Source organism: Ranitomeya variabilis, chromosome 6 (genome assembly GCF_051348905.1).
Source record: "Ranitomeya variabilis isolate aRanVar5 chromosome 6, aRanVar5.hap1, whole genome shotgun sequence".
NCBI classification, from domain to species: Eukaryota; Metazoa; Chordata; class Amphibia; order Anura; family Dendrobatidae; genus Ranitomeya; species Ranitomeya variabilis.
The window spans coordinates 456,145,362-456,289,540 of record NC_135237.1 but is presented as its reverse complement, the minus strand read 5'-3'; the positions used below and the strand labels follow the sequence as shown (position 1 = coordinate 456,289,540).

Sequence of the window (144,179 nt, the reverse complement as noted above, 5' to 3'; positions counted from 1 at the left end):
TCCTGTAGCCAGGAATCTGTGAAAAACAAATAAAAATGCTAGTAAAAATTGCAAAGACCAACATAACATTTTTAAGCAATTTACACAAATATTACTTTTTTTTTTAAGTTTCAATAAATGGCACTGCGGAAGTTTTTGTTCTGTTGTACTGCACATTAAAAAGCATTTTTACATCTGTGCATTCCTATTATGGAGCAGGTGTTAAAAAATGTGGAATGGCCACAAACAATAAAGAAATTAACATGCTGCAGAAAATGCAACGCAGTGTTTCAGCGCAGTATTTTCTGCAGCATGTTCACTGCTGATGTGGTTTTTCCATAGGTTAAAACATGTTTACATGGCATTAAATATGAACAATGATATTAAAAAAAAAAAAGTAGGCTTACCGCAGTGTCACCATCAGCCGCTCCGCCGGTGAGATGGAAAAACTCATGCATGTGTCCTGCCTTTGGATGACATCCCCAACTTGTTCCAGCAAAAAATCAAAGTGCTCCTGCCTCATCCGAACATAATTAAAAAATGTGTCCGGGTTCTGCATATAGAGAGTTGAATAGATGCCCCGGGTCATCCGCTGTGCGTTTATGGGATGAATCCATAGACGGCGACGTCGATGTTGAAGCATCCTCCATCTTGCTGCTGCCTCCTTCTCCCGAGCTATTATATCCAGCCAATTGGTCTCAAAAATCACATCAGTAACTACGTTCGCAATCCTCAAAAGCATTCCTTCCATCTCTGCCACTTTCTCTAAACCCTTTCAAAGATGTGCTGTAAAAACAGTCAATATATAGTTTTCCCTATTTTCCAGTAGCCAATCACATTTGGCAGACTCCCAATTTTAGTCATGGAAAACGGATCCATCATAAAAACGGATGAAACGGATGGTAAAAACTGATGCAATGGATCCAGTTTTTCGACGGAACCGTCTAGCGGATCCGTCAAAATACTTTGTGTTGCATCCGTTTTTCACTATTTTTGACGCATTCGACGATACGTCGCGCCGACGCATTGTAACGGCCGCCAGACGACGCTAGTGTGAAAGTAGCCTAAATCATGGACGTATTTGGAGTCAGACCTGCACCAAGTATTTATGGCTTGTCCAGAAGATTTTCCATCAGGAAAACAATATCTGCAAGTCTGTGACTTCTGATTTACATATTGACAAGAGGGAAGAGGTGCAGCAGAACCTATGCAGAGAATATGAAGATAATTAGGAGAAATGTGTCACCTCTATGAGAGGTAACTCCGAAATATACCATGTATCTGTAGATTACTGTAGTCATTCTAAAATTATCTATATTATATATTCTTCTAAGCAAACAAATATGAAATACATGGAAAATATCTATGATGAGCACTGGACGGATGGAAGTCGTGGCCTACAATGCCGGAAGGAGAGGAAGGAAGGCGTAGTAAACAGGGATGAGTCATTGATCAAAATGAAATGTAAAGGAAAAGAAGTCACCATGGCAATTTGAAAACACAATCCCAAGTGTATTTTTGGGAGACAAAATAGCTGGAACTTGCCATGCCTTATTATATTATATGAGAATGTGCTTCAAATTAATTAAATATGGATTGAGGTCTAAGGGGTAAGGTTTCTCCTGGTGGAGAGTGACCTACCAGCTCTGGCTAGTCAAGGTAAGGAGGCTTATTCACCATGCAATGCTCCTCTGGGAAATATAATATGCAAATTGCCTCTTCAGAGAAAAGAGGACTTGAACTCTATAGCGCCACCTATTGGAAGTAGCGATCATACAAGTCACAATCAACCCTTTAAGGAGTCTTGCAATATGACTTAGGATAAGAGCCAAATCAGTATCTCAATTCGCAGACACGGTGTTTCGGGCTGTTGGCCCTCGTCAGTGCGAAGCATGAGAACTGATTTGGCTAGGTGAGAGGCTCTGGACTGCGAATTGAGATACTAATTTGGCTCTTATCCTAAGTCATATTGCAAGACTCGTTAAAGGTTTGATTGTGACTTGTAGGATCGCTACTTCCAGTAGGTGGCGCTATAGAGTTCAAGTCCTCTTTTCTCTGAAGAGGCAATTTGCCTCGTGTCTCCCCTTTTCCTCATAGATTGTAAGCTTGCGAGCAGCAGGGCCCTCATTCCTCCTGGTATCTGTTTTGAACTGTGATTTCTGTTATGCTGTAATGTCTGTTGTCTGTATAAGTCCCCTCTATAAGTTGTAAAGCGCTGCGGAATATGTTGGCGCTATATAAATAAAATTATTATTATTATTATTATTATAAGTCCTCTTTTTCTCTGAAGAGGCAATTTGCATATTAAATATGGATTAAAATTACCAAAACCATTTTTTTTTACTTTAGTTATGTCGCTCGAGCGGCATGTCGTTGGCATTGGCGAGTTACCCTTACTTGTGTCCCCATTTACTGGCTGCTGTAAACATATGTCAAGACTAGTGTGGAACTAGGGAATCGCTGGTGCGAGAACAGTGGGGGATGTGAAAAGTACAGCTGTATCTCTGCTGTGTCAGAAGGAATGTGAAAGTGGAGATGGACCCGGTACTGGGAAGTATTTGTAATTAAACTTTGTTAGTACATTTTATTTATTGATAATACATATTTTTCTGTCCCTTGACCACCTCCTAGGCTACGTCCCATGATGAGCTTCTGTTGAGTTTTTGATGTTGCAGAATTTATGCATCTAGTATTTGGGTTACTTGCAATTTTTTAACATGAGTTTTTATCACGGTTTTGATGCTTTGGTTTTTGTCTCTTGTTGGAGTGTTATGCTTTAAACTAAGCTGCTTTTTTATATTTCCCGGGATTTGGCTTACTTAAAATGTTATCAACATACCTAGGTGCGTATTACATGTGTCTTTTATGCGTTTCCACCTCTGGAAAGCACTAAAAATGTATGTGCGTTTTTTACCTTTAAAATTTCCGTACCTAATGTAAGTCTATGGAGAAATTCTGCACAGAAAACTCAGCGTACCCGCACGAGAAATTACGGAATAGAAACAGGAACCACAGGTCAGTTTAACCTGTGTTACAAATAAGCACAGTGGTCAGGAGATTTCTATAAATCCCATCAACTTTGCTGGAAATGTAAGACGCTGTGCTTTTGACAAAAAGCACCCAAATCTCATCATGGGAACATAGCTATAAGGGGGTTATTCCCAGTTTAAAATAAATCATAGCTTGCTGATCAGTGGGGGTCCCACCAGTAGGGTTGCCTTATTAATTTTTTGTATTTTTCTGGACAGCTTATGGACAAAAATAGCCAAGATTTTGTGTGGACTCATTGGAAAAACAGAATAAATAATTGTAAATGTAAGAGATATGTATCTACAGCTCATATTTCTCATATGACAACATCACCTGCATTCACCGAGAACTGTAAAATGATAATTATACTCATAATAAGCTATACAAGTTTTTCCAGCTTAAAAAAATCAAACACAAATCAAATATTTTTGGAACATAGAAAAAAGAACCCTTTTTTTTACAAAATGTTCAGGAATTGCTGGACGATTGGTGACCTCGTCTTATCCTGAGAGTGGAGCTCTGTGGAGCCTCATCTGAATGGAAAGGAGGAAGAGTATGCACTCCACCTCTACAATAATTCTCTATGGGGATACCGGAAAAAGCAGGGTGCTGTATTTGACAGTATCCACCAGTGACAAAGAGAATGAATAGAGCAGTGGGTGCATTACCGCTCCATTCAGACAGGACTCTGTAGTGCCCCATTCTCGGGACTGGTGGAGGTTATAGAGATCGGACCCCCGCTGATCAGCAAGTTATCACATCATATGGATAACTTCTAAAGATGTCACTAACTCTTTATGCATATAGTCCCTTTGTCCTGAAAATTGTTTGCAGTTAAAGTTAATAGACATCACCCACGTGCATACAGGATTTCTGCCATCAGCTGGTGTACATAGCAGAAAAAAATAGTAATAGATATACAGTTCTCAAATCTTTGTGCTCGAGTAAGAGTTTCACTTCGTATTGATAAGATTAAAAAGTACTCGGCACCCAAAATTCAAAAGAATATATAACTTTTTACTATTTTGTACGGCAATCCCCCCAAAATGTGATGTTTCTGTCCTATCGAATGGTCTTTATTCAAATTTGGATTATGGAGAATGTAATGACCCCTGTGTAAAAGCAGCGCGATGAAAGGCAGAAATCACGAGGTGCTATGTGCTCGTATATAATCATATCAGAAAAATATTATGAAGAGGAAAAGATTACAGAACTACCTGATGTCAACTTATGTTGGCCACAAGGATTTCATCGGCATACATTTACTAAAAGCTCAAAAAGTACACTTGTCTACTTGTGGGGAGGTTTTCCCAGCACATATACTGATGACAAGTATTGTCCTTACACCTCAGTTTACATATATATTAGCATTGTATCAACATACGAATGATTCGGTGATAAAATCAATAAACTGCATAACTGCAGATGTCCTGTAGTTACTGCAGACACGTACAGCAAGCGTAAGGAAAGTTATTCTCCATATGGCAAAATGGAGGAATAGGAGACCTTGTTTTCAGGAGATAGATCTCACATCCTCATGGGATAATTGCTGCTGACGTACAAGTCACAATATAAGACACAATAGACTTAGAATTGCAGGAAATGCACAGAAAAACAAGTGCATGAAGCACAGAAACAGGAGTAAAGGAAACGTCTGGGAATCTTCGACAATGCAATGGCAATAAAATGTTATGAAAATACCAATGTGTTATAAATAGGTACCAACCAATGCAATAAAATATGCAGATTTATTACCTCACTGTACACCCACTGTGTGAGATATTGGCGTAATATCAATATGTTGGCTCACCTTTTTGCTTGATAGATTTTTTGATAATCACATCATTTTTCCCTGGAAAGATATGAAAATGCCATACTGAACTGTGCTGGATGCCTAAGAGCATTATAATATGCAAATTGTCTCTTCAAAGAAAAAGAGGACTTAAACTCTATAGCGCCACCTGTTGGAAGTAGCGATCCTACACGTCACAATCAACCCTTTAAAGGGAACCTGTCACCCCCAAAATCGAAGGTGAGCTAAGCCCACCAGCATTAGGGGCTTATCTACAGCATTCTTTAATGCTGTCGATAAGCCCTCGATGTATTGTAAAAGATGAGAAAAGGAGGTTAGATTATACTCACCCAGGGGCAGTCCTGCTGCGGTCCGGTTGGATGGGTGTCGCAGTCCGGGGCCTCCTATCTTCTTACGATGATGTCCTCTTCTTGTCTTCACACTGCGGCTCCGGCGCAGGCTTACTTTGTCTTCCCTGTTGAGGGCAGAGCAAAGTACTGCAGTGCGCAGGTGCCGGGAAAGGTCAGAGAGGCCCGGCGCCTGCGCACTGTAGTACTTTGCTCTGCCCTAAACAGGGAAGACAAAGTACGCCTGAGCCGGAGCCGCGGCAGGAAGACAAGAAGAGGACGTCATCTGATGAAGATAGGAGGCGCCGGGCCGAACCGCGACACCCATCGGACCGCATCGGGACCAACCCTGGGTGAGTATATGCTAACCTCTTTTTCTTATCTTTTAGGATACATCGGGAGCTTATCTAGAGCATTACAGAATGCTGTAGATAAGCCCCTGATGCTGGTTGGCTTAGCTCACCTTCGATTTTTGGGTGACAAGTTCCCTTTAACGAGTCGTGCAATATGACTTAGGATAAAAGCCAAATCAGTATTTGAACAGCTGACATTTGCCCGCAATAGCCACAGGTGGAATCGCGATCCACCCGCGGTTATTAACCAGTTAAATGCTGCTGTCAAACTCTGACAGCGGCATTTAAATCGCACTTCTGGAAATACCCACAACAAGTTGTCATGCCAACACACCGGTGACCTGCGATCACGTGACTGGGGTCACCAGTGTGTTGGCATGACAACTTGACGTCTCCGGGAGACATCTAAGGTTGTCAGTGCCGGCTTGCTTTAAGCGCCACCCAGTGGTCGGTGCTCATAGGAAGTGAGTAAATCTGCTATACAGAGGCGATCTGAACATCGCCTCTATGTAGCAGAGCCGATCGGGTTGTGACAGCTTTGTCTCCAATGGAGAATATTGAAGCATGCCAAAAGTAAAAAATAAATGTTTTTAAAAATATAAAAGTTCAAATCCCCTCCTTTTTCACTCCATTCAAAATAAAACAATAAAAATAAAATCAGACCTACACATATTTGGCATCATCGGGTTCAGAATTGGCCGATCTATCAATAAAAATAAGGATTAACCTGATCACTAAACAGTATAGCGAGAAAAAAGTCAAAACGCCAGAATTACGTTTTTTTGGGTCGCCGCAACATTGTTTTAAGATGCAATAACGGGTGATCAAAAGATCATATCTGCACCAAAATGGTATAATTAAAAACATCAGCTTGGCGCGCAAAAAATAAGCCCTCACCCAACCCGAGATCGCTAAATATGGAAACACTACGGGTATCCGAAAATGGCATAATGTTTTTTTTTTAACAAAGTTTGGAATTTAGTTTCACCACTTAGATAAAAAAGAACCTAGACATGTTTGGTGTCTATAAACTCGTAATGACCTGGAGAATCATAATGGCAGGTCAGTTTTAGCATTTAGTGAACCTAGAAAAAAAGCCAAACAGAAAACAAGTCTGGGATTGTGGTTTTTTTGCAATTTCATCACACTTGGATTTTTTTTCCCGTTTTCTAGTATATGACATGGTAAAGAGTAGAATTCTAATTGTTGCTTTGATATCCAACCGATTCACAGTTGCTATGTATAGAAGTGCCCCCATTGTATGTCCATATTTCTCATTGTTAGGTAACAGATCATCTTCTTCTTCCAACTTTAAGTAGGATGGTTCCATTGGGGTTGCTATACCTTAAGCGTCTGACATACCAAACTGATACAAGAATGAGCTGATTTTTGCACTTTGGTTTAGAAGAAAACTTCCTTCTTGTCTTCGGACCTGGATTCCTAGAATAATATGTCACATTTCCAAGGTCTTTAGTGTTAAAATGCTGATTCTGAAGTTTAGTCATCTTTGCAATTTCTGTTTCCTTTTGATGATCCATAATCGCATCATTCACATATAAGAGAATATACATCCACTTTCCATTTTGTGTATAAACACGGATCTGTTTGACCTCTTTTAACCTTTTAGTGACCACCAATACGTCTTCTTACTGACCTGCGTTATAAGAGACTAGCACCCCACTACGGGTGACAATCCAGCAGCTGTCCACTATAGTTGACAACTTGCTGCATCAGCCACAATCAGTGCTGGTACCGACTATAGTCATTTAACCCCTTAAATGCTATGGTCAATAATGACTACAGCATCTAGATGGTTAACAGTGTGGGGGCTTCATCTTTAACCCTATAAACACACAGATCTTGATCGTGTGTTCATGATGTTTGCAATGGCAATTCATGGCCAAAAACGACCTTAGTCTTCCAGCTACAGCGGCCTGTTCAGAAGTTAGGAACAGCCAGGTGGTCAAAATAAACTTCTTCATTCTTGTCATGTCACTTTGCATTAATTCCTGAAAATTACCCGAAGGGTTAATGAACTACCTGACAGCAGTTTTCAATATATTGTGGGGTGCGGTTTTAAAATAGTATCACTTTTGAGGGCTTCCAACATATAGGACCCCCCAAAGTCACTTCAAAACTTAATAGGTCCCTAAAAAACAAGTTTTGTAAATTTTCTTGAAAAAATGAAAATTTCTGCTACATTTTTGAACCTTCTAAAATTCTAACAAAATAAAACAACATTTTACAAATGATGCTGAAATAATTTCCATCATGTCTGCTTTACATTTACTATAGTTTTTGTGTGGTATGTAGTGTTGAGCGATACCTTCCGATATTCAAAAGTATCGGTATCGGATTGGATTTGCCGATATCCAAAAAATATCGGATATCGCTGATACCGATACCCGATACCAATACAAGTCAATGGGACACAAATATCGGAAGCTATCCTGGATGGTTCCCAGGGTCTGAAGGAGAGGAAACTCTCCTTCAGGCCCTGGGATCCATATTCATGTAAAAAACAAAGAATAAAAATAAAAAATATGGATATACTCACCCCTCCGACGGACCCTGGCTCTCACCGGTGCAAGCGTCTGCCTCCGTTCCTAAGAATGCAGTGAGTGAAGGACCTTCGATGACGTTGCAGTCACATGAGCGGTCACACGACCAATCACAAGACCGCAACGTCATCGCAGGTCCTACACTCACTGCATTCTTAGGAACGGAGGCTGCCGGTTGCAACGCTGAGGTCCAGGGTCCGTCGGAGGGGTGAGTATATCCATATTTTTTATTTTTATTCTTTATTTTTTACATGAATATGGATCCCAGGGCCTGAAGGAGAGTCTCCTCTCCTCTAGACCCTGGGAACCATACGCACCGCACACGCCTGGGAACTTATAGGAACTTCCGATTCCGATTTCCGATATCACAAAAATATCGGAACTCGGTATCGGAATTCCGATACAGCGAATATCGGCCGATACCCGATATTTGCAGTATCGGAATTGCTCAACACTAGTGGTATGACTATATGGATAAAAGGGTTAATCATTCAAAGTTAAAAAATTGCTATTTTTTTTTTTTAATTTTGGAAATTTTCTGATATTTTAATAAATAAATGCAGAAAATTTACAAATTTATCATTATCATAAAGTACATTATGCCTTGAAAAACATTCTCAAAATCAATGGGTTATGTTGAAGTATTCCAGAGCTATTACCACATAAAGTGAGACTGGTCAAATTTCAAACATTTGGCCCAGTCACTAAGGAGTTAAATCGTTCTTCCAATAAGACTTTTTTCATTTTGGTGTTTCATGCTTTTGCCGATAGCTTAAGGCCATACAGAGATTTTTGTAGTTTGCAAACAAGATTCTCTTCACCCTCTTTGATATAACCCTGAGACTGAGTCATGTATAAGTCTTCTTCAATGTCACCATTTAAATGCTGGTACCCTTAACTTAATATTTTGTTGCACAACCTTTTGAGACAATCACTGCAATCAAACGATTCCTGTAACTGTCAATGAGACTTCTGCACCTCTTGACAGGTATTTTGGCCCACTCCTCAAGAGCAAACTGCCCCAGTTGTCTTGTGTTTGAAGGTTGCCTTCTCTAAATGGCATGTTTCAGCTCTTTCCAAAGATGCTCAATAGGATTTAGGTCAGAGCTCATAGAAGGCCACTTCAGAATAGTCCCATGTTTTCCTCTTAGCCATTCTTGGGTGTTTTTAGCTGTGCATTTTGGGTCATTATCCTGTTGCAAGACACATGACCTGAAAAAAAAAAAAAAAAGTTTCAATTTTGTTCTCAGCAGACATTGCACTAATAAGAATTAAAGATTCTTGAATGGAAAATATCAGCATTTTTATTTCTCTTTTTAATTCTTTGTTCCTTTTTCCTTTTACATTACAGTATACACTTCTGGGCCACGGCCTTTTTATTTATCACTTTATCTGTTTATGGAAGTAACATATACTTTCAGCAACCAAAAAAAAAAAGTCGCAGGCTTCATAATATCTGGCTACTATACGCGTTGCAAAAATACCTGTCCGTGTCCTTTACTGAATTATTATCCTTCCTTCACATTACTAGGTCTTCATACATGAACTGTAGGTTCAAGGCCCAGATTCATAGAATGGTAGAGTTGGAAGGGACCTCCTGGGTCATCTGGTCCAACCCCCTGCTCAAAGCAGGATTCACTAAATTATCCCAGACAGATGTCTGTCCAGCCTCTGTTTGAAAACTTCCATTGAAGGAGAACTCACCACCTCTCGTGGCAGCCTGTTCCACTCATTGATCACCCTGTCAAAAAGTTTTTTTGTAATATCTAATTTGTGTATCCTCCCATTCAGTTTCATCCCATTGCTTCTAGTCTTTGCTTGTGCAAATGAGAATATAAACAAATATACAAATAAGATATACAAATATTTTTTATTTTATTCACCAGTCTGTAAAAGCTTACATATCAATTTAATAATTTTTCAGGAACATTATACCAAAATAAATCATTACTGCAACATGTAGCATCTTGTAAAATTACTTCATAGCTACTGTAATTTTTCCAAACTGTCCAAAAATATTGATGTATGAATATATCCCATGGGTATAATATATCAAAAAAGGTCACATAACATCTCAAAAGACTATTTTCAAAACTACTAGTCCCTCTATCCTTTGATATGCCAAGCTGTTCACAAGCCTACAGAAGAATGAGATCCATTGCAGATATTTATAGAGATTCATGTCATATTCATAAAATTACAGTATATACTCTAGAAAGAATGACATAAATGTTATGCACCTGTCTCGGCTAGGCTAACTTCCCTATGGCCATGCACCCTTTTCTGTGCTCAACATTACATTTAGCAAGTTGCCCAATGTGTTTTTGTGACTTTTTTGTGAAGTATTTCGCTGTGTTCCGGGACATAGTGAGCCGGCGCATGCGCACTAATGGTTTTCGGCTTTGCCCGCAGTTGGGCAAAGCATACTGCGTATGCGCAAGGCAAGATTGCTTTGCGTTAACTAGGGAGGAAAGCGAATCAACATCAAGTCAATTTCGCGACCAGCATGCGGCCAGCGGGAAAAAAAGGGGTTAATAAAAGACCCGAAAACACCGCCCATATGACCCAAAAAAGGACCCGCCAAATTCAGGTGACAGGTTCCCTTTAAAGTCCAGGTCTAGACACACCTGAGTGCTAGTATTGAGACTCCTCTAAAGCTCAGTTGTTGTTTGGAGTACTCCACCATCTGTTCACATTGTGCATTCATTTTACATTTCTGTGATTTATGCATACCCTCAGTCCTGACAGTTGACCCTCTACTAGCCAACTTCTGGATTAAAGGGAACCTGTCACCACGTTTTTGGAAGATGGGATAAAAATAGCGTTAAATAGGGGCAGAGGTGGGCGTTACATTAGTGTGTGTGTTATGCGTTTATTACCCACCTAAGTTGCCGAAATAACTTTGCAAAGTCTCCGTTTTCGCCTGTCAATCAGGCTGGTCAGGTCGCATGGGCGTTGTCTTCCCCCAGATTTGGCGTAGTTTTCCGTTGGTGGCGTAGTGGTGTGCGCATGCCCAAAGTCCGGAATCCTCTTCCAGGGGATTTAAAATAGCGCGGTGTTCGTTATTGCATTGGTGATCGGTGGGCGCGGCCATCTTCCTTTGGCCGCGCGTGCGCAGAAGCGGCGCTCTGCTGGCCGCGGCTTCAGGAAAATGGCCGCCGCGATATCCATCTGCGCACGCGCGGCATCCCGCGGCCATTTTCCTGAAGCCGCGGCCAGCAGAGCGCCGCTTCTGCGCACGCGCGGCCAAAGGAAGATGGCCGCGCCCACCGATCACCAATGCAATAACGAACACCGCGCTATTTTAAATCCCCTGGAAGAGGATTCCGGACTTTGGGCATGCGCACACCACTACGCCACCAACGGAAAACTACGCCAAATCTGGGTGAAGACACCACGCCCATGTGACCTGACCAGCCTGATTGACAGGCGAAAACGGAGACTTTGCAAAGTTATTTCGGCAACTTAGGTGGGTAATAAACGCATAACACACACACTAATGTAACGCCCACCTCTGCCCCTATTTAACGCTATTTTTATCCCATCTTCCAAAAACGTGGTGACAGGTTCCCTTTAACCCATCATTTGCAGTAAGCATAAATAATGTTTCTTGGACTCTATTCATGTTGTGTACTTATCCTTGCAAAACGCCTGCGGTTCCTTGTCTTTCTCTGTGTGCTGTTTCAGACTTGCCATTTCTGTCTGGTCTGTCCTCCTGACTGTCACGATTCATTTTTGGATCTGTGGCAGATCTGGCCTCTCAGGTTAAAACTTTTTTCCTTTCAGGATATCGGGGGTTAATGCAGTTTTCCCCCTGGTGGCTGCTGGTATAATTACATTGCTGCCTAGTCTGCTGATGTGGTTGGTGACCACTCCCACCTTCCTTCAAAAGGTCACCTGATGCATCAGCTGACTGTTGGTTATAAAGGTCCTTTTGGAGACCAACCTAGCTGGAGACAGGAGCTTGCTGAGTGCAATGGTTCTTTAGCTGAATACTGATATCTGGTGCCTTACTCTGCTGTGCAGTGCATTGCAGCAGAGAAAGCTAAGTGTGGAGTTTATTGTTGCTTTGTCCCTTTGTTATCTGTAACTTCCCCTGGGTTGTATTAGTGCAGCGGTGGGACCAGTGCTCTCACCTGCCATCTCCCTACTTAGGGATAGGAGCAGGATTAGGTACCCTGCTCGGCGATGGGGTGAAAGAACCCGTATAGGGATGCTACTAAGAGCAGGGCACATCCTCAGGTGAGTGCAGGAGGTGTCCATTCCCCATTCCCTACCGACAGGGACCACCATTGTTTTTATTATTATTATTTTTTTAACAAATCAGCAAAATACATACTGCAAATATTGATTTAGATTGTTACACAAAAAAACAGAACAATCGATAATCTTTGTAACACAAATACAATTAACATATCCCCTAATGTCAACATCTGTCCAGCTTCAATGACTGTAATCCGACAATCAAATCCTGAACATACAACATCTGATGCAATTATCATGTGACAAATTTTAATTTACCCAAACTACCACTTAAGTCTTCTAACAAATACCAATCTGAGTTAATAAAAGACCTCATTATCTCCTGAATTTCCCCAGTAGACAATAAAGTTTCCATGAACACTCTCCATTTTAAAAAAAATATATATTTTCATCATCTTATCTTTATTCCTCTCTGCTTATCTTTTTTCTAAATATAGAACAGACATTAGTCCTGCTTTAATCTCTTACCATTGTTAAAGTGTCCCCGATGTAGCCTTGTGTGTTTCGCCGTTTGGTGACCGTCCACTCGTCGGGTCGTGTCACGCTAGGACAGTCACTTCGTGACACTAACTCTGTGGTTTCCAGTGTGTCCAACTTCTTGATTACCCATGTGCCCTCCAGCCCACTGCACCAACACCCTAGGTCCATGTGTCCACACTGACCTGCGGCTTCGTGAGTCCACCTACCCAGTTGAGCCTAACAGACTGAGGCTATGTGCCCACGTTGCACAATAGAAGCAGAATTTTCTGCTTCAATTCTGCATACCCTTGGCAGGAAAAATGCATATGGATTTAGTCACGTTTTAGATGCGTTTTTACAGCGTTTTCCAAGCTTTTTTAATATAGGTCTATGGGTGTGGAATTGCCGCGATTCCGCAAAAATAATGACCATGCTCGGTTTTTTACCACGATGTGTTTCCGCTGTTGAAAAAAAACGCAGCATGGACACATCAGTTGCAGAATGCATTAGAAATTAATGGGATGCTGTTTGTAAGCGTTTTTTAAGCATTTCCGCTGCGGAAAATCATGGCAAAAACGCTTAAAAAACGCAACATGGGCACAAAGCCTAATAGGATCATGGACTCCAAAAGGTACAACAGCTACAACACCACTGCTGTGAGATACTGATGATTTGACTAGACTGGTTTTGCAGCTTGATAAGAGCTGACAGGAGCTAGTTCAGGCTGTGCAAAATTTCTCAGTCCATACGGATGCACTGCTTCAAACCTCTGTGGGTTTACCACTGCCTCCTCAACACCTGCCACAGCACTGTACACTTGAAGTTACATTCCCAGCAAAGTGACATACATTTTTCCTTCTTATAAGGAGATGTTTTAGCTTGGACTGCAATAAGAGCAGGACGATCCTTTTAATGCATTCTCTACCATCCTTCCTGTCTGTCCCCCGTAGAGTATTTCACCAGGTCAGGTTCACTCAGCCACAGATTCCATACTGTGGCTCAGACAAGTGACTAACTCTGTGGGACATAATCCCATACAGTTCCGTCTGCTGAATTAGTCTGGAACAATAAGGCTGTCTTGACTGTTTTTATGCCATCCTATCCAGTTGGATCTCAGATGAAATTGCTGGTAGAATTTGCCTTCCTCCCTTGATTTGATTTCTCTTTCCACCCAAATGGACTTTCAGTATACAGAGTGATCAAGTGAAAAGAACTTTGAAGAGTGTTTTCAAAATCTCCTCCCAGATGGCCAAATAGGTTGGGTCTATCGCAGTGATCAAAATGAACCAATAGGAAAAATCTCCTATTGTTTCCGGTTACTGGCCGGCAGATCTTGGCTGACGCACTGCGGATGCCATTTTCTTCCAGGAGGACGACGCAGAGGGTCGGGGGACAGAGCACGTGGGTCGGGGATGGCGGAGGTGCTGGGGGGGGGCTCCGGAGACCCTATTTCTCTCTCCTATGGTATGCTAGATCATATCAGGGGAGAGAGAAATTAATTGAAAATCTGACTTTTTTTTGCGATCGATGTTATTCCGTGAATAACAGCGATCATGAAACTGGGGATGGTAAAAACCGACCCGAATCATGTTCTCCGGGGTCTCAGCTACTCCTGGTAATTTTCTGATGCTGGGGGACGCTGTACACTTTTTTTTTTCTCAGCGCTGAGGAATAAGTACCCTTAACTGCCGAAGTTAAAAAGGAGTATCAGTGGTTGTTAAGGGATTATATAAACTTCTTAAATAGGTAAAATATCAAAAGACTTGTAAAAACAAGCGACTTTGCAATTTTACCTCATAATAAGAATGCAAAAAGTCTCCAACTAAACATGACTCAAAGTAATGCATTTCTTGACCCAAGAAAAAAATGGAGTAGAGTAGACTCAAAAAAGTAAGTATAAAATGCAGGAGAAGATGAGTCAAAGCTACAAAAAAATCTAAATTTTATTTTAAATACAAAAAGACACAATGTGGAACAAGCAACATCATAATGACGTAAGATCAGATACATAAAAGAAGGAGGTGATACAATAACACAGTTGCCCAAAGATAAAAAATGTTGGCCGGTAAGCACAAAAACAGGTATCAATGGGGGTAATGAATATAAAAAAGATCCAACCAAATAACTGCCTCTATATTAATATGCTATAGAGTATATGCTAATTATGTTTTTTCCTTGGGTTTTGTTAGTTACTATAACTCTAAAGATCAGCACAGAAAAGGAAATATTGCATTTTCATGATTGAAGAAAGTCAACCAGAACTGTTTTTTTGTTCTTACTCAAGAGAGACCAGGTACGGACTGGGGATGAAATTCAGCCCTGGCATTTGAAATCACACAGGTCCATGTTGTCCCCGTCCCCATGAACCAGATGGGATATATTACTAATATTACCCTGGATGGAGGAAAGGAAGATTTTCTACAAGACCAATATTTCTAATGATACCCATGACCTGCTGGGGTAAGTGACGGAGTCCGCAACTTTGTGCTCCAACACAACTCTTAACAGTATGGGTATCTTGAGAACACCAATTCTGTTAACAACGTAGCAGACAAGGCAGCCCACAACCAGACAGGCCCTTCTGGCATTTTCCAGAATTGCCAGATGGCCAGTCCGGCCCTGAGGGAGACCACCATTTATATAGTCCATTTGCCCTAACTGGGTATGCGACTGGGGACATCTTCAAGTCTTCACTCTGACAAATGAAAAGACATAGGAGGAAGATTAATGGTCGCTCAGTTAAATCAGAGGATTATTAATTTCACGCTCATCTAGTTCAGCTGGTGAGACATTCAGGTTAAATTATCACTTCAAACCTTTCTAAAGGGAAGCTGTTCACCAGAAAAAAGAACTACAGTTTACATTTTTAGGATTTTTTTTCTTACCAAGATTTTTATTAAATAATAAATAACTGTAAAATAAGTAATCTAGCAACTTTCACACTGGCTAGTAGTGCTTTTTTTAGACTTATACTTCCTGTAATTTCAGGAAGAGTTTTCAGAAAGGCTCCATATCATCAGAGGCAAGATTAAAATGACAGGTAATACCAGGGGTGGGATTCAAATTTTTAACAACAAGTTCTGTGTTTGTGTGTAGGAAAACCACACCCATTTTTTTAAGCCACACCCATTTACACACACCTTTTCCTCAAACATATACTAGTAGGGGCGCAGTCAAACCATACCTCCCAACTTTTGAAGAAGGGAAAGAGGGATAAAGTTTGCGGCTCGCGCAGAGCGCCGCGGCAAATTTTAGGCCACGACTCTGACCACACTCATTTCACAACTAGTCACACCCATATCCACATCCCAACCACACCCATTTAGCACTGCTGATCACACTGTTTCATAAACAATAATTATAAACAAAAAAATATGGCCACACATGATGCTCTATGCTGTATAATGGCTACACAGTGCTCCATACTGTATAATGGCCACACATGATGCTCAATACTGTATAATAGCCACACAGTGCTCCATACTGTATAATGGCCACACATGATACTACATATAGTACAATGGCCACACATGATACTGCATACAGTATAATGGCCCCACATAGTGCTCCATACTGTATAATGGCCACACATGATGCTCCAAACTGTATAATGGCCACACATGATGCTCCATACTGTATAATGGCCACACATGATATTGCGTACAGTATAATGGCCACACATAGTTAGTCCTACACACACGGCTCCGCTCCGTACACCTCGTACAGACCCAACTCTGCTCCATACACACGCGGCTCCCCTCCATACACCTTGCATACACAGCTCCACTCCATACACCTCGTGTACACGGGGCTCTGCTCCGTACACTTCATACACACACATGGCTCCACTCCGTACACCTCATACACAGCTCTGCTCCGTACACCTCAAACACACACGGCTCCGCTCCGTACACCTCATACACAGCTCCGCTCCGTACACCATACACACATGGCTCTGCTCCGTACACCTCATACACACACTCGGCTCTGCTCCGTACACCTCATTCACACACAGCTCCGCTCCGTACACCTCATACACACACACAGCTCCGCTTCGGGCACCTCGGAAACAAACAGCTCCGCTCCATACACCTGATTCACACACACGGCTCTGCTCCGTACACCTCGCACACACACGGCTCTGCTCCGTACACCTCATACACACACGGCTCCGCTCCGTACACCCCATTCACACACGGCTCTGCTCCGTACACCTCGTACACACGGCTCAGCTCCCTACACCTCGTACACACGGCTCCGCTCCATACACCTCGTACACACGGCTCCGCTCCGTACACCTCGTACACACGGCTCCGCTCCGTACACCTCGTACACACGGCTCCGCTCCGTACACCTCGTACACACGGCTCCACTCCGTACACCTCATACACACGGCTCCGCTCTGTACACTTCATACACACACACCTCGTACACACACACGGCTCTGTTACATCCACACTGTAAACAACTCCTGTCCCCACACATAAGCTTACCGTCCAGCACATGACAGCACAGCAGAGTCCCGCAATACACGGAGGCCCCTGATCATGTAACTCCTATCTCCTCCCCTCCTGTGACCTCATCATAGGTCCTGTGCGCACAGAGCAGCGGCAGTCATACATGTGATGTGCGGCTCTCTGCGGGTGGAGGGATGCAGCTCTGCAGTGCTGGGCCACGGGGCACTCTCAAATCGGGACTCCTCAGCGGGATACGGTAAGGTTGGGAGGTGTGGTACTGGATCGCGGCTCTGAATCTCCCCGAATCAGGGAAATGGCTGCTTTTTTAACAAGCGGTTCCATCGAAAAGGGGAGAACCGGCTGAATCCCACCCCTGGGTAATACCTCTAACATCGGGATCCACCAATCACAGTATGCAATGTCACAGCTGACCCTGCTCCTCCTTCCTTCACAATGACCTTTGCACCTGCTATTAGACACTTCAATACGACGCACAGGGTCTGGGTCTGACTGTTGTGACTATATACATGTGGATTTCTCAGTCCCCCATGACAGCACCACAGAGAGAGGGGATCCGCCCTTCAGAGACAGGAAACCTACAGATAAAAGGGCAGTACCTCTCCCTCGCATCAGTTGGTTTCCTGTCCCTGACGGGGAACCTTCAGTATGGTACCTGCATGAAGACGCCGTCTGATGAAGAAATGGGACCGGGGCCGGGCCAGTCAAAATCCGGCAGCGAGGAGGCTCCTGCCATGGCAGGTCCGGTCCGCCACCACTGGAACCGATGGGTTCTTCAGGGTGAACGGGGGGAGCATGCCGCCACTCCGAAAGGGAGATAGGGGCTCTCGGGACCTCAGGGAGCACGCGTCTATCAGCGTTCACTCTGGAAGGTGCACAAAGATGGCCGCCGCTCCGGAAGTAGAACGGAGCTTACAGGTCCCTGAGGCGCGCGCAGTAAGAACGCTCCCCTACTGACGCGGCACAAGAGGAGGGGCGGCCGAAAACGCTAGAGGTGGAGGCAGATTTAAAAAGGGGGAGTGCACACATTCTTGCTGCACACCGTCCCCTATAAGTCATGGAGGACAGCAATAACCAGCAAAACCTGGAACAGCAGCTTAGGCAGCAGCACCAGCATCACCACAAACAGCAATTGGAGATCCCTAAAGACAAAGACGGGAGAAGTGGGTCTAGCAGCCACTCTACACAGCGCAGCAGATCTGCTGCAGTGAGCAAGCCACCATCCCTGGATCTTCCTCCGCAACAACCTATCCCCCCTCCAGAACCGGTACCTGTGTCCGCATCTGAATGGTGAGTGATCATCAAGAAAGTTTACTATTATAATGGGGTTCCTTCTCTTCCCTTACTAGGGAAAGAAGAGATCGGGGAAAACGAAAAATAGGTGCTGTCCTACCTGTAACAAAGCTTTGCCTGTATCATGGAAAATTGTAATTGCTGTATTCAACAATTGTTATGTGAGGAAACCCCAGATTCTGAACTAATGTCTGTAATCAGATCACAAGTTCAGAGTGCCTTTGCATCCCTTAGTAAAGGGGAAAAATAAAGAAAAAGGAAGCAGTATACTCTCAATCTGACTCTTCTACCTTGGAAGACGCTGACTCAGATAGATCCGATTTCTCCTCATCTTCCTTAGATGAAGAATCAGGTCGCCACTGCTTTCCCTTAGATGAAGTAGATACCCTAGTGAAAGCTGTGAGATCTACTATGGGAGTAGAAGACCCTCGTCCTGATAGAACTGCGCAGGATATAATGTTTGGGGGATTGGGACAGAAAAAAAAGGAGAGCTTTTCCCTTAAATCTGAATGTCCGAAAAAAGAAGGAATGGGAAAAGCCAGACAGAAGAAATTTCTCAGTACCTACTCTTAAAAGGAAATATCCTTTCGAAAAGGAAGCATCCACATCCTGGAACAAAGCTCCTAAACTGGATGTTGCCGTAGCCAAAGCCTCAAAAAAAATTCACCCTCCCCTTTGAGGATATGGGTAACACTTTAAAGACCCCTTAGATAAAAAGGCTGATACCTTTCTTAAAGGGGCTTGGGAATCAGCAGGGGGTCATTTAAGACCAGCTGTAGCAGCAACATGTACCTCCAGATCCCTAATGGTATGGGTAGACCAGTTGGAGAAACAGATTTAAGATGGCACACCCAGAAACAAAATATTAGAATCTATTCCTGTAATAAGGGCTGCAGCGGCTTTTCTAGCGGACTCATCGGTGGATTCTGTCCGCTTAACATCTATATCCGCAGCCCTCTCTAATGCAGCCAGGAGAACCCTATGACTTAAAAGCTGGCCAGGGGATCTTCAAACAAAACTTAAATTATGTTCCATTCCCTGCGAGGGAAAATTCTTGTTTGGTGAAACTCTGGATGATATACTCCAGAAAGCGGGAGATAAGAAAAAGGGGTTCCCGAACCTGTGACCGACACCATTTAAACAGTCCTTTCGGAACAGAAAATTCTTCTGCAGAAGACCCCCCCCCCAGAGAGCAAAATAGATGGGATGAAGGAAGAAGGAAGGACAGGGGGTTCCTTTTTGGTAACTCTTCTCGAGACAAAAAACCCTCTAAAGCTATGTGCACACGTTGCGGATTGGGGTGCAGAATTTTCTGCACAAAATCTGCATCTGCTGGCAGAAAACGCAGGTGCGGATTTGACGCGTTTTTTATGCGGATTTTGTGCGTTTTTGTTTCGGATTTGATGCGGATTTTCTGCGTTTTTTACCCCTGCGGATTTCTATAATGGAAGGGTTCAGAAACGCTTCAGTTCTGCACAAAAGAAGTGACATGCTACTTCTTTTGATCCGCAGCGGTTTTCATGCGGATTTTTCCGCACCATTAGCACAGTATTTTTTTTTCTATTGATTTACATTGTACTGTAAATCACTTTGCAGAACTGCAGCGTTTCTGCACGGAAAAAAAAGCTGCGGATCCGCACTAAATCCGCATCGTGTGCACACAGCCTAAGTGACATTCTCCCCAGGGTGGGGGGAAGACTAACTTCCTTCCTTCCGGCCTGGGAAAAAATATCAAACAACTCATGGATTCTAAATCTAATAAAGTCCGGGTTGAGAATAGATTTTTTCCTCTTTACCCCCCCCCCAAAATTATGTGGTAACCCAACCAAGATCCTCAGCAACAGAACAAAAAGCTCTAGAAAACGAAATCCTAACCCTGCTGAAATCATTAATACAGGAAATTCCCCCCCAAGAAACAGGGAGGGGATTCTACTCCCCATTATTTCTAGTGTCAAAACCAAATGGCACCTATTGAGCAATAATTTAAACAAATATGTCAGAAACCAAAAATTCAAGATGGAATCAATAAGATCCATCATAAAAATCCTATTTCCGAACTTTTTCATGATCGTGTTAGATCTCAACGATGCATATTACCTCGTTCCTATCCACAAACAATCCTGAAAATTTCTCAGGTTAGCAGTCTCCATAAATGGACAAATATGAGAATTCCAGTGCAAAGCCTTCCCCTTTGGGATATCAATAGCTCCCGGGTGTTCACAAGGATAGTGGAAGAAATGATGGCTCATCTAAGGGAGCAGAACATATTAATAATCCCTTACTTAGATGATTTTCTCATAGCAAGCAACTTGGCCCAAAGCTGCAGAGAGCAGAGGGACAAAGTAATAAGTACCTTGACAAATTGGGCTGGCTTATAAACATAAAAAAGTCAAGGTTAGAGCCCTGCAGGATCCAAGAATTTTTGGGATTAACATTGGACTCTCACATCCAAGAGTGCCGGCTTCCAGTCCGCAAAAAAAGAGAACATTATGTGAATGGTAGCAAGAACTCTACACAATCCCTCCATGACATTAAGGAAAGCAATGTCACTACTGGGCTTCCTTTCATCATGCCTACCAGCAGTACACTGGGCACAATTACACACAAGAGAGCTTCAATGGGATATACTAGAAAAGCAATCAATACTAAAAAATCATCTAGAGGGCCACATAACTCTAAATTCCTCCTCTACTCATTCCCTATTCTCGTGGTGAAAACACAACAACCTATCCAGGGTATCTCCTGGGTGACAAAAGTATCCCACATAATAACAACCGACGCAAGTCCCACGGGTTGGAGAGCTCACATGGGGAACAAAGTTGCTCAGGGGGATTGGGGAACTCAGGAACTAACAGCCTCCTCAAACCAGAAAGCTTTGGGCTGTGGGTCAAGCTCTTTTATTTTTTCTGCCTTACATACTCGGACATCATGTCCGTATATTTTCGGACAACCAAGTAACAGTGGCATATATAAACCATCAGGGGGACCAGGTCTCGAGCTCTGATGGATTCTTGCTCCAGGATCCTCAGCTTTGCAGAGGAAAACCTACTGTCCCTCTCTGCACTACATATCCGAGAATCAGAAAGTAGATTATCTGAGCCGTACTCAACTGAAACAGGGCGAGTGAACGCTAAATCAGTCCGTTTTCTACCAAATTACAAAAATGTGGGGAACTCCGGCAATAGATTTGTTCGCCAATTTCAAAAACAAAAAAAGTAACGGCATTCTGCTCCCTTAGCCCCAAGGGGCATCCTCAGGCGCTAGCTACTTTCCTAATTCCATGGACTCACAACCTAACATATGCCTTTCCCCTGATTATCCTGATTCATGCAGTTATACAGAAAGTCAGAGAAGACAAAGCGAAAATGATAGTTATAGCCCCATTTTGGCCAAAAAGAACCTAATTTTCCTAGCTAAGAATACTATTGATCTCCAACCCCTGGATCCTACTGGATCTTCCGGACCTTCTATATCAGGGACTAGTTCTCCATCCTCATGCAGCGAACCTCCATTTAACAGCATGGAATTTGAACGGGGGGCTGCTGAGAGAAAGAGGTTTTTCGGAGAATTTAGTGTCTACGTTATTAAAAAGTAGGAAACCAGTTACTACTAAAGCTTATGGGAAAACCTGGAAAAGTTCCTATCTATCTCCAAACTAAAAGTTCAGGATGGGGCTTCAATTAGTAAAATACTTGAATTCCTACAAAAAGGTCTGGAACAAGGCTTAGCAGTCAGTACTTTAAAAATACAGGTGGCAGCCATAGGTGCATTATACAATCAGTACATTGCAGGCAACCCATGGATAACAAGGTTCATTAAAGCTGCAGCTGCTGTCTCCCCCGGTGCTCCTCGTGGCTCCCGATGGGCGCCGCCATCTTGTTCCGGCCAAAAAATGGCAGGCGCATGCGCAGTGTGCCCGCCAGCCGGCACCCAGAAGATCTTTGGGGTCTCAGCTGCCAGGGGTAGCCGAGACCCCAAAGAACATGATCGGGGTCGGTTTTTACCGACCCCTGTTTTGCGATCGCCGGTAATTAACTGTTACCGGCGACCGCAAAAAAAAAGCTATGTGTAATTCTCTGTCCTCTGATGTGATCACACATCAGAGGACAGAGAAATAGGGGGATTCGGGGACCCTGTTATACTTACTGGTGTCCCTGGGTCCTCCTGTGTCCCCTCCTGGCCGCCAGCTTCTTCCTCCGGTAAGAAAATGGCGGGCGCATGCGCAGTGCACCCGCTATGATCTGCCGGCCGGCAGCTAGAGGAGTTGGGGCTAAATTTAGGGTTAGGATTGGGGCTAAATTCAGGGTTAGGGTTGGGGCTAAATTTAGGGTTAGGGTTAGGGCTAAAGTTAGGGCTAGGGCTAAAGTTAGGGCTAGGGTTAGGGTTGGGGCTAAATTTAGGGTTAGGGCTAGGGTTAGGGTTGGGGCTAAAGTTAGAGTTGGGGCTAAAGTTAGGACTAGGGTTACGGCTAAAGTTAGGGTTAGAGTTGGGATTAGGGTTAGGGTTTGGATTAGGGTTGGCATTAGGGTTACGTTTGGGATTAGGGTTAGGTTTGGGATTAGGGTTAAGGTTAGGATTAGGGGTGTATTGGAATTAGGGTTAGGTTTGAGGTTAGGGTTGAGATTAGGATTAGGGGTGTGTTGGATTTAGGGTTCTGATTAGGGTTAGGATTAGGGTTGTTTTGGGGTTAGGGTTGTGATTATCGTTAGGGTTGTGATTAGGATTATGGATCGGGTTGGGATTAGGGGTGTGTTGGGGTTAGGGTTGGAGTTAGAACTGGGGGGTTTCCACTGTTTAGGTACATCACTGGGTCTCTAAACGCCACAGCCAATTTTGCGCTCAAAAAGTCAAATGGTGCTCCGTCCCTTCCGAGCTCTGCCATGCGCCCAAACAGTGGTCTCCCCCACACATGGGGTATCAGTGTACTCAGGACAAATTGGACAACAACTTTTGGGGTCCAATTTCTCTTGTTACCCTTGCAAAAATAAAAATTTGGGGGCTAAAATATGTTTTTTGTGGAAAATTATTTTTTTTATTTTCACGACTCTGCATTATAAACTTCTGTGAAGCCCTTGGGCATTCAAAGTTCTCACAAAACATCTAGATAAGTTCATTGGGGGGTCTAGTTTCCAAAATGGGGTCACTGGTGGGGGGTTTCCACTGTTTAGGTACATCAGGGGCTCTGCAAACGCAACATAACGCCCGCAGACCATTCTATCAAAGTCTGCATTCCAAAACGGCGCTCCTTCCCTTCCGAGCTCTGCCATGCGCCCAAACAGTGGTTTACCCCCACATATGGGGTATCAGCCTACTCAGCATAAATTGCACAATAAATTTTGGGGTCCAATTTCTCCTGTTACCCTTGTGAAAGTAAAAATTTGAGGGTGAAAATATCATTTTTGTGGAAAAAATATGATTTTTTTTATTTTCATGGCTCTACATTATAAACTTCTGTGAAGCAGTTTGGGGTTCATAGTGCTTACCACACATCTAGATAAGCTCTTTGGGGGGTCTAGTTTCCAAAATGGGGTCACTTGTGGGGGGTTTCTACTGTTTAGGTACATCAGGAGCTCTGCAAATGCAACATGACGCCCGCAGATCATCCCATCAAAGTCTGCATTCCAAGCGGCGCTCCTTCCCTTCCGAGCCCCGATGGGTGCCCAAACAGTGCCCCCCCCACATATGGGGTATCAGCGTACTCAGGACAAACTGGTCAACAGATTTTGGGGTCCAATGTCTCTTGTTACCCTTAAGAAAATAAAAAATTGCAGGCTAAAAAATCATTTTTGAGGAAAAAGAAAAGGATATTTTATTTTCACGGCTCTACGTTATACATTTCTGTGAAGCACTTGGGGGTTTAAAGTGCTCACCACACATCTAGATAAGTTCCTTAAGGGGTCTAGTTTCCAAAATGGTATCACTTGTGGGGGGTTTCCACTGTTTAGGCACATCAGGGGCTCTCCAAACGCAACATGGCGTCCGATCTCAATTCCAGCCAATTCTACATTGAAAAAGTATAACGGCACTTCTTCTCTTCCAAGCTCTGCGGTGCGCCCAAACAGTGGTTTACCCCCACATATGGGGCATCGACGTACTCAGGAGAAATTGCACAACAACTTTTGTGGTCTAATTTCTCCTGTTACCCTTGAGAAAATCAGAATTTGTGGGCGAAAAGATCATTTTTGTGTAAACAAACGCGATTTTTTATTTTCACAGCTCTACTTTATAAACTTCTGTGAAGCACTTGGGGGCTCAAAGTGCTCACCACACATCTAGATAAGTTTCTTAAGGGGTCTAGTTTCCAAAATGGTGTCACTTGTGGAGTCTTTCCACTGTTTAGGCACATCAGGGGCTCTCTAAACGTGACATGGCATCCGATCTCAATTCCAGCCAATTCTGCATTGAAAAAGTCAAACGGCGCTCCTTCTCTTCCAAGCTCTGCGGTGCGTCCAAACAGTGGTTTACCCCCACATATGGGGTATCGGCGTATTCAGGAGAAATTGCACAACAAAATTTATGTTATTTAATTTATGTTTTTACACTTGTGAAAATAAAAAAAATGGTTCTGAAGTAAAATGTTTGCAAAAAAAAGTTAATGTTCATTTTTTCCTTCCACATTGTTTCAGTTCCTGTGAAGCACGTAAAGGGTTAATAAACTTCTTGAATGTGGTTTTGAGCACCTTGAGGGGTGCAGTTTTTAGAATGGTGTCACACTTGGTTATTTTCTATCATATAGACCCCTCAAAATGACTTCAAATGTGACGTGGTCCCTAAAAAAAATGGTGTAAAAATGAGAAATTGCTGGTCAACTTTTAACCCTTATATCTCCCTAACAAAAAAATGTTGTTTCCAAAATTGTGCTGATGTAAAGTAGATATGTGGGAAATGTTATTTATTAACTATTTTTTTGTGACATATCTCTCTGATTTAAGGGCATAAAAATACAAAGTTTGAAAATTGCAAAATTTTAAAAATTTTCGCCATATTTCCGTTTTTTCATAAATAATCGCAAGTAATATCGAAGAAATGTTACCACTAACATGAAGTACAATATGTCACGAAAAAAACAGTCTCAGAATCAGCAAGATCTGTTAAAGCGTTCCAGAGTTATAACCTCATAAAGCGACAGTGGTCAGAATTGTAAAAATTGGCTCGGTCATTAAGTACCAAATTGGCTCTATCACTAAGGGGTTAAACAAGTCATTTATTGATGATAGTGTCCCTTTAAATAAAGCCTGTACTTATCTAAGCATATAAATGGAAAAGCTCAAAGGTTACAGTTCAGTGGATTTTACTATGTAAATTCAGAGTGGGTCTGAACTAGTGAATAATTATCCTTAAGAGTTTCTCAATGGGAAATTCCCAGATATTTGAAAACCAATTGTCTGCGTCTCGATGGATTAAAGAACAGACTGAAGTTCATGAAAAAAGTTAAATGCACAAAGACTAAAACAATAAACTATAGCAATGATTCACACTTTCAAATCAATGTGTTATTTATTCTGCAAGGTGGTTGCTGTAAAAAATAATTTAAAAGTAATAACTATGAAATATCATTGTTTTTATCATCTCCCATACAAAAGAAGCAATGAAAGAAAACAAGTCCTGTTTACCCCAAACTGGCACCAATGGAAAGTACTGTTTGTCCCATAGAAAACGAAAATTCAAGAAGTAATGTCAAATTTAAAAAATTCTATATATTTTTTAAATTATCTTTCACCAGTTTGAGCAGGTTAAAGCGAACCTGTCATATGACAAAATGCTAATAACTTGCAGATATGGGGTTAATATGCAGATTAATAACATTCTGACGCTGCCTGGCCACCACACTGAAAGCCCGGCTACCGTGAGGAAATTCATTTTAATTCTCCTGCACCGCTTTATGGACTGCAATGTACCATATCAGCGGATGCTATTTGTTACAATGGTGGGGTGGTCCCACTGTTTTGGTTCTCCCCTGAAGAATCTTGACCAGAGGAAACATGTTGGGAGTAGTGGTACAGTTTACTGTGCCCATCACCATTTGAATTGACAGTCCCCGCTCCTGGCTGATTTGGGCGAGATTGTTCTGATTTATTCTGTTTAAAGTGATGGTACATATGATATCTGTTTACTAAGGATAAAACTTTGGGCTCTGTATTGTTTTTGGTACATGGTCTAAATATATATATATATATATATATATTATACCGGTATATATATTTATATAGCCAATTCACTGCCAGGACCTTTGTGGTTCTATGTGTTGGTCAGTGTTGACTTGATATGTTTATGGTACAGTGTCTAATTCTATACTATGAATAGTCAATTTTCTGCCAGGAGCGGAATGGTCCTATGTGTTGGTCAGTGTTGACTTTTTATTGTGTATTTTTTTGAGTGCAGCGCTGCACTTTTTTGAACTTTCTTCGTTTGGGTTATTTTCACATATACTTGAATTAAAAGTTAAGTTTTATGACCACTTTTTCTGCTACGAATTCTATAACCTTGAGTGGTATATACACTCATTGCTAATCTCGGGATGACACCTCTTGCCCCTGGTTCGCTCCTCCAAACCTCAGCCTTCCCATGGAAGCAATCCAGTGGACTATATTGTAAGACCAGATACATGTGCATGGGTTAAATAATAATAATAATAATAATAAAGGGTGAAATGCTGGGTTCCTCTGAAAACTGTCAGATGGAATAGAGTGTGCCAAGTCTGTCAGGTAGCTTTTTGAGCCTTTGGCCTCTGACCGATGTAACAGGTGTGTTCTCTAACCTCCTTGACGTTTACCGATCATAAACAGGAGGCCTCATGCAGGGGAACGAATATGCCCACTTTTTAGTCCTATGACCAACTTAATAATGTTAGCCCTAAATCGAAAAACATCACACAAAAAAGCCCATACTTCCAAATACCAGGTGGCAAAAATAATGAACAGCAGGAAGCAGACAGGCCTTTGTGGTAAAAGACAGAGGTAGCACAGATGCAATATACTGGTGATCAACCACTCACACACCTATCATCCATGTGTTACGCTGTGACAGTCTTTGGTAAAGAAGGGGGTTTCAAACTGTCTCTGGAACTGGGACCCCAACTATCCCTGTCCCGGGGTAGTCTTGAAAGTAGAGAGGCCTGGGTCTCCGACCTTACTATGCTTCTGTTAAACCCTGGTCTGTCCCCCCAATGAGGCATGGGGTAGAAATGTAATGTAAACAAGACACCAACGACAAAACAGGGTTAACAGAAAACCTCTATCATACAAAAGCACTAACCAACAATAGGGAGGAGGATAGATACAGGGAGGAATGAACTAAACAGGAAGAGGGACCAGGAGATAAACACAAACGTACTACAGCAAACCACAGAACACTTCTACAACAACCCTACTCCAAACACTTAGCTTTAGCACACAGCACATGAATAGGAGTCTTTCACCGGTATGGACAAGACAATCTGGCTAGTTTATATAGGAAGAGGTAATGACCAGATCAGAAGCCGCTGAAATGGAGCTTGTGACCAGCATACAATAGGTCGTTAATCTCTTCAACACCAGAAGAAACTAAATCCATTTAATATGGGACACAAATCACACAATCTCTAAAGACCTGCCCGACTTGACCGTCTAACTCTAGGTCTTCCAGGAATACGTGATACCCTCATGACACCATGAGAAGAATGGCTGCTTACAATGCTTATATTATAGATGCACACGGATAAGACTTATCTAAGGTGCTAGTTGCACAGATACGTGTAGTGCATCATGCCAGCACACAGATTATGAATTACATCCATATTATGAGATCAGGCACACTGTCCAATACTATGCAAGTGCACCTCACAGGGACAGAAACCCCGATTCCCCCCACCAATACTAAATAACTTGACTGCATACTGCAAAGATACAAAATACATAAGGTAATAGTTGATATTTGGGCAAAATACACAAGCTTGCAGCCGACATCAGTGGTCCTCATTGCAAGTCCTTACACTAAAAAAAAACAACTTACTGAAAGATACGGGACATTAAATCCAAAAAAACTCAGCAACAAAAACACACCATACTTGCTAATGCCTGGTCACAACACCAATATGCTGCCGGACGTTCAGGGCCGGTTTTAGACAAAGTGGGGCCCTAGGCAAAAGTTTAAAATGAGGCCCCCAATGCTCACATACATATTGCACCATGACGCTCACACATTTTGGTTGCATTTACATGCGTTGAGTTCAGACCGTTTGATGCGTGCGATTGACAACATTGAAGTCGTTTGGCTCTTGTTTCTCGGCCTCTTTACACCGTCTGAGGATGAATGATGGGGACAGAACACTAGTAGATCAATCTGTCCCCATATAGTATAATGTTATAAGCAGCAGGGCTGTGTATACACACACATACACACACACTCTAGTCTGTTCAACCAATATTTTAAAATGTGCATGGAACACACACACTATCGCTGTATGTTTATATAGAATAATGCAAAAAATTATATATATATATATATATATATATATATATATACACACACACACATGACACATGCTTATACACACATACATGTACACGGCACACACTTATATACATACACACACACACACATATATGGCATGCACTTATACACAGACACATACATAGCACACACATTATATATATATATATATATATATATATATATATATACACACACACACACAAACACACACATGGCACGCACTTATATACACACATACGTACATGGCACGCACTTAAACACATATATGGCACGCATTTATACACACACATACATACACACTTATATATACACACACACACACACGGCAAGCAAAGACACACTTATACACACACATACACGGCACACACATGCAGCACAACAAATGCTCATTTGATACATGTGATTCACATAAGCACACACTACACATGACACACGCTATACACACCACACACCACACACACACACCTTTATGCTGCAGGGAATGAGATGATGCACACTATCAGATGCAGCTCCTCCTGCTCCCAGCAGACACCTTTCTGCCCTCTCCTCTGCTGGGACTGCCGACAAGAGCAGGAGTTGCTGACAGCAGGACAGGAGCCATCATCACCAGGAGCCGCACACACACAGTGGGACGGTGCTCTTTACTTATCTGCCGGCTCAGGTTGTTACTGGTGCTGGGTCTCTCTCCCTTCCCCTCAGAGGCTCTGTGCAGCAGGACAGGGCGCTGGCCAATGAGCACTTCAATCACGCTGATGGGGAGGTTCAGTGGCCGCTGCTCCTGTGCTTCACTGCAGGCTCCTATTTTACTGCTACAAACATTTCCAGAGTACATGGCCTGTGGTGACATCACGGTCACATGGCAGGTCACCTGATCGTGATGTCACTACAGGTCCTTAACCAGTCTCTACTCGGAAGCTTCACTGATAATGCTATTATCAGTGAAGCTTCTGCTGTAGATGCTGGGGGCTTGCAAGGTAGTGGGGGCCCCGGGCAGCTGCCTAGTCTGCCTGGCCCTAACGCCGGCCCTGCGGACGTTAACAGGCCACAGTGTTTCAAGAAGCACAACCACTCACATATCGATCACCAATCGTTGCGTATTTTGGCCATAATAGCAACTAAATACCTCTTGTATTTTTTCACCTTTGCAGGATGCAGGTAGGCCCTGAAGTGTTGGGGAGGATGGGGCATAGGATGTCAGTGCTTGTGGGGTGCACTTACATACTGCTTCGCACCTGACCTAATAGCATGGGTGTCACTAATAGGCTGTATGCCAGCATGGTGCACTACACGTACCTGTGTGACTGGCTCCTCTTACAAGCCTTATCTGTGTGCATCTATAACACTAAGCAGCCACACCCCTCATGGATGATAGATATGTGAGTGATCATCAGTATTGTACACCTCCGCCTCATATCACGGGGGTCGGTCTGCATCCTGCAGTGTATTGGTATTGTGACCAGGCGTTGATAAGTATGGTCTTTTTTTCTGTGATCTTCAGTGATAACTCTAGTACCAAGTTCACGTAATACTATAACACACTATGCCACAGTGTCAGCATGTCATCAGGTGGGGATCCACATACAGTGAGCCTGAGCCCCACTACGGGTGGGAAAGAACTGTGGTAAACTATAGCAGTCAAGAGTAACATGAGCTTGACATTGCATTATCCCAATTAGTCAGTAAATTCATTTATTGCAGTTATCTCAGCATTTATGAATGAAGAACAGGTTTATCTTACTGTTACACTCTTCATATTGTATAAATTGAGGAAGAAAATGTTAACTTCAGATGTCAAAATAAACAGGATATTACAAAAGATACCAACCATAGTAACATGTTCCATCATAAGAGGAACCTTTACAAAACTAAGAAAGTTTTACAACAATTTTACTTCATAGGTTATGTGAAAACTGTTGTGTCAAACATTCCATCCGTACAATCAGCTGATGCCCGCGGCTCCTCATGTACAGAAGGCTTCTTATGTTGCATCTGATACTGCAGATTATCTGCAAAGTTGCTCACAATTAGGTAAAGAGTCACACGGCCTATAACTAGGATGAGGATTGCAAAGCTGTCACGTTCAGGTTAGGGCCAGTCTGAGCACTGAGTTGTGATTCTCGTCCCAAGTTATGTGGCGCTTTCCTTAATTTGAAAACTGCCAATTTTGTCTGTATTGTGGCCACATCACCTGAACCCAAATGAAGGCTAAGTTTAATGGGTTAAAGTACAACGTCACACATAATCATTTCTTAATGTCTCCAATAACAAAATATTCATCAGGTTGCAATTAATTTTATAGGAGAAAGCTTGCAGTACCATTAATAGTCATTACACAGTATAAGAAGACACTTCCAAAGTATTGCAGCCCCTTTAATCAGCTGATGGGTTGGGTTGTTGGGAGTCAAATCGTCACCAACAAAAAAGAAATCTAAGGAGACCCCTACTAGTAAATGAGGGTGACCTGCAGTACCAAAGCATTAGAACAAAAGTAGCTCTTTTGTGGACTAAAGCCGATAATTCTAATTCAGACAATCCCTTTATGATTTCAAACTTTTTAATAATTTTAGGACAATTACAATCTTTTCGATTGATTTCTTACTCTAGTGGTGATGCTACCAAGCTACAGCAGTCTATAAATAGGGAAATGTTTCACCATTGATTTATAGATTCCATTACGTATACATTTCTCAACAAACAAATTGCAGCACCAAGAAGATGAAGCTGTAAGGTTGTGCAAATCAAGGAAGCACCATGTGGTTGGAGCATAAAACCCAGATTGAAAGAATATTTTTTTCACAATATGAAGCCTCAAAATTTTTTTTATGAAGTCTATAGTGATTGTGTGATGTCTCTTGATTGTCGGTCCACCAGTTATTGCAACTTGTTGCAAGTAGTGATGAGCTACTGTAATGAGCTACAGCATTCTGTAATGCTGTAAATAAGCCCCCGATGTATCCTGAAAGATGAGAAAAAGAGGTTAGATAATACTCACCCAGGGGCGGTCTTGGTTCTGTTCTGGTCCGATGGGCGACGCGGTCTGGTCCGGGGCCTCCCATCTTCTTACGATGATGTCCTCTACTTGTCTTCAGGCTGCGGCTCTTGCGCACTTTGTCTGCCCTGTTGAGGGCAGAGCAAAGTACTGCAATAGGCAGGCCCCTGGAAAGGTCAGAGAGGCCCAGCGCCTGCGCACTGCAGTACTTTGCTGTGGCCTCAACAGGGCAGACAAAGTACGCCTGCGCCGGAGCCACAGCGTCAAGATAAGAAGAGGACGTCATCGTAAGAAGATGGGAGGCCCCGGACCAGACCGCGACGCCCATGAGACCAGAACAGAACCGGGACCGCCCCTGGGTGCATATAATCTAACCTCTTTTTCTCATCTTTCAGGATACATCGGGGGCTTATCTACAGCATTACAGAATGCTGTAGATAAGCCCCTGATGCTGGTGGGCTTAGCTCACCTTCGATTTTGAGGGTTACAGGTTCATTTTAAGCACATTGGCCGAAATGTCAGAACTGTTCGTCATTGCATGTCCCAGTAGTTGGAAGAACAACAATGAACTGGAATGACAAGAGATGCACAGTAGCGAACCTCTGCATGGATGGATGACCAAAGTAGAAGAATGGAGCATAGTGATTATGAACAAGTGAAAATGGATGTCACTTATCAAATCTAAGGCATCAAACAGTGTTTACACAAACGATCAAAAGGTGTTTTTACAAAATTGGGCAAGGAGCCAGGCGTTCAACTGCAAGTGCTCCATTGACCTCACTCCACGACTTTCACAGGCTATCATGGTGCTAATCAAGGTCGCACTGGAGGCTTGGATAGAGGTCTATGCACTTCACCGTTGAGTTTAGATTTTGTCTTTTAACCCCTTTCTGACCTTGGACGTACCTAGTACGTCATGGAGGGCAATGAATTCCTGATCTTTGACGTACTGGGTATGTCATTGTGATTTTGCACACACAGAAGCTGTGCATGCACAATCGCCGCAAGGTTTTCAACATCATAGCTGACACCTGGCTCTCACTGCCAGGAGCAAAGCATGCATCACTTCTGGCAGTTTAACCCCCTAAATGCTGCAATCTTCGCTGAGCGCTTACACCAGGGTTTTCTTGCAAATTTCTGAAATACGTGTTTCAGACTGAACCCTTCAGTAGCATGAGCTGGGCACTACAACGCACTGGGCACCACCATGTACTGGAAACTATTCTAGGAAAATCTGCACTCCAGGAGGCAAATACTGCTCCATCCCTGCCAAGTCTCGAAGTATGGCTAAGCAGTACTGTACAGCCACATATTGGGTATTTCTACATTCAGCAGAAATTGTGGGCCAAATTTAGGTGCCATTTTACCCATTTCCGCATGTGAAAATAAATGTTAAATCTGGGGCAAAAACAACATTTTGGTAGTAAAAATTTAATTGTTTCTTTACTGCCCAATGTTATAAACTTCTATGACACACCTGCGGTGTCAATATGATCACCGCACCCCTAGATCAATTCATTGAGAGGTGAAGAGTTTGCAACATGAGGTCACTTATGGGGGTTATGCTGTTATGGCACCTCAGGGGCTATCCCAGTTGGTCATAGTACCCGCAAACCATAACAGTAAAATCTGTACTATAATATGGTGCTCCTTCCCCTCTGAGCTTTGCACTATGCCTGAAAAGTATTTCCCAATTACATGTAGGGTATTGGCACACTCAGGAGAAAAATTTACAACAAACTGAGGTCCATTTTTTCTTACTAGCCCTTAGAAAAATTAAAAAATTTGGGCTAAAAACATTTTAGTGGTAAAAATGTATTCTTTCTTCACCGACCAATGGTATAAAATTCTGTGAGCCACATGTGGTGTCAATTAGTGATGAGTGAACGTGCTTGGATAATGTCTTATCCGAGCATGCTCAGGGGTTATCCAAGCATTTGGGAGTGCTCGTATATTATGTTCAAGTCCCTGCAGCTGCATGATTTGTGGCTTTTAGACAGCCTCAACATGTGGGGATTGCGTAACAAAAATATAAAATCCACATCTGTTGAGGCTGTCTAACAGCCGCAAATCATGCAACCGCAGAAACTCAAACATAATATACGAGCACTCCCAGATGTTTGGATAACACCTGAGCGTGCTTGGATAAGACATTATCCGAGCACATTCGCTCATCACTACCACAGAGTCTGCGTTCGAAAATGTCACTCCTTCTTTTCTGAGCCCGGCTGTGCGCCCAAACAGTAGTTTTCCCCCACATATGGTGAATCTGCGTTATGAGGAGAAATTGCACAACAAATTTGGGGTTCCATTTTCTCCTGTTACCCTTGTTAAAAAAAAGTTGGGGCTAAAAGAACATTTTTTGTAGAAAAATGTGATATTTTCTTTTCATGACTCAACATTATAAATTTCTGTGAAGCACCTGGGGGTTCAAGATGTTAATCACACATGTAGATACATTCCTTAAGGAGTCTAGTTACCAAAACGGGGTCACTTGTGGGGTGTTTACTTAGTTTAGGCACACCAAGGGCTCTCCAAACGAGACATGCGTCCACTAATACCAGCCAATGTTGAGCCCAAAAGTCAAATGGCGCTCCTTCTCTTCTGAGCCCTACCGTGCACCCAAACAGTAGTTTTCCTCAACATATGTGGTTGCTGCATACTCAGGAGAAACTGCACAACATATTTTGGGGTCCATTTTCTCCTATTACTCTTGTGAAAATAAAAAATGTGGGGCTAAAAACATTTTTGTGGAAAAAAAATGTTATTTTTATTTTTACAGCTCTATATTATAAACTTTTGTGAAAAATTTGGGGGTTCAAGGTACTCACCAGACATCTAGGTACATTCCTTGCGGGGTCTAGTTTCCAAAATGGTGTCACTTATGGGGGGTTTCTTCTTTTTAGGCACATCAAGGGCTTAACAAATGCAACATGGAATCTGCTCACGATTCCAACCAATTTTGTGTTAAAAAATTCAAACAGTGCTCCTTTACTTCCGAGCCCTGCTGTGCGCCCAAAGAGTAGTTTTCCCCTATATTTAAGGTATTGGTGTACTCAGAAGAAATTGCACAACAAATTTTGGGGTCCATTTTCTCCTAATACCCTTGTGAAAATAAACGAATATGGGTGTAAAGCAAAATTTTTGTGAAAAAAGTTAAAGGTTTATTTTTTTCTTCCACATTTCTTCAGTTCCTGAGAAGCACCTGAAGGGTTAATAAACTTCTTGAATGTGGTATTGAGCATTTTGAAGGGTGCAGGTTTTAGAATGGTGTCATGTTTCGGTATTTTCTGTCATATAGGCCCCTCAAAGCCACTACAAATGTGATGTGGTCCCTAAAAAAATTGGTTTTGTAAATTTAGTTTGAAAAATGAGAAACCGCTGGTAAACTTTTAAGGCTAGGGTCACATTGCGTTATGTGACCGCGTTTAATGGACTACGTTACACCACGGCATAACGCGGTGTTAACGTAGTCCGTTAACGCCGCCATAGCCTGTAATGGGGAACGCGTCGCTAGCGCCCGCCCACATTGGGCGTGCGCTAGCGATTTGTGCCGTCATTTGAGTGACGGACCTCGGACGCTGCTTGCAGCGTCCGCGGCACGCCCGAGGTCCGTTCCTCGCTAGTGCAGATCGGGGATCTGCGCTAGCGGGGACGCCGAACGCGGACCCTAGAGAAGCATTGCGTTAGCGCAATCCGCTAGCGCTATGCGCTTAACGGATTGCCCTAACGCAATGTGACCCTAGCCTAATACTTCAAACTTCCTAACTAAAAAAAAAAGTTTAAAAATTGTGCTGATATAAAGTAGACATGTGGGAAATGTTATTTGTTAACTATTTTGTGTGGCATAATTCTCTGGTTTAAGGGCATAAAAATTAAAAGTTTGAAAATTGTGAGATGTTTTGAAAACTTTGTTTCCATTTTTTCATAACTTGCATATCATTTCCATCGAGCTTGTGATTTACTTAATTCAGGACTTTTCATTTTTGATGATGCAATTTCAATGTTGAGGAGTGTATTAGAGACTCGTGTCTAATGTGAATGGCCAGTGTGTTCGCGCAACCACAAATAATCATTGTGTAAACTACTCCTACTAATAAAAAATAAATTTATTATAGTGCGTGAACATATTACGCAGCACTCTATAATTCAGAGGGTACATTACAAACAATGAGAAAGATATAATCCACGGCACTCAAATATCAAATTCCAGTTATTATTTGACAAATAGCAGGTGTACGGGAGGAGTCGTATTCCAAGATGATCTACGGCTGTTTCACGTGTACACACACTTTCTCAAGGCCTACGCACATCACATGTACAAACAATATCAGATATTAGAGTAACACATAGTTCAACAACTCAAACAAAGGTAGTGAAGGCCCTACTGGCAAGAGTTTACCATCTATGAGGAAATATGTATGGGAAACAAAAGTATTCATGTAGCTGCATGAACTGAGCCCCAGTTTGAATCTTTATATGTTCAAATAGAGATGAGCAAATCTTTCGAAATTCGAATTTGCCAGATTCACCAAATTTTCCCCAACAATTTAATTTTCTCACTGCAAATCTGAATACTGCAAAGTCTTGAATTGACTGGAAAAGATGTTTATAACACTCCGCTGTCTCCCAGAACTATATTAAACCCTTTTGAACTCTGTAATACAAACATAGCTGTATTAATGTCCAAGTGACCGTAGCCTCTCTGGCTAAGGGGAAAAAATGGTCGCAACCAAGAGGCAATTTAACAACACACTCTAATAACAGTCTCTTAAGACTGCTTAAATGATAAAAAAATAGACCAAAAATAAGATGTTTATACACGGGTGGTTCAAATTGAAAAAGCCATGGCTTTTTCACATGGGGTGGTGCTAAAATTATCTCTGTTTGAGAATATAAAGAGCTTCGTTCTTAACTGAATTTTTTTTTTCACACGACCATCCCAAAACTCTCTTATTTAGGGATCAGTTGCAGGTGTGCTATTTTACAATTCAAGAATAAATGGCTTCTCAACCAGGAGTAAAAAAAAAAATCTTTTTTGATGTGTTCTACAGTATATTCAAAATTATTAAACAATTTTAATGTCTTTTCCTCAAGTCATCCAAAAATGATCCCTTTATTTAGAACAGGAACAGGTTAATTGTTTTTAAAGTAAAGAAGCAATGGCTTGTCAACAAATAACGCAAAATTAAGCCCTATAAGGGAGCGGATTCCTGTGCACCTTACTCAGCAGCAATACAGTACAGCTAGAAAACACAGTGGGCAGCCTGGAGATGTGTGGTTGGCATTACAGAAGTTGAATGGTAGAAAAAATTATGAATCAGCCAAAAGATGTCTGGCATTGTAGGGTCTGCGATGGCAGCCCTGGAAGCAGTACAGCATAGCCCCAGAAAACAGTGTATAGCCAAGAGATCTGTGGCTGTGCAGTGGCAGAAGCCACACGGTTGAAAAATAGGATGGGCAGGCAATGAGACATGGACAGGCAGATGGTAAGGCCGATGTCATCATTGGCATCAGCTGTAGGTAAATGAAAGTTGGCACTGATCCATGCCTGATTCATTTTGACATATATAAGGTTTACCACGCCAGTGGAGAATAACCTAGTACAACTAAACCTGACTGTTCAGGAGGTGTGACTGTTGACATGCATAAAGTTGGTGCAGCAGATATAACATGGGCCACCATGTCAGCTGCTGCTGCCTTGTGTATATGTTTTAGCTGTAGTGCTAGAACATGCAGGGAAGTGTTGACTCTGCATGGAGCACTGAGGAGCCTCCTGATCATACATGTAGATGTCAGGCATCCGTTCTGCAAAATGACCTAGGACACTGCTAGTTCATTTTCTGCACCACGCTGCAATGGTTGGTAGTCATGGCCAACATTGTTAATGGAGCGCCCCCACACCGCCGCAGGGCCGAGGGGTACCCGGAGCCGGGCCTCTGGGATCTCAGTCCTGGGGTTGTCACGGTGGCTAGACCCGGTCCGTGGCCCTGTCTGTCAGTGGGGGACGTCCGTTGCAAATAGGTGCTGTTAACGGTGGTGTAGCGGTGCAGTTGTGGGGTGCAGGTCGCGGTAAATAACGAGGACACCAGGTTGCAGTCTCTTTACCTCTTTACTGGAGATCTCTCGGTCCTCAGTCCGGAATCCGGTCCACCAGGCTGCGCAAGTCCGGCCGGTCCAATGGCACTTCCAGAGTTCTCCTCACAGGTGGAAATCAGTGCCTTCCTTCTTAGCGCTTTGTGTTGTAGTCCTTCCCTGCTGTGCTTACGGAAAGTACCCCACAACTGTTGTGTCTGTTTCTTAAGTTCCCTCACAACTCGATTAACTGATCTTCTGCTAATCTTCCGTCCCTTCCTGATGTTACAGTAAGAACGGCACCCGTTTGTCAGGTAGGCCTGGAGTTCTTCCGGGACCCTAGAGACGCCCCTCTCCCGCAATTGCCCCCCAAGACTTCATAGGTGATATGTGGTAGACAGCCCGCCTGAGACTGACTGTCCTGCCGCTGTTTGGAGTATGGCTTAAAGCTGTATATTATTCCACTCCCTCGGCGTTCCGGCCACCGGTAATGCGCCTCAGCAAGGTGCTGCCTCTTTCAACAAAATCCCTGCTGGTATTCTCCTTCTGCTTGATTTCGTTTCTCACTCAGCACAATCTATCTCGCTTCTAATCCTTTCTTAGGGCACCGCCGCTATTCTGAGCAGGCACGGTCCCGTTACGTTCTTTCAATGCCAAGCCTCTGCCAGGATCCCACCCCTGGCAGAGACCCTACTGTCTCTTCCTCCACAACACCCTCTCTCACTAGGTGTTGCTTCGTTCGATCCAGTCAGCTTTCTCTACTAACTTCCTGCCTGACCCCCAGTTTACCCACTATGGTGGGGAGTGGCCTAATGAATAGCACCCTTAGCTCCCCCCGGAGGCCCAGCTGTGAAACATATTGGTGTCTGTGATACCTGATTGGAGGAACTCCTTCAGTGCCATCGAACGCACCATGGCTCCCCTTAGTGGCGGAGCCACAGTACTGCAACGACCAGGACTCTGGGGCGCTGCACTCCCCCCTGGTTAAACACAGTACTCCGGGACTGGGAAGAAAACAACAATACAGGTTAGCAAAAAGACATACAAATTTGTTGAGTGCAAAACAATAAGCATACTTGAACAGGCTTCCCTTTATGGGAGGTGAGGACACTTTAACGTTACAAAACATAATCAAATATCATAGCAACAGGCTACAATTAACTCTCATTACCCAACCGGGTATTCTACTAAGTGCAAATGCTGGAACAATAAATTAACATTGCCTTTAAGAAACATACACTCTTAGTTTAGCAAAGGCCTTCCTATAATCACATTACAGGGCAAGGTAACTTCACATTCTCCTACTTTGAACCTGCAGGACCGCCTGTCCCTATGGCACCAGACCTACTGCCTCTCCTTTCTTTTACAGGACCGCCCCGTTCAGCCAGGGCCTACTGCCTTTCTCTACTATACATAGTATAGACATAACATTCCTTTCAATTTGAGAGCATGGAGCACACTCTGCTTGGCTCCTATAAGGACTCACTCACCCCTACGGGTCTACTTTCTGTCCTTAGTAACGAACTAACTTTCTATGGGGACGCAGGGTTTACCTTCTATCCTCACATTCGTTATTACTTCTTTACTTTCAGTTAAACGGAACTCTACATCTACCCCTACGGGCTTTCTGCATCTTTCTCTTCAAAGAACATTATCTAGGTTTCACATTTTAAACAAATTAAACACACATAACTTTTCCATGAAAAACAGTTACATTTCCTTCAAAGCATTATCTCGACATTACTGTTCTAAAACAGTATCACTTTAAAGTTCAATTCTAACCTCCCCTTTAAGAGGAGATCAAGTCTTTCTGAGGTAGCTCTTCTTCTCAGCCTACCAGTCCATGCAAAGGCTCCGGAATGGTATCTTCGCAAAATGTCTTTAAACAAAACCAGTAGGAAGCACCTTTAAGAAGGTGCAAACTATTTACAAGAAAGTTCAAATCATGCACAGTCCATGATTTCGCAGTTTGTGTAACTTTGTGCAAAACTTCAAGAAAACAACAATAGTGACCCCGGGTCAACAAAGGGGTCACCTTTTTAAAGTTTACCCTGGACGGGTTTAGCAGCAACTTAAAGAACAAACAGTAACTATTTACATTTTCAGGTTTCCGAGGTTTACTCTTGCTCAGGTGGCTTGGGCTCCTGCCCCCCGGCCACGGTGGTGCCAGTGTCCGCGGTTCGAACGTGCAGATGAACTCGACTGGCCAACTCGGTGGCCGCTACCAGGCGCACTGTCGCGATGGTGACAAGGTCGGGTGCTCCTGGGACCAGGTCCGAGGTGGTAAGGGTCGCGGCTCCAAACATACACCGCCGAACATTCCGTGCATACCACCCGAGCGGGTTCTGGTGGCGGCTGTAGGTCACCTGATCCCCCTTTTGCAATGGTTCTCCAATTTCCTGGATCACCCCTCTTCCATACCGGGGGTTGAAGGCCACCACCACACCCCAGTGTGAGGACGGAATCTCCGGAACACTAATCAAATTAACTTGCTCCGCCTGGGGCCGGCTCCGCCACTCTGCCATAAGACGCCGTAAGTGCTCAGCATCCGGCATGATTTTCAGGCCCGGTGCGGGTAGCGTACCTTCCGCCGCGGCCGGGTAAGCAGCAACAGGAGACAACTTGATCTCGGTGGGCTGGCCCACCCGGGTGAGGGCACGGGCATCAGCCTTCAGGCGGCGGGCCAGCTGTCGGGCCTCGGCTGCAGCCACACATTCTTCGGACAGTGGCACAGGGGGTCGGCCCAACAGTGGCTCGGTGAGGGTCAGACCCCGCAGCGTTGGCGTTTCGGAGCCTGTCCCAGCTTGTGCGGCCTCGGACTGGGCCGGGTCAGCTCCGCGCTGTGCTCCTGGTGCCGCCATTTCTTGTTCTTTTCCCGCGTCTTCTTCCCGCGGTCTCTTCCGTGGGCGGCCCCGTCCCCATGGTCTCCACCCTCCGGCCAGGATCAGGAGGCGGACCTCTGCTGTTGACGGGCACGTCCTCAACACACAGAAATATTTAGACTGGGCGGCCATTGCTGTTCGCGCTCTCCAACTTGTCTACGCCCACTCCACGCCCCTCTTCTCTTCCTGCGCTCTCCTCAGCGCTGCAATGGCGGCGGATTTTGGCGGCAAATGGCACAACACACAGTCTTTTCAATAAAGTACGGTTCAAGTACAGTAAATCACAGTCTCTAGGCACACATGACCTGATTCTTCAGGCTTAAGTAGATCCTGTTCGTGACGCCAAGATTTGGAGCGCCCCCACACCGCCGCAGGGCCGAGGGGTACCCGGAGCCGGGCCTCTGGGATCTCAGTCCTGGGGTTGTCACGGTGGCTAGACCCGGTCCGTGGCCCTGTCTGTCAGTGGGGGACGTCCGTTGCAAATAGGTGCTGTTAACGGTGGTGTAGCGGTGCAGTTGTGGGGTGCAGGTCGCGGTAAATAACGAGGACACCAGGTTGCAGTCTCATTACCTCTTTACTGGAGATCTCTCGGTCCTCAGTCCGGAATCCGGTCCACCAGGCTGCGCAAGTCCGGCCGGTCCAATGGCACTTCCAGAGTTCTCCTCACAGGTGGAAATCAGTGCCTTCCTTCTTAGCGCTTTGTGTTGTAGTCCTTCCCTGCTGTGCTTACGGAAAGTACCCCACAACTGTTGTGTCTGTTTCTTAAGTTCCCTCACAACTCGATTAACTGATCTTCTGCTAATCTTCCGTCCCTTCCTGATGTTACAGTAAGAACGGCACCCGTTTGTCAGGTAGGCCTGGAGTTCTTCCGGGACCCTAGAGACGCCCCTCTCCCGCAATTGCCCCCCAAGACTTCATAGGTGATATGTGGTAGACAGCCCGCCTGAGACTGACTGTCCTGCCGCTGTTTGGAGTATGGCTTAAAGCTGTATATTATTCCACTCCCTCGGCGTTCCGGCCACCGGTAATGCGCCTCAGCAAGGTGCTGCCTCTTTCAACAAAATCCCTGCTGGTATTCTCCTTCTGCTTGATTTCGTTTCTCACTCAGCACAATCTATCTCGCTTCTAATCTTTTCTTAGGGCACCGCCGCTATTCTGAGCAGGCACGGTCCCGTTACGTTCTTTCAATGCCAAGCCTCTGCCAGGATCCCACCCCTGGCAGAGACCCTACTGTCTCTTCCTCCACAACACCCTCTCTCACTAGGTGTTGCTTCGTTCGATCCAGTCAGCTTTCTCTACTAACTTCCTGCCTGACCCCCAGTTTACCCACTATGGTGGGGAGTGGCCTAATGAATAGCACCCTTAGCTCCCCCCGGAGGCCCAGCTGTGAAACATATTGGTGTCTGTGATACCTGATTGGAGGAACTCCTTCAGTGCCATCGAACGCACCATGGCTCCCCTTAGTGGCGGAGCCACAGTACTACAACGACCAGGACTCTGGGGCGCTGCACTAATGTAATTTTTACTCTGTTAGCCTCGTCCACTGCTTGTGCAACCTCAATAACGGCTTCATATTAGTGAGGAGCGAGTGTACTCGTTGCTCGGGTGACCTCCGAGTATTTGTTATTGCTCGGAGATTTAATTTTTATCATGGCAGCTGAATGATTTACAGCTATTAGCTAGGCTGAGTACGTGGGGGTTGCCTGGTTGCTAGGTAATCCCCACATGTAATCTAGCTGGCTAATAGCTGTAAATCATGCTGCTGAGGCGATGAAAACTTAATCTCCGAGCAGTCATAAATAATCGGAGACCACCTGAGACCAAATACTCAGAGACCACCCGAGCGTGCTCTGGAAAACCCGAGCAACGAGTACACTCACTCATCACTACTCCATATCCATCAGCTGCTGCTCCTCCTCCACATCCTGCTGCATGTAACATGGATGTTAAGTGTATTTGTTGGGGCTCAATCCTGAACAGTGATCTACCAGAGGTCTTCACCTGACCTCAAAAAATCATTAACAATTTAGACAAAACACCGGATTACGTACCGGTAATGCTCTTTTATAGAGCCACGACAGCACCCACTGAGAGAGGGGATCCGCCCCTAGGAACAGGAAACCCTACGGAGAGATAAAAGGGGCGGTCCCCCTCGCTCCCACAGTTTGGGTTACAGAGATTGCGAGGAACCGCCCAACAGTTTTAGTAGGCAATTCTTATACCATCACTTATCTTAATATAATTACTTATATTTACAAGAACCAATCACCCTTAACAGTGCTATATGCAAACTAATATATATAAGGGAGGGAAGTGAAGGGGTGCTGTCGTGGCTCTATAAAAGAGCATTACCGGTACGTAATCCGGTGTTTTCTCTTCGCCACGACAGCACCCACTGAGAGACTTTCAGAGATAGTTATTTGGGGGGGATTATTGTGTTAAGAACTGATCTACCGAAACACAGGTCAGTGGAGGCAGATAAATCTAGTCTATAGTGACTATAGAAGGTAGTAGGAGATGACCAGGTTGCGGCCTTACATATGAGTTCTATCGGAACCTCTGCTCGCTCTGCCCAGGATGATGCTATCGCCCGGGTGGAATGTGCCTTCACAGTCTCAGGTGGATCTTCCCCTTTAGACGAATAGGCCAGGTATATCGCCTCCCGAATCCATCGGGATAAGGTGCCTTTTGTAATACCAGCTCCTTTTCTTTGACCCTGGAAGGAAACAAAAAGAGCCCTGCTCTTCCTCCAGGCGCTAGTTCTATCTAGATAGGTTAGTACAGCCCTTCTCACATCTAAAGTATGGTAGTTCTCCTCTTCCTGATTAGTAGGGTTATCATAGAAGGAAGGAAGAAGGATTTCTTGAGATCTATGAAATTTTGTACACATTTTAGGTAGGTAGGAAGGGTCTGTTTTTAGGACAATCCTATCTGGAAATATTGACATAAATGGAGGATCTACTGATAGCGCCTGTATGTCACTTACCCTTCTTGCCGATACTAAGGCGACAAGAAGAGCAGTCTTGAGGGAGACGTGTTTAATGTGAGCAGAGTGTAGAGGCTCAAATGGGTGATCTGTTAAGGCTTCAAGGACTAGATTAACATCCCAAGGCGGTAAGTGGGGAATTTGGACTGGTTCTGCTCTCTGGCAGGCTGAAATGAATCTGGCTATCCACCTATCACCCGCAACATTGTGACTATACAAAGCCCCTAGTGCAGAAACTTGTACTTTTAAGGTATTAACTGAAAGGCCTAAATCACGTCCTTTTTGGAGAAATTCAAGAATAATAGAGACTGGAATCTCCTTTGACAGGGCTGAGGGATAGAGGCTTAGAAATTTTTTCCATACTTTTACATAGATCGATGTAGTAGATCTTTTCCTACTCAGCAATAGGGTATCAATTACTTTATCAGAGAAGCCCCTTAGTTTTAACAGCTGCCTCTCAAATCCCAGGCTGTCAACCGTAAACCCTTCACATGAGGGTGGTTGAAGGGCCCCTGGAAGAGAAGATCCTGATTTTCTGGGAGGATCCATGGATCCGAGATGGACATGGCTCTGAGCAGGGAGAACCATGGTCTCTTTGGCCAGAATGGAGCAATTAAGATTACATTCGCTCTGTCCTCCCTTATCTTCCTGATCACTGTTGGAAGGAGAATCATCGGGGGAAAGGCATATGCTTTCTGATATGTCCATGGAACCTGGAGGGCGTCGAGAACATCGGGGTTGTCGGTTCGGAACATTGAGGCGAATGTTTTTACCTGCCTGTTGTCCCTTGTAGCAAAGAGATCTATATCGGGTATACCCCATTTTATAGTTATCATTTTGAATATCTGACGATTTAACACCCATTCCCCCTGATGGAGGGTATGACGACTGAGAAAGTCTGCTTTTGCGTTGTCTATTCCTCGGACATGTAGCGCTGATAGGGACAGAAGATGATTTTCGGCTATAGTCAAGATGTCTTCGGTTATAGACATGAGAGTGCCTGATCTTGTTCCTCCTTAATGATTGACGTAAGCCACTGATGTCATGTTGTCTGAGAGTACCCTGGTATGTGTTCCGTGTAGCTGTGGGAGGAATTCACATAGGGCATGATAGATGGCTTTTAGTTCTTTTTTATTAGACGAGTCGTCTAATTCTGCAACCGACCATAGCCCCTGGACAATCTGGTCCCCTAAGTGTGCCCCCCAACCATCAGGGCTGGCATCCGTAAATATTATGTTTGAGGGTTTAACCACCCAGGGAACCCCGCTAGCTAGATGGTCTGGTTGTAGCCACCAGGTTAGAGATTGGATTACGTTACTGGAAAGGGAAATTTTACCGTCTAATCGCCCCTGTAATTTTATGTCCTCATGTAAAATTGCATACTGTAAGCACCTCGAGTGGAACTGGGCCCATGGAACCGCTGGAATACATGACGTGAAGGAGCCAAGCAAGGACATGCCTTCCCGGAGGGAAATTACAGGTTTATCTATTATAGACTGAACTTTACCCCTAACTGTTATCTGTTTAGATTCTGGGAGAAAACATCTCTGGCTTATAGAATCTAATATAATTCCCAAAAATGTTTGCCGAGTTGTCGGGATCAGTCTAGATTTTTCCCAATTTATTAACCATCCTAAGTTCTGTAAGGATGAAATCATATGACTTAATCTTTGCTGACATTGTGAGGGGGATCTTCCCACTACCAGAAGGTCGTCTAGGTATGGGATTATGAGGGTGTCTTTTAATCTTAGATATGACATTACCTCCGACATTAGCTTGGTGAACACCCTTGGAGCAATTGATAGTCCAAAGGGCATTGCTGTATACTGAAAGTGCCGTATACATCCATTCAACACAACCGCCACGCGGAGATATTGTTGATGTTCTTTAAAGATTGGTAGATGGTAATACGCATCTTTCAAGTCCAGAACCGTCATAAAGCAATGGGGAAACAGGAGTTTTACGGTGGATCGGATAGATTCCATCTTAAAGGTTTGATTTTCTAAGAAGGTGTTCAGTTTTTTAAGATTTATGATGGTTCTGAATGATCCATCAGGTTTCGTAATTAGAAATAGTGGGGAATAGAACCCTTTCCCCTGCTGAAGAAATGGAACCTCCACCAAAACTCCTTTGGATAGAAGATTCATTACTTCTTGCTGTAATGCTTCCTGTTGAGACTGCGATTTTAAAGAAGTCAATAGAAATGAGTCTGGAGGGACTCGGGCAAATTTTAATTTTAAGCCAGAGGTGACGAGACTATTTGCCCAAACGTTTGATGTTATTCTTCTCCATTGGTTTGAGAAGGAGGATAATCTACCTCCCACAGGTAGATCTGCTCTAACGGGGCTTGTCTTCAGTTTTAAAAGGGCACTTCCCAAAGAATGCACCTCTTTGTTTGGCGTCTCTAGGGGTCCAGCGATCTTGGTTTTTTAAATCTTTCCTTTTATTAAATATGGGCTTCCGGAACGCTCTCCTATAGGACGGAAGGTAATTATTATTAGGGAAGCCCTTCTTTCTTTCTCCCGCTTTAGTTAAGATTTCGTCCAGTTTGGTACCAAACAGGTACTCACCCTGCCAAGGGAGGCCACATAATTTGGATTTCGTCTGGGGATCACCCTTCCAGCCCTTGAGCCATAGGGCTCTACGTGCCACATTCGTGAGACCTGCCGATTTGGCCGCCAAGCGTATAGAGTCGGCCGATGAATCCGCCAGGAAGGCCGTAGCCCCTCTAATTAAGGGTATAGAGGACATCAGTTTGTCTCTAGGTAGACCGCTTTTAAGTCCTTCCTCTAAGTCACTCAGCCAGACTAACATGGACCTAGCAGTGCATGTAGCTGAGATAGCTGGTCTGAAGGCTCCCGTACATGACTCCCAGGCTCTTTTTAACAGAGAGTCGGCTTTTCGGTCTAATGGGTCCTGTAATGAGCCTGAATCCTCTACAGGTAGCAAAGATTTTTTAGATGTGGATGCTACCGCAGCGTCTACCTTTGGCGCTTTTGTCCATGTTGAAAACTCTTCATCATTGAAGGGATAACGCCTTTTTGAGGATGGAGGTAATCCTCTTTGGCCCTGGCTTTCCCACTCTTTTTTGACTAAAGATTTTATCGCTGCTATTACCGGAAAAGAGGGCCTTTTCTTTTCTGATAAACCGGCAAACATAATATCCTGCTGTGTTCTAGGGGCTTTACAATCCTCGATGCCCATGGTATTACACACGGACCTGACAAGGTTGTCGATACTATCAGTGGGAAAGCATGTATCCTGGTCCTCATCCGAGGAAACATATACGTGGGAAATGTCAGAGTCCGCTTTCTCCATATCCGAAGATGGATCAGATATAGGGGATTCATATCCTTTTTTACTCCTGGCACGCGGTTCTTTATCAGAACCATGTAAGGCCTGTAACTCCTGTCTAATCATGAGTCTGATGTCCTCTGATTTAACTGAGGCTTCCTCCCGCAAGGTAGAATACACGATTTGCAAAGTCTCTTTTTGTAACTATCCGGGAGGGGCTGGAGACATAACGCACACTGTTTGTGCTTCGTTTTTTCAGTTTTCTTTCCCTAGGGTGTATAGAAGGAGAGGGAACACCAGTCAGCCTATGAGGGTAGATGCACACTCACCCCAGTGAAGCTTTTACGGTACCGATTGACGAAGAGGAGATTGAGGTGGAGAACCGGCTTGGTCCGATTTTTTCCTGGAGGATCCGCTCTGTTTAGAGCGACTGCTGCTGCCCCGTGTACGTGGGGTAGATGCGGTGTCTTGTATAGAAAGCATTGCAGGGTTCTGCGATGAATCCATTGTGGACGCCGGGTGCTTGTGCCGGCGCCCTTTTCATATGGGGGCCGCCATCTTCTTCCGGTTGAACCAGGAAGTGCTAATCACTTCCGGGTCGCGGCCATACTGTATGCACCCGCGCTGCCACCGGCATCAGCGCGGGTGCCGTCCACCTCCTGTCACACCCCGGAGTTCTCTGCACTCCCGGGGAAATAGTGGAGCTCCACGCCGCATGAGCGCTCACCAAGGCGCAGCGCTCACCCTACCTCGGCGCTTGGTCCCGCAGACGATCCGGGTGGATTTCCATGAGCCAGGAACCTCTGCAGTTCTGGCCTCATGGTGCCTGCCAGCAGAGGGGGGAAGCTGAGAAGAGGACCCCCGACGCTGCATCCAGCTCTGGAGCCCTTGCCGTCCTCACAGGTAAACTGCGCAAGCGGCATCCAGGCTAGGCATCCTCTTCTCCGTGGATTCCCATAGGAACAGGAAACCAAACTGTGGGAGCGAGGGGGACTGCCCCTTTTATCTCTCCGTAGGGTTTCCTGTTCCTAGGGGCGGATCCCCTCTCTCAGTGGGTGCTGTCGTGGCGAAGAGAAAAATTTAGATTTTTTTTTTAATCAAGAAAATAGCATTAATGTAATTCCAAGATTTTTTCTTAATTTCCATGAATTACCGGAATATCATTGTTACTTGTATGCCTCTCCAATTTGACAACTTAAATAGGTGTGGCAAAACAGACCTGCTCAGGTAAATGAATCAATTTAGTGTGATAATTTGTTTGGAAGTTTTTACATTCTTATTCATTTTTATTGCGCCATTTATTCCATGGCGCTGTACATGTGAAAAAAGGGCCAAACATATACAAGTACAATAAACATGAGAAATACAAGGCACACAAAAGTACAGAAGGAGAGAGGACCCTGCCCGTGAGGGCTCACAGTCTACAGGGGGTGGGTGAGGATACACCAGGAGAGAGTAGAGCTGGTCGTGTGGCAGTTCAGTAGACTGAGGATCACTGCAGGCTGTAGGCTTGTCGGAAGAGGTGAGTCTTCAGGTTCTTTTTGAAAGTTTCCATGGTAGGCGAAAGTCTGATGTGTTGGGGTAGAGAGTTCCAAAGTATGGCGGAAGCACGGGAGAAGCCTTGTATGCGGTTGTGGGAAGAAGAGAAAAGAGGGGAGTAGAGAAGGAGATCTTGAGAGGATCAAAGGTTGCATGTAGTTAAGTACCGGATGCACAGATGCATGGAGGAGACAGGTTGTGGATTGCTGTGTATGTCATAGTTAGTTTTGAACTGGAGCCTCTGGACAATAGGAAGCCAGTGAAGAGCTTGGCAGAGAGGAAAGGCTGGGGAATAACGGGGAGACAAGTGGATTAGTTGGGCAGCAGGGTTTAGAACAGATTGGAGTGGTGCAAGAGTGCTAGAGGGGAGGCCAGAGAGTAGGAGGTTGCAATAGTCAAGGAGGGAGATGATGAGGGTTGTGCACGAGCGTTTTTGCAGTTTCTTGGTCAAGGATATATAAGGCAGATTAACTCCCTCTGCCCAAAAAGGGCGACTTAACAAATGCTAGTAGGTAAGAACATTGCATAAAATGCTGCCGCGGTCCAAAGTACTGCTGTGGGATGTACTGTTGCCAAAGTATACAAATTTAACCTTTTGTTGTAAAATTTAATGTCTTCAAATTTTTAAAAAAACACTTGCTATCCCTTACTGCTATTCACAGTCTCCGGTGTCGCTGAGCTGTCGACTCTGATGTACGATGATGTCAGTACCTGGCGACTGAGAATAGCATTAGGCTGGGGTCACACTTGCGCGTGCAATGCGAGAAGCTCGCGCATCAATACCCGGCACTGCCGCAGGCACTCGGGACCGGAGCGCACAGCTGCATGTATTTCTTTGCCGCTGAACCCTCCGGGTCCCGAGTGCCGGCGACAGTGCCGGGTATTGATTGGAGAGTTTCTCGGATTGCACTCGCAAGTGTGACCCCGACCTTACTGCTAATTTCAGTAGCTGGATTAGGAGAACGTCTTGGGAATCACTGGACTACTCCAGACCTGCTGGGAACTTTTTTTTTTAAACTTTGTTTTAATTAAATAGAAAAATTTGCATACCTCATTGCAAATATTTTACCTGAAGCATACATACTAATGACAAAGATTAACCAAAGCATATCATATGCACGCTATGCTGTTATGAGATGGTGGGTAGCAAAATACCTATTCCAGACATAATTACATTGATTCAAAAGGTAAATTAAACCAAAAACTGGGAAGGGGGGGGGAGGAGAGAGAAAAGAATAGGTCTGAAACATATTACATATTGATCTCCCAACATGGGTGCTTAACCTAAACTCTCTTTGAGAGTTGTGCAGGACCCATCAACACCAGAGTAGACTCCTAATACCCAGAACAGTGGTTCTCCTACAAATATTTCTACATAGGTGCTTTTAGTAGTAGTTACTTTTGATACCACACTGTTGGTTGAATGTCATCTTAAATGCGTTGTGGAAGCATGGAGATGAAACTTTCCCAAATTTGAAAAAAGGACTGCACACTTTCCTCTTTATGCAAGGAGGCCTCAGCCCAACCCATCTGAAGCAGAGACAGTTTGTCTTGGAAGTTCTTGAAAGGAGGAACTTGGTCATGGATCGATACCTGCAGAATGGCTTTAATACCGGCTGACGCCATCAAATGTAGTAGTTTACGGGCCCTTGGGGAACATGTATATTTATCTGGCTTTTAATATCCAAAGATGGCCTGTAGAGGCTCATCAGGAGCAAAGTTTGTCAGATGCATGGTGGTGAATTATCGCACTCTGACCCAGAAGGGTCAAATGGCCGGGCAAGCCCACAGGCAATGTAACAAATTGGCTTTGGGGGAGTGGCACTTAAAACACATGGAGGATGTGTACAGCCTCATTCTATAACTTTTTTGCAGAATTAAATAATCTACAACAGATTTTCAGTCTCATTTCTAGAAAACGAGCTGAAGGAGGGAATTTGTGGGCTTGATCTAGAGCTTTCAGAATGGCGCTGCAGGACAAGGTGGGATCTTCGATCTTGCCATTTTGTTAGCAGAAATTGGGATTGCTCATAATCTAAGGCGACATGGATGAATTTGTAATTGGTGGCTATTTGGCCAGATGTGGAATTAGATTTAGTGAACCATCTAAGCAAGCATGGTCTCCACTCCTGCTCAGGAAGATGTGCTAGTATTTATGTTACATAACTCTTAACTTATAAGTATTGGAAAGATGGGAATATGGCGGTAGGGTACTTAGACTGTATCTCCTCTATTGAGCACATGTGGTGTTCCTCTAAGTGGACCAGGTGTATACAAGATATTATACCTTGATAGAGCCACTCATAAAACACAGGATGAGAATGTCCATGTTGATAATGGGGGTTACTAACGAGTGGGAGGAGAGATGCCCGGGGAGAGAGCTGAAACTGTCAGTGTATTTTCTGCTATGCCTTCCATGTAGACACCAGGAGTGGGTTTGCTCTTACCTCAGTTGGCAATTCAATACAAGGTGTAAGATGGCAGGAAGAGCCAGCCCCGGTGTGAGACAGCACTCCAGGTTGTATAGGGCAAAGCAGAATGTCCCTCCAAGCCAGTCCATCACCATCACCAGGAATAGGGATGCTAGTTTGTAGTGTCTAATATCAGGGAAATTTATCCCCAAATTTCCCTTCAGCTGTTGGAGTAATTTAAAGGCTATATGGGGATTTTTTCCCCCCCAGAAAAATGAGCGGTATAAAAAGTTGATCCGTTTCTCCTCGTTAGGAGTTAAATAGATTGGGAGAGTATGAAAAAGATAGAGAAGACGCAGAGATTCAGTCATTTTAATTAAATTGGCTATACCTATGTTTGACAGACTAAAATACTTCCATTTAGCTAAGGTGGAATCTAAGTTATTGAGACATACCGTATATACCCGAGATTTTCAGCCCATTTTTTTAAGCTAAAAGTGCCCCTCTCGGCTTATACTCGAGTCATTGTCCCAGGGGGTCGGCAGGGAAGAGGGAGCAGCAGGAGTGGCGGTTGTCATATCATACTCACCTGCTCCAAGAGCGGTCTCTGCATGTCCCTGCTTCTCCGATGGTCTCCGGTGCCTGCAGCTCTTCCTGTGTTCAGCGCTCACGTGGTACCGCTCACTAAAGTAATGAATTTGGGAGCGACTCCACTCCCATAGGCGGAGCGCATATTCACTACTTTAATGAGCGGTACCATGTGACCGCTGAACACAGGACAAAGCTGCTGGCGCGCACCGGAGACAATCGGAGAAGCAGGAACATACAGAGAGACCACGCCAAGATGGGGTGAGTATGATGGGGGAGGGTGAGCCATGCCATATTCACCTGTCCCCGTTCCACCGCCGCTCCATGTCTTCCGCGTCCTTTGGCTGTGACGTTCAGGTCAGAGGGCACGATGACGTGGTTAGTGCGCGCCCTCTGTCTGAACAGTCACTGCAGAGACCCGGAAGACACAGCGGCGCACGGCGGTGGAATGGGAACAGGTGAATATTGCAAGTGCCGGTGTCCTGAGACAGCGGAGACTCCAGCAGCTGGCGCCCATAGTGCGTCGGTGTCCCCACCTGCTCAGGCACTCAGGGCCCAGCGATGAGAGGTGAGTAGGTTTTTTTTTTTTTTTTTTTTAAATCGAAGCAGCAGTATATGGGGCATATTATTCTATGGAGCATCTTATGGGGCCATCAACCTTTATGGAGCAGCATATGGGGCATAAAATTCTATGGAGCATCTTATGGGGCCATCAACCTTTGTGCAGCATTATATGGGGCATAATAATCTATGGAGCATCTTATGGGGCCATCAACCTTTATGGAGCATATTATTCTATTGAGCATCTTATGGGGCCATCAACCTTTGTGCAGCATTATATGGGGAATAATATTCTATGGAGCATCTTATGGGGCCATCAACCTTTGTGCAGCATTATATGGGGCTTAATATTCTATGGAGCATCTTATGGGGTCATCATTACCCTTTTATGCAGCATTATATGGGGCATATTTTAATATGGAGCATCTTATGGGGCCCATCATGAACTTTATGGAGAATTATATGAGGCTCCTGATTCAATATGGATATTCAAAAACACAACCTACTGATGTCTCAATTAATTTTACTTTTATTGGTATCTTTTTATTTTTGAAATTTACGAGTAGCTGCTGCATTTTCCACCCCCTAGGCTTATACGCGAGTCAATAAGTTTTCCCAGTTTTTCGTGGCAAAATTAGGGATCTCGGCTTATACTTGATGGTAAATTGATATTTGTTTTGTACAATTTAGCTGGATGCCTCATTACCTGTACTCGCAGGTATTTTAATGAGCAAGTAGCCCATTGATAGGGGAACTCCGATGCACATAACAGTTTGGAGGGGCAACGTAGCATCATCACCTGTTTTGTCCCAATTGACAGCCCAATAAGCCTCCCACATCTAATTCTCGTATAAGGGAATGTTGGATCTGTTTGAGGTTAGTTACTACCAGCTGAATATCATCTGCAAATGCAGCAACCCGTAACTCGCTAGAGTCCACCATAAGTTCCCTAAAACTAGGGGTCTGCAATAGGTGGTGTAATGAGGGGTCTATAAAGAGGATAAATAGCAGGAGTCCCAGTTTGGCTCCCAAAAAGAGGTCTATTGCTGTTGCACTACATCCATTAACCACAGAACTTTTTTTTTTATAATAAATTGGTGAACAATGGACAGTGTCTGGTTTTTATTTCTCACTTTTATGTTTTTCAGATTTCCAGATTTGTGGACTATGTCAGGTTCCCTGGACTATGTTGAGCCTGCATGTTTTTTTAAAAAAAAACACATGCAAGGCACTAATTACAGGTGCTTCTCACAAAATTAGAATATAATGAAAAAGTTAATTTCAGTTCTTCAATAAAAAAAAATGAAACTCATTATATAGAGTCATTACAAACAGAGTGATCTATTTCAAGTGTTTATTTATGTTAATGTTGATGATTATGGCTTACAGCCAATGAAAACCCAAAAGTCATTATCTCAGTAAATTAGAATAATTAACAAAAAACACCTGAAAAAGCTTGCTAAACATTTAAAAAGATCCCTTAGTCTGTTTCAGTAGGCTCCACAATCATGGGGAAGACTGCTGACATGACAGATGTCCAGTAGGCAGTGATTGACACAATCCACAAGGAGGGTAAGCCACAATAGGTCACTGCTAAAGAAGATGGCTGTTCAGAGTGCTGTATCCAAGCATATTAATGGTAAGTTGAGTGGAATGAAAAAGTGTGCTAGAAAGAGGTGCACAAGCAGGATAAGCACAGCCTTGAAAGGATTGATAAGAAAAGGCCATTCAAAAATTTGTGGGAGATTCACAAGAAAGGACGGCTGCTGGAGTCATTGCTTCAAGAGCCACCACACACAGATCTATCCAGGACAAGTGTTACAAGTGTCGCATTCCTTTTGTCAAGCCACTCATGGCCAATAGACAATGCCAGAAGCATCTTAACTGGGCCAAGGAGATAGCCGCCCCCCTAACTGATCTTCTTTGGGGTGTAAAGACGTCAATGGCCAAATGGTCCTCTGAAGCAGAGATGGTGTTCCAGGATTTGAAGCTCATCCTGTCTAAGCAGCCGGTCTTGATCGCACCTGACTTCAGTAGGGAATTTGTGGTCCAGACTGAAGCCTCAGAGGTCGGGTTGGAGGCCGTGTTGTTCCAGGAAGTAAACAAGGAACATCCCATTATATACTTAAGCAGGAAACTCTGTGCCTGTGAGGAAAAACTACGCCATCATGTAAAAAAGAGTGCTTGGCCATCAAATGGGCAATTGACTACCTTTCAGACCGGAAATTCAGGTTAGTGTCAGACCATGCACCCCTGAGATGAATGAGGGAAAGAAAAGGGAAAAATGCCCGAGTGACTAAGTGGTTTGGCACTCTAAGACTTCAATCTCCATGTGCAGCATTAGCTAGGGAATCTATATCGTAACACAGATGCCCTGTCCAGACTTTCCTGATTAGTGAGTAAAGGTGCCAAAACCCAGGTCTTTGGGCAGAGGGGGGGGGGTGATATGTGACAAAATTCTGGAGGGGAGATACATTTCACTAAGGCTATTAGCTTCTGTGATTTAAAACCCTTAAGTTTACTCCAACACACTGTGTTGAGAGGCTTTAATCATGTTTCTAAGGGCTGGGTTTTTGTGGACAACCATAGAGCAGTTGGGAGGCTGTCCATCTTGTCTCCACCCCAGGGTGTGGTCTGGGGTTTCAATAGTCAGCCTCCTGAGGCATTCTGTGTGTCTCGAGAGGCTAACTCCAGAGAAGTATTTGTGCTAATCTGAACCAGGTGTTCTTTTTGCTAACCATGAGCAGGAGGATCCCAGCTACCACAAGGAATGTGCTTTGTGTTACCACTAAACCAGTGAAGATCTTAAAGAGATAGTGTTCCCATGTCTACCTCTGTGCACAACTGAGTGAGCTGATCTAACACAGCAATTATGATAACATTATATATTGTATCATGAAGCAAATAGGCAACCAGTGCAATGACTTACATAGGCCTGAGACAGATTTGAGAGGGGAGAGTGTAGTGAAACGAAGATCAATTTGGTAAGAAAAGAGATGATTCTAGAGATGGTTTTGGACTTGCAGGTGACATGATCATGCAACTGACTTCAGATGTGAAGAAAATATATGAATCAAAAATAATTGCAAGACTGAGCATGCTGCATGGGAGCTGTGGTACTGCCACATGGACATGGAAATATCAGGCTCAGATACAATAGTAGAAAAGAAGTTTTGTTTAATAAAAATGCAGTTTCAAATCGAGAGAGGACATAATGCATTAGACAGCAGATAGTCCCGTTGTTTTGCTGTAGTCGACCAAAGCTGTGTTTTTCAGAATATTTGCTCCAAGCTGTTGCTTCTTAAGGAACATACAGTAATGCTATTCTCAACAAGGAAATAGAAAATAAGGGAAATTCCAGGTGAAATGATCAAGTGCCTCTTCTGCATTGTTCACATATTTGTATCCATTCCAAACACCACAGGTGACACATCATTAAAGGGAACCTGTTATGTCCTTTTCAACATGTAAGCGGTTAGTGATGCAATGAGAGTGGTGCCAACCGTGAAAAAATACATACAATGCGATACGGCCTTCCCAAAACCCTGTCTGATGACAAATGCAGACTTAGCAGGATGCAGCAGGCCTCCACTGATAAAGGCTAGGAGCGGCACAAGTGCAAACTACTTGATAAAAACAACCACCCCCACCCTCCAAACATTGCAGGGGTTGGCTGCCTAGTAGAAAAAATGCACATTGATATAACTCACATAGGATGCCAGTCACACTGATAAGTGTGGTGCACAGTGTCTGGTATGCAACCTATTAATGACGCCCCTTGTATTAACAGGCGGGCTGCCTAGCACTATAATATGCAGCACACAGTGACAGACGCCCCAGAAAACCTAACCAACATAAAGAGGCCTGGCCACATCCTGCAAAAAGGATATGATATAGTGCAAAAAAATGTATGCATATGATAAACACATACACTATATGAGGTATTGGTTTAATATTTTGGCCAAAATAAAGTAAGCCCGCAACCCAACGTCAAGGTTCCTCATAATATTGTGGGTCCTACCACTAGTATCAAAAAACAGCTAACATAGAAAAAACTCAGAAAAAATACATACAATGCGATACGGCCTTCCCAAAACACTGTCTGATGACAAATGCACACTCAGCAGGATGCAGCAGGCCTCCACTGATAAAGGCTAGGAGCGGCACAAGTGCAAACTACTTGATAAAAACAACCACCCCCACCCTCCAAACATTGTAGGGGGTGGCTGCCTAGTAGAAAAAATGCACATTGATATAACTCACATAGGACGATAAGTGTGGTGCACAGTGTCCTGAGAGCGGTGCCAACCGTGACTGAATAAAATGAAGAACACTTCTATGACTAAATGAGCAGGTACGATCTAACTATATAAAGTGCTTTCTGCTCATGATTAGACCACCATTTCTATTGAACAAAATGTGTTAGTGATGCACACTGCATCACTAACAACGCACTGGGGACAGTTTACATGCTAAAAAGGACATGACAGGTTCCCTTTAAGTGATTTGCTAACAAAGCTTCATACAAAAAGACAAATTGAATATACACATAATTACTAGATAAGACACGTCTGGCTACTGCATCAGTCCAGGTTTATTTGTGGAGGTAGCTTTCTATTACTTGGCCATTACCCAGCACTTTCTGTAGCAAAACCAATGTCAACAAGCTAAGAATTTTTCAGGTCAGAGTCCATTAGTAATTTATCTGCATTTACTGCTGAAATTACCATTTATCTATGTGTCTATAAAAATGACCCTGTCATCCTGTACAATGTAGCAGTCAGCGACAAGGCAGCGTTTAGCCTATTGTTCTCAGTAGTTGTGATGTGGAGGAGGCCAGCAAAGAGCAGCCTAGTAATCACCCCATGGAGTGAAGTAAAGACCTGCACATATGGGGTTAATCTGCAGGGTAATAGCGTAATTAACCTGCCCAGCACCTTCAATTAGCTGAACTTGCTGCAGGGAAATCCCCCCCACCTTTCTTGTCAGTGTTCCGGTTTCAGTCATGGGGGCGGCGTTGGTTCAGTCTAGCCCCTGACACAGACTGACAGCCGGCCCCCGACACAGACTGACAGCCGGCCCCAGCAGAGTGCCAGTGCCAGTCAGGGTCTGAACCCGCGCCAGAAACACCCGTGTGACTGAAACCGGTTCGTGAAGACTGTGTAGGGATCTAAAGGTCTGTTGCCAATGTTCCTTATCAGCATTATATTTGGATTAATTGGTCTCATACGATGTGTAATTTCACTGTGTTCTTGATGTTTGTTAAGCTTTAATAAAAATAACAGTTACAAAAAAAAACAAACCCCAAACCATAAAAGCCAAGTTAGAATAATACAATCCCCACGTTTTTCTTCCATTTATCTTGGATTTGTATGGCTTATCCTGTCGGATACCTGTGGATAAGGAGAGTGTCGGATCTCCTGTCCTTTTGTTGTCTCCTTTTTTTACATCAATATTATAGACCAATAACACACTTATCAGATATGAATACTGCAGCCAAAATAGCTAAAATCTGCAATAGTATTAAAACATAACATGAGAAGAATGACTACAAAAGTAATCATTTTAACAGGCAATAATAACCATTTATTTGCAAAAATGTTACTTTTCAACATATCAAAATATTTTGTACAAAATGAAAACACCATGGTTGTAAGATAAAGCTTATCCAGCATAAAACAGAGTCACATGTACAATCTATTAAGAAAAAACACTAAACAATAAAAACATACACAAAAGCAAACTAGATGTTACCATTTACTGGAACTGTACCAGTGAAATGCCAATGGCAAATATGATCAAATCTTCTATCAATGCATGTAAACAAATGGGTCACCAGGTTTTGAGAGGAGCATGATGTAGGGACAGAGCTGATTCCAGTGATGTATCACTTACTTTACAGGTTTCTGCAGTTTTGATACCGTTTTCTCTGCTGCAGATCTAGCAGTGCACTGAATCCTGAGCTCTGTATAACCCCGCCACAGCACTGATTGGCAGCTTTCTGTGCACACTGTGTTTGACAGAAAGCTGCCAATCAGTGGTGGGGGTGATATTGGACTACATGGCTGCGGGTTTAGTAGTTCTCTAGTGATAAAATCACTGTTTTATCAACAGGAAATGATCAAAGACTACACCAAGCATCTCAGTGATACATTACTGGAATCAGGATTTCTGTCTCAACAGTACGCTGCTCTGAAAGTGGCAAAATCCTGGTGGCCGATTCCTTTTAAAGCCAATCTGTCATAAATTAGTTGTGAGCCCACTGTATTCACAAGCCCGGCTGGCAATCTCAGGTGGGGGTGCATCATTCAGGCTTATAAATGCAGTTGAATGGATCTTTTATTTGAGCTTTTATCACAATAAACTATTTCTTTGGAATCATATCTCATAAGTTCTCATATTAATGATGGCCCATTATAATGTAAATGTTGTGGCTTTGTAAAATAAATTCTTTAAAGGAGCTGAGTGAGATTAGTTAAACATTAGTGAGGAGCGAACGTGCTGGAATAAGGTGTTATCCAAGAACGCTCGGGTGCTATCCGAGTGTCTTCGGCGGGCTCGAGAACTATGTTCGAGTCCCGCATACAGGATTGCCTTATTATTAGGTAATCACTGCATGTGTTGCGGCTGACGAACAGTCATGAGACATGCAGCCGCAGGGCTCAAACATTTTTCAAGCTTGCTGAAGACACTGTTAGCACTCGAGCATGCTCGGATAACGCCTTATCTGAGCATATTCGCTCATCTGTAATAAACATGTGTATTTCAAGAAGCCCTACTTCTGTCTATGGGCTGTGGGAAACATTACAGCCCTGCTCCATTTGAGTGAACAGACACACAACCTACGGTCAAAAGTGACATTGTTTCTCAAAGAAAGCATCCATGTTTTAGCTGCCTTAGCCAAAAGTCAGGATGTGAGCGAGTCTAGATGTACTATGCCTCCCATTTACACATATCCACAGAGTGGATGTATATACTGAAGTCTATTCCTGAGGCTTGTGCACAGAGCTACAGGATGGATATGGACAGACAACAGTGTGCAGCAGGAGTCTCTCGCCCTATAAAACATAGTTTGTGAACGGTGAAAGATGGGACTTTGACTGAAAGCATATCATATACTTCATACTACAAGCTCAACAAGTAATTTACTCCCAGAAACAACATCCTGCGATAGTTTTGGTGAACGGCTAGTAAAATGTCTCAGGGTGATAACATTATTTTAAAATAGAATATTAAAACCAATTTTTATAAACCGCTTTTATGCTGACCTTAAAAAAACAAAACAAAAACAAAACCCTACTCTGTGGTAAGTCGGGTCAGAACTAGGCTTCCCAGAGACATTTGCATTCATCATTTTCGAATTAATTCTCCAAAATAGACAGTCATGGTCTTCAACTTCTTGTTTAGGAAATTCTGCTCTATTTCAACTTGTCCACCAGGGCCAGCGAGGGACGCCACCTAGGACAAGGGTGACATGTAAATAGGACAATCATCCACACAGATGAAAATGATGATTCTTATGAGTAAGCAGTTTGATTAGCAAAATCTATACCATATAATAAAAAATAATCAGTTTAATCCGCCTTGCATACTGTGCACTTGGGGCACTGCCGACACCTGATGCACTCTGGACAAGGTAAATGCTGGGTCTCTGAAAACATTAAAGCAAATATATACAGAAAGAATGCAGCATACAGAAAGGCTAAGTCTGTATTTACCTAGGAGGTGACTTGAGCCCTTTAGTCTAGCAACATACAGGTGTATTAATGTACACTATACCATAGAGAAAATACAGCATATACAGTATATGTTAATACAACTGTCACGCTGTGACGGTCTTTGGTAAGGAAGGGAGGCCTCAAACTGTCTCTGGAACTGGGACCCTAACTATCCCTGTCCCGGGGGTACTCTTGAAGGTAGAGAGGCCTGGAGTCTACGACCTTACTATGCTCCTGTTAAACCCTGATCTGTTCCCTCCCTCACCCCATGAGGCATGGGACAGAAATGTAAGGTAAACAAAACACAGACAAAACAGCTATAACAGAAAACCTCTATCATACAAAAGCACAAATCCACAATAGGAAGGAGGATAGGTACAGGGAGGAATAAACTAAATGAGAACAGGGACCAGGAAATAAAAGCACACGTAGTACAGGAAACTACAGATCACTACTCCAACGACTTAGCTTTAGAACTCAGCACAGGAAGATGATTCTTTCACCGGTAGGGACAAGAAGGTCTGGCAAGTTTTTCTAGAAAGAGGTAATGATCAGATCAGAAGCAGCTGAAATGGAGCTGCATGTTTCTGACCAGAATAAAAAGGGTTGTTAACATCTTCAGCACCAGAGGAAACTAAATCCATTCAATACAGGACACAAATCACATCATCTCTAATGAAGACTTGCGATTCATTAACCGACGTGACCATCTAACTTCAGGTCTTCCAGGGGGAAGTGATACCCTCGTGACAACAACATTATGAACTGGTTAGGTGCTGATTATATGATGGCTTTGATCTACATCACTTTATTGTATACATATTTGTACCTTAAATATGTATGCAAAATTATGTGGCTGTCACACTGGGTGAGGGAGAAGCTAGGTGCACAACAATGAGAAGAGGGAGGGTAAGCCTGAACACTAGGAAAGGGGGGAGTGGAGACCCCTAGGCAGATCTGACAGCATCCCTAAATAGGTACGGCACCTATCGCCGAGCAGGAACCTAATCCCTGACTGCCCCTAGCGATAGACCCTGGATAGGGAAGGGATGGCATTACCCCCATTACCACTAAAGACAAAGCAGGAAGACAAGCGAGGGAATACACTTAGCTTGAGACGACACAAGAGCTCATGCCAGCAATCCTCCAAGAGGCTCCAGGAAGAAACTAGTTGACTTCTAGCACTTCCAACAAGCAGGTAAATAGAGTAAATACTTATGTTTGATGCAGAGTACAAAGTTGGATATAGTCTAAGGGTATGTGTCCACATTCAGGATTGCATCAGGATTTGGTCAGTATTTTACATCAGTATTTGTAAGCCAAAACCAGGAGTGGAACAATTAGAGGAAAAGTATAATAGAAACATATGCACCACTTCTGCATTTATCACCCACTCCTGGTTTTGGCTTACAAATACTGATGTAAAATCCTGACCAAATCCTGATGCAATCCTGAACGTGGACACATACCCTTAGACCTAAACGACAATGTCATGATTAAGGGAGCTTAGTCTCCAGAAACTCGTTGAGATTCGTACCCATATGGTTTGTACTGAAGTTTGTATCCTACATGTTTAAGTTTGTGAATAAAGAAAACTTTTTTTCACGGATTCGGTGAAGCTGGACATTTTTTTCTTTTGGATTCTACACGCCTGGACACAGCGGGTCCGTGCTCCCGAAACTCAGCTTATGCATCACGGGTGAGCTGGTTTATATTCCTAAACAACAATCCAAATCTTTTCATTTTAAAATGTACTCAAATGATAACAGTTGTGCGCTTTCAGAACATGTCCACCACCCACCGCAGATAGAGAACGTTTCTAAAAACTCATATGAAGGAGAAGTCAATAGTCTATTGTGTCTGATGGAGACAACAGAAAATAACAGGATCAGATTTGTCGGAAAAGATAAATGGATGGAAGATATATGAAATGGCCAAGGCAGTAGAGGCAGGGTCAGTTTTTGGTAGAGTCAAAAGTGGCTGTAATGTACTGACTTTAACAAGCTAATGCATTTAATAAATTCTGTATTTTGAAGTTGGACTTATACTTTATTAGAAATGAGCAAAGTTTAGAAATTGTATTAATAAAAAAACCTGTTTCGATCAATTTACTATTTTGCTGCAGTCATTACTAATTAGTATACCATTTATGACGTTGGAGTGAGCGTATATAAAAATAGTGTGAGAAGTTGGCTTAGTGACTTCCACAGCCCTTAGTGGAGATGATGAAACAAAGAAAAATGTTAACGGCCAACAAGGTAGTCCTCTTTTATTGCCATATGGCAATATAGGAAAATATTAAGAGTAGTCTGGTAATTTTTTATTTTTATAATCTGAACCGATCGTCAAATAATAACCATAAAAGCCTAATTTCTATATTCACGATACATAGGTGTCACATGGTTCTTACCAATGTATTAAAATATCATCTAAATCCCCAAATTCATTTGAACTTGAAATGTATTGCTTTAGATTAATCTCATTTTCTCATTGCTGTTCCTTTGAAACGTAATGTGCTTTTTTGTTCTGCAGCCAACAGATCTAAGACATATTAGGGTTTTCTCATAAGAAAATGTGATTGCATATATCTAAGTGAAGCCATTGCTCTAGTGGGGTTGTACTGGATTACCAGAAATTCTCCCCAGAAATAGTGATATGTCAACACCTTAAAAGATGGGAATTTCCCTCTGATATCATGAATCTGGTAATTTCTAAGTCCTTAGAGGCAGATCTGTTGGTGTGCAAGTCATTATTCCAAGGAAGACATTATCTGAGATAAATATAGAAGGAGCTATTTGAAATGGACTGTGACTTCTAGGAAAGTCACATAAGTACAATAAAAGTCATTACACAATGTAACTGCACAGCCAAATCATTTGTCAGCACATATACAGTGGGGAAAAAAAGTATTTAGTCAGCCACCAATTGTGCAAGTTCTCCCACTTAAAAAGATGAGAGAGGCCTGTAATTGACATCGTAGGTAGACCACAACTATGAGAGTCAAAATGAGAAAACAAATCCAGAAAATCACCTTGCCTGATTTGGTAAGATGTATTTTGCAAAATATGGTGGAAAATAAGAATTTGGTCACCTAAAAACATGCAAGATTTCTGGCTCTCACAGACCTGTATCCTCTTCTTTAAGAGGCTCCTCTGTCCTCCACTCATTACCTATAGTAATGGCACCTGTTTGAACTTGTTATCAGCATAAAAGACACCTGTCCACAACCTCCAACAGTCACACTCCAAACTCCACTATGGTGAAGACCAAAGAGCTGTCAAAGGACACCAGAAACAAAATTGTAGCCCTGCACCAGGCTGGGAAGACGGATTCTGCAATAGGTAAGCAGCTTGGTGTGATGAAATCAATTGTGGAAGCAATAATAAGAAAATGGAAGACATACAAGACCACTGATAATCTCCCTCGATCTGGGGCTCCACGCAAGATCTCACCCCATGGGGTCAAAATGATCACAAGAGCGGTGAGCAAAAATCCCAGAACCACACGGGGGACCTAGTGAATGACCTGCCTAGAGCTGGGACCACTGTAATAAAAGCTACCATCAGTAACATACTACGCCGCCAGGGACTCAGATCCTGTAGTGCCAGACGCATCCCTCTGCTTAAGCCAGTACTTGTCCGTGCCCGTCTGACGTTTGCTACAGAGCATTTGGATTATCCAGAAGAGTATTGGGAGAATGTCATATGGTCTGATGAAACCAAAGTAGAACTGTTTGGTGGAAACAAAACTCGTTGTGTTGGGTGGAGACAGAATGCTGAGTTGCATCCAAAGAACACCATACCTACTGTGAAGCCTGGGGTGGCAACATCATACCTTGGGGCTGTTTCTCTGCAAAGGGACCAGGACGACTGATCCTTGTACATGAAAGAATGAATGGGGCCATGTATTGTGAGATTTTGAGTGTAAACCTCCTTCCATCAGCAAGGGCATTGAAGATGAAACATGGATTGATCTTTCAGCATGATAATGATCCCAAGCACACCGCCAGGGCAACGAAGGAGTGGCTTTGTAAGATGCATATGAAGGTCCTGGAGTGGCCTAGCCAGTCTCCAGATCTCAACCCCATAGAAAACCTTTGGAGGGAGTTGAAAGTCCATGTTGCCCAGCGACAGGCCCAAAACATCACTTCCCTAGAGGAGATTTGCATGGAGGAATGGGCCAACATACCACCAACAGTGTGTGCCAACCTTGTGAAGACTTACAGAAAACGTTTGAACTCTGTCATTGCCAACAAAGGATATATAACAAAATATTGAGATGAACTTTTGGTAATGACCAAATACTTATTTTCCACCATAATTTGAAAAATAAATCTTACCAAATCAGACATGGTGATTTTCTGGATTTGTTTTCTCAATTTTGACTCTCACAGTTGTGGTCTAACTATGATGTCAATTACAGGCCTCTCTCATCTTTTTAAGTGGGAGAACTTGCACAATTGGTGGCTTACTAAATATTTTTTTCCCCACAGTCCTTGGTTGTTGAACTTCATATTAAATGGATTATCTGGAACATTGAGGTTTTCTCAATATTGGGCCATAAAATAGCTACCTGCCTATTCTGCACTATTCCAGCTTAGAATGGTCACAGACCCATCATACCGATGACTTTTCTACTTCAGATGACATAAATCATGTGCCTTCTCTTCCGCCGCTCTGTTGATGGGGTGTCATTGCCAATGTCAGGTGACTGACAGCTGGCTCTCCTACAAGACTACGGGAAACCAGTTGTCAATTAACATGACGCAGACAGTGACGCACCATTGACAGAGCAGAGCGGAAGAGGAAGAGCAGCTCTGTTGATGAAGTCAAACGAAGCCAGAGAACCACCGCCTCAGCCGATACAGATTATTGCAGGACAGGCAGGTACTTATCTACTAGGTTTCCCTTTCTGCCCTGAACTAAAATATTTATTTTATTTGCTTATGTAGTGCTATTAATTCCACAGAGCTTTACACACATTGCCATTACTTTCCCCATTGGGACTCGATCAGAATTTATCAGTAAATTCATTATTGGTATGTCTTTGGAGTGTGTCGAAGGAAACTGGATTACCTGGAGGAAAACCACATAAACACGGGGAGCGCATACCAACTCCTTGCAGATATTGCCTTTGGTGGCATTTGAGCCAAAGACTCAAGCGCAAATATGTGCAACATTCATATGCTGAAAAACTTTTGTACTGGGTATACCAGGCACCCTATGCCAAAATCAGTGACCCATTGCCTCAAATCCTGCCTCGTGATATGGCTGCCATATTGTTTTCCTTTATGTCTAGTGAGTATATATGACAAAAAAAAACAGCTGAGCCGCATTATTCTCAACCTCACTAGCACTAGGTGGCACCCACATTCACACAATATGTGTAATTTCCTGATCCAAACATCAGAAAACTTGCAGGTTTTAATTCTAGTTACTAAGACTAATACTAGTCTCATACTTCCTGTTCTTTACAAACACTTCAGCAGTCACAGCTCACCTTTTCTCCCTCCCTTTAAAATGACCTTTGGACAGATCAAAGTATGTCTAGCTCTCCTGTCAAAAATCAATGATTGAGAGACAGTCTATTGCTGCCTATGATCATACAGCTAGAAAACAACAGAAAGTATGAGCCCAATATTAAACCTACTTTTTTGTATGTTTTTTTCTGACCTTAGGCTCAGTCTCTAGCCATGGTGACTTGATGGATGATCGATTTGTAGGAAGATCAATCATATGCACGCCTAGATAGGTTCACCAGGGTCTTCTCCGCCGTTATTTTGATAGTATCAATCCATTGGGTTGCTGGTCTTCTTTGTCTTGTTCCTTCTATTCTTCCGAACTTGATGTCCTTCTCAAGTAATTGCTCTCTTTCTACGATGTGCCCAAAGTAGGAAAGTCATAGATGCTACTTGTTTCGAGTGACATGTCTGGCTTGATTTGTTCCAAAATTGATTTGTTTGTTTTTCTTGTCATCCATGGTATTGATAACATCCTTCTCTAGCACCACATTTCGAATGCGTTGATTCTTGTTTCCTTATTGTTCAGGTTTCGCATCTGTATGTTGCCACAGAAAAGAAAATGTGTCTTCACTGCCAGTGAAATGTTCCTTTACTTGAAGACCTTGTTCAGTTTGTTCAGTGACTTCATTGTTGATTTGCTCATAGCCATTCTCCTATTGACTTGATAACATAGCAGCATCTTGCGTAATCATTGATCCAAGTAGGTTGACGTCCTTTACAACCTCTAGTTTGTCGCCGTCCTTCTCAAATGAATGCCGGTCGTACATAACAGTGGTCAATATGTTTGCTTTCTTTGTATTGAGAATCCGTCTCATGTTCGAGCTTTCCATCTGGACACTCTGTAATAAGTCCTTCATTCCATCTACGTTTGTTGCTATCAATGTTCTATCGTCTGCGTATTTAAGATTGTTCACAATTTATCCAGCAAATCTGATTCCTTCTTTTCCAGCAAGTTCAGCCTTCCTGACAATAGCTTCTACACATAAATTGATGATAAATGGTGACAGGATGTAGCTTTGTCTGACGCCTCACTCTACTTTGAACCATGCAGTGTCGCCATGTTCTGATCGAGCTGTTGCTTCTTGGTCAATGTAAAAGTTACTAATGAGGCTAATCCGATGGTTCGGCACACTCATAACCTTCATGGTATTCCAAAATTTCTGGTGCTCAACACAGTTGAAGGCTTTGCTGTAGTCGATGAAGCAAAAATAGATCTCCTTGTTGCATTCTTAGGTCTTTTCCATTACATCTGATATTTCTCTGCCTTTTCTGAATCCTGCTTGTTCTTCCGGCAGGTCTTTGTCAAAGTAAGGCTGTAACAGTCTTTTTAGGTTCTTCAGTAGTATTTTGCAGGCATGAGGTTTGAGTGCAATAGTATGATTGTTTCCACTGACATAGCATCTCCCTTCTTACATTTGACTGCTGCTTCAGAAGACTTTATTAGCTCTATTAGAATATTGTCACGTACAGACACCTCAAAGTGCCTTTAAAGCTAGTATTTTTATATATTGATATAGAAAATGAAAGAAAAAAAGTTTTAAAACAAATACATTGAACATAAAGATCTGATATAAACCATAGGCAATTTTCTCATGTTCCTTAGGACCATATATGATAACATAAAAAGAGACATTTTTCAAAAGGTCTACAGAACAATGGTACAGGTAATAAATTATTTATTAAGAGTATTTCACATGGTTAATAGAAAGAAAAAAAAAAAAATGTATCCGATATGCTGAATATTTTTTTAGATCATCATGTCTACATGGTCATATACAACCATGTCAATCATTAAAGGAGTTATCCGGGATTAAAAAAAAAAAAAATGTGCCCAAGCACTATCAGGAAGGTAGTAGCTACTTACCTGCCTGCTGTGCCTGGCGCATTCTCCACCGGTATACAGCGGTCAGAGACTTCCCATGATGTCAGGTCAGCAGAGCGGCAGTTTGTTTTCCTGTTGACAGGGCGGGACTACTGGTATCATGCTGATTGACAGCAGTCTCTCCACTGCCTAATTTGGAAAGATGGCTGTGAATTAGCATGACACTAGTGATGAGCGAGTAAGCTTGTTTCTCTGAGCATTCTCGGGTGGTCTCCGAGTATTTTGGCGTGCTCAGACATTTAGTTTATGTCGACGCAGCGGCATGATTTGCGGCTGCTAGACAGCTTGAATACATGTGGAGATTGCCTGTTTGTTAGACAATCCCCACATGAAGCACAAAATATAAGAAAGGGTGCACTCAAGCTGTATTGGATAAAAAGAGAGGGGTGCAGTGCCTAGTCCAATAATGTATACGGCAAAGAAAAGAAAAAAAGATTGGACTACAAACAGGCCAGCACAACCACAAGGAATAGAAAAATACCAAATAGTTTATTAAACACCACAGCAAAGAACATCTAAAAACATTAAAAATACAACAAGTGTGTACAAAACACCCCTAATCACACATAATATGTCTGCAATAAATATTTTAACATAATATAGTAAGATAAATAGGGCTGGCAGTATAAATCACCACATGTTTGCAAAGAAGCATATATATATATATATATATATATATATATATATATATATATATATATATATATATATATATATATATATATATATATATAATAGCTGAAAAGGGAGAGGTCTCTATAACGTGCAAAAGACCTGTAGATAAGGAAAACCAAACCCTATGTGCTGCACTCCCTATAGATGTATCAGCATAGTGAGCCGAAGAAAAAAAAAAAAAAATAATAATAATTATATATATATATGTCCAAAAGCTCACCAAAAGACCATCAACCAGGGTAGAAAACAGTCAACAAGATTGATAGCTCATGCAAACAATGAAAGCGATATAATGCCGTATATACTCAGCTGAATGTGGAAGAAAATAAGCCGAAGCCCACAGATAAACTGGCTCTAAAATGCCATGCAGCTATCCATGCCCTAAGTGACTGGCATGGAATCAGAAAAGGGTGTGTGGGTTCTCTCCACACACCCTTTTCTGATTCCATGCCAGTCACTTAGGCTAGGTTCACATTGCGTTAGGGCAATCCGTTTAGCGCTAGCGGATTGCGCTAACGCAATGTTTATTTAGGGGCCGCGCTAACGTCCCCGCTCTCGCAGATCCCCGATCTGCGAGAGCGGGGAACGGACCTCGGGCGCGCCGCGGACGCTGCAAGCAGCGTCCCAGGTTCGCTACAAAAGAACGGCACATCGCTAGCGCGAGCCGAAAAAAGGCACGCGCTAGCGATGCGCTACAGGGAAACTTCACATTGCTGTCAATGGGTGCGCTAACGGACCCGTTGCACGGCGTTAATTGCAACATTTTCGCCGTGCAACGCTGTCCGTTAGCGTGCACACATTAACGCAATGTGAACCTAGCCTTAGGGCATGGATAGCTGCATGGCATTTTAGAGCCAGTTTATCTGTGGGCTTCGGCTTATTTTCTTCCACATTCAGCTGAGTATATACAGCATTATATCGCTTTCATTGTTTGCATGGGCTATCAATCTTGTTGACTGTTTTCTACCCTGGTTGATGGTCTTTTGGTGAGCTTTTGGACATATATATATATATATATAATTATTATTATTTTTTTTTTTTTCTTAGGCTCACTATGCTGATACATCTATAGGGAGTGCAGCACATAGGGTTTGGTTTTCCTTATCTACAGGTCTTTTGCACGTTATAGAGACCTCTCCCTTTTCAGCTATTATATATATATATACCGAAAGAAGAATGGACACTTAAGCTAAAATTTATAATTTATTAATGAACCATAAAAACAGTTAGAAACTGCACAAATGAAACAAGTAACAGAAGTAAATGTACAAAAAATATAGAAGAAAGGCAACACTAGTGCCGCATACAAAATAACACCTGCTGGGTAACAAATTAATATGGATAGAGAGGAAGTGTGCCACGAAGTAACCAATAAATACATATAAATATTAAAGAATATACGTAGCGGCACACATATAATAAAATGTCCAACAGGATATAACCTCCTAGTAGAGAGCAGGTACAGGGGGACAAAGAGTGTGCATATAAATAATAAAGAGATAAGGTATCTCATATGAAGTACAATGTTGCAAGTGAGCCCTATATATCTATAGCACATGTGTGCGCCCCCCGAGGAAGCAATAAGTGCGAAACGCGCGTCGGGGCTCCCCTTTCCGCATACCGTCACTGGGAGGACTCTGTGTGTGCTCATATCTTTACATTGTTTGTAAGTATAATACGGCTCTTCTTATGCGGTTTCATGGGACTTTTCCCGGTATACCTGCACACATGTGCTATAGATATATAGGGCTCACTTGCAACATTGTACTTCATATGAGATACCTTATCTCTTTATTATTTATATGCACACTCTTTGTCCCCCTGTACCTGCTCTCTACTTAGGAGGTTATATCCTGTTGGACATTTTATTATATGTGTGCCGCTACGTATATTCTTTAATATTTATATGTATTTATTGGTTACTTCGTGGCACACTTCCTCTCTATCCATATTAATTTGTTACCCAGCAGGTGTTATTTTGTATGCGGCACTAGTGTTGCCTTTCTTCTATATTTTTTGTACATTTACTTCTGTTACTTGTTTCATTTGTGCAGTTTCTAACTGTTTTTATGGTTCATTAATAAATTATAAATTTTAGCTTAAGTGTCCATTCTTCTTTCGGTGTATTATATATTTTGATGGCGGAGCGCATATTTAGAGCGCCCTCTCTATAGGTTGACTATATATATATATATGCTTCTTTGCAAACATGTGGTGATTTATACTGCCAGCCCTATTTATCTTACTATATTTATCTTACTTTATTATGTTATGTTATATTATGTTAAAATATTTCTTGCAGACATATTATTGTATGTATTATATATATACATATACATTATATTGTTGTATTTTTAATGTTTTTAGATGTTCTTTGCTGTGGTGTTTAATAAACTATTTGGTATTTTTCTATTCCTTGTGGTTGTGCTGGCCTGTTTGTAGTCCAATCCCCACATGAAGTCAAGCTGTCTAGCAGTTGCAAATCATGCAGCTGCGTCAACAAACTAAATCTTCGAGCACGCTGAAATACTCGGGAGACCACCTGAGCGTGCTCGGAGAAACTCGATTAACAGGGCTTCCTCGCTCATCACTACAGGACACCAGAAGTCCCACCCTGTCATCAGGTAGATAAATTTCTGCTCTTTGGACAGGGATCAGCTGAATCTCTGGCAGGGTCAGTCAATGACTGGTGCCGGGTACAAAATACAGGATTTTGTTTGTAAGCAAACGTCTTTTCTTAAGGGCTGTTTAAGATGTCCATGATAGTCGGTCGATGTTGGATCGCAATGCACGGACTGGCTGCACATCTAACTCGAGCGTGACAGCTTCATATATTTCTATGAAGCTGCCACACTTGGATCAAGAAATGTGCATCCAGCTCGTGCATTGCGATCCAAGATCGACCAGTTATCACGGACATTTGAAGCAGCCCTAAAATGGTATATTGTGCTGTTCCTCCTGAAAATGACTTGTCAATGACTCTTGTACCTATAGCCATGATTTATTAAAAGGCTACTTACTGACACAGATGTCAGGGAGCTCGCAAGTCTTTTCTCTTTTTACACCAGTATTCCATAGTGAGTTTTTTTGTTGATTTTTCAAAGAAAAACAGTTTTTTTAATTTTGTCAGTCATTTAACGAGGAATTACAAAAACCTGTAATTCTGATTCATGAACACCCTTTTTTAAGGTGGCAATTACAAGGCTTTTTTATGGCCACACTTGCCACAGACGCTGACACTGGAGTACTTTAGTGTGGTGCTACATAAACAAGTTTTAATGTCTCAGTTCTCAGTTATAAGACCTATTTCTCTAAATAAGGAAGTGATTGACATGATGTTAAAAAATATTCACAACATATTACTTCTCTTTTTTTTCCCCTGCGTAAAAGGCGTTGTTCTATGCTTAAAGGCTGACACCTTTGCTTTGGGCGATATTTCATACAATAAACCTATACCAATGATGCTGTGATCTGCAGCCATAATTCCAATCTCCTAGAAATGAACAGTTCTGATTCAATATGTCGCTTACCCCATGTGCAGGGCATTAGGGTAGCTTAGGTATCCATGGTTCACCTTTTTATTTTTAGGCCAGCCATGCCTTAACATCATTTTTTTTTTATATTGGACAAGTTATTTAAGTTTTATTTTTGTGACACCAGTTTGATGCAAACACAGCAGAAGAGGTCCTCGGTGACGACCTTCCTTTTTCTTATTTTATAGGTTATTATGCTTCATTACTTTAAAAGAAAAAAAAGTTAGAATTGAAGGCTAGAGCAGAGTAAAAAAGTTTTTAGCTTCTTCTATTAATAATAAAGTAGGAAACTGACAGCTGATCAAAGAGACACACAACATGGCTGCACTTCCAGTTGACTTTGAAAGAATAGGTGCTGCAATTAAATTGATGGAATGCCAATATCTCTGCAAGCGAAGGTAATTACAAAGCCTGCTTTTGCTCATATCTGCAGATTTCAGCCTAAAACTTAAAATTCTAAATTTTGGGCAGTTATCTACAAGATGCTGTTGCAGTTCTGATATTTCAATGTGTGAAGATTGTGATGCTTAGGCAGGAGTCACATTATCGTATGACATTGGATAACGTATGCTAACGACACTTGGCTCCACCCCTGCTGCGAGCTGGAGCCGAGCGACAGTGCTCTGTGCTCCAATCTTTTCCAATGAGAGACTCTCAGCACAGGCTTAGAGGAGATGGAGAAAGTATTTTCTCCAGCTCCTCCATTACCGGCGTCCGCGGGAATCGCACTGCACTCGGGTGACATCTGAGTGCAGTGCGATCCGATTCTTGAATGCAATCGCAAAATGCAGAAGTGGCATGAAAAAATAATCGCAGATGTGAGTTGTCCCATAGTTTAAGACTGAGTCGAGTGCGATACGATTTTTTATTGGATTGCACTTGTCCGGTTTCATCGCAAGTGTAAGCGAGCCCTTAGATAGACACAAGCAGCGTAAAGGCCAAAAATATATCTTAGTTTAAAGTTGACTGAACCCCGCTGATTTCAGTGGGACTAGCCTATCATATAATGAGTATGGGGCCTACCAACCATCCCCCCTCAAGATGATGTCCGGGACAGAAGGGTCGGTCAGTTTAAATTAAAACCCTGATGCTAATATTCTGCCTGAAAATAATCATTAGGCTGCTGCCAATTCTCTTGACCCATAGAAAACACAAGAACACATCAAGCTGAGCAGTCATGTCTATGGGGGAGACGGGAGAGATGGCTGTCAAGTCAACGAGAGTTTGGCTGACAGCGCTCTCATGTGAATAGCAGCTTAATAGTCCGCAGTGATAACTGACTGCTATGGTTCTGCTAGTACTCACGGCTAGAACTAAACTAAGCCCATATAGAAGGCTATTGTACATTTTTTAGGGAAAAGTATGTTTTCAGGCTATTTTTGGAGTGCTGCGAGTGCTAAAAAATAAAACTAAACCCTATTATGGACTGCCATTTTCCACTGCTTATCGGCCTGTAATCAAGTGTCTAATATTAGGCCCCACTCCAGAGATCTTGTGTCACCTTCTAAAAATAGCAGCCACGGCTCCTGCCGAGTGGGAAAGTTCACAATTAAGAAAGGCTTCAATACAAAAATAAATACGGTATAGAAAATAGAGAAGTGAATGTGATGGATGAGCACTTCTACATCCTGCTTTAAAAAGAAATCCAAAAGTGAGCTCAGCCTACTATGAAAAAAAAAGAAAGAACATACACACACGGACCAATATATTTCCATCCTCCCACCCCACTCCAAAAACATTCTCACAGGGGAATCTGCAGATTGTGTGCTACTGGGACCCATCATCCTTCTGGATAACAGGGCCCCACCACACAAAGATGTGAATGTCAAGGAGCCTGCGTAGAAGCTCCTCTCTCTATTCACTACTACGTAAGATGGGAACCATGGAGGCCATTATCATGTTGCACTCCTGCTGCTAATCGTGAGGATGCATCGACAGCTCCCAAGAGATCAGCTTGAGAAAAATAAAGTATGGGTCTCACAAGTTTAATGTGACAGAGAGGAGCCAAAAGACTGCAGCGTTTGATTTCTCCTACTCCTGCACTGATTAGAAGCACTTCACCTTCATATTAAACGGTGCAGGTTTCTTTTTGCCGTGTAGGAGTTAACCTGCTCAGTTGAGAGCTCCTGGATGCTTTCCTGCATTAAGACTCTCAGCTGTTCACTGTTAGCCACTCCCTTCTCCTTTATATTCTGGGCCCTGGCAAGAAATCATTGCCAGAGCAAGCTCATGCTGCATGGTTAATAGATGGTGGTTTATGGTTGACGTTTGAGAAGGCATTTGGTGGATTTATCTGAGACTGTTGCTAGGTTTTGGGTGAGTGTTAATTTCCCCCTTTTTCCTACTTTGGTTTGATCCCATCCTCCACTCCCCGGTGTTTACCTCTGTTGTTTTTGTGAGTATGTTTGTATGACTGGTATTTTCCTTTATCCTTGTTCGTATTACCTTGCTAGTTTAGTTGGTGTATTACAGTACACTACTACTCTCCTCTTCCCTGCGTGGAGGGGTACAGACTGAGGGCGGATTCAGGATCTAAGGCAAGGTACGTGGCCCCGATGTCTTCACCATCAGAAGTCATCGGGGAACAGGGTGAGCTTGGGCGCCCCTACCATTAGGAACAGGGAAGGAGTCCCTGGACACGCAACAGAGTCATGACAGTACTGGCATCCAGCTGTGGCTTATATTTTAATGCTGGTTGGGAACTACATAAATGCTTTGTGTGCCAATTCTTACAGAATTTCTGTTTTTCTGTTCCTATATCGTAAGAGAAAAACAGAACTCCAAAAGCCTTAAATAACAGGATCATTTTACATTAAATAACAGGATAATTTTATAGATTGGTACTGATGAAACTGTAATGACCCAATTATGTGAACTGACAATTTTTTTAAGCTAAGTCTGGAATTTTTTTTTACCACTTAGATAAAAAATAACCTAGGCATGTTTGATTTTTTTGCAATTTCACCGCACTTGGAATTTTTTCCCCGTTTTCTAGTACAAGACATGCTAAAACCAATGACGTCGTTCAAAAGTACAACTTGTCCCGCAAAAAAATAAGCCCTCACATGGTCATATTGACGGAAAACTAAAAAAGTTATGGCTCTGGGAAGGAAGGGGAGTGAAAAACGAAAACACAAAACCAAAAAAAGCTGGGGTCATGAAGGGGCTAAATAGTGTGACAGTTTTGTACCTCAGCTTTTTTACTGGACGTGACTTATGATACCAAATGTGTGTACTTTTTCATGAGAAATGTGTTTTCCTTGCCGACACATTCTTCAGTTCTATAATCTGTTTTTATTCATACTTCGTCCAGGTTTGAACATTGAATACTGTGATTCCTGGTCTAATGTACCGCAGTACACACGCTTATGGCAGGGCTTACAAGGCTACCGGACCTGGCAGACCAATTAATGCAGGAGTGTCCTCACTCTTACAACCATTTAAATGCTGCAATCACTAACGACCTCAAGATCTACAGGGTTGTACAGCCAGGATTGGTCGTGGGAGCGACCATGGCTGTTTGTGCCGGACATACCCGATCACCTGGGTGTAACGCTATGTCCATGTGCTGGAACACCTTGGCAAATAGGACGACCCAATACATCGGAGGTCGGGAAGGGGTTAATGATGCAGTGGAAAGCTGCTTATCAGCCACACCTCATACGTAAATTTCACAGACGCCGAACACTTTGTGGGAGCACAGCCCGAACCTGGAAACTCAATCAAATGAAAAGGTCATTAGTAACAGGAAGTTCTGAGAAAAGAAAGAACGTGCGAGACGTAATAGCAAGCGATGACCTTTACTGCTGTATATCATTTTGCAAGTGACCTGCCCTTCTAACACCCATATAAATGAAGCATTGCATAAGCCAGGAAACATACAGACTGCTGCTAATGAGCCTGGTTCCTCTTATTTGCATACACTTTGTATGCCGCCCTGCTGCAGACATGGAGGAAATGCCCAGGATCAGGCACACCAGGAACACTTACCATACTTCCTCCCAAGCGAGGGATTCCCAGGTTTAGTTCGGGCAGACCGTACAGATATGTCACTTCACAGGAGTCAGCAACCTGAACACAAATTGCATTTTCCCAAAGCCAGTTTATCAGTGAACTGCACATAATGCAGCTCCCTGATATCTACAGGCGGCTGCTGACTACTGTACAAGGACCAGACAAGGGCACATTGACGTATATTACCATCCACATCAGTAGTAGCAGCCATTCAAACCCATTTGTGTCAACTTCTGTGCATGTTATCAGGCCAAAATCACCAGGGTATGTGAACTTTTGATCAGGGTCATTTGGATGTTTTGGGTTGTCATTATGAAAGAGAAAACACAGTAGTTTGACAATAAATGGCTTCACCCAACCTCTAACCATGAGTGGAGAAAAAGTTTTGGTGTTATCATTCATATTCTCTGAAAAAAGGCCAATAAAGCACAAATTCTGCCGGGGTATGTAAACTTTTGAGAACAACTGTATATAATGACCAAAGGAATAAGAGGAAACCCAGCGGGAGCTGAGGAACACAATCGTACAGCGAAGAAAGGCAATGTCTTACCTGCTCCGCATCTGTATTGCGCGGTACAAAATAAATAATGTTCTTTGTAATCTGTTGGGAAAGCTGGAAAACTTCAAAGGTGGCAAAATGTTAAGGAAATGGACAATAACAAACTATCAACATTTATAATATACATATTGTCGTTATATAGGTTTCTCGGACAACCATTAATGGTTCGGGGGGCTCTGACTGGCAGGTAAATCTTATTCTTTGGCAGCAAATGAAGATTTTTAAAAAGTGAGTAACTAAAATATGAATAATGTAAAGTTAAGCATTTTCCTCTTTCGTACTGATATACGGAGGTATAGGTGTGCCGCAGCCTGGCAGCTCAGTGACATTTCCACGCACACGTGAACTCTTATCAATAGGTTCAATGCTCGGCTAAACGAGAAGTTCAGATGCAGCCACCTCTACATGGGAGGCCAAAGGTAAATCACCAGGTCTCCCGGGAAGTCTGTATTTGGGACATACATCACCATACACCATATCCCGGGATGTATGTACCGCTAGGTGTGAGTAAACATACTAGATGGTGACAGTGGAGAGGAGCGGACTTCATAGCCAGGTGTATGCAATCATGAGAAAAGCTACTTAAAGTGGCCACTTGCAAGTTGTTCTCCTATTTGAATCTCCTCTGAAGAGTGGCATCATGGGCTCCTCAAAACAACTGTCAAATGATCTGAAAACAAAGATTATTCAACATAGTTGTTCAGGGGAAGGATACAAACAGCTGTCTAAGAGATTTAACCTGTCAATTTCCACTGTGAGGAACATAGTAAGGAAATGGAAGAACACAGGTACAGTTCTTGTTAAGGCCAGAAGTGGCAGGCCAAGAAAAACATCAGAAAGGCAGAGAAGAAGAATGGTGAGATCAGTCAAGGACAATCCTCAGACCACCTCCAGAGAGCTGCAGCATCAACTTGCTGCAGATGGTGTCACTGTGCATCGGTCAACTATACAACGCACTTTGCACAAGGAGAAGCTGTATGGGAGAGTGATGCGAAAGAAGCCGTTTGTGCAAGCACGCCACAAACAGAGTTTCGGCTGAGGTATGCAAAAGCACATTTGGAGAAGCCAATTTCTTTTTGGAAGAAGGTCCTGTGGACTCATGAAACCAAGATTGAGTTGTTTGGTCATACAAAAAGGCGTTATGCATGGCGGCAAAAAAACACAGTGCGTTGTATAGTAGCTTTTCTCATGATTGCATACACCTGGCTATGAAGTTCAAAGCTCAATGAGGTTACAAAACCAAAAAAAGTGCTTTAGTAAGTCAGTAAAAAGTAGGTAGGAGTATTTAAAACAAGAAAATGATAAGGGTGCCCATACTAATGCACCTGTCAAATTTTGTTTCAATGCAGATTGCACATTTTCTGTTAGTACAATAAACCTAATTTCAAGGCAGAAACATTACTGTGCCCAACAGTTATTAGATATATGAAACTGAAATATCTGTTGCAAAAATTTTTTTTTTTATAAAACATTAAGCTTAAGATTAATAGGGGTGCCCAAACTTTTTCATATGACTGTACATTGAATTACCTCACATAATGAGATGTGAACACAACCTTATTTAAGCAAGAAGTTTCTTGCAAGACAATGCTGATGTCTGCAGAAACATTCTGACGAGTTCTGCATTTTATATTTGCATGCAGATGTGATTTCCCCATTCAACAAAAAATGGACAAAACCTGAGAATTATGTCCCAGAATGTGCAGCCTGTCCTACCATCAATGCGGATCTTTTCTTTTCTAGATTTAACATATAGCCTTAGCACAAAAGCTATGATCCGCTCCATGGTCAAAGCTATGATCCGCTCCATGGTCAAAAAAAAATGGTATCTAAAAGTATTCTGACGAGAAGAACCTCCATAGAAATGTTGTAATGTGCCAGTACAGGCAGGCCGGAGTACCGAGGCGATGTCTAATACCCCCCTAAGCATCACTGTGGCGGCTTGTTAGCAGCTTGTAAAGGATATCCATCAGGGGACATCATTGTCTTGATATCAAAGGTTTCTGCGCTGACATAGTCTGGACCGCCCCACGGAGGGCTGAGAAATACGACATCTGCCTTCAAATCGCGAGCGACGCACATGAAATCGGCACGGATCAGCTCAATGCGATCTGCAACGCCATACACCATGGCATTATTGTAAGCCAAATCCAACTTCACGGGGTCAATGTCCACAGCAATGACTGCAGAAAAGGGAGAAGGGCAGAAACATTAGTGAGTGGCTGAAGACAAGGAAAGAAAAGAATAAGCAAGCCATTCCCTGTTTTTGAGGGTATAATAACAAAATGGATCTATTAAAAAAAGAATATATATATATATATATATATATATATATATATATATATATATATATATATAATTGTCTTAAGGGTCACTTCCGTCTGTCTGTCTGTCACGGATATTCATTGGTCGCGGCCTTTGTCTGTCACGGAAATCCAAGTCGCTGATTGGTCCCGGCAAAACGGCCACGACCATGACCAATCAGCGACGGGCACAGTCCAGCAGCGAGATGGCCGCTGCTTACTGCCCTGCACTCAGTGTCCCGTCCATAATCCCCTCCAGTCAGCGCTCACACAGGGTTAATGGCAGCGTTAACGGACCGCGTTATGCCGCGGGTGACACACTCCGTTAACGCTGCTATTAACCCTGTGTGACCAACTATTTACTATTGATGCTGCCTATGCAGCATCAATAGTAAAAAGATCTAATGTTAAAAATAATAATACCGTCCTCGGCAGTGTAAGAAGCAGGTTCCGGTGCCAAGGATGCTATGCGAGAAGGACCTGCCATGACATCACGGTCATGTGACCACAACATCATCACAGGTCCTAAGTGCATAGCAACCCTGGGACCAGAAGCTGCCGTGTGCACAGCACACAGGCTCCAGGACTTCAAGGGGCCTTCGGAAGGTGAGTATATGTTTATTTTTTATTTTAATTCTTTTTTTACACATAGTGCCCACATTGCTATATACTACGTGGGCTGTGTTACATAGTGCGTGTGCGCTGTTATATACTACATCTCTGTGCTATGCACTATGTAGCTGGGCAATATACTAAATTGCTGTGCTTTATACTACGTAACCTGTGTTATATACTCCATGCGCAGTGTTATATACTACGTCTCTGTGTTATATACTACGTGGCTGTGCAATATACTACGTAGCTGTGCAATATACTACGTGACTGTGCAATATACAACGTGACTGTGCTATATACTACGTGCTCTGAGTTATATACTACGTGGCTGTGCAATATACTACGTGGCTGTGCAATATACTAGGTGGCTGTGCAATATACGTGACTGCAATATACCACGTGGCTGTGCAATATACAACGTGACTGCAATATACTACGTGGCTGTGCAATATACTACGTGCTCTGTGTTATACACTACGTGGCTGTGCAATATACTACGTGACTGCAATATACAACGTGGCTGTGCTATATACTACGTGCTCAGTGTTATATACTACGTGACTGTGCAATATACTAAGTGGCTGTGCAATATACTACATGGCTGTGCTATATACTACGTGGCTGTGCTATATACTACGTGCGCTGTGTTATATACTACGTGGCTCTGTTATATACTACGTAGCTATGCTATATACTACGTCGGTTGTGTTATATACTACGTGACTGTGCAATATAGTATGTGGCCTGTGCTATATACTACCTACATATTCTAGAATACCCGATACGTTAGAATCGGGCCACCATCTAGTATGCCATAAATATCTAATAGGTAAGGATCCCAGTGGTTGGACTGGGGTCCCCTGGCCAAAGGCCGGTCTGGTGGGGTGGAGAATGAGTGTAGAGGTGACCGCCATGGGCTCCTCTCTGGGGACATTCTCATCACCCTTTCTGAGGCTTTGCATTTGTCTACAGAGACTAAAGCTTACCATGCATTCCTGCTAAGGCAAACTGAATGGCATTGCCACCGACACCACAGAAAGCATCTACGACGACCGCACCACTCATGCACTGCCTGACACGGTGTGCTATGTGCTCTGCAATCTTTTCTGGGGTAACCGAAAACCAACCCTCTGCAAAATATAAAACACAGCATTCATTATGGGGGAAATCTGGCCAGATGGTTTATCTTCTCACTGTACATGGGCCTGAAGACTGAGGAAAAGCAGACATTTATTGCGTTTGAGACAACATTTCTGAACAAATTGCTATATTTTATTGTTGTGAATACCTAAGGGCAAGTCTGTCAATGCTTCACACCATTTATTACACAATGTATAGTACAAACACAAAACATTAAAATGACGAGAATAAAGATCATGGTTAAAAATATGGTAATTTACCCGACATTCTACATTAAACATGTGGCACCTTGGTCTCAGGCTCTTACCCATCATTGGGTCGTGTGCTACCAAGGTGTAAAAAGGTGCAAGATCTGCAGAAAATGTGTCATTAAGGTGCAACTTCTGAAAATGATGGAGTTAAAAGGAGTAGATTTGGCACAAATTACACCATTTTTAATAAAAGTGTCCGTTCTGTACAGGTATGGACTGTATCATTAAAAAAAGTTACATTTCTCCCAAACCAACATATAAGTAGCTGAGAGTTCGGGTCCAGAAGCCCGCGGCTAGTCATTGCATTGCAGTCCATATACAGACTGCAAAATACGCCCGCCTGAACCCGGCCATGCTGAAAGACGCACATAAAAGAGGAATATGCCTTTACGTACGCAATTCCCTGCACTTTAGTCTTCAGTGGATCATTTCACAGAATCCACTCATTATTATGTAATACAGTGGTTTTCTCATTCCAAAGTTGTATGGTCCATAGGCTAGGAGAGGGGTAATGCACATGACCCGAGCTGCTACTCGCCCTCTGTTCTGCTGCTTCAGTGGTGATGTCATGTCACTACACCGCTGCAGCCAATCACTGGGTTCAGTGGCTGTGTCAACTCAGAGGCTCCAAGCTGCTGAAGGACGTCACCACTGCAGCCTGTAAACAATCACTAGGGCAGTGGTGATAAGGCTAGTACCAGGTCATTTTCTTATTCTATACCTTTGTTAGCCTATGGATAGGAGAAATGTAAAATCGGAAAACCCCTTTAATGAAAGGGAAAAAACAAAAGACGACCTCTGCCAGTGCTGGGCGATACCTGTACAAGTTAGGGCAAGATTTCTGTCTAGAAGAACATGATACATACAGTGTACCTGTGTAGCTACACTGCAGTATCCCTGTTTCCAGAATTTGAGCTTACTTTATCCCTCATGATGATCCTATAAGCTTTGTGACAGGGCTTATAATCCAATTGTTGGCTAGTGACAATTTGTATGTTATTACAGCTTCCACAAGGTGTTAACGCCCAGCTTTAGGTAAGGAGAATCTGCCATGTTAGCAGCACCTGGTTGTAATAGGGCTACAAGCGCGAGCCATGTATTAGTGCCCCTGAAGAGATTGTGGGGTCAGGACATGGCTCACACACTGCAATCCCCGTCCTTACCACTGGCAACAAGTATAAGCCACTAGAAAACAGCACAGGATTAGTGATGAGCGAACGTGCCTGGATAAGGTGTTATCTGAGCATGCTCATGTGCAAACAGAGTGTCTTCGGTGTGCTCGAATAATATGTTTGAGTCCCCACCGCTGCATTTCTTGCCGCTGTCCGACAGCCACAACACATGCGGGGTTGCCTGTTTGTTAGACAATCCCTCCATGTGTTGCGGCTATCAAACAGCCACAAGACAGGCAGACGAGGGGACTTGACCATATTTTTCGAGCACGCCGAAGTCACTTGGTTTGCACATGAGCATGCTCAGATCACACCTTATTCCCAGCACGTTCGCTCATCACTACACAGGACTGTTAAGAAACCCAAAATAAAACAGGAAGAGAGTTAAAATGCTGGTTGACAATCATAGTTCCCAAAAAACAAGTGGGTAAACAGGCAGCACACAGATCAATGTTAATGGATTGTACTTCACATGAACCTTCCCCCACATGTACCAATGGTGAAGGGAAGAAAAACTGCATCACATGCTAGTCTCGTCCATAGATTGCAACGTGCAGAAATATGAGGAATAAAAACTGATGCCACATAGACACGGTGCGTGTGGAATCCGATGTTAATGGATTGATGGGATTTTTTAAGAAAAGCAACTGAATTTGGCCTTTCACCATTTTTTAGTTGTTGATGTATAAAAACATATGCCACATAGAGGTCAGAAACAGATGGATAGGATGGCATGCAAATGAAAAATCCTGTTTTTTGTGAATGAAAAGCAGACAATTTTTCATAAACTCTTGTACACTCAGCCTAAAAGTACAAACCCTGGAGACAGCAGAGGTTTTCTAAGTACATAACAATGAACCTGACTGCAATGAACCTCACTAGTGGCATGATATCCCCATATTTTCCTAATTTAGATTGTGAGCCCCATCGGAGACAGCGATGATAATGTGTGCAAACTGTAAAGCGCTGCAGAATATGTTAGCGCTATACAAAAATAAAGATTATTATTATTAATATGCCCCTGTACAGACGCCCATGTTCTCGTCACGGCCCACCTTCATCGAGCTTAATTCCTTCATCAAAGCGAGAGAAGAGCCTGTAGCGCTGAGCCCAGTACTTGGCCAGGTGAGGATCAGCCGCAATTTCTGGGGGCAGAAACTGAATCTTCTTTTTCTGCTTTTTCTTTTTTTTCTTGCACTTGACATATGAACCCGCTCCTATAATACAATGACATACACAGACTGACAGATATACTTATTATGAACCCCTTAAGGATGTAAACAATTTTCATTTTTTATTTTTTTTTGCAATTTTTGTTTTTCCCTTCCTTGCTTCCAAAAGCCACAACTTGTTAGTTTTTCCTACCGACACAACCATACGAGGGCTTGTTTTTTTGGGTGACTTTATAGTTTCATCATTCATTTACCATATATTGTATTACAAACAAGAGGTGAAAAAAAAAATGATATTCCGCCATTGCTTTTTGGGTTTCGATTTTAGGGCATCCATTGCGCAGTAAAAACTACCATTAACCATTAATTCTGGCCATGGGGTTTTGTAGTTGTGGGGTGGGGAGGTAGCCTGGGGCAATAGATCGGGCCTCTTAAATGCCACTGTCAGGGATTACCAGCGATATAACGCAGCCGACATCTGCCCGGGGTTGGGTGGACTTGGCTCCTGAGCCCGCCCTTTATATCTGCAGCACATTGTAATAGTGGGATGGGAGTGGCAAGGGGTTAAAGTAAAACCAAATCTGAAAACAGATTTGGGCTATCTGCACACAGAGGTTTTCGAGGAGTTTTTGAAGCAGAAACTCTCCAAATTCTTGTCCAAGTCTCAAAAATCCTAAATATTTCTGCTCCAAAAACACTCAGTTAGCACGTAGCCTTAGACATAGGAAAGGGACATGTTGCTTGGTTTCTGGGGCTTAATCCATAAATTCAAAGCAGTTGTTATTATGTAACAATAAAATATTTCCATACAAACCAATACTATTGTCTTCTTCGTCGGCCTGCAGATAGTCTGGAATTTCCAGAGAGACGAGCTGTCGTGTAGAGGAGCTGGTCCCAGTATCTGCTGGCTGCTCCGTGGCACTTGCATGATGTGAGCACCAGATGGCGCTAGTAGGCAGCGCAGAGCCGGTCTCCGTGCTTTCACCAGGGCAGTCCAGCACGTTGGACGGACATGTAACAATCTGATCCTGACATTCGCGTGGCCAATTCGGAGCAGGACGGCGTTTCCCTTCAGAACGGTCCTCATCCCCAGGCTGCTTGCATTCACCAACACCGGAATGATCCAGACCTTCAGAGTCGGAGGTGTTAGTGGATTCTTCCATCTTTGGCGGTGAAACCTTGCCATTTAATAAATCACCAGTTGGTTCAATAATATCTTTTAGAAAATTTTTCACCTAATATCAAAATAAAAATTTAATTATTACAAAGTTCACCCCACCATAGGACTACAAAGTGACAAATACGAGAAAATATTAAGCTTTGAAGATCCAAGTGCTAAAATAGAGGCTCATCCTGAAATGTAGCAGAGACGATGGACAACGTCAGCAGGAAACTTACAGGGGCTATACAGTTCTCTATCATACATTTGTAATTAAAAGGGTCTTCTCATCTTGTGTCGTCAGTCTGTACTGTGGGAGAGTGACATCTCAGCTGGCGGCATGTGTGCCACATGATGTTATAATGGTCGATTCTCTAACAGAGTACGAGGAGGGCCTGGATGTCGCACCTGATAATTATTACAGGTTATGGGTATCAGATTCTCAGGTAGGACGCTGATCCAGGGAACTAGTCTGATTGTTGTATGTGAAGTCGGGAAGGAATTTTTCCCTAATACGGGGCAATCAGCCTCTGCCCCATGGGGTGTTTGCCTTCCTCAGGATTAACATGTTAGGCTGTAGGTTGCACTTGATGGACTTACCGTATGTCTACCTTCAACACTATGAAACGGTGTGTTCCCTGCTACAGCAGCACCGGCGGAGCGCAGGTACACTGATGCTGTTAGATGCAGCAATCCGTCCAGCCAAAGAGCAGCCATTGCAGAGTGCTTGTAAGCGCTGCGCTCCTTGTCTAGGAGCTCGGCTGCCGCTCATAGCCAATGAGCAGGAAACAATGAAATAAAAAAATCCATCCATTCTTAAAGGGAACCTGTCACCTGAATTTGGCGGGACCAGTTTTGGGTCATATGGGCGGGGTTTTCGGGTGTTTGATTCACCCTTTCCTTATCCGCTGGCTGCATGCAAGCCGCAATATTGGATTGAAGTTCATTCTCTGTCCTCCGGAGTACACGCCTCTGTAAGGCAATATTACCTTGCGCAGGCGTGTACTCCGGAGGACAGAGAATGAACTTCAATCCAATATTGCGGCCAGCATGCAGCCAGCGGGTAAGGAAAGGGTGAATCAAACACCCGAAAAACCCTCCCATATGACCCAAAACTGGTCCCGCCAAATTCAGGTGACAGGTTCCCTTTAAGAACAGAGAGAATAAGCAATTTGAAAAGTATCTTTCAACCTAAAGCACTTAATTATCATTAATGATAATGAGAATAACCCTTCAATACTTTTAATAGTATTTATTAGTTAGTGGGGATGCTGGGTGTCAGATCCCTGACAGCCAGCACCCCTACTACCTGTTACTCAGCTTGTGATTCTTATGGGGCACAGCTGGGTACTTCTCATAGTGCCCGGGTCTGCAGATCGCTTTAATTAAAAAAAGAACAAAGCTGTAGTAGACGGCAAAACCAGACACAGACACTACTGAACGTACAGGCCACAACGTCCCTACCAATATGTAACTGGTGGAGGCTCAGACATGGCGTCTGTATAGTGTATCCTATATTCTGGGATATAGCGTGTATACATCGCATATCAGATATAGTCAGAATGCAAAGATATCCTGCAGTTAATAGAAGGATTTGTGACACACAGATCCCAGAAAGCAGCTGTATGAGAATCGGTGCAGAGATGTGCCCAAATCCACAATGCCGCAGCGTTCACAGCACAGCAGGACTGTGACTGCAGGGTTAGCGGATACACGGTACAGATTCACATCCTAAATTCAGGATATTCACCTTGTTCACAGTTTTACTTTTTATTGGTTTCACTTCTGATTCTTCAGGAAAAAATATGTGTCTGTTCTTCACTGGCCGGTGCATGTCTAGGAAATGTGAGCGGTGCTTCACGCCTTTCTCCAGGTAGCGCAGCGTCCGATGCTTGAAATGTGAAATCCCCCCATATCTGTAGAAAGAGGTGACAGTTCCAAATGAGACAGAGATTGTTAATGGCTGCATCCTTATTTTACTTTTTTTTTTTTCAAGGAATAACTATATTTTTACCAGACAAAAAAAAGGGTGATTTTTTGTGTTTTTTTTATTGATTTTTTTTGTATTTGAAATGACTCATTTTTCTAAACAATTATTATTTTGCTTTAAAAAAAAAAATCTATTAGGAGACTTAGACACGCCATCATGATTGCTATCATTAGGTATTCCAGAATAATTTGTCTGATACTGTAAATTAGGAAGTCTATTAGACTCTAACAGGAATCTGTAGACGGAAGGGCGAAGCGCAATTGTTAAGCCCCTGGATTCTAGGTAATCTATTGGCACTGCACCACTTCAATGCAATCTAAATATATAATTGTCTAAGGGGTACTTCCGTCTTTCTGTCAGTCTTTCTGTCGGCAACTTCCGTCACGGAAATCCCGCATAGCTGATTGGTCTCGCCAGCTGCCTGTCATGGCTGCCGCGACCAATCAGCGACGGCCACAGTCCGATTAGTCCCTCCCTACTCCCCTGCAGTCAGTGCCCGGCGCCTGCTCCATACGCCCCGCAATCACCGCTCACACAGGGTTAATGCCAGTGGTAACGGACCGCGTTATGCCGCGGGTAACTCACTCCGTTACCGCCGCTATTAACCCTGTGTGACCAAGTTTTTATTATTGATGCTGCCGATGTGGCGTCAATAGTAAAAACATCTAATGTTAAAAATAATAAAAAAAATTAAAAATCATTATATACTCACCTTCTGCCGCCTTTCCCGGTCCTCGTGACGTTCCGGTGCCAAGGATGGTATGCCAGAAGGACCTTCCATGACGTCACGGTCATGTGACCGCGACGTCATCACACCCTGGGCTCGGAAGCTGCCGCCTGCACCGAACACAGGCGACAGAACTACAAGGGGCCCCACGGAAGGTGAGTATATGTTTATTTTTTATTTTTTAACCTGTGACATACATGGCTGGGCAATATACTATGTGGCTCTGTTCTGTATACTACGTCACTGGGCAATATACTACGTAACTGGGCAATATACTACGTGGCTGGGCAATATACTACGTGGCGGGGCAATATACTACGTGGACATGCATATTCTAGAATACCCGATGCGTTAGAATCGGGCCACCATCTAGTGGTCAATATTCATGCCCGAACTAAGCGGGGAAATAGCCAGGACTGACGTTCTCTCTTATCGTAGCCATTAGAGCGGGGTGTCAGCTAATATAACACAACTGGAACAACTCTCTGCGCCCCTACCATCGCTGTGGCGTAATTGTATGGCTACACAGTTCACACAGAGTAATATGACATGGGGATGAAAAGTTTCACATTTTCTGAAAAACTTAAGTAAGATCCATTAAGCGGACACAGAAATAGGAAAATCTGCATTAAACTGTATAAATACAAAAGGCCAATCTGCAAAAGAGACAAGTCCTTTATGGCAGACAGCGAGCAGGAGTACAGAGCGATTGCTGATCAATCAGAAGGGTTAGCCTCATCCCATGCCGGTAGTGAAAGGGTATGTTCACACACGAAGTATTTGCTGCAGATATTTTTTAATGTATCTATTAAAGCGCTGCGGAATATGTTGGCGCTATATAAATAAAAATTATTATTATTATTGGCCGGAGATCATTACAATGGGTGAAAACGCTGACAGAATTGACATCCTACAGATTGAAAACTGCTTCAAATCTGCAAGGAAAAAATAAGGAACGTGTGCATGACACTTCAGGGATCTCATTCGCTTTGCAGGAACACTGAAATGCTGAATTTTTCATGGCAAAACTACTACGTGTGAACATACCCAAAGTGTGCCATTCCTTATGCTGGGATCTGGTCATTACACTATATGGACACGTCTTACTGATCCTGAAGTACAGGTGATAAATCACCTATTCTCTGCCTGTAACATGAGGCTCGGATTCAGGACAGGAGCCCAGGACACTTAGTTACTGAGCCTTGCTTTACATGAAGAGGACATACACTACTCACACAAAGTTAGGGATATTTGGCTGTAGGGAGAAATTTCAGGATGATCTTAAAATGCCTTCTAACCTTAAATGCCTGAACTTAATGTGACCGTCTCTAAACCTTTGAGTGCACACGTCCACCTGCTCAATGTTTCAGTACTTTTCGCACAACTTGCTGTTCTCTAACAAGAGGATTAATGGCAAAAGTCACAACAGACGTTTGATCCATTAATTGGCCAATAAATCTTGGGGTTTAATTAGAATTGTTATTTAATCAGTCCTCCTCATCATGCTGGTCACATTTTGACATCATGAGACCAACATGACACCTAACAATTAACAGTATCTCCCCATTGCGAGGCTTCAGGCAGGATGTTCTCAGACGGAAGCGAACACTGAGCTTAGAGTGTCACTGGGTCATAAGCAGGTGACAACAGAGATACAGAGAGACGGGAAGAGTCACAGAAAGGCAGAGAAGTGGACATCCTTGGGCCACATCCCACACTGATGATGGCTTCATTGTGAACCCTTCACAACCGGATGATGAATGCCACACAACTGCAGGCACATTTTAGGGAGGTGAGAGGCACCCAAATGTCACGTCAGACCATTCAAAATCATTTACATCAGCGTGGTCTGCGTGCTAGACGACCTGCAAGGGTACCTGACCACTCCAGCTGGGCCAGGGAGCATCTACGCTGGTTGAGGGACCAGCAGGCCTCAGTGCTGTTTAAGGATGAAAGTCGATTCAGACTGAGCAGAAATTATGGCTGCCAACAATGTTGCAGATGTCAAGGAGAGCGCTATGCTTCAGCCACTGTTATCACCAGATGAGCCTTTGGTGGTGGTGGCGTTACAGTGGGGGCAGGTGGGTCTAGTCAATACAGACCTGCCCTACACTTTGTGAATGGTGCAGTGACAAGCCTCTAATACTCGAAATCATTAATCCTGTCATTGTGCCTCTACATGAACAACACAGGCCTAATCTCATCTTCATGGACGACAGTGCTCCAGCTCATCGAGGTCGCAAACATAGGGAACATCTACTGGAGACTGGGGTACCTCAAATGGAGTGGCCGGCACTTTCTTGACACCTGAATCCCATAGAAAACACAAGGGATCAGTTGAGTTGCCGTGTAGAGGCTCCTAACTCTACCCCAGAACCTCAATGACCTGAGGGACACCCTTCAAGAAGAGTGGGATACAATGCATCAGCAGACAACAGCACAAGATGTTGTTGTCAGCGGTAATCGATGCTCAAGGCCAAATGGCAAGTTATTGAGACACTGACATTTTTTATTTTTTTTGGGGGGGGGGGGGGGGGGGGGGGGCTTATGCTGACCACCGCTGTTGGCTTCTGTTTCAATAAATATCACAGTAGGGTGAACATTTTAGGTTTTCCATAAATTTCACCAGAAAGCCAAATATCCCTGGCTTTTTAGGAGTAGTGTATATGAAGAGACTGGGAGCAGAGGGTTTCCTTCCCCGATAATGCATGGACAATGAGAAACAAATTACAGCAGAAAATGTTTGTTGTTCCTCTAGTTACTTCTCTGCACATTTACAACAAATTTTACAATGACATCAGAAACCAAGATTTCGTTTCTTACTTCTGTCCTGTGCCATGTTTTAGCCCCAAGACAGTGGAGAGTTCAGCAGCCACATCACACGGGTTCTCTTCAGCATCCAGTTCATGGCTAAGGAAAGAGAAAATCTAAGAGTTTGTATGAAGTGTTTTTATTTCACTTTTTGATCCATTGTTCACGTCACGTCTGAAATCCAGCAGATGATTATGTCAGGAGTATTGCCAGCAGTATACCTCAGACTGTCGCCCCTGATGTGTGGCAAAGAATAGGCACACAGCGGTAAATGTGGGTAATGATAGCATTGTAAGAAACGTATAACACACAGTACACACTGTCTACGGTAAGCAAAACCCATAGAAATGACCTGCTGTATAAGTTGTATACATGCAGCGGGTAGGAGCATGTTCACACTGGCCACTAAACTGACAAAATCTAAGATGGAAACAAAGAGCAGTGAGGGAGCCGGCTTCTGTTTTCCTTTCTCACACAAGCTTCTCTACTGGACTTTAGAAATACCAGGGAAATTAATGGAAGTTAGTCCAGCCAGCACAAGACAGCCTCTGACTAGGTATACAATGAAGATCAATGCAAAAATGGAAAGGTTAAAACAGCACCTTACCTCCTCTTGATTTTAGCCTGTTTGCATTCTGGGGGTTCATCATCATCACCATCGTCGTCATCGTTATCTCGTCCATTTCTAGGCGTTTGTCCACCACCTGGCGATGTATCCCTGAAAACCTGTGAAACTTGAAGGAAGAAAATGAATATATGTAATAAAAACACTAATACATTTAATTTTGGCTCTAGTAATATGTATAATATATGTACAAAGAATAGCTTCATGGATGAGGCTTTAAAGGGAATCTGTCACCAAGATCAACTTTCCACCCTCCTGCAAAATACCGTATTTTCCGGCGTATAAGACGACTGGGCGTATAAGACGACCCCCCAACTTTTCCAGTTAAAATGTAAAATCTTCTTAAAAGTCGGGGGTCTTCTTATAAACCGTGTCGTCTTATAGGGCCGGTGACTTTTGTGCCTTTTGGGGGGGGGGGGGGGGAGTGGGCCTGATGACGACGAGGGGGCGTCTCACAGGAAAGTGAGTATCCCCCATTACCTCATTGTATCACTGCAGCATGGGGTCTCTGCTGGGAGCGGCGGCGGCGGCTGTGCTGTGGGGCGGCGGCTCCTCTTCTTCAGTGTGGGGCCTCTGTGCTGCTGGGCGGCGGCGTGGGCGGCTTATCTTCAGGCAGTCGGGGCTCCTCCGGTATCTCCTTAAAGCCCGGAGGCCCTGCCGGCAACTCCATCGGTGCAATGCAGTGGCCTCCGGGAACATGGCCGCTGCTCAGATTCAGATCTCGTCCCTAGATCTCGGGAGACGAGATCTAAATCTGAGCAGCGGCCATTTTCCCGGAGGTCACCGCATAGCAGCAATGGAGCTGTCTCCGGGAAAATGGCCGCTGCTCAGATTTAGATCTCGTCTCCCGAGATCTAGGGACGAGATCTGAATCTGAGCAGCGGCCATGTTCCCGGAGGCCACTGCATTGCACCGATGGAGTTGCCGGCAGGGCCTCCGGGCTTTAAGGAGATACCGGAGGAGCCCCGACTGCCTGAAGATAAGCCGCCCACGCCGCCCAGCAGCACAGAGGCCCCACACTGAAGAAGAGGAGCCGCCGCCCCACAGCACAGCCGCCGCCGCTCCCAGCAGAGACCCCACGCTGCAGTGATACAATGAGGTAATGGGGGATACTCACTTTCCTGTGAGACGCCCCCTCGTCGTCATCAGGCCCACTCCCCCCCCCACCCACCATATACACCCGGCAAGGCGATACCCGGCGTATAAGACGACCCCCGACTTTTAAGAAGATTTTCATGGGTTAAAAAGTCGTCTTATACGCCGGAAAATACGGTATATGGACATCCCAGGGGATCGGCCAGCATGAATCCAATGACAGGTTCCCCGTAATTACATAAGCTCTCAGACAAGCCAGGCACTTATTATGGTGACCCACATAATTCCTGAATATGAGACCAGCAGTGGCTAAACAGTAATGGCAAGCCTCATGGGGCGCCAAAAAATGTCAATGTTTAGTCCTCCTGTCACACCCCTTCCCACCATGCAATCCATGATAGATAACAGACTGTATAGAAGAGCAGGAAGACAGGAGCCATGTACAGAATAGCTAAAAAGGCAGGGATGTAGCAAGTGCAATCGTTAACGGCTATCACTTACATTGGGATTTCAGAAAAGGTGCAAGAAAAAAAAATGGTATAGCAGTAGCCCCATATATAACATGCCCGTCTCTGGTAATCATCTCATTGTGGCTCCACATATAGCGGAAGCCATACAGTAGAGGAAAGTTTGGCTTTTCTGGTCTTAGACTACATATTTCTAATCAGCAGTAAAATTCCCATCATAATTAACTAAACGTTTCAAAATCCTAACCCATGAAAGCGTGCGCTCAAACAAATCGCCAGAATGTGAGGAAGAAGGAATAATAAATGCCCAGCAGTTAGTCACAGGACACTTTCCTCCCAATTATATATGGCTTTAATGAAAACTCAGCTAGGGCCATTTCCTGCTTTATATCTGCAATAAATTAGCTATTAGTACAATCGATAGGTGCTAATTCTACAGACCTGGCCGGCTGGTATCAGCGTGTCCAGATGATGCATGCCTATCCGAGGAGCCAACATCTGCGGGTTCACTGTGATCCGGATCACAAGGGCATTGAGCTTCAAGGCTCTCTGGGTTCTGCATCTGATGACTGTCATAAATAACACTTAAAGGTTTACTGTCTCCATCCATTTCCTTTGTATCAAGATTTATGTTCTCCAGTCCATTTACGCAGTCACTGAGACAATCAATAGTTTCTGCAGAAGTCGGGGGTATGTGCAGAGTATGGTCTGTGAGCTGAGCATTAGCAGCAGCTTGTGCCTCCACTGTGTCATTACCATCACAGTCCCGGAGCTCATCAAATGTCCAGCCCTGTTGTGTCCAGTACTGAAACTGCTCATAATAGCGCCAGTATGATTCATTATAGTGCTCAGCCCATTCCTCCTTGGTTGTGGAGCAATTCCACGGCTCATCGCTGCAATCTTCCCCTGATACAGTTATCTCTTTGTGCTTTGTGATCCAACCCTGGCATAGCAGACCCTGCCCATACTGGTCCCAGTACCGTTCCCAGCTCTCCCGTGAACAGGGTTCTGCGGATGTCACTTTCAGATCAGCGGTATCCTCATCAGGACATCCTTCGTCGGGCTCCTCCTCATCAGGACATCCTTCGTCGGGCTCCTCCTCACCAGGACATCCTTCATCGGGCTTCTCCTCACCAGGACATCCTTCATCAGGCTTCTCCTCACCAGGACATCCTTCATCATGCTTCTCCTCACCAGGACATCCTTCATCGGGCTTCTCCTCACCAGGACATCCTTCATCGTGCTTCTCCTCACCAGGACATCCTCCATCGGGCTTCTCCTCACCAGGACATCCTCCATCGGGCTTCTCCTCACCAGGACATCCTCCATTGGGCTTCTCCTCACCAGGACATCCTCCATCGGGCTTCTCCTCACCAGGACATCCTCCATCGGGCTTCTCCTCACCAGGACATCCTCCATCGGACTTCTCCTCACCAGGACATCCTCCATCGGGCTTCTCCTCACCAGGACATCCTCCATCGGGCTTCTCCTCACCAGGACATCCTTCATCGGGCTTCTCCTCACAAGGACATCCTTCATTGGGCTGCTCAATGCTTACAGAACCATCCTCATCTTCACACACCTCATGAATGTCGTCTATACATTCCTTTATGCTTTGTTTTATGTCATAGGAACATTTTGTCTTTTTCTTCTTTTTCTTGTGAATTTTATGCTGCTTCACACATGTTTCCAGAGGCTGAAAACAAAGGAAAGCACAAATAAAGTGAACAAATAATTACAATCCAAATAGGACTTGTATCAATATAATGGCAAGATCTGCGGTACAGAACTAACATGGCGACCAAGAACGGGTTTAGGAGATGCCAGAATATATGATGACTAGACATCCAGAGGGACCCGTGGTCAGCAGGGCGGCGTCTCACGGAGACACAGGGCAAGGGTATTAGGGAGTAAGCTTTTTACTACTTTGGTCACTAAAGAGAATTTGATTGTGTAGGTTTGCTTTAAGGTCTAGTTTGTCACAAGGTGCACCTATCTCTATAACATACCTACACATGACTACACATGGCTATACACTGCGTGCAGAATTATTAGCAAGTTGTATTTCAGAGGATTATTTTTATTATTGATCAACAACTATGTTCTCAATCAACCCAAAAGACTCATAAATATCAAAGCTTAATATTTTTGGAAGTTGGAGTGTTATTTTTTTTTTATTTGGCTATCTTAGGAGGATATCTGTTTGTGCAGGTAACTATTACTGTGCAGAATTATTAGGCAACTTAATAAAAACCAAATATATTCCCATCTCTCTTGTTTATTTTCACCAGGTAAACCAATATAACTGCACAAAATTTAGAAATAAACATTTCTGACATGCAAAAACAAAACAAAACAAAAATTAGTGACCAATATAGCCACCTTTCTTTATGATGACACAACAGCCTTCCATCCATAGATTCTGTCAGTTGCTTGATCTGTTTACGATCAACATTGAATGCAGCAGCCACCACAGCCTCCCAGACACTGTTCCGAGAGGTGGACTGTTTTCCCTCCCTGTAGATCTCACATTTCATGAGGGACCACAGGTTCTCTATGGGGTTCAGATCAGATGAACAAGAGGGCCATGTCATTATTTTTTCTTCTTTGAGACCTTTACTGCCCAGCCACGCTGTGCAGTAGTTGGAGGCATGTGATGGAGCATTGTCCTGCATGAAAATCATGTTTTTCTTGAACGATGCCGACTTCTTCCTGTACCACTGCTTGAAGAAGTTGTCTTCCAGAAACTGGCAGTAGGTCTGGGAGTTGAGCTTCACTCCATCCTCAACCCGAAAAGGTCCCACAAGTTCATCTTTGATGATACCAGCCCATAAAAGTACCCCACCACCACCTTGCCGGTGTCTGAGTCGGAGTGGAGCTCTCTGCCCCTTACTGATCCAGCCTCTGGCCCATCAAGAGTCACTCTCATTTCATCAGTCCATAAAACCTTTAAAAAGTCAGTCTTAAGATATTTCTTGGCCCAGTCTTGACATTTTATCTTATGTTTCTTGTTCAAAGGTGGTCGTTTTTCAGCCTTCCTTACTTTGGCCATGTCCCTGAGTATGGCACACCTTGTGATTTTTGTTACTCCAGTAATGTTGCATCTCTGAAATATGGCACAACTGGGGGCAAATGGCATCTTGGCAGATTCACGCTTGATTTTCCTCAATTCATGGGCAGTTATTTTGCGCCTTTTTTGCCCAACACGCTTCTTGTGACTCGTTGGCTATTTGCCATGAAACGCTTGATTGTTCGGTGATCACGCTTCAACAGTTTGGCAATTTTCAACACTGCTGCATCCCTCTGCAAGACATCTCACAATTTTGGACTTTTCAGAGCCCGTCAAATCTCTCTTCTGACCCATTTTGCCAAAGGAAAGAAAGTTGCCTAATAATTAAGCACCCCTTATATAGGGTGTTGATGTCATTAGACAACACCCCTCCTCATTACAGAGATGCACATCACATGATTTAGGCTACGTTCACATTTGCGTTGTGCGACGCAACGTCGGCGACGCAACGCACAACGCAAAGAAAAACGCAACAAAACGCACGCTAAAACGCTGCGTTTTGCGACGCATGCGTCCTTTTTTGCCGAAAGTTGGACGCAAAAAAAATGCAACTTGCTGCGTCCTGTGCGCCCTGATGCGTGCGCCCACAAAAACGCATGTGTCAAAAAACGCATCACAACGTATGTCCATGCGCCCCCATGTTAAATATAGGGGCGCATGACGCATGCGGCGACGCAGCGGCGCCCGACGCTGCGTCGCACAACGCTAATGTGAACGTAGCCTTACTTAATTTGTAGTTGGCTCTCAAACCTGAACAGCTTGGAGTAGGACGACATGTATAAAAAGTATAATGTGATCAAAATACAACTTGTCTAATAATTCTGCACACAGTGTATGAAAGGGAATCTGCAGACCAATTTTCCCTGCGATGCAGAATATTATTTTATTAAACAATGTTTTTTTCACTCAATCTCCCCAGGTCCAGTGCTGCATCTCCTGGTTTCTGTTATTGGCTGCAGCACATCTAGAGAGCTCAGCGGCTCAGGCAGTGCAACACTGTCAATCACTGAGACAATAAAAGACCCCAGAAACAGTGATGGAAACTCAGGGCTGGATCCCAGGGAAGGCGAGTAAAGCAAAGTTTGATTTCATGATCACCAGGAGAGAGAGGTTTTCTGAAAATGGAAAAATATATATATACACATACAGTGGCATGTAAAAGTTTGGGCACCCATGGTCAAAATTACTGTAATTGTGAACAGTTAAGCAAGTTGAAGATGAAATGATCTCTAAAAGGCCTGACGTTAAAGATGACACATTTCCTTGTGTTTTAGCCAAAGAAAAAATACATGTTGTGATTTTTTACATTTTAAAAATTACAAAAAGGAAAAAGGGCTGATGTAAAAGTTTTAGTATGATTAGTATCCAGTAGCACCCCTCCCCCCCCCCTTTTTTTTAAAGTATTACAGCTTGTAAACGCTTTTTCTTTTTGTAGCCAGACAGTCTTTTGAATCTTGTTTGATGGATTTTCATCCAATCTTTCTTGAAAAATTCTTTCAGTTCTGTGAGATTCCTGGGTCGTCTTGCATGCACTGCTATTTTGAGGTCTAGACAGATTTTCAATGATGTTCAGATCATGGGACTGTGAGGGCCATTGTAAAACATTCAGTCTGCAGTAGTCTATAGAGGATTTTGACGTGTGTTTAGGATCATTATTAGTGATGAGGGAATATACTTGTTACTTGAGATTTCCCGAGCATGCTCGGGGGTCCTCAGAGTATTTTTTAGTGCTCGGAGATTTAGTTTTTCTTGAAGCAGCTGAATGATTTACATCTGTTAGCCAGCTTGATTACATGTGAGGATTCCCTAGCAACCAGGCAACCCCTACATATACTTATGCTGGCTAACAGATCTAAATCATTCAGCTGCGGCAAGAAAAACTAAATCTCCGAGCACTAAAAAATACACGGAGGATCCCCGAGCGTGCTCGAGAAATCTCGAGTAACGAGTATATTCGCTCATCTCTAATCATTATCCGTTTGCAGAAACCATCATCTTTTCAACTTCAGCTTTTTTTACAGATGGTGTTGAACCAAAATTTTGTAGAAATTTCACTGAATCCATTCTTCCCTCTACCAGTGAAATCTTCCCTGTGCCATTGGCTGCAACACAACCCCAAAGCATGATTGATCTACCCCCATTCTTAATGGTTGGCGAGATGTTCTTTTCCTAAAGTTCTGCCCACTTTTTTCTCCACACATATCTTTTGTTGCACTATGGCCGGCGCCCCTGCATGGTTCCCCTTCACCCTCCATGCAGGGACACCGGCATACTCACTGCCCCGGCTGTGTGGGGTGATCCCCCGGCATGCTTTCTGCTTACTTCTTGTACCGAGTCCCGGCTCTTAAAGGGCCAGCGCATATATAGTAAAATGCCATCAGTCTGTAGCCTAGAGACATTTAGTATAATTGTTTACCTGCAAGATGGCTTCCAGCCAATAGCTGGGAGACATCTTGTATAAAAGACTCCCTCCCTCCCTCTTAGGGAGTCGAGAAGCATAACGTTTAGTCATTAGGTAGTGTGGTATTCTACTAGTGAAGTTGTGAGGTTCCCGGTCCTGGTGTGGCCAATGTCCTGAACCCAAACCCCTGGTTCCACAGTGTGGCCAGAGTCCTGAACTCGAGGTCCTTGGTCCTGGTGTGCCCAGTCCTGAACTCGAAATCCCTGGTCCTAGTGTGGCCAGTGCTCGAACTTCATCCACAGGTCTGTGTGCGCCGGGGCCAAAACTACTCTCCGAATCTATCCAATTTGAAAGTATCCTGAAACCGTGTCATTTACTGTTCTGTGGACGAGCCAGAACCTAGTAGTCTGAAAGAAGCCCTAGTCCTTATCAGTGTCAACGAACCTTCAGCAGCTGCAGTACCAGGGACTGACTAGCAGTAGTACCAGGTGGCTACCTGCTACCAAGTCTGAATCCACCATCTGGAGCTACAGTGAACACCTGGTAGCTGCTTAGCTATTTCCTTCCTAGGCAAGCCCGGCCCTGTGGCACAGTGGGTTCATGAACCATGTGCACACCTGTGGGAATGACAGTCTGCTGGCCATGGGCCCCGCTGATCCCCAGTCCCCCCTGCACTTGGCTCTGTGTCATCAGCTGAGCTACCAGCGGGAGAGCCAGGAAAAAATTTGGTTCCATCTGCAGACACTAGGTGCCCGACTGGAAACCCTGACGTCAGTTGCACCAAGCCAAGTTGCAGTACCTACGGCTGTGTTTATGCACCCCGAAATGTATGCCTCTGGAGTGGAACCTGTCCAGTCTGATCCGCCTCAGTACCATGGGGATCCGAAGCAGTGCCAGGAATTCCTGGAGCAGTGCATGCGGCACTATGAAGTTTTCGACCAGCTATTTTCCTCAGTTTGGGTCAATGACCTGAAGAGAGCTGTGACCACAGTCTCAAACATTACTGTTAGTAACACACTGCACCGTCATGGATTACAATCCTGCATAGCACACAAGGTCCCCCTGCTTTCTATTGTAACAAATACTTATTTCATGAAATAAAATGCAAGTTAATTATGTAAAAAAAAATCATACAATGCGATTTTCTGCATTTTTTTTCTAAGATTCTGTCTCTCACAGTTGAAGTGTACCTATGATAAAAATTACAGACCTCTCCATTCTTTGTAAATGGGAAAATTTGAAAATTCGGCAGTGTATCAAATGCTTATTTTCCTCACTGTATATTATATATTTATCGACTTACCAGCAGCTGACATTGAACACATCCTAAACGGCCATAAGCACCAACTAAAGCCTTACCACAAAGTTTTTCTCAAACGATGATCCACCAAACTGTACTGGGAGTCCCATCTGCAGCATCAGCTCAGACTCCGAGTCTAGTTCTCCTTTCTCAACAGGAAGATCAGAAATATTGGACACCTCCAACTCTTCTTCCTCCTCTTCATCATCATCTTCACAATCTTTAGAAAAGAACACAAAATGTTACGTGTACCAGAGACAGAATAGTTCCAGCTGATTACTACATAGTTACATAGGTTGAATTAAGACCTAGGTCCATCAAGTTTAACCTTTCCCCACCAATTGTGCATTTTGTCACTAATTTAACTATAACTCACAATGTTTTGTGAATTGAGGAAATCATCCAGCACTTCTTTAAGGGCTGCTATAGTGTCTGCCATTACTACCTCCTGTGGTCAGGCTATCCACAGTCTGACTGCTCTAACTGTAAAGAACCCTTTCCTATTTAGCTGCAGGAATCGCCTTTCTTCCACCCGTAATGAGTGTTCCATGGTCCTCAGTATGGTCTTTGGAAGGAATAAATAATGTGCCAGTGTTTTGTACTGACCACACATCTATTTATACATGTAAATGAGAACTCCTAGGAGGCATCTTTTTTCTAAACTAAACAAACCCAACTTTTTCCAACCCCTCATCTGTACAATGAGTTTGCCAAAGTATAACAAAGGTAATAAAAGGCATTGCAAAAAGTTAAATCTGCATCAAAACCATGTAACAAATCAGCGAAATATGAAACAAGTTGGGCATTTTAAAACTCCAAGGCAATAACACCTTCTGCTATACAAGGACTATCTTCTATTTTCTCCCCCATTGTACAAGCTTTATGACGTGGGTATATATACACACACATGTATATAGATATGCATATACACATGTAAGTATAGTGGGGAAAATAAGTATTTGACATACTGTCGATTTTGCAAGTTTTCCCACCTACAAAGAATGGAGAGGCCTGTAATTTTTATTGTAAGTAGAACTCAATTGTGAGACAGAATCAAAAAATAAAATGTAAAAAAATAAATAAAATCACACTAGGATTTTTACATAATTAATTTGCATTCTATTACATGAAATAAGTATTTGATACAATAGAAAAACAGAAATTAATATTTGGTACAAAAACCTTTGCAATGACAGAGGTCAGAAGTTTCCTGAAGCTCTTGACCAGGTTTGCACACGCTGCAGCAGGGATTTTGGCCCACTCCTCCATAGATCAGCTCTAGATTATTCAGGTTTTGGGGCTGTCGATGGGCAACATTAATTTTATCTCACTCCAAAGATTTTCTATTGGGTTCAGGTCTGGAGACTAGCTAGGCCACTCCAGGACCTTGAAATGCTTCTTACACAGTTACCCTGTGTGTTTCGGGTCACTGTCATGCTGGAAGACACAGATCCATCTTCAAAGCTCTTACTGAGGGAAGGAGGTTGGCCAAAATCTTGTGATACATGACTTTGTCCATCCTCCTACAGTCTTTCTGTCCCCTTTGCAGAAAAGCACCCCCAAAGTATGAGGTTTCCTTCACCATGCTTCACGGTTGGGATGGTGTTCTTGGGGTTGTGCTCATCCTTCTTCCTCAAAGACAAGGCGAGTGGAGTTGGTACCAAAAAGTTCTATTTTGGTCTTATCTGACCACATGACCTTCTCCCATGCCTCTTCTGGATCATCCAGATGGTCACTGATTTTAATCCATGACGCTTAGTGTGTTACTAACAGTAATGTTTGAGATTGGTCCCAGCTTTCTTTAGGTCATTGACCAGGTCCTCCCATGCAGTTCGGGGCAGATGCCTGACCTTTCTCAGAATCATCCTTACCCCACGAAGCAAGATCTTGCATGGAGCCCCTGACAGAGGAACATTGACAGTCATCCTGTGTTTCTTCCATTTTCTAATAATTGTGCCAACAGGTGTTGCCTTCTCACCAAGCTGCTTGACTATTGTCCTGTAGCACATGTCAGCATTGTGCAGGTCTACAATTTTGTCCCATGTGTCCTTAGACAACTCTTTGGTCATAGTGGAGAGGCTGGAGTGTGATTGATTGATTGATTGATTGTGTGGACAGGTGTCTTTTATACAGGTAACAAGTTCAAACAGGCGCAATTAATACAGGTAATGAGAGCAGAGTAGGAGGGCTTCTTAAAGAAAAACTAACAAGTATGCGAGAGCCAGAATTCTTGCTGGTTGGTAGGTAATCAAATACTTATTTAATGCAATAAATGCAAATTAATTACCATATTTTTCGGACCATAAGACGCACGTTTTTCCCCCAAAATTTGGGGGGGGGGGAATAAGGGTGCGTCTTATGGTGGGAATATACCTATAAAAACTATGGCGGCGATCCCGATCCGATGCTGCAGGGCAATGCAGCTTCACTTCCCAGGCTGGTGCGGCGGTGGTGGTGATGCTCTGTTGGCATGCGCCGCCCCCGGGGACCATTTTCCCAGAGGCCTCCGCATCGCACCACTGGATCTGCGGGGGCCTCCAGGCTTACACGAAATGCCAGCAGAGCCCCGCCACCTCTCAGAGTACCACCACTGCCGCCGCCCCACAGAAGAGCACCACAGAGCACCACCACCGCCGCCCCCACAGAGGAGCACCACAGGGTCATTCCATGGTAGCTTACGTTACAACACAATATAGAAACTTACGTTACAAAGATGATGGTAACTTACCTGACAATAAGCTTAATCCAATGGATGGTAACATATTGTAACGGTAGTTACCATCAGCTTAGTAACGAAAGTTACTATATTGTGCGGTAACGTAAGTTATCTTTATTTCTTGTAATAAAAACTGTTGCTTTTAACTTGAGAGGTTAAAATACATTTTTTAAAGTTGCTGGGACTATGGTGTTTTAATACAGTAAAAATAGTGCTTCTCCCGTTTACCAGAGCAGAAAATTTGGCAGACTCATGAAGGACAATTGCCTTTCCTTTTTTTAAAACATAGGTTACCAAGTAATAACACTGTATTTTGTATTTAGTTTTATGGTTGAAAAATCAAACTGTGTTGAAATCTATTGAGAGTAGTTTAATGTACAATATACATTCACTCCTTGTTGTGCCTGCCTTGAAAGAACAGTCTGTAGCAGTTTTTGGCTTGTGAAAGTAACGTAAGTTACCATGGAATAACCTCACAGAGCACCACCGCCGCCACCCCACAGAGGAGCACCACCACCGCCGCCCCAAAGACAAGCACCACAGAGCACAACCACCGCCGCCCCACAGAGCACCACCACCCCACAGAGGAGCACCACCACCGCCTCCCCAAAGAGGAGCACCAGAGAACAACCACTTCCGCCCCACAGAGGAGCACCATAGAGCACCACCACCGCCGCCCCACAGAGGAGCACCACCACCGCCCCACAGAGTAGCACAACAGAGAACAACCACCACCGCCCCACATAGGAGCACCATAGAGCACCGCCCCACAGAGGAGCACCACCACCGCCGCCCACAGAGCACCACCACCCCACAGGAGCACCACCACTGCGCCACAGAGGAGCACCACAGAGCACCACCACCCCACAGAGCACCACCACTGCCGCCCCACAGAGGAGCACCACCACCGCCCCACAGAGGAGCACCACCGCCACCACACAGAGGAGCACCACAGAGAACCACCACCGCCGTCCCACAGAGGAGCACCACCACCGCCGCCCACAGAGCACCACCACCACCCCACAGAGGAGCACCACCACCGCCGCCCCAAAGAAGAGCACCACAGAGAACAACCACCGCCGACCTACAGAGGAGCACCACAGCCGTCCCACAGAGGAGCACCACAGAGCACCACCGCCGCCCCAGAGGAGCACCACAGAGCACCACCACCACCGCCGCCGCCCCAAAGAGGAGCACAACAGAGAACAACCACCGCCGCCCCACAGAGGAGCACCACAGAGCACCACCGCCGCCGCCCCACAGAGGAGCACCACAGAGCACCACCGCCCCACAGAGGAGCACCACAGAGCACCCCCACCGCCGCCCCACAGAGGAGCACCACCACCACTGCCGCCCCACAGAGGAGCACCACAGAGCACCACCACCGCCGCCCCACAAAGAGGAGCACCACTACCACCCCCCACAGAGCACCACCACCGCCACCCCACAGAGGAGCACCATAGAGGACCACCACCGCTGCACCACCGTCGCACCAGCCTGGGATGGGATTTCCAGGAGGCCACCGCATCAGCCTGAACCACCAAAAAACCCCTGTGACCACTCCTCCACCAGTGCCGATCACCCCCCTGGTAAGCTGAATTTGGACTGTAAGACGGACCCCCATTTGACACATTATATTTTTTTCCCTATTTTCCTCCTGAAAATTTGGGGTGCGTTTTATAGTCTGGTGCGTCTTATAGTTCGAAAAATACGGTATGTAAAAATCATTGTGGTCTGTTTGCTGGAGATCCCACTACTCGTCACAAAATAAAGGCTTCTGTGCTCTGAAATATGGAACTGCATGAAAAAACACAAGGTGGCTTATACAGTTTTGGTGTATTTGTTTTTTGCCAGTAAGTAGTGGGTGCACGACTAGATACAGCTCATGAATATGGCGGACTGTTGTGAATTCTGTTGTGGGTTCTGCTCTTGGGCTCCCTCTGGTGGTTATAAGTGGTAGTGCTGCTGTTTATCCTTCACAGCAGTCATCAGGTGCGTCCACTTCGGACGGGGCTATTTAGTCTGGCTTCACCCTTTAGTGAGTGCCAGTTGTTCATTGTTCTGGAGGATTCACATCCCTTTCTGGTCGCTCCTGCTTGCAGTTCATTTCTTCAAGATAAGTTCTGCTTGTTTTTCTGCCCACATGTTGTGGGCCTCATTGTTCAGTGCATTACATGTTTTTTCTTGTCCAGCTTAATCTGTGTATGGATTTATGCAGCCAAGCTGGAATCTTTGGAGAGGCAGATTTACCCTCTATGTCTTTAGTTAGATGTGGAGTTTTTTGTATTATCTGTGGTGGACATTTCTTAGTATTTTAATACTGACCGCATAGTTCTCTGTCCTATCTTTTCTATCTAGCTAGAGTGGCCTCCTTTGCTAAATTCTGTTTTCAGCCTGTGTATGTTTTTTCCTCTCCTCTCACAGTTAATATTTGTGGGGGGCTGCCTATCCTTTGGGAATTTTCTCTGAGGCAAGATAGTTTTCCCTTTTCTATCTATAGGGTTAATTAGTCCTCCGGCTGTGTCGAGGTGTCTAGGATTGGTAGGTACATCCCACGGCTACTTCTAGTTGCGGTGTTAAGTCCAGGGTCTGCGGTCAGTACAGTTACCACATTCTCCAGAGTACGTCTTATGCCGCTCCTAGGCCACCAGTTCATAACAGCGGACTACCTGACTGCAGGTTTACTAGTCCGCTAGTGATAATGTCTTGCTGATAAAAAGGGATTTTATCAAAACCAGGGCTGTGGAGTCAGAGTCGTGGAGTCGGAGTTAGTTTTGGTTGGAGTCGGAGTTCGGTAGAAATGTACCGACTCCGACTGCAGCTTTAAAAAAAAATGTATTAATATTTCATAATTGAACTTTCATATGAATTTTATAAATGTTACTCAAATAAATATATATGTTCTATCAAACCATGAACAACAGTGATAAGCAGTTCTGCTGGAGATAGAGACATTTCTAAGGGTACCGTCACACAGTTCAATTTTGATCGCTACGACGGTACGATTCGTGACGTTCTAGCGATATCGTTACGATATCGCAGTGTCTGACACGCAGTAGCGATCAGGGATCCTGCTGAGAATCGTACGTCGTAGCAGATCGTTTGGAACTTTCTTTCGTCGCTTGATCACCCGCTGACATCGCTGGATCGTTGTGTGTGACAGCGATCCAGCGATGCGTTCGCTGGTAACCAGGGTAAACATCGGGTAACTAAGCGCAGGGCCGCGCTTAGTAACCCGATGTTTACCGTGGTTACCAGCATAAAAGTAAAAAAAAACAAACCGTACATGCTCACCATCTGATGTCCGTCCGGTCCCTTGCCGTCCGCTTCCTGCTCTGACTGTCTGCCGGCCGGAAAGTGAGAGCAGATCACAGCGGTGACGTCACCGCTGCACTCTGCTCTCACTGTACGGCCGGATCTGTCAGAGCAGGAAGCGGACGGCAAGGGACCGGACGGACATCAGATGGTGAGCATGTACGGTTTGTTTTTTTTAACTTTTACGCTGGTAACCACGGTAAACATCGGGTTACTAAGCGCGGCCCTGCACTTAGTTACCCGATGTTTACCCTGGTTACCCGGGGACTTCGGCATCGCTCCAGCGCCGTGATTGCAACGTGTGACCGCAGTCTACGACGCTGGAGCGATAATCATACGATCGCTGCGACGTCACGGATCGTGCCGTCGTAGCGATCAAAATTGCACTGTGTGACGGTACCCTTACTTCTTGTGTGTCACTGTTCTCCACTGCCCTTATCTAATCTTATACTTGGTTAACCTCATGGTGCCCCAACCCCCCCTACTTACAATGTATGAAACTGAAAGTGAAAATGTGTTGCAAATTCTTAGTAGTAAAGCTCCTCCTCTAGACTAGATGTTTACTAGGTGTGCATCTTCCAAGCATCTCACAGCTGCTACTCAGAAGAGGAAGACTGTAAGAAGTATTATCCTTTCAACAAACTTTGCATCAGTTAACAGTGAGTACATGAGGAATAACAGTATTACTGACCACTATATCAGTTGTACGACCTGGCAATAACTTTGTACAATTGTTTTTAGGAAAAACAATTGTCATTTGGATTGTGAATGCAGAATTAAAAACCTGAGAATGTCAAAGAAGCGTCACATTAAATCAGCTGTATTTGAACATTTCACCATCACTCAAGATAGAAAACATTATGTCTGTCAGTGTATGACAAATGATCCAGACGAAAACAAATGCTGTGAAGCCAAGATCAGTGCATATTCAGGCAAAGATAAAAATGCTCCTACCAGAGCTTCTAATCTAAAGAGACATTTACAGCGCTTTTATCCAGAAGTACTGAAAGCAGCGGATGAGAAAGACTGCATCCAAACCAATGAACCAGTGCCCAGCTCTTCCAGCCAAACAAAGGAGCAGAGAACTTTGCAGCCATCAGTTGCAAGATATTTTGTCAGTGACAAAGTTACTGTGACAATGACAGTAGATACATTTAAAAACAGATCATAGAGCTTGTTGTAAAGGTTATTGTGCCTATTTCATTATTTTCACAACCAGCTTTTATGTGTCAGAATGGGGAAATGGCCCGCAACCTTGGTGTTTCTCTGGAGAGAGAGAGTATTAGAAAATTAGTAATCGAAGAAGCTTTTAAACAAAAGGAAGAACTTAAAAAAACTCTCACGGGACGCTTTCTGTTTCTTAAAATGGATGCCTGCACATGTCACAGAGTGAACTATTTTGCCATCAATGTCCGATTTGTTTGTGACAAAAATGAAATAGTTACCAAGACATTGGCAGTAAAAGACACCAAAGCTCATCACACCAGTGAGTTTCTCCTGGTCTTGGTGGAAAAGGTTCTGCAAGACTATGAACTTAAAGAGCAAGTTCTTTCTGTCGTAACTGACAATGCTTCAAATATGATAAGTACTATTAAGCTAATGAATGAGAGTAATGATGGTGACCAGCAGCTAGAAGAACATTCTGAGTCCACAGACGCAGAAATGTTTGAAATAGAGGAACACAGTATTGTAACGGAGGAGAAAACTGAAGTTGCTTCAGATGAACAGCAACATGATAGTTTAGATGATCTTGGTGAAACTGTGTCAATACGTTCTTTCATTCATCACATGCGCTGTGTTGTGCATACGCTACAGCTGGCTATAAGAGACAGTCTGCAAGAAGGACATGCTGCTGCACTGATTGGCAAGGTGAGAAAATTGGCTACTGTTGCCAGAACCCCTAAAGTTGACTCAATTTTGAAGAGACGTGCTGGAAAAGGGGCAATTATTGATCAAGCCACACGATGGGGCAGTACTTACTTAATGATTCAGTGCTTGGTTGAACTGAAAACCTTTCTTGTAGACATGGCTAACCCTCAACTGACGCTAAATGAAAGTCAGTGGAATCAGGTGACTGAGCTGGAAAAATTGCTAGAGCACCCATTTACAGTGACTAAAAAATTACAAGCAGAGGACTTAACTCCAGGTATTTTCTTAAAGGAGTGGAAGAACCTGATGTTTCGCCTGTCCCAAAGAGGAGGGTTAATTGCAAGTGGCATTGCTACATCAATGAAACGGAGAGAGGAGCTACTATTACAAAATAATATTCTTTTGGCAGCTGTTTATGTAGACCCAATGCATCGGATTCTTCTAGATGATCAACAGCTAACTAAAGGAAAAGAAGCTCTGTTTGAAATAGCAGTAAGGATGAAAGGGTTGCAGAACAGTCAGGAAGAACAAGAAGAATTTGGTCGTCCTGCCACATCTTCACCCTCATCAACTGATGAAGAATTTAAAATATTTGGATCACAAGGACCGTGCAAAGCGTTCCCGCATAGAAGAAGAGTCATCCCCATCAAAGAACACAGCCAGTACATTTCAGCAGAATTATTCGTGTGCGCTAAAAGAAATTGAGAAATTTGACCGTTCATCAAAAATAACAGTGCAACAAGTGATTCCACTGTATCCTGACATTGTCAGAGATGATGCCCAAGTGGTTACTGCTTTGCCACCAACCCAAGTTAGTGTAGAGAGGTTGTTCTCTGCTCTCAAAATAATTAGATCAGATAGATTTGAGGGCATCCATGAAGGAGGATCTGACAGAGGCAATACTTTTTCCGAGGACAAATTTATAGATTTCTTATTATTAACTGCATAACAGTGTTTATTGCATACTTACAAGAGTTTAGAAAAGTTTATAAAAGTTATTTGCTATATTCTAATTGTATTCTAATAAATATAGTTTTTGCTCTAAGTGGTCTGATTACTTATATGATGGTGAGAAACTGAATAAGCACGATGTTAATATTTTACAACAGTAAATTTATTGTTATGAATTGGCCATTTATGAAGGAGTCGGAATCTGATAAAATCCAGGAGTCGGAGTCGCAACTGGCTTACCGAGTCCACAGCCCTGATCAAAACTACAGAAAGCAACCTAGTAAGTGACACCGCTGGAATCAGTGTCTCTGCCTCTACCTTATGCTGCTCTCAAATTAGGTGGTAAAACCTGGTGATAGAATGCAAATTAAATAAATGTGCAGGTGCACAGAGCTATTGGCACAATGAAAATCAAGCCAAAAATGTAACAGCAATGTGCAGGCACCAAGACAAACACAGTTATAGGCAGACGTGCGATAAGAACGTCACCTATATATACAACGCTGGCAAAAATTAAGAGACCACCACATCAAAACCCTGTCATGAGCAGCCCAATCTCCAGACCTGAACCCCATTGAAAACCTCTGGAATGTAATCAAGGGGATGATGGATAGTCACAAGCCATCAAACAAAGAAGAACTGCTTACATTTTTGCGCCAGGAGCAGTGAGAAAGACTGGTGGAAAGCATGCCAAGACGCATGAAAGCTGTGATTAAAAATCATGGTTATTCCACAAAATATTGATTTCAGAACTCTTCCTGAGTTAAAACATTAGTATTGTTGTGTCTAAATGATTATGAACATGTTTTCTTTGCATTACTTGAGGGCTGAAAGCACTGGGGTTTTTAAATTTTGACCACTTCTCCTTTTCAGAAAAAAAAATAAAAAATTTATTGCTTGGATATTCAGAGACATGTTGTCAGTAGTTTATAGAATAAATGAAAAATTTACATTTTACTCAAAAATATACTATAAAGAGAAAAATCAGACAAAGTGAACATTTTGCATTGGTCTTAATTTTTGCCAGAGCTGTACATAGTAAACATTGCACATTATAGTCAGGATTCTCACACAACGTTACGCACAGCTCGCTGTGTGCTGCGGCATTTGTAGTGCTGGTTGTCTTTGCACTACGTCCACAGCATCTCGTGCCTGGACATTTATTTCTCTTCGGATTGTCCTGCATAACTTTTATTTTTTGTCTGCGATTTTCTGAATGCCTCAGAAATGTCGACGATAAGATTGCTCTCCCTGCTGTAAGCGACAGCATTACTGCGGTCATCTTAAAGTAAACCTTTGACCAGAACTCTGGAAATCACGGCTTTCATTATTACAGCAGCATTTTTGAACAACGGGAACACAGATCAGGATTTGGTCTTACTAAAGAAACAAAAGCGACAATCTGAAATGAAAAGGAAGCTTCAATAAGAAAAGCTGGTGGGTAAACAGTACCTCTGAGAGTCTTCTTACCGCCGTCAATGCCCTTCAATCCTAAATAGTACAGGTTACGATCACTAGAAGAAAAAAGTGATAGTGTGTGAAGGAAGAGCAGATCTGGAGGAATACAGATACCATGTGAGCCCATTTATCCTGCCAAGAGGGTTTATAGAAAGCGCTTACACACATACAACAGATTCACTGAGCTAAAACAATCAGAGTCCCTAAACAATGGGGCCGATTCATCAACACTTTTATGCCAAAAGCCTTGAGAATTCAGTGACAAGATGGGTGTAGTTTGGGAGGAGCAGGGGTAGGACAGGGCATGACCACGCCTGCCCATCCTATTGATGAAAAGTGCTGGCAGTTTTTACACCATCACTGCTACTCCAGTTCCAGACTGGAGTAGCATAGCTGGCACGTCGCACACCACTCAGAAGAGGAGCTATATTCATTGAATGGGGTGCGCCTATTAATGAATTTGGTGCCGTCTACTCAATTGAGACAGGCGTAGCACAGGCGCACGCTTCGTCAGTCTTGATGAATCGGCCCCAATGTGTCCTACGACATGCCAAGAGGGAGTGTAAAAACGTTACGATCAAAAGGAGAAACCCATCTAACAACATTTTTCTGACATGGATTTTATAATTAATTTTTTATTAAAAGGTGTTATCCGGGAGCATTTTATTTTCTCTTATGGGCCTAAGAACTTACAGTCAGGTAGTTGCTAACTATCTGCCGGCACTATTTTTGTTTTTAAATCACAAAAAAAGTACAAGTCTGGAATCGCCGCGTCTTTAACGACCCAACCTATAAAACTGTCACACTAATTAACTTCTTTAGAAAACATCATACAAGAAATAAAAAACATGGCAAAAAACTATACTTTTTTATCATACTGCCGAACAAAAAGTGGAATAAAATGCAATCAAAAAGACAAATGTAAATAAAAATGGTATAGCTGAAAACGCCATCTTGTCACGCACAAAACAAGCAGCCATACAGCTCCATCAGCAGAAAAACAAAAAAGATATAGCTCTCAGAATAAAGCAATGCAAACATTATTATTTTTTCTATAGAAGTTTTTATTGTGTAAATGCGCCAAAAAATAAAAATGATATAAATGTGGTATTACTGTAATCGTAGTGACTCAAAGAATAAAGCCGTCTTATCAAATTTACGACACGCAAAATGGCATTAACATAAATACAAAACAGAAAACAATACCTAAATTGCTGGTCTTTGTTCATTTTGCCTCCCAAAAAAATGGAATAAAAAGTGATCAAAAAATGTCATGTGCCAGAAAATGGTACCAATAAAGTCAACTCGTCTAGCAAAAAACAAGCCCTCACATGACTGTCAGCCGAAATATGGAAAAATTATAGCTCTCAAAGTATGGGGATGCAAAAACTTGCGATAAAAAGTGTCTATTAGTGTGTGACAGCAGCCAAACATAAAAAAAAAAATACAAATCTGATAGCTCTGTAAATAAAATCTATTCTTCCCCTGCTGTTGAGTTGTTCTTTCTGCCTCACAAACATTCACAGTAAGGCTGGGCTCACATTTATCCTGCGCTTTGCGCTGAGCGCTTTCACCGGGTTTCCATGTAAATCCCTGAAATACGCAATTCCGACGGAACTCCCAGCGGAAGATTCCCTGTAATGAGGCAGATGGAGGCACTGTAGAAGCTGTCTAGCCTATGATCAGGCATTGTATGCTGCTGTCACTAGGAGGCTGACACTAGACAAAAAAAGTTAGCTCCTCCTCAGTGGGGTGCACCCACTGACTGGCACAAAGCTCGTCAGTTAATGAAAAAGAAGGAGGAGAAGTAACAACAAAAAACTATACACAGGCCCAATAGAGGCAAATAGGCCAAAACAAGGGAACTGAAGGCGCCAAGAAAGAGATTTTATTATGGCGAGTACCAAAAATCCTTCTTTCTTTATCGCTTCATTGGGGGACACAGGTAACCATGGGATGTCCTAAAGCAGTCCCAAGGGAGGGAACAGAATAGCATGCTCAAATCAGGTCGGGAGACGGATGATGGCCACTTGCAGCATCTTTCAACCTAGGCCAGCATCAGTCGAGGCGTAGGTATGGAACCTGTAGAATCTTATGAAGGTTTGAATTGCTGACCAGGTAGCGGCCTTACAAATTTGGGTTGCAGAGACCAGGTGGCGAACAACCCAGGAGGCCCCCACTGCAAGGGTAGAGTGACCCCTCACTCCTGGTGGGGGTGGTCTATCCTTAACTCGATATGTCTCCAGTATAGCCAAGCGGATCCAGAGAGCAATAGTAGACTAGGAGGCAGGAAGTCCCTTATGACGACCCTCAGGAATAACAAACAAAGAATCTGTCTGAAGGATGCTGTCCTTGAGAGATAGAAAAGTAAGGTTTGGACTAGGTCCAGCTTGTGGAGAGACCTTTTCCAGGGGATGGACAGGGGACAGGTAGAAAGGAGGAAGGACAATATCCTCATTTATATGGAACAGGTCAACTACCTTGGGAAGGTATGAAGAAACTGGTTGTAGGACCACCTTGTCCTTGTGGATGAGGAAAGGAGAGTGGCAAGAAAGAGCTGCAAATTATGAGACCCGTCTGATGGAAGTGATGGCAACCAAAAAGGCAACCTATCAGGAGAGAATGGAGATCACAGTATTCTGAATGTGTTAGAAGGGAGGACTCTGAAGAACGCTTAAAACCAAGTTAAGATCCCAAGGGTGCACAGAGGAACAAAATGGTGACACTGGGCAAGCAACTTCCTGAAGAAAGGTCTTGACCTGGGAATGAGAGGCCAAATTCTGTTGAAACGCATTGAGAATGCGGAGACCTGACCCTTGAGGATAATAAGAGACAAACAGGACTCTAGCCCTGATTGTAAGAACACCAGAATAGATGGAAGGGAAAAAGACATGGGAGCTGTGTGGCTGTCTTCACACAAGCGAAAGAAGGCCTTCCAGTTCTGACTATAAATGCGTAAGGATAAGGGTTTCCTCGCCTTGATCATGGTCTGTATGACCTGGGACGAGAAGCCTGCCTCCCTCAGGACTGCAGCTTCAATGGCCATGCCAGTAAACCGAGATACCGAGAATTTTGGTGGAAGAGGAGACACTAAGAAAGTAGGTCTGGTCACTCTCGGAGTTTCCAGGCTACATCTGTGAGTAGGTTAACTAACGCTGCGTACCAGGCTCTTCTGTGCCAGTATGGAGCCACTAGGATGGCTTGAACTACTTCCACCTTGGAGATCAGAGGAAGTGGTGGAAAAAGGAAGCTGAAACTGACCGCCATGGGGTCACGAGACCTGGCCACGAAACAGGGAACCTTGTGATTCATTTGAGACGCCATCAGATAGAAGTCGGCATTGCCCCACCTCTGATAGATCTGTTCGAACACAGATGGGTTGAGGGACCACTCGCCCGAGGAGAGGCCCTGACGACTTAAGAAGACGGCAGCTTAGCTGTCCATGCCTAGAATGTGCATCGCTGATATTGATGGCACCTGCTGCTTGGCCCATGCCAGAATCTGTGAGACCTCTAACATGACTGACTGGCTGCGTGTCTCACCCTGGTGGTTTATGTATGCCACTGCCGTGGCATTTTCAGACAGAATGTTAACTGGTCGGCTGGCTAGAAGGCCCTGCCAGCGGAAAAGGGAGAGGTATGTGGCTCTGATCTCCAGGAAGTTGATGGGAAGAGAGGTTTCCCGACAGTTCCAACGACACCCTGGACTATGTGTTGAAGGAAGACCGCCCCTCCATCCGAGGAGACTGGCGTTCGTCATGACAAACTGCCAGTGGAGAGGGAGAAACGATCTCCTGTGTGAAATGGAGGGGGGGAGACTCCACCATATCAATGACTGCCTCACTCGGAGAGGCAGTAGTATGTGGTGATCCAGGGAAGAGATCCTTTTGTCCCAAGCTGACATGAGGGCCAGTTGGTGGGGATGGGAATGGAACTGTGCGAAAGGGATTGCTTCCATTGTGGCAATCATTTTTCCTAGTACTCTCATGCAGAGTCAAAGAGAGTGGGGGAATGGGTGTCTTAATGAACGAATCCTCAGGCGGAAATCTTCTCCTCTGGAAGAAGGACTCTGGCGTGGGCAGTATTGAACAGCATGCCTAGGAAAACTAGGAGATGGGCCGGGATCAGAGAAGACCTTACTGTGTCAACTACCCAATCTAGATGGGTCAGTGTGCCTAGGGTGATCTAAAGACTTTTGCCATAGTCTCGGATGGACTGGCCCTTGATCAGGAGGATGTCGAGGTTGTAGATGATTACCATCCCCTTGGAATGAAGAATGGTGATGATGGCTGCCAAGACCTTCGTACACACTGGGAGCAGAGGCCAGTATGAAGTGAAGATCTGTGAACTGGTAGTGGACCCCATGGACTGCGAAGCAAAGAAATCTCTGATGCACAATGCAAATTGGAATGTGGAGATAGGCATCCTGGATTGTCACAGAGCATAGGGATTCCTCTGGTTCCATGGAGTGAATCAAGAAGCGGAGGCAATCCATCTTTAAAATGACAGAGGTGCACCTGCCGGTTTAGCAATTCGAGATCCAGAATCGGGAGAATTGAGCCGTCCTTCTTTGGGACCACGGTTGGAATAGAAGCCTGAGAAGCGTTCTTGAGAGGGAATGGGTCAGATGAGCTCTGCCCAGAGGAGATGGCCTGAATGAATCTGGGGACTTAGGCTGAGACTCTTGGAGGGCGGGCATGAAGAAATGTCTGCATGGGAGAGAAGAAAATTCTATCTTGTAGCTGGTGGTCTCCCTGACCGAGAGGTAGTCGACTACGGAGAGCCACGCGTTCCGGAAGAGAAGAAGCCAGCCACCCACCCTGAGAGAATTCCCAGGTGGGGGTGATTCGTCATGCAAAAGAGAATTTATTACATCAGGATCCTGATGGCTTGGCAGAGCACCCTTTGAGCACCATGCTCAGGTGGATTTGAATGATGGCTTACTTCTCACTCAATGGGCATGAAAACCAGTCTTGCTGAGAGGAGGTCCCGGGGGAAGAAAACTGCCGAAAGGAGTGAAATTGAAGAGGACATCTCCTGGTTGGTGGAGTTTTAGACCAAGGCTGGGAGAGAAAGGTTCTCTTACCGCTGTGGCGTCTGAGATGAGCGGATCCAGCGCAGATAAAAAGAGTTGTGATCCTTGGAAGGAGAGATTGGCAATAGACTTTTTAGATGCTGCGTCCGCATTCCATGACTTGAGCCAGAGTATTCTGCACATGGCTACAATATTGCTAGTGACAACGGAGGAACAGATGGCAGCGTCGAGAAACACTTCGAGCAAATATTTTCCTGTGTAAGCAATCATGTCTGCAAAAATCAACCAGTTCATTCAAGGAGGCTACCCATGTGGAAGCGAAGTTGTGACAGAGAAAAGCGCCCGCAGCCGAAAAGGCAGACTTGACTAGGGATTTGATCTGTTTGTGAGTGGAGTCCTTCAGAGAGGAACCATCAAGGATTGAGAGAACAGTTTTGGCGGACAGGAATGAGACTGGCGAATCCACGGCTGGGGAATCTGCCCATTTGCTGAGGAGATCGGACCCGAAAGAGTTTAAGACATCCAACCGTTTCTTACCCCTGAAGCGCTTTTCCGGGTGCTCTCACTAAAGATTCCGTCAAATTCCTTGTGGTTGGAAAACACCCAGGGAGGGCGTTTTGCCTTTTGAGCGATACTGAGGAGGATAATATTCCTCAGCAAATATTGAGGGTCTGATTGACGGCAGAGATGAGGCTGTCCACCATGTCCTGGAGCTTGGAGGCTTGGTCCGTGTCAGGATCGGAGTTTGACTGAGAAGCAAAGTCAGACCCTAGGGCCACCTCAGGAGATAAGGAGTGGGATACTGAGGGCATCCTGGAGGATATGGAAGAGGAAGGGGAACCAGACGGGAGCTATTATAAGCCCACTTCTAGGACCTTATCGTTGATATGCCATGCTATGGATGGTGGGTGGAAGCCTGCGATTCGTCCTGAGAAACTATTGGAGCAGTGGTGGTGGCTGAAAGGTTAGGTAAACACTCTAGGACCTGTACCAGGGACTGGGATACCTTGGTTAGGTCAGATACCGATTGAGAAATGGCAACAGCACACTCAGGGAGGGGGGGGGGTGTGTGCTATCATCTCGGGTGGTGGGGCTCCTGTGAGGCTATGTGCACACGTCCGGAAAGTATGCAGAAATTTCCTGAGAAAATCCTGAGGTTTTCCGCAGGAATTCTGCACACGTTTTGGCGCGTTTTTATCGCGTATTTTGAGCATTTTTTGTGCGGATTTTTGCGTTTTTTCCGGAGGATCCCAATGCAATAATATAGTGGGAAATCCGCTTAAAATCCGCAAAATTAATGTAGACCAAAACAAAGCATGCACAGACCTGGACCAGATCTCAATCACAGGACAATAAAACTGTCACACTCCTTATCTATGAACTGTTTCAATATTTAAGGCCACAACTGCTTCTCCCCTTCCCATGCATTATTCCTGTGTCTTGTTGTGCATAAATATGTGATTCTTCAGATTTTGTATTAGTCTTTGCCTGATGAAGAGATCCAAGTAGTCTTGAAAACTTTCAATTTCTTTCCATCTTTTCCGTTAGCCATTACAAGGTATCAACCACTGCGGACTCTCAATATTTTAATATTTTTCAGTCTACTGGCTAACATGGTACACAATATATATTTTTCCTGGATTGACCATCACAAAATGTATGAGGAACATAATTTTTTTTTAAATGTTAAGAGCATATCGCAGTGGATTCAGATAAACTCCAGTAACCACAACCAACATTTATTAGGAGTGCTGAAAGGCAATGAATGAATACTGAGGAAATAAAATAGGTCTGATCATTTTGGGGGTGAAATAACTTCTGGATATGAAGCCTTATGGATGCCGCTTTGTATATATGTGACACAATGACAAAGTTCAGGACTTACTTGAACAACGCTCTGGAGCAGAGACACGTTATCCTCCTGTCCTCTGTAAGATCATCCAGGTAAAGACACATTTCTGCCACCTGACTCCACTCCACAGACAGCATGGTCCTGGTTGAAGAAGTGCAAAAAGTAAAATACATGTAATGAACCAACCACAAACAGATCTGTCACGGCAATATGCTGCTACTGTGGACTAACCAACCAGATTTGTAGGAAGAGAATGTGGAGCATATGATATTACTTGCAAATTGGGTAGGATTTTAAAGAATCCCCATCCACACACTAGTGATTGTGAAAGTGTTCTCCAGGAATATAAACACGGATGACTTATTAGAGGCCACCAAAGTTGAGCTAACATATTTGCAGGACCTTGGTATTGTAGCTATGGGGAGGACACAGCCTGGAAGATAACTCTGCCCCCAGAGCGTCTTTTACATGAAGAGGTCCGCATTACCAGTGTGAGAAATGTAACTAACAGAGAGCAGGAGAAATTAACTTTGTCTTCTTGCAAACACATTTTTTGCAGCTCTTGAGCTCTGCTGTATTGTAACAATAATCGCAGCCGTGTCTGCCTGTGAGATGGAAGCGGAGGGGAACCTGTAGATGTGTCGGTATAATCACACACAGCTCTGCAGCGAGATCAGAGAGCGGCCATCACACCTCACACTGGTAACTCCCCTTCATGTAATATAAGCTCTGGGGGCAGAGTTATCTTCCAGGCAGCGTCCTCCCCAGAGCCTGGAAGACATCATTTATATAAAGTGATGGATAATTTCTCAGCAACAACACAGCTGATAGGAGACACACAGGGAGGACTGTTTTCAGCACTCTATAACCTGTATGACCACTTTATGGAATGGAATCTGTCATGAGATGTGTTACAATCTCATCTCCTTACCTAGTATTGTATGCTGTGGATTTTCCACACACAAATCTGCGCCAAACATACCCAGCACACACCACATGTGGACACCGTTATAGTTACAAAGAGTGTCATGATCCTGATAGCAAAGGATTCTACAGTTTTTCATGAAAAAGGGGCATTAGGGAAAAACCAAGATTTTGACACACGACATCAATATTGTGGTATAAAATAAAGCGCTGTCCAGAAAACCTTCATATCCCCTGTTACAGAGGGGCTTTCACCACTTCTTACACACTGAACTGGCCGCATCATGATTAAGTGGGTACAGATCTGAATAAAACCTAGATTTTATTTCTGTAGTCTATTTTATTTTGTAACGTTTAGATGCTAATTTCCGCTTTAACCAAGAGGATGAAGATTCTTCTTTGGGGGTGTTTACTTCTTCGCCATACGACATAGAAAACACCACCAGCTTAGACCAGTGACGTCACTGATCTCTGCACGCCGGGTATTCTGACACCGCTCTGTTGTTGGCTCGCTACTGCTGATCTGAGCCAACAAAAACGAGTGCACTGTCATTGTGCACAGCGACACCACGGCGCGCAGGGACACCATGGCGTGCATTAGCCCGTTCCCTGAAAGGAGCTCCACTGATGACGCTTCATTTCAGGGAAGGAGCTGTGACAGTGACCGCAGCCTCCGCCCCCTGATGATGCTTCGTTTGAGTATCCCAGCATGCACTGGAGAATCTCAAGCAAACCAACATCAAAAAGGAAGTAAAAGAAAAAGCAGTTAGATAATGGAGATAGGGAAGGATCGGGGATTTTTATTGCAACTATTTTAGAAAATAGATTAGATTATGACAGTAAATACATAGAGATTTAGGAGTAAAATTAATTTGGACTTCTGACCACCCCTTTCAGTATTTCATTAGTGCTGACTGAATATTGCTGAGCGGCAGCAGCGGTCACATGACAACCTCAAGTCACCCACTGGGAACAGCAGAACGGACATCACTGGGACGGCGCTGCTGCAGGAGGAGAGGATACATTGTTTGTATTTTCGAGGGGGCCTTTACTGACCAATCAGAGGTTATCCTGTAGTGTCCTGTTGTGGACAACCCCTTTAATGACCACTTCATTAGGAGATTACAGGCTGTCACAGGTCACACAGCTGTATCGGCATGGGTCAGTCCTCACCCAAGTCAGTGTCAGGGTAAGGGGCCGACGTGTGGGAAAACACTAAGGGACGTCAGGGCATAGGTCAGACCCCAACTGAGGCAACGAAGACCGCGGCGGGGAGCTCAACATGTCCACACAGGAGGAGCGCTATTAGGGCAGTATATATATATATATATATATATATATATATATATACATACATACACACATACATTTATACACAGACACACACTCACTTATACACACAAACATATACATACAAGCTTATAAACACATAGGAACGTGTGTGTATACATACATATACATCCCTTCCCAAAATATCACACCTCAGGCCGCAGCTCTCTCCCCGCTCTCGGTTTTGCCCCCACCTCACACCTCGGACTCGGCAGCATGGGTTACTTGCTGTAGGTGTATTCCCGAAATTGAAAACATGAGAAAACTACCAGCCCCGGCATGCACTGCGACGCTTCCTGCTTCCGCCACTCAGAGAGGACGTGACTCGCTGACAATAGTCATTATCAGGCTGAGGAGGACGTTTCCCTCTGCTGGTTCACGGGCCGTGGTTACGTCAAACGTAAACAAACTACATATCCCGGCATGCATCTCTATGTCGTCATCATGACGCTCAATCTATGAAAATAACGTGACTAAAGGCAGGAAGACAACGTGCGTGCACGGAATGCTGGGATTTGCAGTCTTGCTGCCGGTATAGGAGGCATTGATGGGTTGGCAGGGCTGACGCTGGCATCACGGTGGGTGTAGTGTGAGGAGTGTGGGCCGCTCCGCTGCCGTTATATGATGTGTTTGTGCAGTCCTGGAGACCGGCGCATGGAGGGCTGTGAATTCCGTTCAGACGAATGTGACAGAAAACGCTTCTTTGTCAGATTTCACTCATGTTTTGTTGGCCATGGTTCACACTGTGCGGTGACTTTGCCGGTCTTCTGCTCTGTGTGGGCTGCGCTGGAGAGAATGGACACCATTGTTTCAGTCATGCAATGATTTATTACTTGTGTATGAGACGATTCCTTCCATGGCCAAGGAGCTCTGCAGAAAGTTAATGCCCCCCGTCCATCCTAATGCTGCGCGGCTGCCTGGTAATCCGGAGCCTCCGCCTGTCCTAATGCAGAAGATGCGATGGAAATGTGTGCGATAGGAGCATGGATAAATGGGGTGAGACTACAAGGGGCTCTGGGGGGCTGGAGAATGAGCTAGTGCAGGCTCCTGGCCCCCTATAATCCCCCTTATCAGATGGCTCCCCTATATGCTGATGCTCTCGGACAGCCTTCGCTGGGGAACCTTTTATTTCTACCAAGGGCCATTTGGATTTTTATATTGTCCTTCGGGGGCCGTGCAAATTCTGCGCCAACTCCGCCCACAAAGTACGTCTTCAGGAATGTGCCCGGGGGCCGGGTAAGTGACCTGGAGGTCCTCCCCTCTAGGACATCAGTGTAGATTGATTCTTAACTCCTGATCTTATTTTGCCCTTTTAATCACAATTATAATATATATATATATATATATATATATATATATATATATATATATATATATATATATATATATATATATATATATTGTTACATCGGGCTCATAAGTATCGAAAGACCAGAGGCATGGCAGAAATGGAAGCCTTGACGCAGCGCTGGTATTTGGGACAATCCCTCCTATTTAGCACATAGTCACGTAGTTTGCTCAGATTGCGGCCATGCTGCTCTGTATTAGGTAAGCAGATAATTATAGTTATTTACCACGTGGTCCAGGATTTACCATATTGTGCAATAATGTCACTTTAAAGGGCTATTTCCAAATAGCTGGGGGTCTTCCGCTGGTTCCAGGAGTAATCCAGGGCTCAGGAATGCTGAGTAAGGGTCTGCACCCCTGTCCTGAATAGGGCAGAGGTGGGTATACCTGGCTTCATTCATTGCCTATGGGACTGTTGGGGTGCGGTGCTGTCCCATTGACCAGAATGGAGCAGAGGCTCAGCGTTCAGATCTCTCCTCTAGTCCATTCTTGGGATTCCAGATCCCTGATGCCGGGATCCTTGGTGGGGGTCTGACTGCTGGGATCCACAATCTATAAGGTGTGACCTTTCCTGTGGATCGATAACTTGTTTCCACTAGACAAGCCATTCGATACCTTATTAGCGTCTATTCGCACTCAGCAGATTTGTCGCAAACATTTTTAAGGCTTTCTCATCTGGGGCTTACAGAAATCCATAATATGCTTACTGCAGAGCAAACCTATTTCTGCATAAATCTACCGTACGTGACTATACCCTTAAACGTATTGTCTCATAAAGGCAAATCTTGTCCAATGCAGTATTAGTGCAAATCTGTTCTCCTCGTACCTGCTAAGGGCACAACCTTCTGTGACATGGCGGCCATGCTTCCTGCACCCAGCAGTACCCGCTGTATAGGCAGATGTATATAGTCAGCCTATCCAATGATATGAGTGGTGTAGGTCAGGATAATAGAGGTACGGTAAGTAGTTCTGCACTACTGGACAGCCCCTTCATCGTGGCTCCACTGCCCACCATAAAATACAATTATTGTAGAGCTGTATTTCCCCCTGACTAATCCATTAGTGCTACACCGATTGTACTAATCACTGAGTGACCAAATCCCATTTTACCTCTTGTATATGTGTCTCATTGTAGGTTGGAGATGCCGTTTTCTAGCTCGTGATGTTCTCTCCGTCCTGAAATATCTGTTATCTGCAATGTATGCAAATACTCCCTGACTATTCTCCATGTTCTGCTGTAAGGTGCACCCGTGAATGGCGCATTGGTCATTTGGTGAGTATGTCTGTGCGCTCCTCTGGTGTATATAGGGTACAGCTCAGAGAGCCCCCCACCAAGCTATAAGACATCGATTATCTCCACAAAGTGCAGCAGTCACATAGAAAGCTGTCCGATAAATGGAAATATGGCCGCTACATGTGCCTGTCTCATTCCCTTTATATGCCTCATACACATGTACCTACTTGATGCAATATCAGAAATTATTTGTTTTTGTTCTTTAAAAGTGCAATAGTTCAAAAAGTTGCAAAATTTTGCACAAATCTCTCTTTCTCTCTCATCACTTTTTCACAATTTGCAACGGATCCCTTTTTTTAAAAAAATTCGCCGGATTCTACCGGACTGCAAAAAAAAAAACTGATGTGTGAAAGTAGCCTAACTCAAGCATGCTGGGGTGCTAGCCAAGTGTCTTCATGGTGCTCTAAGACTGCCATCCTACTATCAGTATTTGGTCAGTATTTTACATCAGTATTTGTAAGCCAAAACCAGGAATGGGTGATAAATGCAGAAGTGGTGCACATGTTTCTATTATACTTTTCCTCTAATTGTTCCACTCCTGGTTTCGGCTTACAGATACTGATGTAAAATACTGACCAAATACTGAACGTGTGACGGCAGCCTAATACTGTGTTTGAGTCCCTGCGGCTCCATGTCTCTTGGCTGTTCGACAGCTGCAACACATGGAGGGATTGCCTGCTTGTTAGGCAGTGAGATGTGCAGCCGCGGGGACTTAAATACATTATTCAAGGACTACGAAGACACTCGATTGGCACACGAGCATGCTCAGATAACGCCTTATCCAAGCACGTTCGCTCATCATTAATCGGTATAAATGACACACCTCAATGATGAACTGTTATTGCATATTGCCATATTACGACTTTGTACAGCTTCGTAGTATATCACACTTGACTTCATAGGAACCTCTCTAAGGCCTCATTCAGACTTTTCAGTCATGTGTTGTGTCTGATTTTTGCCCTCCACTTTTTTCTATGTGAGCTCATTAAACAGCACCGATACAACACACCAGGCATCTGTGTGCGGCCTGTTTTCTTTCATAGACCATTGACTTGAATTGTTGATTTTTATCCACAAACAGACTCGAAATTAGACAATTTAGTAAAATAATCGTACATGAGAAAAGAGCAATGGACAGAACATGTAGCCATTACAATCTGGAAAACATGGGTAGAACATGTACGTGAAAGTGACGGTCCAGAGTAGGCAAGTGTGCATGATCCGCCAGCGTCCCTGCAGCCGCTCATAGCCACAGGCAACAATGCCAGCCAGCTGCTGGCGAATTACATCTACTATTATTGTACCCCCCAAAATGTCCTACGGTCTCAGATAAAATGATATCCACATCTTACATTCCACTATAGTACACTGAGCCTGTGGTTCCAGTGTCGGAGCGTTACTGGCTGCAGGAGAGTCTCAGGACAATGCATGGTAGGTGACATGAGACTGCACAGGAGTCTCAGGATGGTGCATGTACGTGCAGTGCACAAAAGGTGGTGGAGTGTGTGAGCTGCGAGTGGGATAGATGGATACGGCTCTGCCTCTTAGGAAATATAGAGGAGGTAAAGTGCTAAAATAAAGGTAACGGGGATTGGACATTCCGTGCAGGAATTACCAAATTGTGAGTGTTTTTTTTTTTTTCCTTAGAAAAATCCTTTCAATGGATTGTAATCATGTAAAAATGGGGGTATTTCAAAATAATAATATTGAAATGTATCAGGAGCTGGTAAATGCCTGAATGATGAGTGCTGTCCTACTTCCAATGACTATTGTCATCGATAAGCTGCAATTTTGGGAGAAAATTGATCACGTAGCAGTAAAGTTTGGCTAGAACCTGTAAAAGGCTGTATGTTTGCGCTAAATGTTTTCTTGTTTTTTGCTTTAGGATGGAGAACGGACGCCTCTGAGATTACCTGTCGGTGCCTTAGGCTCAGCATTGAGGATGCTCGCTCAGGACGGCTCATGTGACATGGGCCCATCGCCCGCCTATCTGTCCTGCCTCATGGAGAGCCTTCTGGACTGGCTAGAGCTGGACAATTTGGAGGATTATCTAAATTACCTAGCCTACCTGATGTGGGTCTTCACACCACTAATCATAGTATTCATTCTGCCCTTCATTATTGTCATTTTTCTCTACCTGTCCATCCTTTTCCTCCACGTGTACAAGCGCAAAAACGAACTGAAAGAAGCATATTCCAACAGTATATGGGATGGTGCTCGGAAAACATTGGCAACACTTTGGGATGGGCATGCTGCAATATGGCATGGTAAAAATGAATGCTTGTTAGCAGTAATGACAACAGTAGTGGATGTTGAATCTGGGTTTACTGTAAAGTGTGGGCAAATCAAGGCGTTCTGGGGATGACCTATTCTTCAGGAGAACATCATTGTATACAAAAGAGCCTATTAGACCATTAAAGGGAATCTGTCAGCAGGTGTTTGCTATGTAATCAGAGGACAGCATGAGATAGGGGTTAACACACTGAATTTAGGGATGTGTCACTTATCAGGCTATGTGCTGTTGTTTACTTATATTGAAGGTTTCATCACTAGGACATTATCATTGCTGCGACTAGCTGCCTCGTGCCAAGTCGTCCGACTCCGCCCCCTCCTGTGACAAGCCGCTCACTGCCAATAGACAGTGTACATACACGGCCTGGTTTGGGTGGGGGCAGGTTTCTCAGCTCTGCTGCATATAAGAAATGTCACAGCTTCTGCATCCAGTAGACTGCTCTCAGATGAGGCAGCAAAAACCTGCTGACAGATTCCCCTTAACTGGCCAGACTTCCCTCGTACACATGATGGGGATCAAAGAACAATAAAAGATAAACTTGCCAGAGGTCAGCGAGTGCCACAGCTCCGTCATGTACTTTTTGTTGCAGCGGAGATTGGCATTGCACCAATGTCCCTTTTCCTTGAATAAAAAGAAGCTGTATTATCTAGCACAGTAGCTCCTAATAGTCCCGAGCTGTGTATGAGGGGGACATGACACTTGTTGGAGCCCTATTGGTCCCTACAAACTGCTAATTGGTAGGGGCACTGAGAGTCTGACTCCCAGCAATCCAGTAATAAGTCTGTTCTAAGGAAATCCAATCAATTGGAAAACCCCTTTAAAAGCATTAGGCACAGCAACTTCATATGGTTATTTTGTACGATTTCATAGTGTAAAACAAAAAATTGCTAGAAAGTAGAGGTCCATTTATGGTAGCCAGCTGGCGTCACTTAAAGGGAATCTGTCGGTATTATTTTTCTATGTAATCTAACAGCAGCCTGTAGGGCTGAGACCCTGATTACATTGATGTATCACTTATCTACATGCTGTCATTTGATACAATCGCTGTTTTATCTGCTGTAGATCTCCCAGGTCTCTGAATGCTGAGCCCACACACCACTGATGGGCAGCTTGCTGTGTACACTGTACATGGCCAGAAAGCTGCTAATCAGTGGTGGGGGCGGGGCTACGCGCAGCAGTTGACTAGGAGGCACAAGACACCTAGTCCTCTAGTGACAATTTCCTGCTGATAAAGGGAAAGTTACACTGATTTTATTGACCCAACAACGCACAATCCAGTAAGTGACACATCACTGGAGTCAGTCTCTGCCCCTACATCATGCTGCTCTTAGATTACAAAGCAAAAACCTGAAAACAGTTTCCCTTTAATAACCACTGACTACCAACATGAATACGCATTAGCGGACATTTAGTGACCTGTTTACACAGGCTGACCCAGTCCGGTACCATTTTGAAGTGATCAGTAGCAGATTATTCAGTGCAAATAGGCTGCAGTTGTTCTCGGCAGCACAGGTCCTGTTTACACTGAGCTTATTTTTTGTGCAGCACAACACGATCATTTCACTCTTCACCCAATGATTGAGTGTTTTGACTGTTCATTGTGTGATCGGCAGCTGGTTCAGATGCATTTCTAGGAATCCAGTGTAAATGGGCCTTCACCATATACTTGCAATCCTTTTTGTTTTTTGCGGAATTTTTTAATTAACCCTGCTATTCTGTTCGTTACCACTATACACTTATGTCCCGGTCATTGTTGACCGGACCTAATAAAGTCTTGATTTTTAGCTAATTTAAGTGTTTTAAGGGTCTTTCAGTACTTTTTCAAACAAAGAATGAGCTACTGTAGTAAAAACATATATATATATATATATATATATATATATATATATATATATATATATATATATATATATATATTCACTTTTTTGCAAGTTCTGACGCCCACCTATTCCCTCTGCAGTTTCTGTACCCCTTTACATAGGGTTGTATAGACTTGCAGAGGTCCTCCATTCTAGTGGACTGATGGAGGCTGGTGTATTTACTTTGAAAATCCATGTGCCTCCTGGCCTGACTTGACAGCTGCAGCTTGTACTGAGCAGTGTGAGATCTCTGCAGTAGCAGCTAAATGAGTTGAGAATGAGTTAAACTTTCAGAAAAGACTATTCTTTGATAATCCACGTCAGAATGAAAGTCCGTACAGCATCTTGACTAGATTTAACAGATCTATTTAGTAATGTGAAAAGTTTGTATTGTGAAACCTGACAATGGATCAGAAGCCTCTTTCAGACGGGGCCAGAATCTACCTTGATGCGCAGACCAACTGTGGCTCTCCTGGCCTGATCTTGTATGAGGCTGTCAGGGTTGGTCAGGAGACCAGCCGCCAGTCCGAGCATTGACAGTGTGGCACGGACATCTTACTGAGGCTTAAATCGGTGGTCTTACTATTTTTCTGTGTTTATAGCTGTCACTGGTAGTGTGCAGTCAGACTGCCATATAAAGCGGACCTAGATGTGCAGGGCCCGGACTGTCCAGCGGCTGTCCCTACCCAGGCGTGACAGCTGCATAGAAATGCCCTGAATCTATCATACTTGGATCAGGAGAGCCGCCTGCCAGTCCGTGCACTGCACACCGATCACGGTCCTATATATGCGACCTTGTCCCTGATTTCTGGCTGCACGGATTACCGGTGAGACTCATTATTTTCCTAAATGATGGAACGTCTTCTATTTTCTTTCTACACAGGCTATGAAATTTGCGGCTTGGAAAAAATCCCTGAGAACGGACCTGCGCTAATTGTGTACTATCATGGAGCGCTCCCTGTAGACTACTATTATTTTGTAGCAAAGGTCATTCTCCTGAAAGGGAGGACTTGTCACTCGGTGGGGGACCACTTTCTTTTTAAAGTACCAGGTAAGTAATCACGCTGTGGTATTTGTAAGCGATCTGCTGCATGAGCGACTATTATATCTATAGCCAGTCATGGAAACCTGTCATTTATTCCGGATAAAGCACATCTGACCGGCTCACTCTTCCTCTGTCTCACTAAATTACTCTGAGAGCCAGTAATGGGGGTTTACATGGTGATTCATTCCTGCCTGCACGGAGGTCAGCGAGAGCCTAATAACACAGCATTCTCCTGTGGTTTTTTTCTTCTCCATCTTCTGTTTAATTATGTTCTTGTGTTGTCAAGCACCCCAAATATATAGGCCTAGGTATAATATGCCCATTCTGGTAGTCAGAGGGGTCACATCTCAGGCCTAGGGGTCTGTGTCCTGTACCTAGGCAGATCTCATGGCACGAATGACTAGGGGTCTGTGTCTTGTACCTAGGCAGATCTCATGGCGCGGATGACTAGGGGTCTGTGTCCTGTACCTAGGCAGATCTCATGGCGCGGATGACTAGGGGTCTGTGTCCTGTACCTAGGCAGATCTCATGGCGCGGATGACTAGGGGTCTGTGTCCTGTACCTAGGCAGATCTCATGGTGTGGATGACTAGGAGTCTGTGTCCTGTACCTAGGCAGATCTCATGGCGCGGATGACTAGGGGTCTGTGTCCTGTACCTAGGCAGATCTCATGGCGCGGATGACTAGGGGTCTGTGTCCTGTACCTAGGCAGATCTCATGGCGCGGATGACTAGGGGTCTGTGTCCTGTACCTAGGCAGGTCTCATGGCGCTGATGACTAGTATAAACTGGGAATGGGGCACATTAAGAAGTTCATCTTTTATTTTTCTTTCCACCACATTTTTCATTCTGGGATGTGGCAGAAAAACCATGAATATATACAAGGGTGCTATCTTTCTTTTCTGCTACACACCGCCACAGACATGAAATATGAAGTTTAGACATTTTGTCAAAAATTCTTCAATTATGAAGCAAAATCTTGTTTACACCTCACCCCAGTGATTTCTTTATTTCTGTCTGAATTTATTTTTATTGTTTTTCCCTTTCGGTTAGGGGCCTTGAAATCTACTCACGGCCGACGTCTTCGTGTCTCATTGGCGCTCCAGCTACCGATTCACACTGTGGTCGCTGTGTAGAGCAGAGGTCACTTTTTGCATCTTGTCAATTCAAGTCTATGACACTCAGAATGAGTCTCATACACTTACATGAGAGCGTTACCGCCGCTCCACATCCTGATCTGGCAGATTACTGTTACGGTCAAGTAGTGCTGGAGCATCACTGAAACCGGGGGAAGACAGTCACTGGTGAGTATTTTACTGCGTTCATGACACTAACACACGACACCTAACAAAGTGGAAACCACTCCAGTGGTATTACTTTTTATATTAAGAGGTTGTCCATTATTTTAACATTAATACCTTAGGATAGGTCATCAATGTCTGATTAGTAAGGGTGTGACACCCGGCACCTCTGCTTATCAGCTGTTGGTGCCGGATGGGAGTGCTTAGTTTCAGAGATGCTCTGTCTACTGTATAGAGGATGCCGCTGGGTACTGCACACCTGCCCCCTATTGATTTGTATAGGGGTGGATATGCAGTACCTGGCTGTGGCCACTTTACAGTAGTCAGAATATCTTCGTAACTGAGCACTTTCGTCCGGCACCAGAACCGATAACAGCTGATCGGGTGTTAGACCCCACCGATCAGTCATTGATCACCTATCATAAGAATAGGTCGTCAATGTTAAAGTAATGGATAACCTCTTTAAGTAGTGCTGGTAAGTGGGGGTCTGGGTCCTGAGACGACAGTGTCTCTTAAAGAGTACTGGTCACCAATCTTCTGCTGCCCTATTTGTTTAATATAACAGCAGACACCCCCGACTTGTGATTTTATATTTAGAAAAAAAAGTGTACTTATAAAAATGCCGACACCATCCCTTAGTGTCACCGAGAGGGCCTGACTTGGCGTCCCCGAGAGGGCCTGACTTGGCGTCCCCGAGAGGGCCTGACTTGGCGTCCCCGAGAGGGCCTGACTTGGTGCCCCCGAGAGCAACTGACTTTTGTTAGAGTGGGATCCCACAATAACTCAGCGCTGCCACGTACTTTACTAGTTACTGAACAGTAACCGCTTAGTAACGTACGTGGCAGTGCTGCGTTAGTGCAAAGAGCGAGATTTAACTCTTTTGCTGCCAGAGCGTTGCTGGATATAACTCTATAAGCTGGGGTCCCACAATTTGCAAGCTCTGGTCATAAAATATTAGTCCTATAAGAGCTAATACAGTATTTTTGTCAGACGAATATTTCCTGTCTGCAGAGAAAAAGCTGAACACATTTCCTGCAAACCAGAAATCGTTATAGGGAAATCCAGGAAATAATCTAATTGATAAATCTGCTTCTGTCGATCTTCTAATGTAATTACATTTTATTACAGGATTCAAACCATTGCTGGAAGTGTTCAGTGTAATCCATGGACCCCAGGAAGAGTGTGTGAGGGCTCTGAAGGACGGCCATCTTCTGGCAATCTCTCCAGGAGGGGTGCGGGAAGCATTGTTTAGTGATGAATCCTATATCCTCATGTGGGGGAATCGCACAGGTTTCGCACAAGTAGCAATTGACGCTCAAGTGGTAAGCTCACCTAATACCATCAGACAAGCAAAATTCTATGACAGCAGCACCAAACTTTGCAAATCTATGGGGTACAATTTTCCAGTACATAAAGGGTCTGTCTGGCCTCAGGCTCCAAGTCTGCAGTCACTGCATGTGATTGGCGACTTGTGAGTCCTCACATCACGCTCACCGTGCGCTGTCAGGATTCTCTGGTGCTGGTACAGGCGTGTGACCACAAGTATGTGATCACGTGCCGACTAGATGGATGAAGCTTTACTCGATGCAAGTGTATTGAGCGCGGCCAGATAAAGTCTAGTCCAGGAGTGCACAACTCCAGTCCTCAATGGCCACCAACATTGTGTATTTTCATGACCTCCTTAGTATTGCACAAGTGATATTTAATCACCTGCACAGGTGATGGCGCCAGCACTGGAAAATCCTCACGGCACGCAGTGCGCACGATGTGAGGATTCACAAGTCTGCAGTTACATAGCATAACTTTAGACCGGACAACCCCTTTAATGAGGACCTGTCACCACTCCTCACATGTACGTTCTAGTCCATACTTGCATTTCCTATAAGGTGGCAATTTTGGAGCATATTTTCTTAGAACTTGGCATTGGCAAACAACATAAATATTTGCACTAAATAAAGAGACCCATGTCTCTGGAACCATATGACAGATTTAAAAAAAAAAAAAAACAACTATTTGTGGCAGTGGGAATAAAATAAGGACAAAAGCTGGCCACTTCTGACCTCTTCCTTTTGAAATGTGTATATATATTTTTTTCTCTTCATATTCTCTATTACAAAAAAAACTAGGTACTTTTACACTGACCCCTGAACCCATTCTCAGAATGGCCAACAAAGGAGCAGGTGAATCTCCCAGTGGGTGTTTGTGAAGGAGTCGGCCCCCAACACCTATATCAGCAGTAGTTGGCAAAATATATTCATGCCATTTTCTGATCACACCTTTCTTATAACCTCCGTCCACTATTCTCACATCACTCAGACGTGTAACATATAGATAGCGCTGTATTAGAGGATTGCGCACCATATACTTCCCTGTGTCACGGTGCTCTGGACTCACCATTGTGTAACGTGGTTCTTTGTTCTCCTAGTGCATCATCCCAATGTTCACACAGAACGTCCGGGAAGGATTCCGTTCTCTTGGCTGCTTAAGTAAGAAATGTCTCCTTACTTTTGTGTAACCTTCGATTATTACCTTTATGCAGTTCAGCATATTTTCCCATAAATTGTGTTGCATGTTGATCGTAAAGAATCTACAACTCATGAATGTGGTTGTTATACAAAGTCACTCCACTTGACTTCAAAATTGGAGCTGACGGCAATATCCGAACCCCCTTATGTAATAAGTCTTGTGTCATTGCCAGCTACAGGCGGTCAGAATGTTTTTCTAGTTCTTGAAAAAGAGCTATTAAGGAACTACAAGTATGTTATGTAGTTGCAATGAACGGGCCTGATAAGTAATTCTATCTTGTTGACAGTTGACTCTTTTATCATATAGTTTTTGACAATATCAATAATTTTTCTTAAAGCTGTAAGGTTAAAGGGTTTTTGAGAGCAGGACAGTGATTTGTTGTCCTTGGGGTAGGCTGCCACGTTTGGTCAGTAGGGGCCGATCCGTGGCACCACCACAATCCCACAGACAAAGCGGCGCCTCTACCTGTGTACATGTGACTGGTCCTGTTTCTCATTGATCTGTTATGAAATGTGCTCATCTCTTTCACAGGGATCTTTAGGTGGTTGTATGAGACGTATAAGATACCATTCGTTCCTGTGTATGGTGGATTCCCAGTGAAATTTCGCACTTACCTTGGTGATCCTATCCAGTATGATCCAAATATTACTGCAAATGAGTTGGCAGAGAAGGTGAGATCAGTTTGATGGTAGGAAACATTGGGTCAGATTTATTGTTGCATTTGCACCTGTTTTTTGCCAAGTTTTTATTGTTTTGCTTTTTTTTTTTTCTCATAACATAACATAACAACATTGTATACGTTGTACTGAATGGCAGTAGTGATGTACAATTCAATAGTATCCAAGCATGTATACATGCAGCAGTATCTATACAACAATGCCCGGTATACCCCATATCAGAGGTCACAGGTAATTAATATAATATATAGCAAAAAAGATCACTGACCAAACACCCGACCCGCGTTTCACAAACTTGAATCCACCCTCCTAGGCGCCACCGCCCACACTTTATTGTAGCACACTGTCTCTCCGATATACAGTGGGGGAAATAAGTATTTGATCCCTTGCTGATTTTGTAAGTTTGCCCACTGACAAAGACATGAACAGTCTATAATTTTAAGGGTAGGTTAATTTTAACATTGAGAGATAGAATATCAAAAATAAAATCCAGGAAATCACATTGTATAAATTATATACATTTATTTGCATTTTGCAGTGAGACATAAGTATTTGATCCCTCTGACAGGCGAGACTTAATACTTGGTGGCAAAACCCTTGTTGGCAAGGACAGCAGTCAGACTGTTTTTCTAGATATTTATGATGAGGTTTGCATTGATGATGAGGTTTGCGCACATGTCAGGAGGAATTTTGGTCCACTCCTCTTTGCAAATCATCTCTAAATCATTAAGATTTTTGAGGCTGTCACTTGGCAACTCAGAGCTTCAACTCCCTCCATAAGTTTTCCATCGGATTAAGGTCTGGAGACTGGCTAGGCCACTCCATGACCTTAATGTGCTTCTTTTTGAGCCACTCCTTTGTTGCCTTGGCTGTATGTTTTGGGTCATTGTCTTGCTGGAAGACGCAGCTACGACCCATTTTTAATGTCTTGGCGGAAGGAGGTTGTCACTCAGGATTTTACGGTACGTGGCTCCATCCATTATCGCATTGATGTGGTGAAGTAGTCCTGTGCCCTTAGCAGAGAACTGCCCCCCAAACATAATGTTTCCACCATCATGCTTGGCAGTAGGGACTGTGTTCTTTGGATGATAGGCAGCATTTCTCTTCCTCGAAACACAGTAAGTTGAGTTAATGCCGAAGAGCTCAATTTTTGTCTCATGTGATCACAGCATCTTCTCCCAATCACTCACAGAATCATCCAGGTGTTCATTGGCAAACTTCAGAGGGGCCTGCACATGTGTCTTCTTGAGCAGGGTGACCTTGTGGGCACTGCAGGATTTTAAACCTTTACGGCATAATGTGTTACCAATGGTTTTCTTCGTGACTGTGGTCCCAGCTGCCTTGAGATCATTAAGAAGTCCCCCCCCCCCCCCCCCCATGTAGTTTTAGACTGATCTCTCACCTTCCTCATGATCAAGGATACCCCACGAGGTGAGATTTTGCATGGTGGCCCAGATCGATGTCGATTGACAGTCCTTTTCTATTTCTTCCATTTTCTTACTATTGCACCAACAGTTGTCTCCTCACCCAGCATCTTACTTGACATCCTTATAAAGCTCTTTGGTCTTGCCCATGCTGTAGAGGTTAGAGTCTGACTGATTAATATAGTCTGTGGACAGGAGTCTTTAATAAAGGTGACATGGCTGTGGGTGCTCAGTGCTGCAGCCATGCAGGTCAGTAGGGGGGGGATGACCGTCTTGGGGGTCCTTCTCTTCTGTCATGCACCTCACAATGGGCAGCTGAGGGTCTGCCTTGGGCCCTGATTCCTGCTCTCGTGCTGCCCATGTTCTCATGCTATTAATTTTTAACATTTTTAATGAATAATTAAAGCATTTTTAAATGGAAAACACAGAAATCAATGATTAAATTCTGCATGTAATTGCCCTATTAATCAAAAGATAATATTGTGTATTTGGACAGGAAATTTTTTTTGAATGAATCGTTAATAATCTGCAGTATCTGAAGTTCTTCAGCAAAAATTCCTTTGTTACCATTGATTATAAAATATTAGGCTCGCTCCTAGATGAGTCTCGGGACGTCTGCAGCACTTACCGGATGAGATTTTTTTTATTAATGGTGGTTGAGTTGTATCAGGTATTCTATCTGCAAGGAGTCTGTATGTTCTCCCCAGGGTTGTGAGCCCCAATGGGGACACTGATGATAAAGCGCTGTGGTATATAAGCAAACATAATAGGGCACGAAAATACAGACAAACTAGATGGGAAAACGCCTGGATAAATGTACATCCAGCATTGTCTATGTCTACCACAAGATGGCATGTGCAAAAAAAAAACCCAAAAACAGTTTTTTCACTTTTCATTCAAATGTTTTTATCATCATCTTCTACAATTTATATATCTGAGATATATGTTGTTTTTTCTTCCTCATCAAGGGCAGGAGTAGAGAAAGGGGTTCATACCAGCAGCTCTCATCCCCCCATCCTTTTACATTTTCTCAATATCAGAGGAGGGCAGAGAGGGGTTAAAGAAACAAGTATAAATCTAAAGCACAAAAGTAGGACTTCCATATCAGCTTGTCTGAGGGGGGAGAAAGCGCCAAAATCTATTTGACTAACCAGACAAGTAAACTGTTTTGCGCTCTTTAAATTCATATGTATGAAAGAAAACCACACAAGAAAGATGCGCACAGAAAAACTCGATATAATTGATGATGGATAAGAATTGTCTCCACTTTTTTTTTTTTTTCTTTGCAGTTTTCCCCACATGTCACTCCAGTGTCTGCACAATGTCGTACACTCAGTATTTGTCATGTCTGACGCTCCATCCAAACGTCTCTTTGTCTTTGTTTTTATTTTTCTCCTTTAGACAAAATGTGCCCTTCAGTCACTGATAGATCGGCACCAGAAAATTCCTGGGAATATTTTCCGAGCCCTATTGGAGAGATTTCACCGGCGAGCTAAAGAAGAATAAAGCGCGGTGGTGGGCAGGATGCCGGAGGGTTACGTGTACAGTGTATATACTACAGAATTTAGTTTAATAAATGATTTTATTACCGTTTTATATGAACACCAAGGAGAATGGTTCTCTATTGTGCAATCTGCCCATCTCTGATGGCTTCCTCTAAATCAGATGATTGGAGTATCAGTAATTTAATGTAAATGGTACCGGTGTCTGGTAAAGCCGTGCGGCCAGGCCACTCTGAATCACAGGTCAATTTTCCTGTAGAACTTTTGTATTACATGTGGATGATTTCTTATTTGCTGTGGTTTGCCATCAGACCAGGTTTTTTCTCCCTGGCATTCGCTGCTCGCTGTATGATCTTCGCACCAGGACAGATCATCTTCATGCCTGGTGGTCTTACCCCACAGATCCGTATAAGGTGCAGCATCCTGCCTCTGTCTGTCATGGCGGTTTATCATGCCATTCTCAATTTTCTAGTAAAACATTGAGGTGTCGCACGCAATACACAAACGTTACCGTGTAACTCTATCATGCCCAAAGCACATGGGACCTGGACTACCTCTTTTAGTAGACAAATGCCAGCCATGACTATGCTTCACGTTTCATTCAGTTGTTAAATGACCATGGCTTCTATTAATGGTAATGGAGGATGGCTAAGTTTGCATCATCATGTCTCTTTAAGGGGAATGTGTTATCAAAGAATGTTTGTTTTTTGGGGCATTGTGTGTTTTTTATAATGAATATCAAGATATTTATTTAAAAAAGCATAATTAGTCTTACATTTTTCACACAAGCACCAAGGTTTTTTAAAAACCATACTTCATTTCCTTTCAGTAGCAGTTTTCAGCCGGCTCCTTATCAGCAGAGGCAGGATTACAATGACAAGTAACTCCTCTATACACAGCTGATAACACAGGAACCACCAATCCTAAAAGGTGATATCCCTGCTCCTCCTCCCATTCACAATGACCTTTGCACACGCTCATTAGACACTTCAATTCAAGGCTGTATGGATTGTTGACTGTACGGGGTTTACGGAAACAGGAAGTTAAGAGACTAGAAAAGCCCCAGTGGCCACTGTGAAAATTGCATGACTTTTTTAATACACATTATGATTTGACAAACAAACTGCCCAAAAGTGAAAAAATCAATAAAATGAACACACAAACCTGATGTAAACTGTGGGTCACTATCTGATTGCACATCCCCTTTAAATTGAGAAACATCCCCATCCTCCCAAATATAGAGATTTGTTAGGATGCCTGCCCTCTGCTGACATCTGTTATAAAGATTATCCCAAAGGCTGTTGTCAGAAACCTTGTTAAAGCGTTTTCCCACCAGAGTAGAAATGTGTGAAGGGCCAGTAGGCTATTTACAGTCAGATCCGGGGTGCTGTGGAGATTGGGAGCATTCATTTGTTTGTTTTATTGTTCCCCGAATACAGCATTACGGTGGGTTCTCACGTAAAGGGAACCTGTCACTCAGAAAACGCTATTTGCCTGCACTTATAGGGTTAATCTGCTGGTAAGTAACATTACAATGTCAGGCTGCCATACTAAAACTATGGCTACAGGGAGAAAATGTACTTATTTCCTACCTGGAGCTGCTGTCTGTCAGTCATGGGGGCATGTTACGTGAAGCGGTTACCGTCACTATACCGTGAGCGTCGACTGTAAGCACGCCCTGATGTTTTCCACAGATGCGCTGCCGTCTGCAGTCAGTGACAGTGCCAGGGCGTGCTTACAGCTGATGCTCACGGTATAGTGAGCAGTGACGCTAGCCGCCCCGTGCACTCCGACATGACTGAAAGCTGGTAGTTCCCAGGAGGAAATGTTTATTTTCTCCCAGTAGCCGCACTTTCAGCAAGGCAGCATTGTTACACTATTTACTCTCAGATTAACCCTATCGCTGCAGGTATATGGCGCTTTCCGAGGGGACAAGTTCGCTTTAGCAAATTTGCTGCTGCAAACGTCTGTTGAGAACTAAATCATGAGGTCACTGAGTCCTGACAGAAATTGAGAAGTGGCAGAATTAAAACTCTGAATCACAGGTCAAATTTCCTGTAGAAATGTTGTATTACATGTGGATGATTTCTTATTTGCTGTGGATTTTCTGTGCGCTAATCTACACCACCAATTCACAAGCCATCCTGCACATGCGGACCTGCCTTACTTCATCATTGTTTGATGGAGGTTGGCAGAACATGGCTACTGCTCAGCTTTCCCCATCTTCACTGTCAGAACTACACCAAGACCTCCTTAAACTAAAGAGCTGAGTCATGTGACTGATTGCTCCCTGTATAGAACATGTGGCAGATGGCAAATTCCTGAAAACCTTTGACGCAGGTCATGAGATCACGGTAAGAAACAATAGCCACAGAAACAACAAAATGCAAAAATCCCAGTGCTCCCCACCTTATATTCTGGTTTATATTACATTGTCTCATTACAGTTCAAAACTTAGAAATTAGGTAAAGAAATCTGTCACAGCGGCACGGCCGTATACTTGTACTCGCTGCCCTGTTTTCTGCTGCAGCCAGTTGTCTAACAGCCAGAACCTACCTGTGTGCACTAGGACAAGGCCTCACTAAGCCATCCTCCATGGAGCGGGCACGCCTTCAGCTGGCAGCCAATCCAAGCTGAACTGATCAGCAGGAGATTAACCCCTCTGTTCTTTGCAAGGCGGTTTATTTACAAGACTCAACTGTTACAGCATCATACAGGAAATGATGCAGACTAATAAACATTGAGGGCAACTATTTCTTTTCAACTTTCATTTCTAGGTTTAGTTCCTTTTAAGTAATCAGTCTTGTTAAAATATTGCTTATGCCAAAAATGCTGTGTCTTCTATTGCCATTAGTTGTTCCAGCTTTATCAATCTTGTGTCCACTCCTGAATAAGCACAACACTTGTCTTACCATAGCTAGAGTCGTCACATTGGGAAGGAAGCACCTATGGAAGGTGTCGTCTATATGCATTATTAGCAGTTTTGACGGCTGGACTGTTGGAGTGTTTGCATTTTTAGATTTGTATTTTTGTGCTGATTTTATAACTGTTATTTACTGATTTCTATTGTTCCGCATTCTTTTGTATCTGAAATATAAAATGTTGAAATCTAAAAGCTGTGATTGTTATTACTGATCTACAGACAAGGTGCTCTTTCTACTATTCTTTTTTTTGTTTTAGTCTTTGATGTGTCTTTCAAAGGGTTTGTCCAGGACTGAGCTATTGATGAGCCATCCATTGAGATTGCTGTGGAGCTGATCTGACAGCGATTTTATGGGGCACAGAAGCCCCCTATTTATTGATTAGTGGCCACTGCAGAGTACTGCTCTATTTCTCATTCATTTGCTTTTGAAAATTGTTCCTTCCCTTTTGGGAGATGAAGTTGCGGTATTGTCAGTGGCTGATGAGCAAGATTCAAGTTGCTGTGTTCCGTTCCTTTTGCCTGAGCAGTTTTCAGCTGTTCATGGGTTGTCTGTCATAAATGTCCTATTATACCCAGTTCTGATCATTTAACATTTGGGCTCATACTCATCTGTGACAAAAACCCGCAAGTGCAAAAAAAAATCAGCTCAGCTGAATTTGGACTGAGAAAAAAATGGCAGCATGCTGCGATTGTCCTCGTATCTCATGCGAGACTCGCCAATGCAAGTCAATGGGTGTGATAAAAAAGTCACAACACTTGGCCAATGCGAGTGCCATCCTATTTTTACACATTAATGTCACACATTTCATCAGTCGTGTACAGTGAAATTACAGCGTGACAAGTTAGACTAGATATAGTAGATAGATATAAAGATGTCAGTGACATATATAATAAGTCCAGTGCATGTGTAGCTTACTGTACATGTTTTTAATAAATGATTAATTTTTTTTAAAAAATGGTGTGGGATCGAAATGTTATTAACCAGCGGAGGGAAAGCAGACATCTGGGGCAGATGCTTATAGCCTGGGAAGGGGGTAATACCCATGTAGCTTCCCAGGCTATTAATATCAGGTCACAGCTATATACTTAATGAAAGTGAAAATAGTTAATTAGATATGAACTCCTCGCTCCTTTTTCCCCATCACCGCGAGGCACTGAGGTGCGCAAGCACCCACAGATCAGTTTCGCAGTTTCCTGACATGCTGAATGCTCGCGTCATGCCAGTGTTCAGCATGTCAAGTAGATGCAGCAGTGCTAGAGTCATCTATGGACAAAGGAATTGTTATCTTCTTGTCAGTGAGGTGAGGAATATGGTTGTTTATTTTTTTTTAAACTCCTTTACAGGGGACAATGGGCTTTAATGAATTGGGTGTAAAGGTGAGTATAATGTTTTTTTATTTTTAATTCAATAAAAGGTGTCTGTGTTATTATTTCAAATAAAGGACTATTCTGTTTTTTTCTTTTTTAGTTTAATAATTTGACTATGGGTTTAGTAATGGGGAGGTATTACAGACGCCTGTCCGTTACTAACCCCTGGGCTTGATGTCACCTGACAATACAAAGCTGACATCAACCCCGCAACTTTCACCCCACTTTCCAATGCACCAGGGCAAGTGAGAAGAGCGAGGCTAAGCGCCTACGGATGTGCCTTTTCTGGGGCGGCTGACAGATGATCTTTTTACTCTGGGTTGGGACCAATATCCATAGCCCGTTCTTAGCCTATTAATATCAGCCTGCAGCTGTCTGCCTAGTCTTTGCTGGTTATTAATTATAGGGGGACCCTGCATCTTTTTTTTTTTTTAATAACCAGTAAAGGCTTAGAATATAGCTGTCAGCTGATATCAATAGCCTGGGAAGCTACCTGGGTTAAATTAACCCCTTCCCAGGCTATGAACTTCAACCCCAGCTGTCAGGTTTTCTTCTGCTGGTTAATACAATTTTGGTAGATCACATGCCATTTTTTTCAGAAATGTAATTATGTATTACTAAATTACAATTACAGTAAACTACACATGCAAAGCACTGATTATATATCTCACTCACATATATCTGTTGGTGTGTGTGTATGTATATATATATATAATTTCCTTGGATATAAAGGACATAGAATTCCTCCATGTAAAGAAAAAAAAAAAAATTGCATTGCATACGGATTGCATTCACATGTGATTTGGATGCTAGATGATAAAAATCGCATTGTGCTCACATGAAAGTTGTATGCCAGGTGCATGACACTCGGCCAATTTTTCAGGAACAATATCGGACTTTTTATTTTTACGGTGATTGGGTATAAGCCCTTCTTTTGAGTGTGTTAAGTCTCACCCTCTGACTTACGTCTCATTCACATTTTTTTTTGGTGTGTGAAAAAGTGGACTGTTTTTAATTAGTAATAGATAATATAGTATTGGTGCTCAACTGTAATATATATGCTATATGCTTCTAGGAAGTAAAATAGAACAGTACTAATTAGAAAAACTCAAAGGATCAGTTGAAAGTGTTATTTAATCAAAAGTAAGACCCAGTGTCGGGAAAAATTTCATCCAAAGAAGAACAGACAATATTAATTTGACGTTTCGGCCTGGCACGGCCTTTTTCAAGAAATATCTGTGATAGGTGTCTCCATAAGGTATCTGTAAGACTGTGTGGGTCAAGGAACAAAGGGTCAGGGTGCACATTTTTTTGGTGTGTGAAAAAGTGGACTGTTTTTAATTAGTGTTTGAGATTAGTGATGAACGAACGTGCTGGTATAATCTGTTATCAGAGCATGCTTGTGTGCTAACTGCGTAGCTTAGGCATGATCAAATAATACGTTCGAGTCCCCGAGGCTGCATGTCTCACGGATGTACCAAGAGCCACAACACATGCAGGGCTTGCCTAACAAACAGGTATCCCTGCATGTGTTGTGGCTGTTGAACAGCCATGAGACATGCAGCCGCGGGGATCAAACATGTTTTTCGCACATGCTGAAGACACTGTTAGCACCCGAGCATGCTCAGATAACACCTTATCCCAGCACGTTCGTTCATCACTATTCGAGATCGGAGTTTTAATCATCTTTGGTCTGTATGTTTGTTTGTTTTTACCATTTAATGCAAAATGTTTGGGGTTTTTTTAAGCAAAAAAAAAAAATCTGCCTCCAGAGCTTATATTAAATGAAAGGAGGTGGCGATACCACTGTGAGACATGTAACGACTAACAATCTGATCTCCTGTTCTACATGTCTCACACTGGTAACTCCCCCTATGGGCCCCTTTCCACTTGCGAGGAAAACAGACGAGTGCAATCCGATAAAAAATCGGATTGCACTCGGACCAATGTTAGTTAATTGGTGTCTTTTCATTTGCGATTTTTTTCTCAGCCGAAATCGGACTGAGAAAAATCTGGATCGACTGAGAAAAAAATCGCAGCATGCTGCGTATTGGGGCCCCTTCACTTATAATAATCTCTGGGGACAGATTCTCAGGCAGATCTATGTCCATAGAGCTTAACAGCTCACTTACAGTATATATTAAGAAAAATGTGGGTTTCTCTGGAATAAGACATCAGATCGCAGATATCAGGGATCATCTCATCCAGCTACTTATGACCTACATGCCCATATAGACGGCTTAGGAGGGACGATCCTACTGACAGATTCCCTTTAAAAAGGACACAATGCTTTATGATATAGCTGCAGAACTCTATTTTTCTATGCAAGTAGCTACTTTGTACTAGGGAACAGCTGATTCTAGTTTTCTCTAATGGAATAACTCTTAGTAGTTTTAATTTGTTTAGCAGAACAAGAAAATTAAAGTTTAAATGAGAATTGTACTTCAAAATTAAGTTGTTTTTTTTTCAGGCCATAGCACCCAGCCCTGAGTTCAAGTGTACCTCTAGGCATCAGCCACTTCATCTGAGAAAAGTTTAAAAACAAGGGCGGGTATCAAGCAGGGAAAGGATACATTCGGGTTGTCAAGGCAACACGTAGATGAAATAAGGAGCTCCTCCTTAGGAATGGGCGGATCGGTGGAAGGTTGGGTTTTGGTACTTGACCCGAACCCTATTGAAAATAATGGATTTCCAAACTGCTAAGAAGATTTTAAAAAATTGTTCTCTCTCTCTCCCCTCTCTCGTCTCTGTCTCTCCCTTACCACCACGGGCTTAACCCGAAAACTGCATTGGACTTCAGCAGAAAGTCCATGTTTGGCGTTCAGGCCTGAACAGTAACTGTCCGGTACAAAAGCTGAACATTTCTGTCCGGATTTGCCCATCTCTGCTCCTTATGACTTGTATTACCTTGTGATGACTAAGTTAACTTCCATTCTATGTAGAGAAGATACAGATCCTACAAGATCCAAAAGTATGTTGGTGTGGATGCTACTAAATTTACATCCACAACCACACCCATTATTTTTTTATATTTGCACTGCCTAATATATCCCCTAGGTGGAGATAGAGTGCTTTTTTAAATCCTTAATTTGTTGTGCAGCGTAACGCGTCCCGAGGCTTTGAATATTGAATTTCACATTTAATAGTAAAAAATGAATATATTACAATGACTACATGCTGAAAATTAGTAATTCTCACAATTTCCTTCAGTAAATCCCTTGAAAAATTCACCAACTTACCAATATAATATAATAATACTTTTATATAGTGAATTCTGGTTGATGCTTTATATAATCCTGTTCATCAGTTTTCTTTTATAATAAATTCTTTTGCCATTTCAATTCAATAACGCATGTCTTTCTCCAAAGTGCTTATATCAGAGTGTGTGGCTGGAAATTATTTATATAGTAACCCGTAGTGATTAATAATGATCTAAAAACTGAAGAATTAAATGTTATTTCTGTAAGTGACTAAGAACATTACCATAGAGGCAGCCCCTGCTTTCCATCTAAATGGTAAGGGTCAGCTCTGAGCGCGACTTTCTACAGGAGCGATAGGAAATTAGGTAGGGTTATTCCATTTTATTGTGTTGTGAGCAGTGCGCTCTGGTGATGTATCTTCCGGCCAGTCAGAAGTTGTGAGCACAAGTTGACATCACCTCACTGCAGAGACATAGGTAAAAGGTGAAGCTGACAGAAGATGAGTATAAGGGCTTGTTTCCACATGAGAGAATCACGTCCGTGTCTCGCATGTAGAAACCAAGCTCTGGTGTCTGCACTCCGGAGCAGAGCGTGCGGCTGCATAGGAACACATGGAGCCGCACAGCTCCGCTCCAAAGTGCCGGCGCCAGAGCTTGGTTTCCACATGTGAGATACGGACGTGTGCCTCGCATGTGGAAATGAGCCCTAAGAACCAGAGTAGGGAACTTGCATTTAAAGCGTCACTACAGCACTGAAAAATAACAAAACACTAAAGTGCTGCTCTGGAGGCAGAATCTCGGGGAGATCTATTTCCGGCCCATAGTCCTGAACAGCTCATCAAAATTGGATTTTTCTGAAATGATGCATCGGATCACAGATATCAAACATTTCTATCCATTGTGTGATTTACACAAACACGGCTCTATGACTTTTCCTTCTTACTGTTGCAATTTCAATGTTGAATAATGTAAATGTGTATATATATATATATATATATATATACACTTACCTTGTAATGTCTTCACATCCTGTTCCGTCCAGATGTGTCCGGATCCCAGAATTCCAAGCGGCGGAAGTTCACCGACCTCCATATTGGGACACCCAATATCCACCCAACACACATATACGCCGTATGCACCACACACACTATACGCCTTACGCATCAAACGCACTCACAGAAACACTATACGCCATACGCACCACACACGCTATACACCGTACACACACTGCATATGCCGTACGCAGCCTCTTGCGTGGTACCACCAGCGGAACACCGTCGTGAACACGCCACCGCCGGGATCAGCTGAATGATTCACTGACCACCGCCATCTTTGCGATCTCCTGCTGTAATGTCAGTATTGTCTTTTGCTTCCTCCCCTGCCCAGGAGCTGTGGTATGTTCAGTACACGGTCTGATACAGACAATTTTCAAAATGAACTTTCGTTCGTGGGAAAACTCCTTTAAAAAGCAAATATCAACGCCAACATGGCTCCTCCTAAAAAGTATGACAATGAAAGGAAAGCAGAAAACTCAAAACGTCGAAGACAACAATGGGCAAATTAAGCTCTTTAAGAGCAACAGCATCGCTGGGACAAAAACAATGCATATAGCACATGGGGTAGACAGGTCAAAGAAGAGAGCACAGAGGGGAGAAGTCAGCACATGGGGAAAGAGAGTGGATAGATGGGTGAGCACATGGGGGGAGAGATTTTCAATGCTGCAAAGCCTGCCTCTATCGTGACATTACCGCCCTCCCGCTGCTATCGGGCCTCCATCTAGTATATATATATATGTATACTGTGTTCACAAACGTTAGGCAATTTGTATTTTTGATGATTTTATTGCGTAACTGCAGTGCTTTCAGTCAGTCCAAAAGGTTAATAAACCTGAATATTTAAGTAAAAGTGGGGTTTTGTCTTTCATAGGAGAACATTTCTGTGTGAGTATTGTTGGGCAACTGTTCGGCCACGTGAACACGTTGATTATTTGGTGAGTAAAAGTGTATGCTGTAGATAAGCCCCTGATGCTGGTGGGCTTAGCTCACCTTCCATTTTGGGGGTGACAGGTTCCCTTTAAAGTGAGAATGATAACCAAACAACTTAAAATATACAAAAATGCATTCCTGACATTTAAAATTAAAAAAAAAAAAAATCAGTGACCAATATGCCGCCCTTCACTTCAATAACAGCTATAATCTTTCACCCTCCTGGATGTACAGTTGTGCTCAAAAGTTTACATACCCCTCAGAATTTTTGCTTTCTTGGCCTTTTTTTCAGAGAATATGAATGATAACACCAAAAGGTTTTCTCCACTCTTGTTTAGTGGTTGGGTGAAGCCATTTATTGTCAAACTACTGTGTTTTCTCTTTTTAAAATCATAGTGAAAACCCAAAACATCCAAATGATCCTGATCAAACGTTCACATACCCTGGTGATTTTGGACTGATAACATGCACAGAAGTTGACACAAATGGGTTTGAATGGCTACTAAAGGTAACATCGTCACCTGTGACCTATTTGCTTGTAATCAGCATGTGTGCATAAAAGCTGAGTGAGTTTCTGGGATCCAGACTGACTTTTGCATCTTTCATCCAGCCACTGACATTTCTGGATTGTGAGTCATAGGGAAAGCAAAAGAATGTCAACACATCTACGGGAAAAGGTAGTTGAACTGTATAAAACAGGAAAGGGATACAAAAAGATATCCAAAGAATTGATAATGCCAGTCAGCAGCGTTTAAACTGTGATTAACAAATGGAAAATCAAGGGTTCTGTAAAAACAAAACCACGGTCAGATAGACCAATAAAAATGTCGTCCACAACTGTCAGGAAAATTGTTTGGGATGCAAAGAAAAACCCAGAAATAACATCAGCTGAAATACAGGACTCTCTGAAAACTAGTGGTGAGGCTGTTTCAAGTTGCACAATAAGGAGGCACTTGAAGAACAATGGGCTGCATGGTCAAATCACCAGAAGAAAGCCATTACTGCGCAAATGCTACAAAGTATCTCACCTACAATATGCAAAACAGCACAGAGACAAGCCTCAAAACTTCTGGAACAAGGTAATTTGGAGTGATGAGACCAAAATTGAACATTTTGGCCACAACCATAAATGTTACATTTGGAGAGAGGTCAACAAGGCCTATGATGAAAGGAACACCATTACAACTGTAAAGCACAGAGGTGGATCGCTGTTGTTTTGGGGATGTGTGAGCTATGAAGGCATAGGAAACTTGGTCAAAGTTGAAGGAAAGATGAATGCAGCACATTATCAGCAAATACTGGAGACAAGTTTGCACTCATCAGCCCAGAAACTGCACATGGGACGTACTTGGATGTTCCAACATGACAGCAATTCAAAACACAAGGCCAAGTCGACCTGTCATTTTCTACAGCAGAACAAAATGAATGTTCTGGAGTGGC

The 144,179-nt window shown here is 43.5% G+C and overlaps 2 protein-coding genes across 6 annotated transcripts; one reads left to right on the top strand and one right to left on the bottom strand.

The window, feature by feature from the left end:
- Positions 1-57,900: 57,900 nt before the first annotated feature.
- On the bottom strand, positions 57,901-118,479 carry TGS1 (trimethylguanosine synthase 1). 3 transcript variants are annotated; one of them, XM_077270506.1, is made up of 14 exons: positions 118,151-118,479; positions 115,779-115,886; positions 108,854-108,915; positions 98,610-98,770; positions 92,221-93,475; positions 90,200-90,326; positions 89,605-89,691; positions 85,815-85,980; positions 83,720-84,140; positions 82,789-82,950; positions 80,157-80,300; positions 78,219-78,435; positions 76,244-76,322; positions 57,901-59,808 (listed from the first exon to the last, which is right to left on the bottom strand). In XM_077270506.1, the coding sequence occupies exons 2-14, from the start codon at positions 115,880-115,882 to the stop codon at positions 59,701-59,703; spliced, it is 3,093 nt and encodes a 1,030-aa protein (XP_077126621.1). In that variant the 5' UTR covers positions 115,883-115,886; positions 118,151-118,479; the 3' UTR covers positions 57,901-59,700. The 3 variants fall into 3 exon arrangements, with proteins under 3 accessions (XP_077126621.1, XP_077126619.1, XP_077126620.1); XM_077270504.1 differs by having other exon boundaries at positions 118,200-118,326; XM_077270505.1 differs by having other exon boundaries at positions 118,123-118,226.
- TMEM68 (transmembrane protein 68) lies at positions 118,369-140,894 on the top strand. Of its 3 annotated transcripts, XM_077270508.1 has the most exons (9): positions 118,462-118,576; positions 120,481-120,618; positions 122,525-122,906; positions 125,675-125,842; positions 128,264-128,457; positions 129,561-129,621; positions 130,193-130,332; positions 133,164-133,277; positions 140,026-140,894. In XM_077270508.1, the coding sequence occupies exons 2-8, from the start codon at positions 120,547-120,549 to the stop codon at positions 133,266-133,268; spliced, it is 1,122 nt and encodes a 373-aa protein (XP_077126623.1). In that variant the 5' UTR covers positions 118,462-118,576; positions 120,481-120,546; the 3' UTR covers positions 133,269-133,277; positions 140,026-140,894. The 3 variants fall into 3 exon arrangements, with proteins under 3 accessions (XP_077126622.1, XP_077126623.1, XP_077126624.1); XM_077270507.1 differs by lacking the exon at positions 140,026-140,894 and having other exon boundaries at positions 118,369-118,576; positions 133,164-134,393; XM_077270509.1 differs by lacking the exons at positions 118,462-118,576; positions 140,026-140,894 and adding an exon at positions 118,969-118,994 and having other exon boundaries at positions 133,164-133,402.
- Positions 140,895-144,179: the final 3,285 nt, after the last annotated feature.

Coding starts and splice junctions, on each gene's coding strand:
- TGS1 (XM_077270504.1), bottom strand. Junction 98,771..108,853: donor CGGTAAGAAGACTCTCAGAG/GTACTGTTTACC, acceptor TCTTTTCTAAAG/ATTGTGAAGATGATGATGAA. Junction 89,692..90,199: donor CAGGCTAAAATCAAGAGGAG/GTAAGGTGCTGT, acceptor CTCTTTCCTTAG/CCATGAACTGGATGCTGAAG.
- TMEM68 (XM_077270508.1), top strand. CDS start 120,547: ATGCAAATACTCCCTGACTATTCTCCATGTTCTGCTGTAAGGTGCACC. Junction 120,619..122,524: donor AATGGCGCATTGGTCATTTG/GTGAGTATGTCT, acceptor TTTTTGCTTTAG/GATGGAGAACGGACGCCTCT. Junction 129,622..130,192: donor CCGTTCTCTTGGCTGCTTAA/GTAAGAAATGTC, acceptor TCTCTTTCACAG/GGATCTTTAGGTGGTTGTAT.